The 144179-nt window shown below is 39.2% G+C and overlaps 4 protein-coding genes, 3 non-coding genes and 1 pseudogene across 10 annotated transcripts in view; 3 read left to right on the top strand and 5 right to left on the bottom strand.

The window, feature by feature from the left end:
- Positions 1-74816: 74816 nt before the first annotated feature.
- RPS12 (ribosomal protein S12) lies at positions 74817-78521 on the bottom strand. The gene is made up of 6 exons (XM_028509249.2): positions 78350-78521; positions 78158-78208; positions 77871-77987; positions 75865-75967; positions 75346-75447; positions 74817-74907 (listed from the first exon to the last, which is right to left on the bottom strand). Exons 2-6 carry the CDS (start codon positions 78169-78171, stop codon positions 74845-74847), a joined length of 399 nt encoding a protein of 132 aa, XP_028365050.1. The 5' UTR covers positions 78172-78208; positions 78350-78521; the 3' UTR covers positions 74817-74844.
- Positions 75063-75190, bottom strand: LOC114495867. Its single transcript, XR_003684530.1, has one exon. It is a non-coding gene; the product is annotated as a small nucleolar RNA SNORA33 (small nucleolar RNA).
- On the bottom strand, positions 75524-75600 carry LOC114495891. Its single transcript, XR_003684551.1, has one exon. It is a non-coding gene; the product is annotated as a small nucleolar RNA SNORD100 (small nucleolar RNA).
- On the bottom strand, positions 77574-77647 carry LOC114495828. Its single transcript, XR_003684493.1, has one exon. It is a non-coding gene; the product is annotated as a small nucleolar RNA SNORD101 (small nucleolar RNA).
- Positions 78522-87222: 8701 nt separating the features above from the next.
- Positions 87223-109139, top strand: SLC18B1 (solute carrier family 18 member B1). Its single transcript, XM_028509621.2, has 14 exons — positions 87223-87426; positions 88594-88733; positions 91234-91329; positions 91841-91914; positions 92026-92173; positions 95135-95291; positions 98985-99121; positions 101290-101391; positions 102724-102815; positions 104234-104329; positions 106216-106290; positions 107379-107472; positions 107569-107621; positions 107845-109139. The coding sequence occupies exons 1-14, from the start codon at positions 87384-87386 to the stop codon at positions 107915-107917; spliced, it is 1380 nt and encodes a 459-aa protein (XP_028365422.1). The 5' UTR covers positions 87223-87383; the 3' UTR covers positions 107918-109139.
- Positions 109140-112965: 3826 nt separating this feature from the next.
- Positions 112966-136068, top strand: VNN2 (vanin 2). 4 transcript variants are annotated; one of them, XM_036024737.1, is made up of 10 exons: positions 112966-113001; positions 118556-118866; positions 119038-119092; positions 119407-119638; positions 119762-119892; positions 123745-123937; positions 125476-125764; positions 127219-127592; positions 128516-128686; positions 134462-136068. In XM_036024737.1, exons 4-10 carry the CDS (start codon positions 119426-119428, stop codon positions 134642-134644), a joined length of 1554 nt encoding a protein of 517 aa, XP_035880630.1. In that variant the 5' UTR covers positions 112966-113001; positions 118556-118866; positions 119038-119092; positions 119407-119425; the 3' UTR covers positions 134645-136068. The 4 variants fall into 4 exon arrangements, with proteins under 4 accessions (XP_035880630.1, XP_028365368.1, XP_035880632.1 ...); XM_036024738.1 differs by lacking the exon at positions 112966-113001 and adding an exon at positions 116505-116567 and having other exon boundaries at positions 118685-118866; XM_028509567.2 differs by lacking the exon at positions 119038-119092.
- On the bottom strand, positions 113819-115296 carry LOC118499952 (annotated as a pseudogene).
- A 4175-nt stretch (positions 136069-140243) lies between the features above and the next one.
- LOC114494515 (vascular non-inflammatory molecule 3-like) overlaps positions 140244-144179 on the top strand; it is a 10054-nt gene continuing 6118 nt past the window's right edge. Inside the window, exons 1-3 of the mRNA XM_028509690.2 lie at positions 140244-140541; positions 140660-140790; positions 144107-144179. The exon at positions 144107-144179 is cut by the window's right edge and continues 120 nt beyond it. Of these exons, the coding sequence (XP_028365491.1) occupies positions 140329-140541; positions 140660-140790; positions 144107-144179 (417 nt within the window). The 5' untranslated portion in view covers positions 140244-140328. The remainder of the gene's footprint in view (positions 140542-140659; positions 140791-144106) is intronic.

Here is a 144179-nt window from a genome sequence, read left to right as displayed (position 1 = left end):
ATTAGAACATCTGGAAAAGTAGCATGGCGGTTTATTGAAACATAAATAACATTAATTGAAAGGTTACAGGTATGCAAAACTTCATGCAGGCGATGTACAATGTTATAAAACGGCTTCCCTATTCACCTAAGGCAAAGAGAAAAATATCTTGCTAGTGTAAACAGAAAAGGTAATTCCTGGGGTCTAACTTAAATGACACTTTAGGTAGTAAGAGTGAAAGAGGCAGCCCATTCCTTCATCCTGCCTTTGGAGTGAACCCTCTTCTGAATCTGCATTATGCTGCCCTCCTGACATGTGCATCTCAGGCACTAATTAGCAGCAGCATGGTAGTGCCATAATTAAATTTATTTTCAGTTACAAATCCTCAAACTGTCATGCCATTTTGCAGACAGAAAAGCACGGTTGAGGTCTCCAGCCATTTCTTCAATGAGTTTATTTTTATTTTAGTGCTGTAATGTATACTTGCTGGTAATGTGGATTGCCGGTTAATGTCTCATGGAGCTGGTTACCATAAGCATAATAACAAATTACCCAGAGGAAAATGAGCAAAGATTGATATCATATGATTTAAAACCTGAGAGGAAAGCTCGGGTGGCTTACAATCATTTGAGTACCTCAACATTAATTTATAACTTGGTAACCCATTCAAACTCCCCTTCGTCATTTATCCTCAAATAAAGAGATGACTTAAGCTGCTCCGTCACCCAGAATACCTCCTGCCTATAGCAATGGCGAGCCATTTCTTTTAAAAGGATCATTTTCATGGTAAGTCATTATCAAGATGCTGACTTTGGGAAGGCATGTAAATGAGGAAACAGGAAGTCTGGGACACTCTCAGGCATGGAGACTGCATGGAGCCCACTCACAAACTCTGTGGATTCGACCAAGTAATCAAGCAGAAAGGTGTTTGACCAAAATTGATAGAGGAACCCCAGCAAGTTTTTGTAATAAAAAATAAGATTTAATGGAGGTATTCGTATACTTTAGAGACAACTATCTTAGATGATCTTGCTTCCCATAAAAATAAGAATATGATTTTTTCTTTTAAAGCAATTAATAGAATCAGAAAATAAATCTTTACTGACCATTCACATTTCAACCCTCAGAATCATAAATACAACTCACAGAATACATATAATTTGAATACTGTTCTTGATAAGAGTTTCTGTGTGAAATTAAACATAACTGGTAACTGAAGTAAGTCAAGTGCAATTGCTACAGTAAATTTTTTTCTGTGTGAATGTTTTTTAAAAAGACATTAAAAAGCAGTGATTTTTCTTTAATAGCTAAATTCAATAAGCACAGTGCAAAAAAAAAATCAAGTCGTGGCTGTTGATTGCCATGGCTCTCCAAAACACAGAGAATTTGATATTTCCAAATTTTTAGAAAGGTCATGTGACCACACAGTGATAGAATGTGAACTATTTATCAGGGAATTTATTTCAAAGAGATTGCTCTCATGGAGGTAGTTCATCCAATAGGATGTCTCATTGCCGCTCCTCACGTGGAACAGCCAGACAATAGTACTGCTGAGGTCCCAGGAAACACATCTCTATGTTTACTAATATTAGCTAATCTGAAAAGTTAAGTAAAAAAATATTGCTTAAAAGAGAGATTAGGACTTCTGGCCAAAAAAAAAAAAAGTGCAGTTTTCAAAAGCGAGGACTCTCCAGTTCCGTACCCAGTCCCGGCTCATGCCTGGGTTGCAGGTTTGGTTCCTGGAAGGGCGTGTGTGAGAGGCAACTGAGATGCGTCTCTCTCACATCAATGTTTCTCTCCCTCTCTTTCACCTTCCCTCTCCCTCACTCTAAAAACAAATAAATAAAACCTTTTTTTTTAAAGTGCAATCTTCATAATACTGACCAGGCCTCAGTGGTCATAGTAACTTATGTTTTAATCAGAATGACCAGCTAGTACCCTGCGCATCTAGCTAAATCCTTAGGATAATCAAGAACAGTAGTTTCCTCATACACTTTCAGAAAAATCCAAAATTAGATCTCTGACACCAAACATTGATGGATGTTCATCAGTGTTTTTGCATACTTTTGACACCAAGAGGGCAGGGTTTGACAGAAGGTACTCACTGACTTTCATTAAATCATTGGATAAGGTTCAGATAAGAGTTCCTCAGCCATGTGGGATTTTAGGAGAAAAAGCCACAAGTGATGAGAAATAATACATGGAGCTAGCTCACAGAGGTGAGATTCAGTGTCTGCCATGGCATTTGTGAGTTTGGCCTTAGTAAATAACATTACCTACTTCATGTATGTGTCTGAGACATTATTTTGATTTTAGAAAAGATGCTAAGCACCCTCAGCATTAAAAAAAAAATAATGCTGCACACCTGGAGATGTTACGAGTGAACAAGCACAAGTTCTGGGCACCAGAAGTGGTGGAGTGAGAGGCAGACAGAGCACGGACAGGACTCCGGTGGATGACTTGACCATTTACTAGTTTGGAGACCTTGAGCAGTTTACTCTGAGTGTCTTACTTCCCTAGTTACAAAGTGGGGATAACTCATACCTGGTGGCATGGCAGTAAGCATCAAGTGACTTTATATTTTGTATAAATATATAAAATGTCCTTAGAATCATGCTTGGCACATATACAAGTCTTAGCTACCATTATTGCTGCTAACACCTAAGTGTCCAGGGGAACACACCACATAATAAGTACAAGTTACCTATATTTTCTACTATCTCTAGTAGGAGCTTAAAGAAATGGCAAAAGGTTGCAGAGAATAATTCAACAATGTAAATTCACTTAATTCCCAAATAAGTAAGAAGCAGGGGTCTGTGGGCAGCTCACCACACAGAAAAAGGAAAGAAGCCCTTCTTAAAGAGAAATCTTGAGATGATTAAGAGTAGCTGATTTCTGAGACATACAACAGAGGGAGAAAATCCTTAGGCTAAAGGCATCAGTTACAAAAGTCAAGATAACAAAGAGAAAGAGAAAGCTAGAAGAAAAACACATTTGTCAAGGGAATGAGTGTAAGAACATGTGAAGAACCACTGAATCCAGGGATTGAAAGGAAAGAATTTAACCATTAAGAATAGATGTGTCTTCCCCCAAGCAGTCTTAAATAGCATTGAGGGAAGCAAGGTTCTGAGAAAGAATAGCATGGACTGTCAAATTAAACAAACTATACAGAATCCCTTCAATGCTTAGTTTTAAATCCAGAATGATACATGAGATGCACAGGTATTACTTTAAATAGAATGAAGAAGAAGCTAAGTTCAAGATATTTTTGAAGAAAAAGCCTGCTAAAAGATGCCCATTCCTTGACTTTAGCAGCTATTTCCCTATTGTTCTCAAACCTTATCTTGACCTCTTCTGGACCTCACACCCTTAACAGTCCCTGGATGTGCTTCAGATCCCACAGGTGTCAGAAAGGAACTGATTTCGTCCACCGACCCCTCCTCCAAAGACCTCCACCTGGTTTGTCAGCAGATGACAGCACCACAGTACAGGTGCCCAAACACAGTGCCTCCCTTCCCTTTCATTTGCCTCCTTAGCCAATAAAGCAGTAAATCCTGCTGGCTCTGTCTCTTCATTCGTCTCAAATTTACCCAGCCTGTCCCCTCCTAGCCACAGCTTTGTCTCAGACACATGAGCTTTCCATTTACCTGCTCCACCACCCCCATTGGCTCTTCTCTGCCTGTTCACGGAAGTTGCCTATTAGTGGGAAGTTCTTCACAGTGGCCCAGACGGGCATGGGACATCCAGATGGGACCAGTGTTTTGTTTTGTTAGAGTGTCTTAGTTCTCTGGAATGTTTTTCTTCTAGGTCTAGGTTGGGAAAAAAGCAACGATGAGACTGCCTCACCAATCATATTGCTGCCCAGGGAGTCAGTTCACGAAACTTAATCACACAGCACACCATGGACTTGTCACAGCTCTGGGCATCTGAACGTGTTTTTTCCTCTCTCTGCAACTCGCAGGCTCCCACCCATTCACCGAGATTCAGCTTGCATGTCACCTGCCCTGTGCAGGTTTCCCCACCTCCCCAGGGCAGTTTATTCCTTTCCACGGTGTTCCCAACAGCACTTTCGTACCTCTCTCGTGAAGTATGTTTTTCATTTAAAGTCTCAACAGCCAGGACCTCCAAGGCCAACACAATCCACAGGAGGTGCTTAGTAAATGTCTGTTGAACAGTGGAATCTAGAGGTGTCTGAAATGACAGTTCCATCAGAAGCCAGCAACAAAGCAAATGTGTCAATTAAAGTAACTTTTCAAAGAAAGATGGATAGAAATCAGCTATGCAGAAAAGAATTCCCAGAAGAGATGGCTGGCAAAAAAAAAAAAAAAAGTTAAAAATGAGCTGGGAAAGTCTCAGAAGAAAAATCATTTATATTTCAAATCATTATTTACTTGTGGTTCTAACCTTGAGAACATGTTAGCTGAAGGAATATGTTCAGACTTGTGGGGGGAAATCCACATTTTTCATTGTCAGGTGCAAACCAAGCAGCATACCAACTACTCCTTTCCCCAATCCCTCATTTCACCCCCGATCTTGTCTACAAAACGTGCTCCTTGTCAAACTTCCCATACTATCCATGGGCAAACTGGGGGGCAGTGACTTGGCTTTTCCACAAAGGTGGGAAAAAAGTGGGGGACCAACCCCTGATGGCCCAGTCCACTGAGGACATTTCTATGGCCCAGCAGGGCTATTGGGAGGGCAGATACATTCAGGGCTTTGGGGATAGTTTGCTTTCCCTGTCACCACACTGTGCCTCCCCGCCATGTCTACCAGTTCCAGTGATTTGTGTCACCCTTTCTCACCTCAGCCTGCCTGAGTGTTGTCTCTCTGAAAGTGGACACCATCCATACTCACTGGACCTACCATAGAAAGCTGCTTCTATCTAAAGGCCAAAGTGTCAATAACATACATTCTAGCCATTTTCATAAAATAGTTCTATAGTTGGACACTTGTCCTGAGGCTCTGTGTGAGTGACCACAAAGCAGGTCAGCAGGTCCGTTTTAAAATTTGACCTCTAAGTTCTTGACGCCTATTGAGAGGTGGGGTTTATGTTCCTCCCTCTTGAATCTAGGCTATGGGTCGTGTCCCAAGGAAACCCAAGCAGCTATCAAGCTGACAGCCAGCATCAACGTGCCAGCTAACCAAGATTCTTGCTTGAATGAACTTTAGTGAGACTCTGAAGCTTCTCCTATGCCCGTCTGTGCACTTCCTTGAGAAATCAATTTTAGCAAGAACCTGTTAACTCAGATGAACCAGAACTGCAGCTCCCTCAATATCTGATCACACTTGATGTCTGATTGGGTCCTTCACCTGCGATCGGTTCCAGGTGACATCTGATCCCCCTGACCTTTATTCAGCAAGAATCCTGATAAGCCAATTCATCTAGAGACCTCCCTGTCTCTGATGTTTCCTTTTAGTGATCTCTCACCCTGCTGCTCCCCGCTCTCCTTGGCTATAAATTCCCACTTGCCTATGTTGTATTCGGGTTGAGCCCAATGTCTTTTCAACTGTAAAATCCAATGTCAGTAATGTCTATCCTCATCATGAAAATAGTCTGCCTTGCCCTCTTTAACAGGTATCATTAATTTTCTTTAACACGGACAATACAAATGAGTCATCTTGAAAGCAAATATTCAGACTCCAGGTGAGCTTCTCCAGCAGATGGTAGCCTCACTCAAATTGCAGATTTAGGAACAAAATAAATGATTGTTGTTCCTGGGGTGGCTTAGCACACAGCAATACATAACTGATAGAGCAAGTAACTAGTGAATGCCAAGCAAGTGTTCCACCGCAGATAAAGTTTTCATGGAAGAAAACTATGCTGAACTTGTAGCCATTTTCCTGAAAAAAGAAAAAAATCACTTTTTATTCTGGAAAAGTTTAAATCATACCAAATTAATGAGATGAGTCTACACATCAAGCTTAAATAATTGCAAACTCATGGTAAATCCATCACGGATTTTAAAGCAAATCCAAGACATCTTCTCATTTCATTCCTCAGTACTTCAGGGTATGTCTCTCAAAGATGGCAAGCAATTCTTTTAAAAACATAACAATACTATTTTCACATCTGAGAAGTTGGCAATGAGCCTTTAATATTTTTCTAATGTTACTAAATATCCTATCATTATTCAAACTTCCTCAATTGTTTATGAAGCGTTTTATTTGTTTCCGTTTGTTCATGAGTCGGTGTCCACAGAGAGCAGTTGGTTTTATTCATTGCTTCTCACTTAAAAGTCTATAGTTTCTCCCTCCCATTTTATTTTCCCTTTTATTTTATTATTGAAGAACCCTAGTCATTGCTCATCCTGGATGTTCTGGGTATTGCTCGCTGTACCTCTGTGGTTTAGTTTAAAGAGCTCCCAAGTAAAAGATAGAAAATTGTACTGCAACAGCCATTTAAATAAAATTTAAAAAATAATAAAAAATAAAAATAAATAAATAAAATTAGTTAAACTAAAAAAAAGAGCTCCTCTGTCCCCCATATTTAAGGGGTTGTATCCAGAAACTTCGTATGTGCTGATTAAAATTCTAAATTTCTTTTTTTTAAGTTTTTATTTATTTATTTTTAGAGAGAGAAGGGAGGGAGAGAGCGAGAGAGAGAGAGAGAAACATCAATGTGTGGTTGCTGCGGGTTATTGCCTGCAACCCAGGAAAGTACCCTGTCTGGGAATCGAACCTGCGACACTTCGGTTAGCAGCCCGTGCTCAATCCACTGAGCTACGCCAGCAAGGGCTAAAATTTTAAATTTCTTGTTTTAAAGAAAGTTGATGTTTTGAAAGTTTTCTTAAGTCTTATGGTTGGGTTAGAAAAGGTTCACTATGTGTTTGTTCTATAGTCCCCGGACTGAGAGAGCAATGTCCAGCTCAAACTTGGGCATAGTGCCAGTTCATGTAAAACAACTCCGTGGGTCTGTGGCGCGGTGAGAGCTCAGATCAGCTCATCTCTGACATAACTCTGACCTTTCCTGCACTGCTTTCCACAACACAAATAAATGGATTGATTCATTTCACAAAGAGTAAACAAAGATGAATAAAGTAAAATATCGGCCTTCAAGAAGATCATACTCTAGTGGGTGTTTCGAGCACCCTTAGAGGCCAGCCCAAATGGGTCCTTAAGAAGGGGTCACATTATATAGTCTTCCCTATAAGTCAGCCAGGCTACTACTCGGTGAGCTGCCTATGGGGGAGCTCAGTATCAAGACATAAGCAAGAGTCACACAAGATAACTATGCTGTGCACTCAGCTTTTATTAAAGGCAGGTTCACTCAAGGTAGAACATCAACATACATTAATATCCTATTCCTGATCTAACAATCAGGGACAAATATAAAACACAGCAATCAATGAAGAACAATGACCCTGAGTCCCAGGGTCTCAGTCTGTGGGTCCAGGAGATAGCACAGTGAGCAGTGGAACCGTCAGCATCTTGTAAAGCTGAGTCTCATGAAGCCAGGTAGGCAGTGGGGCAAATGAAGTCCTCTGTCCAGCAGGGCAGAGCCTCCAGCAGCACAGCAGTCAGGAGATCAGCACAGCATGGAGCAGCACTTTGTGTGGGGCTCGGCTGACTCGGCAGTGGTCTGAGGTTCCCATTTCTCAAGCCCTTGAGAGTCATGTATTCCACTCTCCTGAGTCAATAAATGCATTGAGACCCTTAATAAGTCATCAGAGATTTCCCAGTGGGTTTGTCCTGGAGTCCTCCACCTCTACAGGTGTGTCTGTTCAGGTTATGTGTACAGATATCTTGAGCACTACATCCTTCCAGGTGTGACTTAGGTAGTGTCCTTCCTGAACCAAAGTGTCATAGCTGACTGGCAGCCACCTTGTTTGACAGGACTAATGCCATTTTATACAGTCTTGCTTTCCACAGGGGGACACAGAAATGTGAAGTCTATAAGAAAATATGGCAACTGCAATCACAGAGATAAACAGCATTGTGGGATACCAGCCTGTGGTTGCCTTTTGTGAATAAAGCTTTCCCTGGGGCGTGGGCAGAAGGGTGTAAAGAGTGGTAGCTCAGAACATGGATTTAGGTACAAGCTACTGTGTGGCTTCAAATCACAGAAACTCCAGTTCAGCTCACCTAACCTCTGTCTGTCTTGCCTTCTTTATCCAGAAAATAAAAATATATAATAAGATAATAACAATAGATTAGTATAAGGGTTAGCAAAATTGATGCCTGTAAAACAGTTAAATCAATGCCTAGGATACCCTAGATACTTGCTTTTATGTAAGTTGCCATGAAAGCATGTGGATCTAATTAAAAGTTTTAAGTCTCTGTTGAGGTGATAGATTACTAGATCTGTACCAAAGGGTCCTGCTTGTTGGGAGAGGTTTAGTCTTGGCGACAAAAGCTGGAATCCAGTGTAAATTTTTTCCATACTGTAATAGAAAGCTAGGCACAGGCCAGCCTTATCTATAGGCAGAGTAAGAAGTTGCCTATTCATAATTGTGTAAGGACCTTGCCTACAGTCCAACCAATCTTCTTACTTCCAGAGGCCATTGGATGCCTCTGGGTTAAACATTTCAGGATATGGCTGGGAAGGAGTAATGCACCTAGATCATTACCCTGGCAGAGATTCATTTTGCAGATTAATCATTTCACATCCCTGAAGGCCTTCTTTGAGTAACCAGATGCAGAAGTCAGTATGATGTTCGGAGGAGGCCATGAACTTGCTGGGGCTTGAAATGTGCCACCAGAACAGTGTGAGGGAAAGGAGTAACAGATGGAGGTAGTCAACAACTAGCTTGATACCAGGTATCACCGTGTAGTCTGTGACAGGCTGAGACTTCCTCGGTTGTTGCCTCCTTTCCTGCGGTCCCCTTCATCTGCACCCCATCACGTAGCTCGTGTTCCTTTTCACAGCTAGTAACTTTTTCTCAGCAAAAACTATACTCAGATAAAGCATTTGAAAAGATCTGAGGCAGACTACTTATACCTTCATTTTTAAGCCTTCTTTTTCTTCTAGGAGTGAAAAGTTTCACTTGTCATTAAAGAAGGTCTAAGCATTTTGGAAGGAGCTGGGCTTGTGTTCACCACAAACTCTTCCTCATGCCCCTTGGTGGCACAGGCTCTGTTACCTGGGACAATCAAACATCTAAGAAAACTCTGTGCATTCCAGTGAAACAGAACATGTTACCTGGGTATTTAATCATGTTAGAAGCATTTCCAAACTTAAAAACAGACAAGCAAACTGAGGACAGGTCAGTCTGTCTGCAGCAGGATATGGAAGGCCGTCACCTCCTGCTCTCACCTCAGGACAAAGGCTTGCAACTAGCTCTCTGCACTGTCGCTGTTGCTTTGGGTTTCATGGACATGGAACAGCATCACTAAAGTCAGGTCATGTGACTGAGCACTCTGGTTTAGAAAGATTGAGAAAGAAAAGGATTTCATGTACCTAGTCTAGTCCCTGTGATGGGGGCAGACGGTTAGGAAGTGGGGAATTGAAAGTAAGAAAGTAAAGCATGCTCAGACAGAAAAGTTTTCTGATGTGTTTTGTTTTTTTAAGATCACAAAATCTATGAAAGGGAAAGAGATGCTGTTAGTGTCCGCTTTGGATTTCGTTTAACTTGGGTTCAACACAAATTTTTAAATACACTTTAAAAATATTCTTCTAAAATCTCCATTTCTTCTTGCATCCCCTAAAAATAGAAGGCCGGGGCGGGCTATTGTTGCACCAATTATGTAAGCTCCCTAACAATTCCTAGAATTAATTTAAGGGCAGACCCCTTCAAGTATTGGTAGATATCTCCACATGAAACTCTGTTTAACTCTTCCTTGTGTTGTCTTTCAATGAGAAAGTGACGTTTAAAATCACAATATGTATCTTTGACTGTCTGTGTATTTTGCTTAAACTCTTTTTTTATAAAAAGGTGGGCACCTTCAATTCCTTGGAATCTTCTGGAGTTATGTTGAAAAATATTACTTAGTTTTTCATTTGTTTTAGGTATCTAAAATACTGATGGAAGGACAATGACGTACTTGAAGCAGAACATTTTTAATACCCCCTATTGAAAAAAACTATCTCCAACATGTTATAAAACAAATAATAATGTGGCCAAAGAAGAAATGTAAGGGGTAAATTTTTCTAATACTGAACTTTGTATATTAGTGTTAGTTAAAAATAGAAAATAAAATAAATATTACATTACAAATTAGAGGGAATGGTAATGACTTAAATTTATACATGAAATGAATATTTATCTATGTGTACATTAATATATGTTTGGAAAAAAGAAAGAAAAAAGTTTATACATACATATTAGTCATTTACAGTAGTGAATAATAAGTGCTACATTTTCTGTTTTGGAGGTTTCTGCAAATTTGTAAGTGACTTTATTACAGTTCACCTTTGTGTACTCATACACAATATAGTCAGATTTTGTATTTATCTTTGCTTACAGTTAATTAAAGAAAACTTTTATTAGTTTTAACTTTGAAACACTTCTTTAACATAAGGAAACAGATGTACAAATAGGAAAATTCTTAGAAATAAAGATAAGCATGACAAAGAATCATAGAAATTCCATTTCATGATAAATTCCAGAAATTGCTATTCTGTTTTTGTTTCTTTGGAATTGAGCCTAGGAGCCTGCAAATGTTTCCATAGGTTGAAAGTTTTAAACATAAATAAAAATTCCAAGTGAGTACATAGAATAACAGAACTAAAGAATTCAAGTTCTGTTTCTTTCTCTTAGCAGTTACGGTCTTGTCATTGTTACTCTTGAATCCACTACTTAAAATACATGAGTAAGTAGTAGCACAGAAGTTTAATACAAGTTGCTACCAAAGTGAGCTTAGAAAGATTTGGAAGCCTTAAGAACTTGCTCTAAAAATGAATGTGTATGTAGTTGATCTCCATGTGTTGGGGTCAGATATAAGACTGGAAGTCTTCCAAATAGACTCTTATGTAGAAAATGATGTTTATTAAAGAATAAAATATTAATATGTGCTAAATTAAAGTTTACACACATACACATAATTAAAACTGAATAGTAACCATAATCAATTGTTTAAACTTGGACAAACAAAAGGTTTTTTTCAAGGAACACTTTATAACTAAACATGGAATTTAGGAGTGCTGGCACAGAGTGATAATAAAAAGGAGGTTGACTAAAATTTGGTTGTATTATTATTTTTAAATTCTCTAAGGGCACTGTACCCCTTACTGTTTTCCCTCAACCAGCCTGCTCCCACCCCCCTGACTTGGATGGGCCACTGAAGAAAGAATAATAGGTACAGGTTAATTTGGATTTTTATTAAAATTGCTACATAATAGAATAATTACAATATTTGTCTAAAACTACCTAGTGTTTAATAATTCTATTGTCCCTAACCTTTTTCATATTTGTTCTCAGTGGACCTAATGTTAATAGATTAGTAGTATTAGATCAGATAGTAACTGACCAAAATTTTTACACTTTTTAGAAATAACCATGTTATCACATTACCCCTAGAAAAAGTCCGATAATGTAGAAAGGGTTAACAAATAACACTCAATAAACATATTCAAGTGAATGAACAAATTGTACAAACCCACAGTTGTGTTGGAAAAAGATGATGGAAATAGTGATGGAAAAAGATCGAAGGGCTAAAAAAAGAACATTTTACACATAGGTTTGTCTGTAAACTCATCCATACTTCCTGCTTCCTGTTTTTCCTTTTTTCTAGTGAGCGCAGATGACCTTGTTCTTGGTTCTGCATCACGTGCAGGTCAGATCAAAAATAAATCTTAAATGATGAATGTGTATTATAGTTAATTTTAATACCTTTTATATCAGAGCATATCCAGAGTCAGTCAGGTAATATATTTTTTCAAAGCTGAAAAGGACACTGTACCCAAATACTTCAGAGTAAGTTCCATTACCCCAAGAGCCCTATGAAAATGGGCTTTGCTGTCACTCACAGGTTTTAAAGATAAGCATTCTGAGCCTCTGAGATATTATCTGGCTTAAGGTCAATGGTTTGTTGGTGGCAAAATTAGACTTGAATCTCTGGGCTTCAGAATCCAGAGGAAGAAGGAAGGTTAACATATCTAAAGACTAAATCTAGATAATCTTGGACTAGTGAATTCTATACTTTTAGAAAATCAGTTTTCTTCTTACTGACGAAAAACAGAAGAACTTGTAAAAAGAGGAACGGGAAAATCCTGGGGAGCTCTTTTGGTCATAAAATGAAAGCCTGCTATCGTTTGCAAGATAGAGCAGAGATTCGGAACAAGGCATTTCCAGCCTCAGACTGTCTAGAGTAACCCCTTCAGAGAATATCTAACAGGTGTTGGCTGAGCATTTATGAGATGATAAACATATTTTTAATTATCACATGAGATGGAACATTTTTATGAGAAACACTGAAATTAGTAGTTGATCTTAATTATCTTAGTAAATCAAACTGGCATTAAGCATTAAGTGAAATATAATTCAGTTTATCTGTTCTTCCTAGACTCTCAGCTAATTGCTGAAAAAACTAAAACACTTTTCTTAGGTCTAGTTTTAATTTGTGACTTTCATCTTCTCAGGCAGATTAATAGCTTCAAGTGCTTATCAGATAGTTTGACACTGACAAACATTTTTTTAAGTCAGTTCTTTGTTATGGTGTTATGTCAAGGACTTGGGTTTCTAACCCTAAACTCAGAGTCCTATCTTTGGCTAAATTCTAACTACTCCTGATAAGTCTGCTTGATGTATACATGATTACAAAGGAATATGCAAATCCCTTCAGTTTTAGTTTCCATTTTTTTTGCTCTTTATTTTTGTTTAAGGTCAATGAAACCTGACAATAGCATATGCATTTGGCGTTACTCATAAAGAACACGTTAAGCAACCTTCACTTCAATTCAATCTATCATTCACTAACCTGATGGTTTCTATTGCTCAGCACAACATGGTTAACCTTTCTTTTAAAGTCTAAAATCTAGCAGAAAGACTTAATTTAAAAGAGAAATTTAAGAAAATCCCATGGCTGAACTTATACAATAGAGATAATTCTGTGTGGAGTTTCAACATAGACTAGGGTTGTCTAGAAAATATTTTAAGAAGGAAGTGGAAATTGAAATAAGTGTTAAAAGGAGAGTTGCTATGGAATAATAGAGTGGTAATAGTAGGCATTCTGAGTGGAGAGAAGCAGGCAGTGTGAACAAAGTGAGGATGTGGTTATCTACATGGGAATTCTGAAAGGAGTGATTGAATTAGAAAAGATTGCTTAAGCTGGTAAAATAATGTTGGGGACTAACATGAACTATGAATGTCCAGAATTTGGACATTTTGAATACCAGAGCTGGAAGTTTGAGTCTGATACAGAAGCAGTCATTATAGATACCTAAAGGAAGTCCAGGCTCGTAGGAATCAATATAAAGGAGAGAGAGGAGTGAAAAAAGGCTGAAGGCATGCAAATCAGAGTAATCCAGGCACGAAGTACTTCGTGTACAGGCTAAGACTGTGGCTGTGAGAAAAGGGACAATAGTACATGTAAATGATTCATAAAGAGATTGATGACAGAAAGGATATTACAAATTGAGAGAAAATAAATATGACTGAGTTTTCAAACCGGGATAACCATGAAAATGGTGAATATCCACCTGAAATAAATCCTAGTTCTAAATATTTTTTAAAGTATTAAATGCTGAGTACATTTATCGATAAGAATTTACTGATTAAACGTGGAACTTGTCTTGCACTGCTCAAATCAAATTTTATAGTTCCAATATTTTCTTTACTAAATGCCCAAATATGTGTACAAAATCCCATTGAATTCATTATAAACTCTAGTAATGTAGAGAATATTGATTAAGCATAAATTAGCCTTATTTTTTAAAATAAATAGTAATAGAACAACATGAAGATAAAAAGACAGTTATGCTTCACCCAGTCAAAGTAGGAGGAGAGAGATGGTATCAGAAAACATAAATATTGTCTCCGAGTTTTCAGTGAATTTGCAAAATGTAACTTTTTAGTGTGTAACGCTGAAGTAAATAGCTGGTCTTATCCTCATAAATAATTATTAAACCAGGAATAAATGAAAAGTTAAGGATCAACAAGTGAACATAAAATAATTCCTAAAATTGAATATAAAATGTTATAATTATAGTCATTTTTTAGCCACTCTACTGTATCTGAATGCAATCTGAATTCATGTTTATGAAAATAAACATTCTAACCAGGATTTTATCCTTAATAATCAATTTTATATGCAATAAATTTTATTACCAGTTTAATCCCTTGATAATTTTCAAAGTGGCACAGTGAATATTTACATTTCTTGTCATGTTTTTAAAGTTTACTTAAAATATTTTAACATAATTTTACAATATAAATCATCATTGAAGATTTAGGTTATCTGACAGATTTTTATCCATATCCGTTTTTACCTAATCCATGGAGAGTTTTGGGTTTTTTTTATTATATGTGTATCACTGTCATTTGTCCAAGAAAAATGTTTTTTGGTCTCATTTTGCATATCTAAATTTGGGTTAGAGGAAGAATTGTGTGTAGATTTGACCTTGTTTTATTTTATTTTTGTTAGTTACTACCTAGACTACTTTATGACAGAGAAGAACAGTCCTCAAATGCAAAAATCAAAACTTTCTGCTTCACATAATGAGACATCCAGAGCAGAGCCACCAGCAGTGGAAAACCTGTTGTGAGTTTTCTTGACAATACCTGGTATAATAGCCTGGTGCCACTGATGTAATAATAAGTAATAATATCTTCAGCAGTCGAATTCACCTCAATTGCCTGATATTTAATTTTCAAATATTTTCTCATTGTTTAAGAGCACCCAAATACGCCTAATCTTGACAAAAATATGAGACCAATAAGCTCTCTAACAAACCTTTTTTTGCCCTATAATTTCTATTAGAAATTACAGGAACAAATATAAAGGATACATGGACAAAAACTAGGGGTGGGTGGAAATGGGAGGGAGGTGGGGAGGGCTGGGTAGGTGGGCTGGGATGGGAGTAAAAGATAGAAAATTGTACTTGAACAATAATTTAAATAAAATTTTCAAAATATATATAAAAATTTTTAAAAAAGAAATTTCATCCTAATTGCCTGTGATTGTGTTACATACATGCTCCATAAAGACTTGTTTTCACTCCATATATGCATGGTGATTCTGGGACTATTTCCATGTTAATTTTGATAGGATCTCTGATCCCATGAAACTAGCAAAAGTGCAAAAGGAAGTTCACAGATTTCACCATTGAGGATCAGCTGGGCATGGTTCATACTGTAGTTAAATGCTTTAGACATCCCTTTGCCCTGCCTTCTGATCAGCTTCTAGAAAACATTGTGCTGTCTGAGACTTCCACTGTCTCAATTATCCACCTGTCAAAGGCAAACATTCTTGAACATATTTCTTGTCTGAGACATAACAGGAGAATATAATGTTTCCCTACTATGACAAAACAGGTAGCATGATGGATGAAACTTCAGGAACATTCCACTAGCTGGCTATTTAATAAAAAACACACTTGGTTCTTCCTTGCTAGATTTGAAACAACATGAATTGGCCTGCAAGGAAATCTGAGTGCCATTTTTTGGTACACTTGAATTTTTACCTATATCAATTGCTCAGAAAAATTGATATTCACAAAGTATTTGCTGTTGTTATATTTTTTAAATCCTAAAAGATATTTAAAAACAGGTTTCTGAGACTTTCATATAGTACTTTTCAAATTTAATCCATATTTAAATCATTTCTCATATATCTCTTTAAAAACTTGTTATGGCATCAAATGCTATTTCCTCATAAGCTCTTTTATATATTTTGCAAGTGTCATATTTTAATCCACTTGAAACTGTCTCTCTGTATTCTACTTGGAATAATTTCTTAAATTGGTCAAGGGTCTAGAGCTGAAACAATCAAAATTAAATGGACTAAATAAAAAGAAGTGTTAAGTTCAAATATAAGTAACTAAAAACTTTTTTAGTGAAATGTATTTTATGGAAAAAAAGGCCTTTTATGTCTACTCTCCAGATCAAGCCTTTGACCTGTGATGTTACTCTGACTAACTCAATGATTAGATCTATGACTTAGCCAATAACTGTGGTATTAGGGGAGCCCTGCAGTGTTGTGTAAAATATGATTGTAGACAGCAGCTGGGACAATCATTTAGGTACAAAATCAGGGATGAGAACCAAACTTGGGCATTAAGAATTCATTGCTTTTCCATTTCCATCTCAAAAAACATTTCATGATGCTTTTTTGTTTGGTAGCCTTATCTATTAATTAGACCTTATTTGTTGCCATTTTTATACAGATCATAAGCAATTTAACTAAATTAAAAAATCAGATGAAATGTATTAATTTTAAATCATTCATATTGGTTTTAAAATTATTACATATAATTAAATTATTTATTTTATCCAGATAAATACACCTGAACCATAAAAAATACTTTCTTTTAATGTGCAAAGGTAAAAGAGATCACATTCATCTTATTAGATGATAATGAATGTATTGTTCACCAAGTCGACTCATTTCTGAGACACTTATGACATATCAAAGAGGAATTACTGTGGCTGCAATTTGTTTCAGATTTACTCTGTCTGATCACCTATTGAAGAAGACTTGAGACTACCCTTATCTGAGGAGCTTTTTGTTGAGAGACAAAAAAATGTTTATTATCTTTTAAGCCATCTAATTTTTCTGTTTGACACAAATAAGGGCAGTGGATATGATTCTAATAAACTTTAGTGCATTTTTGGAAGAAAACAGTTTATTTTTTCACAGTAACAATATATATAGTTTTCAAAATGAAAAGAATATTGTAGAAAAAAGTTCAACCATGTACAATACTAGCAACTGCCATGCTTGGAGGGTCCACACAGGAAAATCTTTGGGATCCGCAGGTGGTGAATATAATTGGGGTGGTAGAATGGCCATCAGGGCCCCCCCAGGATGTTACCATGACCACACAACAGTCCCTCCCACATTGGGCATGCCCCAACAAAAACCAAGAGCAACGGAACAGCAACAAGTGGGTGGATGATGCCTGGACTGGTACTCAGAAACCTGGAGCTCCAACCTGTCCAACCACCACGAGCCTGGCTCCTCTGTCTCTGGCCACAGGTTATGCAGAAAGCATTTTAGATGTCCTTGATAAAATAAAATAATGAAATACCAGAATATGATCTTCCCCCAAATTTTGACTACTGCTAATCAATGGGACATTTTAAGAGGTTGCTGTACAAATGGGAACATGCCCTAAGTTTTAAAATATTTTATTCAGAAAAAAATAAAATCATGAAGTTATCACAGAGCTTTCAGAGACATAACTTGGTTCCATAGACATTGTACTAAAATATAGCAAAAACCACTATACACATTTTTTCTCTTAATCAATGAGTCATATTTTAAAAGATTCTATGGAAGATATTTCAAGGTATCAATTGTTTGCTTGGTGTTTGTTTCTATTGACTGGCTGTCAATTCTGCAAATTTGTTACAGTCAGTGATTAGAAATACCTGGGACGATGTATCATAACTGTAGATGTCTGTTCCTACAACCTCTTCCTTATTCAGTGTCTGCTTGGACTCCTCAGTTTATTTTTTTCTCCTTTCTGGAGTTAACTGATGGCATTTTTATTGTTTTGAAAGAACATAAGCTCTGCCATTATCTCTTTTTAGTTTCATTTTTTAATGTAACCTTTATTGTATTTTTTCCATTACCATTTAATCCCCTTATACTGCTTCCCCTCAGCAATCACCACACTGCTGTCCATGTCCATGAGTCCTTTTTCTTTTTTGCTCAATCCCTTCACCTCCTAATCACCTCCCCCACTGGCTGTCATCTGTTCTTCATCTATGAGTCTCTCTGTTTTACTCGTTAGTTCAGTTCGTTCATTAGATTCCCTATGTGGGTGAAATCATATAGTATTTGTCTTTCTCTGAGACTTACTTCACTTAGCATGTTCTTCAGGTCCATCCCTAACGTTGCAAAGGGTGAAATTTTCTCCTTTTTTATGGCTGAGTAGAATTCATTGTGTAAATGACCCATAGTCGTCTTATATGCTCATCTATTGATGAACACTTGGGCTTCTTCCATATCTTGGCAATTGTAAATAACACTGCAACAAACATAGGGGTGCTTATATTGTTTGGAATTAGTGTTTTGAGTTTCTTTGTATATAGTCCCAGAAGTAAAATCGCTGGGTCAAAAGGCAGATCCATTTTTAATTTTTTGAGCTACCTTCATAGTGCTTTCCACAGTGGCCACACCAGTCTGCATTCCCACCAACAGTGCAAAAATGTCTCCACATCCTTTCTCCACATCCTCACCAGGACTTGGTGTTTGTTGATTTATTGATGATAGCCATTCTGACAGGTGTGAGATGTTATCTCATTGTGGTTTTCATTTGCGTTTTCCTGATGATTAGTGACATTGAACATCTTTTCATGTCTATTGATACATTTTCTTTGGAGGAATGTCTATTCAGGTCCTTTGCCCATTTTTTAAAATTGGATTGTTGGTGTTGAGTTTTGTTAAGTACTTTATAAATTTTGCATATTAACCCCTTATCAGATGTATTGGTGAATATGTTCTCCCATTAAGTGGGTTGTCTTTTTATTTTCTTGATGCTTTCCTTTGCTGTGCAAAAAGTTTTATTTTAATGTAGTCCCATTTTTTTTCCTGATTCCCTTTCCTGGGGAGACACATCCAATAAAAAATTTCAATAAGCAATATCTGAGATTTTGCTGCCTATGATTTCTTCTAGGATTTTTATGGTTTCAGATCTAACATTTAAGTCTGATCCATTTTGAATTTATTATTGTGTGTGGTATAAGAAGGTGGTCTAGTTTCATTTTTCTGCATGTATCTGTCCAACTTTCCCAATACTATTTATTGAATAAACTATCTTTAGCCTGTTTGTATGTGCTTGCTTCCTCTGTCGAGTATTAATTGACTATAAAGTTGTGGGTTTATTTCTGGGCTCTTTATTCTGTTTCATTGATTTATGTGTCTGCTTTTATGCCAATACCAGGCTGTTTTGATTACTATGGCCTTGTAGTATAGTTTGATATCAGGTAACATGATTCTTCCAATTTTTTTCTTCTTTCTTAGGATCACTGTTTCTATGCAGGGCCTTTTGTGGTTCCATATAAATTTTTGAAATATTTGTCCTAGTTCTAGCATATGCCATTTGAATCTAGATAGGAATTGTGTTAAATCTACTGATTGGTTTGGGTAGTATGGACATTTTAATGATGTTAATTTTTCCTATTCCTAAACATGGTATATACTTTATTTATATCTTCTTTAATTTCTTCCTTAGATGTCTTATAATTTTCTATGTATAGGTCTTTTACACCCTTAGTTAGGTTTATTCCTAGGTATTTTGTTCTTTTTTGCAACAATTGTGAATGGGATTGTATTCCTAATTTCATCATTCTCTTTTGGCCTGAAATATTTCTGTTGAGAAATCAGATGACAGTCTAATTTGTGCTCCCTTGTATGTAACTACCTGCTTTTCTCTTGTGGCTTTTAGGATTCTCTCCTTGTCTTTAAGCCTTGTGATTTTAATTATGATGTGTTTCCATGTAGGCCTCTTTGGGTCCAACTTGTTTGGGACTCTCTGAGCTTCCTGCACTTTTGTGTCTTTTTCCTTCACCAGATTAGAGAGTTTTCAGTCATTATTTCTTCAAATAGGTTCTTGATCCTTTGCTCACTCTTCTCCTTCTGGTATTCCCATGATGCTGATATTGTTACACTTCATGTTTTCCAAAATGTTTCTTATGCTTTCCTCATTTTTTTATTCATTTTTCTTTTTGCTGCTCTGCCTGGGTGTTGTTTTCTACGTTGTCTTCCAAGTCACTGATTCAATCCTCTGCTTCAACTAACTTACTGTTTACTCCTTTCAATGTATTATTTATTTCAGATATTGCATTCTTTATTTCTGACTGTTTTTTTTCTATGATTTCTATGTTATTTTTCCATGCCATTGAGTATCCTTGTAATCATTACTCTAAACTCTCTATCTGATAAATTCTTTGCCTCTATTTCATCTAGTTCTTCTGGATAATTCTCTTGTTTTTTTTCTTTGGAGTCTATTTCTTTTCCCAGATTGGCTGTTTCTTTGTATTTTCTGCCTTAGACATTAAACTAATCAGTTGTTAAGCAGCTCAGTTTATTAAACTAATCACACTGTAATAAAAAGTCTGGTTTAAGCACCACATGGTGGGGTGGAGCAATTGCTTCCCCTCAGGCTGAGAAAAGTGCTTTGCCTGAGAAAAATGGCTCCTACATTATGGGGGATCATTCAGCACATGGACCCTGGTGGCTGTTCCCTTAGTTCTCTCCCCAGAGTCACCAGCCCTAGATTCTCCTCAAGTGTCTCTAGTCCACTCTGCCCTCCCTCTGCTGGAGCCCAGTGTAAGTGGATGCAAACAAAATTTTGTGTGTTGTCCCTTTAAGAGGTTCTCTGTATCCACAGCTGTCCCTCCTTGGCAAACAAAAAGCCTGCTCCTTTTCACAGCTGGATGTTAACTAGATTCCTTTCCAGCTCTGCTGCTGTAGGCTGGGGAGCCTAACTTGGGGTTTAGACCCCACACTTCTCAGGGGGAGATCCCAGCCACTGAAATATCCCTCAAGAACTTCAGCTGCCACCCGAGGAGCCCAGCCAGCCCTCTCATGTCTCCTCTACACTCTTTACCAGTCATGTTGTTGTGAAGTGGTTTCTTCTGTCTGTCCATGGTTATAAAGCTTCTTTCCAGCTACTGTTCAGTTGGTTATTCTGAGTGCATTTTGAAGTACGTTCATATATATATATTTGTTTTATATATTTTTGGTCGCAAGGAGTTTTGATTCCACTGCCTACATTGAAAATAAAACGTAAGATATGAACTACTTTAATGATCTCCCCCCAAACATTAAAGAGAAAAATATAAACTGAGAACTAGGAAGAAATTTTTTTAAAAAAGGAGTAAAGTTTGTAATGAAAATTTTCACATTGTGTGACTAGATCTGCTACTCTAGCATTTTGAAAATTTCCTACTTTAGTTAAAACATCATTTTGTTTCCAAAAGTTTTATATAAGAGCAGTATTTAAGTATTTACAATGTAATGTGTTCTTCAAGTACATTTTACCTTCTTTCATCTGTCTTACAATGACTATCAAAATTTTTTTCTGCTATAGTCCAAGTTATTGAATATTAACAATTTATTAACTAGGTAAAATGGTTCAACTTTGACCTTTATCTTCACCCATCCACAGGTCACTGTTTAAATGTCTGATCACAGTTTTCAATTCTATACTCAGTATCTATATTTAACCCCAAAGTAAATGCATTTGTGGCTAAGTACTCAGACTTGGAGTTCACATATTAATTGTCATCTTGGGAATGAAAGTTAACCTTTTTAAGTCCACATTCCCAAGTTGCTAAGGGCCTCTAAGAATAATGCTCTTCTCATAAAACTATATAAGAATTATACATGATCATGCTTTTAAAAGTTTAGCACAGTTCCAGGGATGTGATAAACTCTCAATAAATGCAAGTTGTTGTTGTTGTTGTTGTTTCACATTAGTGTCTTTATCTATGATTCTGAAATTTCTCTAAAACTCCTTCAGAACAGAGTAGGAGGTAATAATTATTTCTATTTCAATAGAGGATGTTTTAATTAGAAGTTTTCTGTTTGTGAACAACAAAACCACTTTAAGTTGGTTAAGAAGAGAGAGAGAGAGAAGGAAGGATAAGTTTATTACAAGAAAGTGCTGGAATACTGACGTGTGCCTTATCTTTAAAAAGCATAACCTTTCTTAGCACTTCAGGCTATATACTGCCTCCAGTTTTACATTCCTTCCTGTCTTATCAAATAATTTTTTAAGAAGGCTCCACTTCTTTTCCAACTCATTCCTCAACTTTGATCTATCTTCTATTCCTCACAACATTACTGGGTCACCGATGACATTTCAATTGCCTCCATAATTTCAAATTTGCAGTTGCTACATAAAATAGTTTTCTTTTTAAAATTAATCTTCCTAGATCTCTCTGCTGCATATGGAAACTATGTGATAGTAACATTTCCCTTTTTAAACCCTCCACCCTATTTATTAGTTATGCTGCACCTTCCTGGTTCTTGATAATTTGGTGCCTATGCCATCTTTCCCATCTTTGTGAGATCCTCATCCTATTCCTGCCACCTCAGTGTCTGTGAACTCAGTATTCTCTCATCGGCCTGGCACTCCACATGAGTGACCTCATTACTTATATGCTAATAATTTCCAAATGTATGTCACCAGTCTTGACCTTTCCCCATCTCTTCTCTTTGGAAAGTTTCTTGATATGAAACCTCAGGAACCTCAGGTTCAACACATCCCAAACTACTTAGCATCTTTACTAGTCAGAGTCCTCGTAGGAGATAAGATAATTTAAAAAGAGTTCATTATAAAACTACTGTTTACAAACTTGCCACTATAGGGGAACTGACAGAGAGTCCAATAACACAGAGGTTACCACCGCAGACCAAAAGGAATGAGGGGAAGAAAGGTTAATGAAATAATGAAATCAGAAAGGAGGAAATGGGTACCATGATAGAAACATTGACATCTATTCGGGTCCATACAGCTTAACCCTATGGAGAGAAGGAAGGATGGGACATACATTTGGAGAAGCAAACAGAAGACATCCAGCACAATACATCTCTTTTGCTTCTTAGCATCCATTCTGATATTTTGTTGAGTGAAAAGTGTGGAACACTAACACAGGGGATTCAAGAAGTCCCACCAGTTAATGTATAATCATAAAATGTTATCAATTCAGGCATAACTCTACGTGAATCTTAGAATGTTAGATGTAACTGATATTCTTCATATATGATCATGAGCAGAAAGGGAATAAAATAAATAACAAAACAACAAAAAAGAATGCGCAGGAGTGTTTCATTGGATCAATGGCAAAAATATGGCTAGACCTCCAAAAAGAATCAAAGTAGAAACTAGGAGCCTCTTGGGAGCCAGCTTGCTGTTTCCACCTCTTCTCATTATTTCTCTCAATACTTTTGCTTTTGTTTTTTACTTTATTCTCCTTTTTGTTGCAACTCTGTCCACCTGACAAAAAATAACCACCCCACACCAGAGTTCAACACTTCCTCTATTCAACAGACTAACCTGGACAGATACCTAACTCTTTTAGTCTCAATTGGTATTTCCTCAAAGAGCCATCTAATCGTGATTATCTCATCATGGATCCGTATATTCACCCCTGAACAAATGAGCTTATCTGGGGACACAGACTACACCAGATAATCAGATGTGCTTTGAGACCACCTCTATGAGTACATGCCAGAGAAAAAGGACTGGGAACATAACCTAAGAGACTATTTCAACATTAACTCTAAACACAGAAACTACGTCACATACACTCTTGTCTCTCCAGGAACATGTAGCCCGATTCAGGGTTGGTAAAAATACTCAGAAATGGTTGGTTGGTTGTAATTTTCATCAGCTTTCATATATAGTCTTTACTTTCTATTCCTAGTGGAATTAGACCTTATTTTATTTTACACTTGAGGACTGTGACTCAGTTATTCCCCCAAGATTTGCTTCCCCACTTTGAGCAATTCTAGTTTTCTTTCAGTGTCTTTCTACTTATATTTTCCAGATCTCTAAGAATTTTTATTTAATTTTTGGTAATAGCTTCACTTACCTCTACAGAAAAGAATGAGGGAATAGACATGGTATTCTAGTTATGATATAACCACATCTAACCAATGCAGAATGTAAAACAATTGCTGTTCATTACTTACTCATTTCCTCACATTGCACTTTAGTTTTTGACAGCATTCACTTCTGAGGCTTATTAGAGGATTTTCTCCTGTGCTTGAGCATTTCCTAATTGTATTTCTGCAGTCAGCTTACCATCATCTCCAAGTAACTGCAGAGTAATTAAATTAAATAGACTTTATGTCCCAAGTATAAAAAGAATCAGACACCCACAAATGCATACAAACACACACAATTTAAATATTTCTCAGGAAAAATATTGTCAGTATATTGTAAATATCATTATTCTGAGACTGTTCTATAGATAATGTGTGAAAGTAAATTAGTAACAAGCAAATTAGTAATAAGAAAATTAGATGACATTCTAAATCTAACAAACTCTTGAGAACCCAGATGCCCAGCATAAAAGAAAAGAGATACATATGTAAACTAGAGATTAAAATCTTACAGTTCTGTGGGAACATCTCTATAAGCTTTAAATTTTATCTTTTATATATATGTGTGTTTGTGTGTTGTGTGTAACATGTAGGGTTTACTTCAAAATATGGGAGAAAGAAAGTAATTGGGTGTAGATGAAAAATAGATTGGCCATGAGTTGACAATTATTTAATCTGGATGTTGAGTGTATAGGGCTCCTATACCAATCTGTAACTTCAGATATAGTTGGAATGTGTAAATTACATAATAAAATAATAAGTGAAAATTAATTACTTGATTAAAATACAGTATGATGCATAACTATCCATTAGTATTTATTAAGGAGAGAAACTAAGAAGATGATGGGAAACTAGCTGCATTCTAGTCCCTCATTGGCAACATACAAACAAGAGGCAAGGCCTAGAGCAGGTCACTTAACTTCTCAAAGCTTTGGTTGACTCATGTGCAAGAGTGGGATATAGTTTATCAGCCTCCAAGGAAGAACTAAACTAGCTTTTTCATAGAGTTCATTTGAAGCTCTGAGGGTTATTATTTTATAAATATCTCTATATTTATCACAACCTTCATGATAAAAATTAGATCATGACAGCACAAATTGAGTTTAATAAGCCATTATCCACTGAAATTAAGTATCATTTTGAATTATTCAGACCAAAGAAATTGGTGAAGCTACCATGCTTAACTAAAAAATATAGTTAATAAATAGCAAACTATTATAATTTAATCACAAAATTGGGTTCCTGTTGATGTGTTCAATTACAAACAATTTTGCTTTAAAATCTACACCTAAATCAGTAATAAAAAATTTGACAAGTTCTGAGCAATCTTCATTCTAGTCTTAGAGTAATTTAATAACCATTTCTAAATATAATAGAAAATTCTTTTAGGTTGCAAAGTATTCTTTTAGAGTGGCATTTTTTAGGATTGACTTTACATGCAGCTTTTTAAAAGTCTTTATCCAGTAAAATAAATATTAAAGATATTCTCTCAAATGATGCCTAAACCCACCCATAGAATATAATATAGTGTTGACCTTTAAAATCTTTCACATGCATATTTCTGCATCTGTGTAGATGGAACTGGAGAGCATGCTTTAAGTTGTAGGATTTTCTCCCACTTAGTACATTATACTTACAAAATAATCAGGAAAATTCATACTTTTCTAGCCAACTACATTTTTTCAAAACTCATTTTTTAGGATTTGCCCTGACTCACATAACATACTCATTCAGCAAGCACACACACGTGAACACACACATTTTAGTTGTACTAAACTTAATGTGAAATTTTAGATTAGAGTCTCATTTATTGGCAATTCTGGGAAAGGGTTTTAACTTAATCCTCAGTTAATGAAACCCTTGCTAGTGAATTTCCTTTGTCAACACTACATTTAATGTATAGTGCTTCAGACCTGCTAGATCATCAAAACCCGCAAAGCGATCAGGCTCAACTGGAATGCAAAAGTTGTGAGGAAGGATTTTCGTGAAACTCTATAAAAAGATTATGCTCAGAAATTACACAAGCTGGCTCCATTTTAGAAAACTGATTTTCAGCTTCTGTGTTTCACTATAAGTAATGAATGGTCATCCTTCAAACATAGCAAAGTGTTTCTTTTATCAAGCCTGATTGATATTCTGTTTTCTTGAAGAAAAGCCATCAGGTCAGATACTGACTCAGAAATATCTGGCACTGTTTCTTCTTTTTCAAGGTTGGAAACTTGTAGGAATCACTCCAAAAATATGACAGGAAATGCGTACCCAGAAGATTTGGGAAATGTGCATATGATAATCAGACATTAAGGTATCAACAATAATCGGTGGTCATACACTATTTCAGATTACTCATTTCAAAAAAAGGACTATAATAATAGTTAGCAAATATGAAACGCAGTGTCTCTGCGGAGGTACAGGAGGCCCTTCCGGACTGGGCGTGTCTTCCAGTAGGGTACCCCGGGTGGCCGAGGGAGCATCCGCACAAGCGATGGAGACAATCACAAGACAGAAATGGGCATTACCGAGATTGCCAAAAGCAACAACCCTTGACTGTTGCTGTGAACGATCTATGATAATATTGAAATTTAATTTTATTAAATAATATAAAATGTAGCTTTTTGATAATAAAGTATAATGAAAATCCCATCTTGACCCCTTCACCTTAGTGTTTCTTCAAGGGAATAAATCCCTAATTCTTACACGTTGTCACTATGAAACAATAATAAAGCAAGAACCGAGCTGTGGGACCCAACGTTTATAGAAAAACAGTAAAATACTATCTATATTTAAAGCTGGTCTGCCAAAAAGACCTCTCTTCTTGTGTTTCTATAAGTGTTTTTCTTATTTTAATGTTGCACGATAATAAAATGCAGATAGTATATAGTTCAGCCAAGTACTTTTCAGAAATTCTTGCATCTTGTCAGTTTGATTGTTAACACTATTATCATAAAAAAGCTAGGCAACTGGATAATTAAAACCTTAATCCAAAACTCTCTATATAATTTCACAGATGTAATTACTTAGAACGAACTTCTTCAAAGTTTGGCTACTTATACACAAAATCTAAAGCCTGCAAAAACAAAAACTCCAGATGGAGGCCTGACTCTCAGGTGTAAAACAAAAATATCTGCCAGCTCTTCCCAGGAATTGGCTTAACCTTTTATGCAATGGTGTGGGGTTTGATAACCTTATTCTGCCCTTTGAGAAATAAGACCAAACATTTGTCTTCATGACCTCTGGTCCTGAACTTATCAGGTTGTTACTGCAGTTTGTGAAAAGCTAATCTCTTTTATTTCCTCTAGCTATACTACTTGCTAATAGAAAAAAAAACCTCCAGATTCTTTGTTCTGCATAAAAGGATGTCATGGCAAATGTGACTTTCGACCTGTTATAGAATACCAAGAGAAAGAAGTGCACATAGTTATAACACCTTATATTACAATGAGGATATTAGCTTTTAAAGAGAACTATTCATCAAAATAGGAAGTTGAAGGGTAGGGGGGAAAGAGTATGCCACCCTTTCTCCCGATATGTGTGTGTAAATAGACTGTCATCAAGTCTATTTACTTTTTACAATAGACTTTTCTGTCTCAAGGCCAATGGTCTGAGACACGACAGGAGACTTGGCCCAGCGTGAATTAGAATACCCTCTCCTTCCACGCAGCTGTTTAAGTATGGAATCAGAACTCGATCTTGTCCTGAACTGGGAAAGAGAGATTGTGGTGCACCGCTTCTTTACAAGAATATTTTGGAATATATAACAATGCGCTGATTTAAATAGTTTCAGTGGGTGCTGTAATATTAAGAGCCTCTGAAGAGCCTTGAGCTTTTGGGTAAGTAAAATCTCTATAAATAGTAATGAGGTCAGTTCTCTCATATTTTGAAGGCCATGAGTTAAGGTTTATAGAATGAGATGGAGCAAAGGGAGCTTAAGCCTGGATGTAGTGATTTTCAAGTGTTTACAACGCGTCTGTTCCAGTGACAGAGCAAAACTAAACTTGCAGTCTCTTTAAAATATGAGACTCAAGCTCATTATTACCACAGTGGGTATTCCCTCCATTCTTTTACTGCTCCCTGAAACCATTCCTTCAGTTTATAGGCAAGTTTGCAATATTTTAAAAAGAAAGGAAAAAATCAGAAATAGACCAACTAAAGAAGCAATTTAAACAGGTAGCACAAACACCCCTTGGATACAAGAATGTACTCATAGAAGAAAAGTAGAGAAACTGAGAATTTTAAAAAATCATTCATTAATTGATTGGAGACATGAAAAAATAAATCAATGAATGAGGTTCATAACTTTGGCACTTATTTCAAAGTACAAATCTAAACATAGTAAGTGATAGGATTTGGTATCCATAAAACAACTGTTTGAAAAAAGCACTCCTTCTAGAGAAAAAGGTTTTTCATAGGTTCTCACAAGACCCTGTGGTAACAAACAGCATTCTTTGGTTGACATAGCAACAAATTAAAAAGGGGAAACTTTTTAATAATCAAAGCTCATGGCTTCAAGCCAAAGTATAATTTCATAAAAGCAATAGGTGTGGATTAGGGCAGAAGAGAGAGATGGTAATAAATATTGTGCAGACTGTGGCTCTCTGGTTTAAACTTGGGGTAGAATTTAAAATATCTATGACTGAGTAGGTAACACATGTTTCAAGCAATATTTGATACATATTCACTTAAGCTTTTGAAAAATATTGCATGATATTAATATATAAATTAAATTCCTTTCATGTACTAGGAAGTATGAAGCAAAAGAAACATATAATTTTAAGAAAATAATTCTAGAGGACTACTAGACTCTCAATGAAAATGTCAATGTGATATTCCTTGTATAACAGAGGGAGAAATAAAAAAAAATGTCCAAACATTTATCAAGGAACAAAATTCATATAACAATTCAAAATACAGGCAATGGAAAATAAGGACAATGACAGACTTTCATGTATTAAAATCTATTACAAACTACAACCATTACATTCACATAAAACTGGTATAAGATCAATGGAACAAATAATCCTAAAACAGATACTAGTTTGTATGTATAAGCACTTAACAGAAGTTGAATAAAGTCATAAAAATAAGACTTTAGAAATAGAAATAAGAAATTCAAGAAATAATTATAAATTTCATTGGAAGAAAATAAGATATTTAGAAAGAAAAATAATCTGTGATATTCAGAAGTTACTATAACTGATATGAATTCCAATTGAATATAAAGATTTGATGTTAAACGAAAGCAAAATGCTCATAGAAAATATATGTGAAACCCATTTACCCTCTCCTTATGAAAAGTATATGATAGTATACTTTTGATATGAGTAGTATATGATATACTAAAGTGACATAGAATAAATAGATTCAACATATGAGATTTGATTGGATTTTGGATAAAAAAATAAGAAAATAAGAGACATTTATTTGGGGAAATGCAAATATAAACTTGATATTGGGTGTTACGGTTTTGTTGTTAATTGTCTTTGATGAATTATAGTGTTTTAGTTATGTAAGAGAGTGTCTTAATTCTTAAGAAATACACGATGAAGGATTTTAAAGCAAAATACCTGAAACTTATATCCAAATAGTCAACTATAATAAATAAATACACACACACTCACATACATACATTTATACAAGAGAGGAAAAACAACAAAACCAAATTTTATCAGCTAGTCAATTTAAATGTGGAATATATAGGGTTTGTTGGATTACCTTCAATTTTTCTATAAGTTTGAAATGTTTAAATAAAAAATTAAAAGGGAAAAATTCTAGTAAGATCAATTTAATGAGCTAAAAATATAAAGCAACTATATGTAAAACAATATGGTATTTCTAAATTATATGGCAAATGGTTATATACATAATAAATAAAAGGTCTGTAAAGGTTCTTAAGGAAAACATTGAGACTCAAAAGGAAAATAAGCAAAGGATGGAAACAGATGCTCCTCAGAAGAAATCCAAATGACTTCAAAAATATGTATGAGAAAAAAATATCAACCTAATTAGTTACTAAAGAAAATAAAAATACTATTTTCTCTTATAAAAGTAACAGAGGGAATTTTTAGTTTAGTTATTTTGTTTTTAATGATCATAATTAATACCATAAGGGTGTAAATAGAGGCATCTTTTCATTGTTGAACTTATAAAATAGAACAGGTATTCTGGAAAGAAATTTGGAAATGGTTTCAAGAACGTGAAAACAATTACAGTTATAATAAAGTAAAATAAGAAGCAATCTCAATGTCCACTCTTAGGGTAAAGGTAAGCAAAACTTTTTACTACATACCACATCAATTTAGTACAACATTATGACACTATTAAAGATGTTTATGAAGAGTTTAATGACACACAAAACTTCATATAATAAAATATTAAGTGGAGAACATGAGATACCAAGTCACATATGTGGTATAACCTCCATTAGGAAAATAACTGATTAAAAATACAGAAAAAAAGTACTGAAATGTTACAAAATATGAACCATTGGTACCTTGGGTAATATGATTACTTATGACTTTTCTTCTATTTTTATACTATTCTACATTCCCTAAATGTTTCTTAATAAACCATCTATGTTGCCAGTGTAATACAAAGAAGGTTCATTTAGAGATTCTTGAAAAGACTCTAATAAGGAGAAAGAAGAGACCTCAGAGTACTCAGGTAATTAAAAAATACACATTGTAGCACATTCAATGCTAACTTGGTAATATAAATATGTTTCCATTAAAAGAAATAAAGACAAGCCATTTGGGATGAACTATTTATACTCCAGGGACCAAACATAACTGTTTGAAAACTTTCCAAGCAAGCTCTTTTTTTCCCATTTTTATAAGGGTCTAAATATTTCCTTTAGTTTTTTGTTTGCTTATTTGTTCTGATTGTTTTCTTTTCAATTTCAGATAAGCGAAGTTGAAAGTTAAGTGAGTGAGTGTCATTGAGGTGCAGGGGAGAAGAAAGTTGTGGTGTTACAACTTCATATACAGTGATCTGAACACATACTTCCCCACATAATTGTAATCTCTGAGCTAAATGAAATTTCTCAAATCATAAATCAAGTCAATTATCTTAACAATATAACTGTTTTACATCAAAAATCCATATACTGGGGGAAAAACAATTGATTTAAATCTTCCACATATTTTTTTTAGAAATATATATTTTTAAGATTTTATTTATTTATTTTTAGAGACAGAAGGGAGGGAAAAAGAGAGAGAGAGAGAAACATCAGTGTGTGGTTGCTAGGGGCTGTGGCCTGCAACCCAGGCATGTCTCCTGACTGGGAATCGAACCTGTGATGCTTTGGTTCGCAGCCCGTGCTCAATCCACTGAGCTATACCAGCCAGGGCTAAATCTTCCACATATTTTTAATCTCCAAAGAAGTTTAAAAACATGAACTGGAGAAGCCAAACAGTTCACATATGCCTTTTGTCCCCATGTTTCTTAATACTCTTAAAGAATCTGTCTGTCACCAGTTTCAAAGGGAATGTTCTCACGGGACCTACTGAATGGGCCTCAAGATGTGACCAAACCCGGGCCATACCTGATTGGACCAGAAGGACACTTAACCCAAGTGAAGGCTCTGAGATTCTCTTTTCTGGAAACTTAGAGTTAAAATACAGAGAGGTTGAGCTTGTTTTCTGAGGGTGGTTGGGACTACCACCTGAACACTGTGTGTGTTAATGAGCCAACCAAGAGAGCCAGTCTATGGGGGAAACCAAGAAAATGAAGTAGAAACACAAAGCAACATAAAGAACACAAGTGGTGCACAGAAAAGGTGGTTGATTAAGGGCTCAGGATTTCTGAGGCTTTGTTCCAGCATCTCAGTCATGCCTAGCTGTACGTGCTATCTTTGGTTCATAAGATAGGCCTGGTATCTTATCAAAACTCTCCCTTTATTCAAACAAATTTTGATGTGGTGTTGATGTTTGCAACCGAAGCACTACTGGGTAAAACAAGTACTTTTCCTCCCTGAATTACACTGAAGGGTGGATGAGGCATGTATTTTTTTATCCACCATTACAAAACCAAGAACTAAGTCAAATAGTTTAACAGTATATGACCAGCTACTAAAATCCCGTGACTAGAACTTAGATCTTCTGATTCCAGTTCCTCTGCTAACTTCTAATTGTTCAGAGGTGAATACAGTCAGTGCTCTCCTGGTAGCCACTGAACACATCAGCAGAGGTTTGTGTACAAGGTGGTGTAACTGGGTGATTGCCACATCTGGGTTCTGCCCTGGTGACACCATAGGAACAGACCATGGATAAACAGTGCAGTTGAAGCATCAGTGCCACTTACATATAGTACTACTGTACCATCGAATTTGCAGAAAAGCCCAATGAAGTTGTGTTTTGACATTAACTCTCAACCAAAATTTATTGCAGTTTCTACTTTAACTGTAGCTATAATTTCAGTGTTGAATGGGTCTTTTCATCAAGAGAACAGCCAAAGAAAACACTAATTCTAGTGCTAAAAATATTCCGTAAGCTCAACCAAATATCCTTAATTCTATTCAATAAGGAACAAAATTGAAGTCAGATAGAACCTACTATATGCACTTAAATCTGTTTTGTATAACTAAAGAAATATAGTTAATTTACTAATAATTATTATAATAGCTACCATTTGCTGAGTGCCTGCATTGGGCCAGGAACTAGTGTAGGTGCTTTGCACACTTGATTGATTCACTCAGCATACAAATATTTATTTTATTGAGTGCTCTATGTGACACTCACTGAGAATATACTAATGAACAAAACAAAGGCCCTGCTCTCAAAGCATTTAATAATCACAATGAACTCACTGTTGTTATACCATTTTTTAAGAGAAAAATACTGAAAAGAGGTTAAACAATGTACCCACAGTCATATGACTGATAAGTAGTAGCCTAGGCTTCTTGAAATCTCAGGCTCTTTCCATTTGTGGAAAGTGAGACATATTTATAGCCAGGAGAATATTGTTGAAAAGCTGATAATCACTGATAATCCATGCCAGGACCTTCTCACATATATTAGTTTCTTGATGTATTTACTACAAACATAGTTTGCTTCACATATAATAATGCTCTCACTGAAATCAATATTTCATAAAATACTTCAATAACCTTTGAAATTTACCATTGGATTATCACTGGATTGGAATGTAAAATACTCTATTGGCAATATAAACAATTTCCCAAGTGTTCAATATAAGATCAATGAAAGTAATTTTATTATATCAAATTAGGCTGATTTTGTTTTAAATTTGATTCATTCATATATATTCAGTGCTTATTAAATATCAGACCAGTTATAGATACTGGGATATAGCAAGGAAAAAATAATCCTTACTATGATGGTGTTCACATAAAATATATATTTTGTCATAATATAGCAAGTACAGTAAGTGAAAATAAAGTATGAAAGAGGGATGAGAGTGTCAAGAGCTAGGACTTAAAATTTTAAGTAGGCAAGCTAAGTAAGGCCTCATTGAAAAGGTGAAATCTGAACAGATTCTTAAAGGAATCGAGAGACTGAGCCATGTGGAGATCCAAGCAAAGGACATATCAAGTTTAATACCCCTAATGGGGGGCAAGTCAAGGCTATCAGGAGTGTCAAGATCCAAGTAGCAGGCACTAGAGTCAATAGGACCTTATAGGCCATCAAGAGGAGTTTGGCTTTACTCTTAGTGACATGGGAAGTCATCGGAGAATTTTGAAAACAGAAATGATATGTCTTAACTTCTCGAAAGTATCCCTGGCTATTTATGGACAATGGATCATAGAAAAGGACAAGGTGGAAACAAGGAGATGAGTTGGGAGACTTGAAATGACCAAAGTAAGAGATGATGGTGTTTTTTATCAGGGGTAGAAGTGGCCAGGTTTCTGGACATATTTTGAAATAGGATATTTTGAATCAATAGAATTTGCCAACAGATTAGATATGGGGTTTGAAAGAAAAAAAGAAATGTGGATGACATCAAGTTTCTGCACCCAAGAAATGGGAAAGATGAAGTTGTCATTTACTGTGGAAGGAGTATGTTTGAAAGATCAGGAGTTCAGTTTTGGGCATGGAGCACAGGAGTGATCATGGTACATTGAACGTTACTGACAGGCTGAATGATATGGACACTGAGAGCTGACTATTGGATTCAGCAATATGGAGCCCATTGGTGACCTTGATAGGGTTGTTGGGGTGGAATGAAAAGGTGGGGGTAAAAGGCTGATTATTGTGGCTTCAAGAGGCAACAGGGAAAGAGGAAATAGAGGCAACAAGTAAACTCAACTCTTTTGATAAATTTATCTATAGCCAGAGAAAATGGGCAAAACCTGAAGGAGGAAGTGGGCTGAGGAAGATTTTCTTCATAACAGTGAGTTAAGACTAAAGAAATATGTTTATATGCTAAAAATGACCCATCAGTAAGCAAAGACTCAATGGAGTTTGTTTTTACAAATGAGATAGAGTGAAGAAGTTGGTCTTAAAAGATTGGATGGTTCACATGCCTTTTTTCATGTACATGCTTTTATGAATGCAGTCACTTAATATATTATATAATTTCTATAACCCTACACTGTTGTTATTGTAATTTAAATTTTTTGATGCTAAACAGACTGTGCTTACTTTCTCAATATATTTATCAAAAACAAGTAATCTTGCTCAATTTTTCATCACTATTTTTTAAAATACATTCAATGACAAATATTTCCATGTTTATATTAATGTTTACACTAATGTTTACACAAAGAAGCAATATATCATAAAAGTTGAGAGTCACATTGTAAATTAAAAATAAAAAAATTAGTTTCCCCCTAGAATCTGCCCCTTATTTCTTTGCTGCATGGTGCAGTTAATTCACCAGCTTTAAAGAAACACTTCCACTTTGCTTTCTGTCTGATTCAGCTCCTATCTCGCTGACCAGTTAGTCCTCTTCTGTCTTCAGCTTTGAATTTTGATGACTTAGATAGATGCAAATTAGAAGGGACAAGAAGAGCTATTTAAACATGGTGGACAGGTGGATAGATGTAAATAAAAAATATGAAGTGGGGAAAAAAGGATTCAATGCAAAGCAAGAACAGGAGCTTCCCTGGCCAAAGAAACAGCAGATTGAGCTGGAAAGGTCTGAGCAGCGTTGCTTTGTGACCATGGAGACACATCTAGGACATCATGTGTCTCATAGTTACTCACGTGACACCTTTGTAAGATGGTTTTTGAAACACAAATTGCCCATATATTTTCAACTAATTTTTATTTATGTAAGGCCATGTCGGTTTATAATCTTGCTAGTCAAAATATGGTCTGGGAGAAACCAGCAACTTCTGAATCACCTGGAAGACTATCAAGAATACAGAATCTCTGGCCACACCATGGACCTACTTAAATCGGAATCTCCAGGTGATTCAGAGAAGCACTATGTTGTAATGCTGATTTGGTTACTTCCTTAGCATGTAACTCTAGACAAATTCTTCCATCTCAACACCTAAATTGTTCATCTTGAAAGCAGGAGGATTCCTGCCACACCGATTCAGGGGACTTACAGAAGGATCAAATGCAATGAACTCTAGGAAAGCACTTTGAATACTGGAAAGCACCATTAGAAGACACCCCTAAAATGGGCTTGTGCGTCCTGGGGACACCCAAGAGGCCTGGGCTGGCACCTGGAATGTCTTGGCCACTCCCCTCACAGCTGCCTCAGCCATCCCTGGGTACCCATAGAGCCTGAGGGAACGTTTAAATTCTCTGGTTTCTGAAAGCATAGTGAAGCTGAGTTATCGCCCAAGAGATTCACAGGGTGAGCCTGACCCAGCTGCTCTCCAAACAGAGCCAAGGGATTTGCCACTGAGTCTGCACATCTCGCCCAGTTCTGTGACCCCCTGGTTACTCCCTCCACAGTTCTCCCTTATCAGCAGAGGTCAGTGGGAGGCTGAGGAAACAAGGCAAGTCAGGAGCTAGGACTTTTCAAGAGCTAGCAGGTCAAGTAAAGTGTGTACAAGCTCTAGACGCTCCCCAGGGGTGACAGTGAACTGTCACATGGGACCTATCAGTCCCACGACAGCTGTCACCTTGGAACTTCCTAACCAAGGAAGCCTCCTTCCAATGAAGTCTTAAAGTTATTGAAAGTTAATATAGCAGGAGGGGCAAAAAGTAGGTTTACAGTTGTAATACAAATAAATGTAATTAATAATACTACAAGAATATACTCTGTGTTTGTACTCACAACTGTGAGCCTACCTTTTGCCCACCCTTATGCCTATTGAAAATTGTGTTCCATGGGCCCCTGCCCTTGGAGATGTTTAAGAAAAAGGATCTTAACCTCAAGTAAGTTTGAGGGGCTGCACACCTTGTTTAACTTTGCCTAATCACTCATTTTCCAAACTTATTTGACTGCAGAACACTTTCTTAGGTATTGCCTAATAATATCCTGCAGCTTAAGTAATAGTCACACTAAAAACATACTTTGACAATTACTGTCTGTTTTGTGTATAATATTGGCTATAATCTCAATAAGCACAGTGAACCGTAACAGCGCACCTGCAGGGGTGAGCTATTCTAGACCAGAGGCTTCCTGACTTCAGGAACTGTGTTTTCTACAATCCTTTCCCATATTTAGCACAGTACGAGGCATTAAGCCAAGTCTCAGTGAATGTTCGCTACATTTTTAAAAATCAAAATAAAACCCATTTTTGCACTAGGAAAGACATTCTCACTCTACATCAAAAGGACACAAAGAGTCCTTAAACAGATTTTGTGTAACAGATATGTACATTCAAATGAGTCATTTGGGCTGATTGTTTGTTACTATAAGTAATAAATAAGGAAAAGCCATTCTAAAAAGGAATTTATACATAAGAATCAATTTAGACTTTTCCTCCATCAAAGTTTCTCAACATTTGGAAAATATAACAAGTCAATATTTCTATTAACGAACTATAGAAATGATCCCTGAAAATGTAGTCTTAATTTTAAACAACCAGAAATTGATAGGGGACTCAAGACTTGGAAAATTTTAGCTTACGGTAAAAAGTTGTAAACCTAGCAAGTAAAGTGTAGGTTAAAGCTTTTGTTTAAGAAACTATAGATAAGGCCCCTCCCACTCCTGGGGAAACAGCTGACCTCCCGGGGTACTGCTAAAGATTACCACCTGGGGACAACTGGAGGCATCCGGACCTTTGTGTTCCAGGGAGAGACAGAGGACCACCCTCCCCTGGGAACAGCTACCTACCCAGAACAGGAATGTTGCAGCTTCTGAATCTCAAAGCCCCCACCGCACCTTGTTTATTCCCCTGTAATGAAAAGTCTGACCTAGAAAGAGAAGACAAGATGGTCTGTTAAGGTATGAACCCGCCATCTTCTCAGATCAGCAGTCATCTGAATAAATCGTGCATAAAGATTCAATCACTGTCATTGCTTATTGGGTTTGGTAGTGACGGGCAGCCCGGACTCCATTATCTTTTGAGGTTTCAAAATCACTTTTTTTTTAAGGCAGGAGCCAGTGTCGTTCTCCATAAAACAGTACAGAAAACGAACTGTGAGCCAGACAGCCTACAGGGAATTGGAATCACCATTCAAGCTTTATGGTCCTTGGTTATCAAACTGCTGGTAAAGCAGAAAAGTACATCCAAGGGGCTCAATTGCTCTAAATAACGACTGGTTGTTTGGCACCACATCCCAGGCCTCTATGCTGAGTCCTTAGAGAGGCATTTCAGTCTGCAAAGCTACCAGAAAAACAGGAAGGAGGGGTGAGTGGGGAGGAGAAATGCAAGTTCTAAACTAAAAACAGAAGCATGGATGCTGATGCTAACAAAGTTTCCTCAAGGAGAGAGCCCTAGGTAAGCACGGGCAACTTTGAAGTGACCCACAAACAGCTCCCTTTAAAGAACATTCTTCATTTCACCCAGATTGTATTTCCCATAACGGGAAATAAAAGCCCTTCGGGTTCTGCTCAAGTGAATGATTTGCCACAGTCACAAGACCAAGTGGCTAAATATTCCCAGCAAGCAAGCTCATGTATTTATTGAGTCCTGCTTTTAGAGCTTTTTCAAACCTTGGCCTTGGAAGGATGAGAGAAATATAACCTGGAAGCCAAAGGCTAGTTTTCTTGGGCTCCGTAAGGGATTTGACATAAATTGCTCTATTCACAAAACACCCTTGTTACAGCCCCAACGAGGAAAGAAGCCGCCGTATACAAAAGCATTTTCTAACAATTGTCCCACCGACCCTATTGGTTTCTCACTCAATCTCTGGGACTGTCCTTCCAGTGTAAACCCTCCCTGTAACCACATATTTTAACCTTCTGTTGTAATATTTTCCAATGTTTCTCTAATGCTTCTGACAATTGAACAAAATTATCTGAAGTCTCAAATTCAGAATTAGCATTTTTTATTGTCTTTATGTGTTACATTAGACTTGATACACTATTTAGATAGGCATGTGTGTGGATAGAGATAGAGAGATAGAGAGGGAGATGGAGAAAGAGATAACCTGAACTTCTTTACACTAAACCTTTCAAACACTGGTGATTTGGACTGTCTTTGGGTTTACAGACGTCCCCATTATCACTGTATATTCATGAAAAACAAATACCAAATGGTGAGAAAAAAATCCAAGGTGGCTCAGTAAAATAAGCATTAAGAATGTAACAAATTAGGAAAACGTACTTAATCTCTTGAAGTTTCGGTTTCTTCAGCTGTAAAATGGAGATAGTAGAACCTGCAGCACAGAGTGTTATAAGAATTAAAAGAGGACACATTTAAAACACTTGGCCTAAGAAATGTTCCCTAGTATTAATGGTGTTGCTATTGTTTTTATTGTCCTTATCATTATTAAAGCCCTTAAAATTAGAATGTTTTTTAGTGAATTCCTGAAAGTTGCTACTCAATTGAAATTTACCAGTGCTAAATATGGAGAAGCAAAGAAATACAGCGAATGTGACAGCTAAATTAAAACTAGGAACAAGGCTAACACCTAAGTTCTGAGCCTATTCCGGGTTCCATTCTGATCTCCTTTTAGAATTCACCCAATATTGAAAAGTCAGCCTTCTGACAGAAGGACATAGAGGAAACCCACCATCAAGTAGGTTATACAAGTTACCTTTTGACTGAAATTATGTAAGTCACTATTAATATATGAATTGGATTTATCTAACACTTTTTGTTTGAATTTGAGTATTTTCATTAAGACTCATGCATAATACAAAATTATTAATTATATTACAAATTTACATTCACCATACATCACCATGACTCACAAGCAGGAAAAAATGAAGATAAAAGAAATAATGGTGAAAAGAAAAAATGTATATATTTCCCCCCACATATGACCTTTGCCTTATTCTGTGTTGCGTTAGAAGAAAAATCAAAGTAGCAACAACATTCCTATATGAAAAGTTTCTCATTTTGTTTTGTTGTCATTTTGTATCTACAGATTCTGGAATATGGCACAATTTCATCAAATTATTTTGGCAGAATCAACATAAAGAGCTTTCTGAGGCCTTTCACTTCATCGTTTGTATTTGATGGGATTTTCCCCTCACTTTGAGACCAAATATCAAATCTTCTATATGGTGACACAAAACTTGCACGTAAGTTCTCACAATATATGCTTTTGAAAATAAAGAATAACAATTTACTGTAAAAGTGCCTGTCACGGTGCCCATACACAATCTGCCCTTATCAGGAAGTGACTGTTGAGCCTGAATGTTACCCCTTCTTTAACAAAACGATGGCACACACAATTGTAACCACCAGCCCACGTGGAAGAACTCCAGAGAAGTGTCCTTCTCTGCTGGGATAGGATGGTTCATCGGTGCCCTAGGCTGGCCTTAAGGGGCAAACCAGATGAAGTGGGTCTCATGATATTTTGTGCAGAATCATGAATACAGACTTTCCTGAAAACCCCACTTGAGTTTGAGGTATAAAGAGTCATGTTTCTTACCTTATATTACACACGGTTTAATTTCTTTCATCTAGAAACAAGTTATGTCAGGTATAAAAAGCAAATGTGTGTAACGAGAGTGATAATGTATAATGATTGATAAACATTGTGCCCAACACACTTATTAGATGTGTTTACATATCTTTTGAAAGACCTAATGTTGGAATGGGCAATAAATTGACTAAAGGCTGAGCACTAGTGTGAAAATTGCACAGTACTTAGAGCTGGAGGGCAGGGAGTTTTGAAGGACAAGAGAGAAAAGGGTGGATGAGAAACAGAAAAACACAATGGATTTTTCTAAAATCAAAATAATTAGAAAAATGCTATCGACCCCAGGAAAGAGAATGCTAAAATCAGAGAAATACATAACTAAGGAGTCAGCATATCAGAAAGCTTTAGGTCTCATCCTGAACTTGAGAGTGAAGCTTGCTCTTTGCCAGCTATACCTGTCAGAACTTGGTAAATCATGTGGCTGAAACTATCTGTCCACTACTACAGTGGATGAAGATTGCAGCAAAACACTGGATAAAGTCTCTCAGCATAAATTTGTACAAGAAATAAAGATCAGATATGATGTTTTATCTATCTCCAAGGCTTATTATTTTGCCTGATATATAGCTGGTACTTAATAAATTGAAAGAATGAAGAATGTGACTTAAGGAAGATCATATGAAGTAGATTCATAGTTGGAGCTGGCTGAAATATGTTTATCAATGGATGCATTACTGTTATCTCTACTGCGAGTATCTGAGGGCAGAGACCATGTAATATTCTTCATCTTTCATCCCAAGGCTGAGCAAAGGGTACACAAGAAATATGTTCAAATCAAGTGAACTAGGAGGGAGATATCCAGGGGCATGTCACAGAACCCAGATGTTCAACATTTTTATCAAAACATGAATGAATACCTTACAAGTTTAAGCTAATCAAATGTGTGCATGACACAGCCTGAAGGAATAGTAATGGTTCTATATAAGAATCTGTAAGTGCTTGATTGATTGATAGAGGACCACCACACATCTTCTACAGCAGCTAATGGGAACTGGAGTAGCAATATTAACCGAGCATCTGTATGAAGTCAGAACCACTGGAAACAAATGAATACAAAGTGAATTCAGGCCCTGACTGATGTAGCTCACTGGGTTGGGCATCATCCACAAACTAAAAGGTCACTGGTCCAATTCTCTTCCTCTCTTTCTAAAAAAATAAAATAAAATCTTTTTTAAAAAAGATAAATTTAGGATAAACTGTGCTGCCTGCTCTCAAAAAAGATTATTTTCCCCTCTAGATACCATTTAAATATACAATAAAATTTGGAAATAGACTCAAAGTAAATAAGTACTGTAGTCATGTCTGATTTTAAATTTTAGATTAATTCGAAAACATTTTGAGGGTTTGAAAACCTTATCTAAAAACACAAATAGAAACCATTTCATGACAGTGCCCCAAAAAATAATTTTGCAAAAAAAAATAACATTTGTTGAGTGGCCACCAAAGAAATTTTGAGTGAAGAACATAAAATTGATCCTGCTCTGGTGTTGTTAAAACTATAGCCTAAATGGGTTTTGAGTAGGTTGTTAGCTGGAAATGCACCAAATAGGAGCACAGGACCCATCAGGGACTCTGGGTTTGGGACAGGGCCATGAAAACCAAGAGAGGCCACCTTCCATTCAGCACCAGTCTACTGTCTAAGCAAGAGGACCACAGAGGACCACGGGAGACATCTGAACCTACGGGACAGCAGAGACCAAGATGGGGCGGGGGTGTGGCTCTGGGGTGATGTCCAGACCAGGGATGCCCATCTCATGTCGCATGGAAAGCACAATGGTAAAGAAGATGTCTTCAATGTCCACGTTTTTGTTTGTTTGTTTAAAAGGTTTATTTCCTGCCACTTCCCCCAAAATAAAACACCTACTCAGAGACACATTTCTATTAGAAATGGAAATTTCTGACATAAGCAGAAATGTGCAAAGAGTTAGATTTCTGACTCTGTAATTTCATCCTCTGTTTTCAGCAGGAAATTTTAGAATTTTCTCCAAACTCGTAATTTTTCTAGTACATTGTCATATCAGTAAGACAGCAACTTGAGGACTAAAAAATTTGAGGGGAGGAAAATTAAAACATCATTTTTAAAAAACAAGGAATGCCATGGGGTAGTTCTGAGGACTTTAGAAAAATAGTCCAATGACTTGCATTTTGCCAGATCATTTGCCAAAATGTTGACACGAGAGTTCCATGAAAGCTATCTTAAGTTTCCAAAAATTTCACCGAGGAAATTGCTGAAAGAATAAACAATCAGCTGAATTGCATACAGTGAAGAATAAGGTCCACGTCCAACATGCATATTCTCTGTTTATAGCTGGGAAGAATTTAAATTACTTTCCTAGCATTCCTTTTTTCTCTTCAAGTATAAACTAACTCAAAAAATGAAGTAGAAATTGATGATCTAGCAATGTTTCTCTGGCTGCCATACAGTACGGGCAGTGAGTTCTAGACTCCAATTTATTGGTTTGTCAGAAAGTTATTTTCATCAATTTAGCTTTACATTTAACATTCCTCTGCTTAATTGAAACCATGCGGACACATTTGGTTAGCATCCACATTCCTACAAAAGTAAAAAGGGTACTTTGTTTCCAATTCTGCAGTTTACCAGTAAGTTATATTTTTTTCTTGCATTTAGACAATTAAACACACAGTTGGTGCTAAATCGCAAACCCTCGCTCATCCTTGTTACCAATGGGTACAACTCAGCTTTAAGGAACATCCAGGCTGCTAAGTGGAAGGAAGAGCATTATCTGTAACTTTGTTTTAGTAATTGAATAAATGGTTTTCTGGGGACTAATTCCAGGGTTTTCAAACATGACCCTTGGAGAAATATAAGAATGTTAGAAGCATACTTAACCCCCTTTCTCTACTTCTTGCTCTCCCGGGATCCTGCACCGCAGTGGGGGCACAGGGCGAGATCTGAAGGGCATACTGATCAATGCTACAGTTGATTTCTGCCTGTTCTTTCTCTTTCGATCCCATTGTGGAAAGTGACTCTGGGTGGGTTAATGGAGTGCATTTAGTGAGTAGCAGGTTTCTAGGATTTGTACTTTCTCTGGTTTGGCAAGGTAATTCCTAATAAGCCAAAGAAGCAACAACAGGACAGCTGGTATAACTAAAACTCAGTATTTTGAGGTTGACTAATAACAAGATCACATCCCCCTTTCCTGTTAGAAAGTATGCAAAGAATAAGGAGAAAACAAGAGGAGAAAGTATGATCCAAAGGATGACTACCAATCAACAGTGACAAGGTGGGTCATCAAAGCTCATTCCATGGTATCTGTAGAAGTTAGAATTACCTTCTGGTATTTGTGCGCAGGGTTCTCATTCTTTTGGCAACTATGTACTGAGCAGTTACTGTATACTGCTCCCTGAGGCACTATTACTACGTTTGTTGCCACTTTGCTGGCCACAGAGAGATGGACGAAACAGCTAGAGCCTTGCCTCCCATACCTCACATTCCAGTCCTCCGATCCCTTCCTCCTCTTCCTCAGGTGCCTGTGTGGTCAAGAGCCGAGGCCAGCGTCTGGCCGCTCTTCTTGCCTTGCCAGAAACTGGAGCAGGGAGGCCGCACTTGGCCTGAAGAACAACAATGAGGCCTGAGTGACTGAGTCAGATGTTAAGTCCTGAGGGAAAGGGTCAGGAAGAATGCCAAGTGCAAGAGCGAGGACAGCTACCAGGCCACCACACCAACGGCTCACACCACGGACCCCACTGGCTGGCCTCCTGTCCTTCTCCCCTTTACATAAAACCAGAGCTCCTCCAGTATGTGCACATGGTCCTGTCACCCCTCCTTAAAATATTCAGAGTGGTGTCTGAATATTTTCATTTCTCTGAAAATGAAAAAACAAGCAAGCACACAAACTATGGCTCACAACACCATTATGATCAGAGCCTTTGCCAGGGCCCATTGCCTTCCACCCTTGACCTCAGTATGCCATTCTGAACCTCTCCGCCTTAACCCCAGTGCTCACCCCCACGCTGTTCCTCTGAGAACAATCTCCTAGTTTATCCTGCTCTCCCCACCTTCCCGCCAACAGTGCTAGAATTTCAGGTCTTGGTTTCACTGTTACTTCTTCCAGATGACCTTTCCTGACCCTCCAGAGTTTCCCAGAGGGCAGACCTGCAGGGCTTGTTTAAAATGTTTCTGGGTTCACTTCATATTAACTGAATCAAATTCTCTGGGCTGGGATCCAAGGAACTGCATTTTTAGTAAGCATTCCATTTATTCTAATGTTCAATAATGTTTCAGGACCAATGACTTCGATTCTAGAATAAAATAAAAAATAATAAACAACCCATACAGTTCAGTCACCAATCAAGATGGACGTAGTGACCAATCAGAACAGACCATAAGTGATCAAAGTATGCTCTGGCTATCAATCTCTCATGTGTACATGTATGTACTAGTTACAATCTGCTGTCCCTAGGCTATGTCTCATTGCACCCCACCCTTCCTATGAGCTGGAATATATTGAGTACTTCCTTTGTGCCAAGCATTATTCTCATAGCTTTCTTATTTTTTAAGATTTTATTTATTTTGTATTTTTTAGAGAGAGGAGAAGGGAGAGTGAGAGGAAAGAAACATCAACATGTGAGAAAAACATGGATCTGTTGCCTCTTGCATTCCCCCAGGTGAGGACCTGCCCCACAACCCAGGCATGTGCCCTTATTGGGGATTGAACCAGTGATCTGTTGGTTTGTAGTCAGGTACTCAACCCACTGAGACACACCAGCCAGGGCTAAATGGCTTTCTTATACCACCTTAATTAACTTTCAAGATATTGTTATAAATTAGGTGCTAATATTATTTTTATCTACAAAGGGCAAAACCAAGACACAGAGATGTTGAGTCACTTGTCTAGTGTCACATAGCCACTAAGCAAAGTGAGATGTCAAAAGTGCAGTCTGGGGCCCTGGCTGGTGTGGCTCAGTGGATTGAGTGTGGGCTGCAAACTGAAGGATCACTGGTTTGATTCCCAGTCAGGCCATATGCCTGGGTTGCAGGCCAGATCCCTCACAGGAGGCATGTGAGAGGCAACCACACACTGATGTTTCTCTTCCTCTCTTTCTCCTTCCCTTCCTCTCTCTCTAAAAATAAGCAAATAAATAAATCTTTTTAAAAAATCAATTTCCTTTGAAAAATAAACCATGACATTAAAAGAAAATGCATCCTGGGAATTTTTAGTCAAGATGGTGGCATAGGCAGACATGGCTGACTCTTCCCACAACCACATCAAAATTACAACTAAAACACAGAATAGCTGTCACTCACAACCATCAGAAATGAAGTTGAATAGAAATGTGACAACTATGGAATTAAAAAAGCCACATCCATCCAGACTGAGCCAGCAAGCTGGTGCCATATCTGAGACTCTATCAACCTGGCTAACACCACCCTGGAGATCCCCAGAGACTCTGCCCCACCCAACTCACGGAACCACCCAAGTTGCTTTTTCACATCAATAGCTGTTCTTGGCTCATGCTTCATAACATCCTAAATCCTCTTAAACAAGCAACAGCTGGCTTCAGTGAGCCCCAGGCCCAACACTAGCAATAACGAGCCTAGATTCACAGCTTGGCCTCCCCAGGAAATCTCCAAACCCAGCACAAGTAGCAGCCATCTCAGATTGTTTTATAGCTTAGGCAGGGTGGCCCCAGGAAAAACATAGGTGGGGACTGACATTGGCCTGTACCACCCAGGAAACTCCAGGGCCAGCGTACAGACCACACTGGAGTACCACCACCCTGCCTCTGCACAGCTGATACTCCATGGAGGGCAGAGGATGGTGGTAAGTGGTCACAGCCAGTCCTTGCAGCCTACTGGCCTGGGTAAATGCCTCCCATTGACCTACCAACAGTGATCAAGGCTCAAGGACAAGAGGAGCGTGTGCTCAGCCTGCACAAAGGATGCTTCTCGAGTACTCAGCTTGGGTGACAGGGGAGACTGTGCCACTGGACTCTACAGGACAGCTACTACATTAGGCCACACTACTTAGACATGGAGTCAAAGCAGCTCCACCTAATACATAGAAACAAACACAGAGAAGCTGCCAACATGAGCAGACAAAGAAACATGGCCCAAATGAAAGAACACATCAAAATTCCAGAAAAAGAGCTAATCAAAATGGAAATAAGCAATCAATCAGAAGCAGAGTTCAAAACACTGGTTATAAGGATCCTCAGGGAACTTAGTGAGGGCCTCAGCTCCATAAAAAAGATCCAGTCAGAAATTAAGGATACACTAACTGAAATCAAGAACAATTTACAGGAAAGAACAACAGAGTGGATGAAGCCAAGGGTCACAATAAATTATTAGGATCATAAGGAAGCAAAAAAACAACCACTCAAAAACAGAAGAAAAAAGAATCCAAACAATGAGGATAGTTTAAGCAGCCTCTGGGACAACTTCAAGAGGTCCAACATTCTTGTCATAGGGGTGCCAGAAGGGGAAGAGAAAGAAAAAGAAATTAGAAATCTACTTGAAAAAATAATGAAAGAAAACGCCCTTAATTTGGTGAAGGAAATAGACATGCAAGTCCAGGAAGCACAGAAAATCCCAAATTATATGGATGCAAAGAGGCCCACTCCAAGACACATAATTAAAATGCCAAAGGTTAAAGGTAAACAGGGAATCTTAAAAGTAGCAAGAGAAAAGAAGTTAGTGACCTACAGGAGAGTTCCCATAAGACTGTCAGCTGATTTCTCAAAAGAAACTTTGCCCGCTAGAAAGGATTGGCAAGAAATATTCAAAGTCATGAAAAGCAGGGACCTACAGCCAAGATCGCTCTACCCAGCAAAGATATCATCTAGAATTGAAGGGCGGATAAAGAGCTTCCCAGATTAAAAATAAAAACAAAAACTAAAACTAAAAGTGTTCATCATCAGCAAACCACTATTATATGAAATGTTAAAGGGACTTATTTAAGAAAAAGAAAGTCAAAACTATGAACAACAAAATGGCAAAAAAGACAAATCTATCAACAATCCAATACAAAAAACAAACTAAGCAAATGAGAAGAACAGAGACAGAATCATAGATATGGAGAGCGTTTTGATGGTTACAAGATGGGAGGGGATATGGGAGAGTGGGTGAAGAGGTGAGAGGATTATAAATTACAAACAGGTAGTTACAGAACAGCCATGGGGATGTAAAGTACACTATAGGAAATGGAATAGCCAAAGAGCTTATATGTGTGACCCACGGACATGAACAATGATAGGTGGATTGCCTGAGGGAGTGGGGGGTGCTGGGTGGAGGGAAGGGAAAAGGGGGAAACTCAGGACAACTGTAATAGCATAATCAAGGAAATATAATTTAAATAAATAAGTAGAAAAAAATGCAGTCTGATTCCAGAGCCCTATGCTATAATGTGCCTTTCGGGGTATATTTGAGGCTTCATTCAATTGCCATTCTGGTTGTTTGACTGCCTCACTGCACTGTGATCTTCATGGGACAAATCTGATACAAAACAGCCTGTCAATAAATGTCTGGAGGGTGACTAAGATCACGCTAATTCAGTTTAAGACCAAGAGGAATGAGGAGGCAGGCTGATTGATTGCTCAGACTATCTGCTAGGGTTCTGAGACTTGTTTTGAAAGAGGTCAAAGACAAGGAGCTGGGGAGGCTGCAGGAACTAAGGCGTGGCAAGCATGTAGGGCCACTGAGACCTATGTACCTGGAAAGGACAGGTCGGAGATTTGGCTTCCCTGCTCTATGCGCTTTCATCCAAAGTGATGAAAACGCAATTGGCATGCATTGTTTTTGCAAGTAAAACTATTTCAGGATTAGAACCAACAGAGAGGCGACAGGCCTCAGAATTCCATACAGTTAATTTCTTATAAAAACCTTTCCAGAATGCCTCTTAGTGCAACCAAGTTAGGGCCCACAGCCTTGGTATTGAAACTAATTGTGTCAAGTGGAGCCACCACAAAAAATGAAGACACTCGATCTCTTTCTCCAAAACTATAAACTGGTTTCTTACCTCAGGTTGAGCATTATGATTGTCATTTCCCACAGCCATGATCATTCTTAACTGGGGGCCTGTCTTCACTTTTCATAACAGCTGCAGCACAGAGAGAGGTCTACCTCACTTCATCCTCTTACCCCTCTTCCCTTCCCTGGCCTCTGTCAGCCCCGCCTGCATTTCCTCTCAGTGTCTTCCTCACTCCAGCGTTGCTAATCTGCAAACCAAGCTGCATGTGTGCTAGACACCTTCCTGAGATGCTCATCAGGACACCGTACTGTAAACATCATTCCATAAATCAATAGTTTACCATGGCCCTCAGTAAAAAGTTTATACTCTTCAGACAGACTTTCAAAGCCCTATATAATTTTTGTCCCTGTTTTAGCCAAAATTTTTACCACCTCTCTTAACATAACTTCTTGCCACTAGAAATATAAAATTACCCCTGTTTTTCTCTCTGAATACTCTGGTAATACTTAATAATGCCGTAGTGACACCTTCCATGCAGGCCCCTTGATCACTCAGGTCCATGTAGTTCTTCCTCTTTCCTGAACTTCCATGACACTCATCTGTTGCACCAAGCCCATTTTAACACTGATTGTTTTCTGCACCAACTGAGCCCCCCACACTCAACCCACAGCACTCAGTCCAGTGCTCCTCGAGGACACAATAGCTCATGGGTGTGATTTAACTTGCAATGAGTCCAAAACCATTCTCTAAGTGGCCCCTTGCTGTCTGAAAATATTCAGATATTTGGAAGAAAATCTGACAACATTTTTTTACTGTAACTCATTTAATAGAAATCAGCACCTTGGCATCCATTTCAAGGAAGAATCTCAGAATTCAGAGCCCAGAATAATGCTCCGGTAGACTTCCGGGGCTGCAGTGAGACATGCAAGGAGAAGCACTAACCGTGGACCAGAATCAGGAGTTTTCATGTTGTTTGAAGTTATTGTACATTCTTCCAATTCCCAGGGAGGCCACATTCCTTTCCTTTCAGTCCAAACACTCCATGGTGCCCACGTTGTTATCCAGCTTGAAACTCTTTGGGATTAAGCCTGTTCTCTTTTTCCCCTCAGTCTGAGGAGAAAAGCAATGCTTGAAGGATGCAGCTCCGCCTCTGACACTGCTCCTCACTGTAACCCTGGACAGCTCCCACGCCAGGCCTATGAGGTTTTCCATTGTTCCCCACGCCTGTACTGGACCTGGGCTATGTTGTCTTGTCCCTGTTTGAACTTGGTCTTGTTACTGACCTTTTCCCAAGGTGGGGGAAACAACTAGGGAGAGGGGAAGTTCGGGGAAATAAAAGGTAAAGGACTCATTTCGACCTGGGAGCTTGTTAACTTCTGGCTAGTCCATTTCGGAACCTCCTTCCCTCACCATCGGGTGCCCAACCCAGTCCCCACCATGCTCTCCCTCCAAGCTTTAATGTCTTTGCCACCCAAATGGAGATCTAAGTCAGTGACAGAGAGGAACACAGCCTGTTTTAAATGGAGAACTTGAATATTGGGAATAATGGAAATTAGTACAATAAACTGGCACAAGCAAATAGCAAAAATATAAAGGATTTGTTATTATTTTTAAGAATGAGTGTGATGCTTTTAGAACTAGGAAGAGAGAATATGTAGAGTTTTAACTGAATAATTTTAATTCGAGGAAAGACTCAGGAAGACTTGTGCGTAGCTCAGTGTGTGACAGGAAAAATTCACTTAGCTGCACCCTTCTTAGAAGGATCTTAAGAAATACACATTTCCACTGCAATCCTGTTCAGTGTTTTTAATGAGTTACTTTCTCACAGGCAAAGCAAAGATTACATAAAATTTAGTCCATGTTTGAATGGCCACAGATTTTCTTCCCTGGTCTGAATGAAAAACTTTTACCATGTTCCCCAGGGGAAGCGCAGAGATTATAAAACTTCTTAAAGGGACATTCAGCAATCATCCCACATGTTACTTCCCTAGCTCTCTGATCACTGGACTTTCCTATAATGTCTTCTACCATCATCTAGAACCCACACTTCAACTTTCTCTGGCCTGTACTTAAATAGTTGGTTATATCTTTACAGAATACATTCTACATCACATGTACATTTAATACAGATATGCCTTCTAAAAAGCAAATTATTATAATGAAAAACATATATACCTTCAAGGTGACTCAAAGTTCATCCAGCTAGAGTGTTGTTGACATTGATAAACCGCTCACCTTTTGCTCGTTTAGTTTACAAAGTCATTAGGCAAGCTCAGTGGAACGAACTACAGTCTACATGTGCAGTGGGGCACATCTGAAGACTCTTATAATTTGTCAATAATTAGACTCCTCCAAAGATATACTTAACATTTATTAAGAACTTGACTCTGCATTCTTTCTGATTATATTACCCACTATAGAAGCCAAATCTGGGCAGTTTATCATTGTCAATAGGTTTTTCCCAAGAGAGTAATCTTTATGGAAAATAATATCACACATTTATGTTTTTAACTTAGTTCTATTAAGATAACAGATGAATTTGAATTTCTACTTTCTAAGTTATTTATGTTAGAAGTGCAATTAAAGAAGTTTTCACCAATTTGAAAACTCTAGAGAGAAGAAGATGGAATGAAAAATAAAAAGTAAGACCACTTAAATCTAAAATAAATGCCAAATTAATTTGTGAAAAATATGCAGTATACAAATTGCCACATCCAGTGTGAATACTTACATGGCAGTTTTTCAAAACTATCATTTTTTTTTTACATTTTTACTTGTGTTTTTGGCCACTTTGCTTTCTATAATCAGGAAATCAATTATAACATTTTAAAGGATCATGCATAATACATTCAAAAATTTACTATCTTGAAAATATAATTCCCTCTGGGGAGTTTAGTATGGCTTTCTTGGATCCTTGCCTTTACTGATATTTCATAAAGGTTATATCCATGTGTGAAGTCTTAGAAATCTGGTAACCAAAGAATTTTTCATGACAATGTAACTCCCTTAGCAATACGGTGTTAAAACCAGGAAAGTGAAATTTCCTCTGCTGTCTTTGGCTGTAGCTAGGAATTTCCTTCGGAGGAGACAACAAAGCAAGACCCAACCAGTTTAATAATCATGAGAGCACCAGAGTGAGCGAACGTCGTCGTGAGCGTAGACGGAGAGGCCGGGGAGAGGGAAACAGTAGGGGAGGAAGTCGACACATGCAGGCAAAGACGATCAGTCACCAGCATCAATTTTGCACAGGTTTCTGAAGCAGGATATTGGGGAGCGTGGGGGCTAATAGGAGCTGGGAGGAGGGCTTGTTTTTAATATAGTGTTTTTCCTTTCAGTTTTTCCTTTTAATCCTGCGGTGTTGAAAGCACAGCTTTCTCAAAGACAATCTGACCTATAGTCAACATTATAAATCACTCTCCTAACCTCATAAGCTGAAGGTCTGCATTGGAGACCTGTACTCAACACTGTAACGCATTCTTCTAACCACAGTTTTCAAAAAAAATTCTCTAACATTTTTATGGTCAATTCTAGAAAACAAATACCAAGGAGTTGTATTTTTTTCTCAGAAAATTTCATATACATCAACACTACTTGAAGCTATTACTTGCCGGTTCAGGGCTGAGTGTCTTGAACGTGAATCCTGGCTGATGTTTTCTAAAGTTAGTTAATGCAGGACACAAAGGGATGGAAGCATCATTAACAGTTACCACCTCAAAATTTAAGTCAGAATGAAAACTCTGCTTTTAAAGCTCCAATTATTGTGATCAGAGTTTTTCTGGTCACTTTGGACTATTTCTGTGGATAGCCTTCACATCAACCTACCAACTTACTAGTAAGTAGTAATGTAGTTTCTGCACATCACTTACACAACCAGCCGTGAATCTGCAGGACAGAGTGAAAATATCTAGGATCTAGAGCAGCCCAAGTGAAGTGCCAGAGAAGGGACAAAGACAACAGTTGTGAGTAAAAATATAAACAGGGAAATATAGGACAGGACTGCAAAATAACTGTATGACTCTGGATTTAGGAAACTTTTACTGTCATTGTATTCTGTAGTGATCAGAACACTGCTAGATTATGGTGGCTGTACCTGGGTGTCATGATTTAAAGGGACAACACAAAATGTGAGTGTCTGCTGGAGATCAATTAGTTTAGAAACCCTAAGCTATGAAGAAAACTTGCAAAAACTAACTTTTGTGACAACCTGGGCAAGAAAAGATGAGGGTAGAATATAATAGTATATGTCAAAGACTGGGAGAATAGATGAATCTCTGTAACTTCAAAAACACAACCAGGCAGTTCTGCTCATACAACATGTTACTCTACACAAAGCAAAAATAGGATGGTAAAAAGAAATCGGGTGGCTGGGTAGGACTTCGAACAGCTAAGCAGAGATTGTGTGATCATATGCCAAGAAGGAGGATGAAGAGATTCTTCACTTTTCAGCCAACGCTGTCAGATCTCCAAGCATGATCTTTTGCCAAATATAACTTTTTTATTTAAAAATTTTAGAGATCAAAAAACCAGAAATCACTTAAAAGCTGAAATGCAAATATGACAATATACATATGCAAACTTTGATATTCATTAAGTTTGCCCTGAGCTTATGACACAATTCAATGCACATTAAATAGTGTTACAGATTATGCACTTAAAATAATAAATACAGACAATGGGCTCAAATACCTCTTATATTTTTAAACATGCTGATAACAGTCTAGTAAAGATATTTCTTAGCAGATGAAGACTATATTGCATGCAGTAAAACATGAGAAAAATCCTACATATAAATAGTGGCACAAAATTTGAAGGTGGCACAACTGATGCTATCGTTAACATTGCATGGATTTCCATATATCATTTCTGCATGTAAAGAAAGCCACAGCCTCGCTTAGGCTGGACCACACACACAGAGGGATAGGTCAGATTCTCTTGCTACTCACCCTCTCTTCACCGTGTTACTAATTAATCCATTTGGTCATCATTTAATCTAAACAATTATTTATGTCCTCATTATAGGACATGATCTAAATCCATGACCTTGGACTCTACATACTTCAGAGCATTAATGTCCTACTACATCAGCCCATAATTTTAATAATATTTTCTACTGCATTTAATAAATTGGTGAGAATTGATTAGAAGTTTTAAAATTAAGTTCTTTTTGAATGATTTATTTGCAAAAGTCCCTTTATCCTCTACTGGTAGTTATATTCCCTCATCCCCACATCAGTGGCTACTCCTAGAGTTGGATGCTTTTTGAGAACCATAACAATTATTAATGTTTAGAGATATAACAGTTATATCTCTAAACATTATGTATGTAGATAAATGTTATATATCTAAAATATTATACAGCATTTCCCATTCTTGTCTATTTTCTTACTGTGATTAATTTTTCTTCATAGCACTTAGCAACCATCATTACAGATCTACAACCCTTATCCAAAATGCTTGGAACCATTTGTGTCTCAGAATTCAATTTTTTAAATAATTTTTATGAAGGTTTTACGGTATATCCCTGTCAAGGTCTGTGACAGCTCTCTGCACTCAGACATTAGTATTTCTTCAATGCAGTGCATGGGAATTCATAAGAAGAGTGATAAACAAAGACTACAAATAGCTTCACCTTTCTCCAGGTCATGATCTGCTGCCAGGGAAGTTCAAATCAGGTCAGGTTTTGCTGCCAACTGAGTTAGGAAATGCCTCTCAGCTTGAAGACCTTTTTGAATTTCAGAATCACAGATAAAAGATTGTGGGCCTGTAAATATTTACTCTTTGTCTGTTGCCTGTCCATTCTCTTAACCAGGATTTAAGATCTGTGGAGGCATGAATATTTTGTCTATTTTTTTCTGTGTCTCCAAAATCTAGAATAATGAAAGACACAAAAATCTCAATCAATAGTTGTGAAAGAAAGAGGGAGGGAGGGAGGGAGGGAGGGAAGGAAGGAAGGAAGGAAGGAAGGAAGGAAGGAAGGAAGGAAGGAAGAGAGGAAGGGAGGGAAGAAGGAAGTGGGGGGGAGGGAGGGAGAAAGAGAGGAAGAAAGAAAGATCTGGCACTAGAGCTCTGCCTAATAGAGGAACTTAACAATTTATACCAGATCCTCTTCCCTAGGGGCTTTAAATAGTAATACAAAGAGTGGCATACAGGAGGTGGACTGATGCAGAAACTGAAAAACAAGACCAAAAACACCAGTTGAAGGAAAGGCATTAAGCAAAAGTAATGAGGCAACAAAAGTAAGCAGAAGCCAAGAGGCAGGAGAGAGAAAAGGTCATTACAGGTATTAGCAATAACAGAAAGAATGATGCCTGGGTACACAACATCACAGCCTAAGACTTCATATCAGGGATACCCTACAAATTCCTCCAGTAAATTTCCATTAACTACACGGCTATTGTTTGATTTTGTTCCTTGCAACTTGAAACAACACCTTGGATGAACCACATGACTTCTCTAAGCCTCAAATCTTTATACATTAAATGATAAGTTTGGAGAGATGGTGCCAAAACTTCCTTCCCACTAAAGTAATTATAGACGGCAATTGATTCTCAAATATTAGTGTTCAGAATCTCGTGGAACAGTTGCTTAAGCTCAGGACACTGAACCCCACCCCAGAGTTTTTGATTTAGGAAAACATGGGTGGTGCTTGAAAATTTGCTTCCTAAGATGAAGGTGCCACTGATGTAGCTGGTCTGGGGGCCAGTTTGAGAACCACTAATCTGCTTCATCGCCAGTATTTATTTTACAAGGCACGTGAGCTATTGTCCAAATTCCAGTGTCCCCTGCAAATTAGTTGAGTTTGTCCATCTATAAAGACATGTCCACACTTTCCATCTACTCTTGATATTCAATTGATTTCCCAATCTTGAAACGCTATGGGGAAAGTGATAGAATCTCCTCACCATGAAGCAAACTTTTTTGAAATTAAATAAAACTCATGTTTAATGTTGCCTCCCAGACGCAGGCCTGGCAGAAGAGAAACTTCAGCGGTCCTGTTCTCTGCGTACCTGCTTGTGGCAGCTGCTTATTTTCTGGCAGCCAGAAGTCTTTCATTTCCAGTGGCACAACACAGCCAGTCTGTGTCCAACCGAGTGTAAGGCCCGAACGAAGTTGCTCACCTCCCTGGCAGCAAGCTTTCATGAACTGAAAACTCCACAGGACAATTTTGATTGCTTTTACCAATGTGAAAAGGGAAGCTGCAGAGCTTGATTTTACTTTGTTTAAACACTGAGAACAAAATTATCAGTAGGAAAAAAACTGTTTTCTGTGCAGCAGTTGCAAAAGTAAAAACTCTCAGCAAATCTAGAACCACCAAATAAATACAATGACTTCGCTGTGTGTCATTGTACTTCAAAGACAGTAAATGCCCTTACTCACTTGCGGAGACAGGAAAATAGGTGTAAATCACTGTAAGTGCTTCATAGCTCACTAAAAACACTTCTTGGTAAAATATTTTATTACCAAAAATCACTTTGGCAAAGGGACCCACCCAGCTTTTCTGTGCGGAAAAGTATGTGGTGGGGGCAGAGGCAGCCTGGGGCAGTGTTTCAGGAGACTGACCCCCGGGAGATTCATGATCACAGACACGCACGGGTGTGACAAAGCACATAAAGCGCACTCCAAGGTGCACATCCCGGTCACCTGACGCTCTCCGGGAATGAACGATGGACCCCTGAAGACTGAAATATGCATGGTACCACAGTCAGGAAAAGGAAGATAGAAAAGAAAGGATTAAAATGTTGACAGTGATTTTTTATTTTTTTCTGAAGCCAATTTATTTTTCTTTGAGCTGAAAGGGCTCTGCCTCGAGGCTGGCGGAAAGTGACCTTTCCAGGAAGCCACATTCATCACACCGAGGAAAAGTACCACAAAGGAGACAGCATGACAAATACCTGGTTTCGGGATCCCGGGATAGGGTGTCCAGAAACGAGGATAAGAATTTATTCCTCTCCTTGAAGCTTGGGCTCTAGCTCAAGTAATAATCTTAGCAAAGTTTGCTTCAAAACACCCAACCTACTCATTGGTTTAAGATGTAGATATATTAATGACACAATGCTTCATCATATTCTAAAGAGGTTTATAGAGTTGTTCTCTGATCTAGGACACACATGCAAGTTATTTGTTATGGTGATGGCTAGCTTTGCAGAGTCTCTGCCCTTGACCCGGGCCCATAGATCACTGTCAGACCGACTGAGTTCTCCAACACAGGGCAGCATGAACCTTCTCATCAGGGTTAGGCTTCTGAAGCTGACAGTTGGTCCTAGATTCTGGGATCAGACTGACCTGGGTTTGAATTCTATCTGCAAACTTAACGTTGTATGACCTTAAGTAACTTAACCTCTGGAAGCCTTGACTTCCTCGTGCGTAAAATGAAGCTAATTATAAATCATGCCTCAAAGGATGTTTGTGAGCCAAATGTGAGCTATTATATATAGTATCTATGCCTGGCACATAGTAAGTGTAAAATATTAGTTACTATTGCTATTATTATATTATTTTTTATAGCAGAGCTTTTAATGACTTTCAATTAACTGATTTGCCAGATTAATTCACCATGCTCTGCATTCCTTGTGTGAAGCATGGAGAGGGATGCCAGTGAAATTTTAAATGCTCTCAGCATCAGACCGCATCTGGAAAGGCCTGGGCGACACTGCTCCTGCTGGTTGAGTTTGATACTTCACTACATCAAGTAAGTTGGTTACCAGACCTGTGCAATGGGTATTGGAATTTTGTAATTTAATAAATATTATGTAAACTTATGAAACATAAGAGCAAAAACAAAGAGGGGTTACCTTGGTGGAAACTAAGTTAAACTCTTTGGAAAGATATGTAGAAAAAGGATTTCTGCCAAATTAAGTGACCAAACTACAGAAGTGCCTCAAAAGTCTATTTAAGATCTTTTTTACATTGTAAAGAGATGGAAGTGGAAACTGTAACGGTGTTCTGGATGTCGCCTGTGGGAGAGGGATACAGGAGAGCTCTAGTCAGCAGACCGGTGCATCCACAGAACACACAGGCCCTGCACCAAAAGATCGATAATGGGATGCCTGTACATATTTTTTAAGTTAGAATAAAATGTTTGATATATAAACACAGGGTCTGGCACAAATAACATCTCCATTTTTATTACATAAAAGTGTTTTATTACAGAATCATAAGCATGTAATTCTGTGACGTAACAACATTGCACTCAAGCACGCCACATGATATTTGAGGTGAAATGTTCAAATAGCTGTCGTCCCATCCGAGACATTCACGCACCTCACCAACCACACCGAACGGCATTACTTCTGCCGGGCCCTGTATGTCATTCCCCCACAAAGGTGTTTCAAGAGTGAACACTACTACACCCAGAGTGCTCCCTAAAGTGAAGTACAGGCTCTGGGTGACGGGATGTGACAATGCAGGTCCATCACCAGTAACAAGTGTGCCCCCCAGGCGGGGGATGTTGACAGTGGGGGAGGCTGTGCACGTGTCCGGCAGAGGGCATGTGGGAAATTTCTGTGCCTCTCTGTCAACTTTGCTGTGAACCTAAAACCGCTCTAAAAAATAATTTAAGGGTCCTTAAAAAAATAAAAGTAAATGATTACTGCTGGGACCCGCTAAATCAGATAAAAGAGTTTCTTTTTTTTAAGATTGTATGTATTTTTTCTTTTCAAGAGAGGGGAAGGGAAGGAGAGGGAACAAAACATCAGAAACAGGGATGTGTGAGAGAAACATCGGTCAGTTGCCTCTCGCACACCCCCGTTTGGGACCTGGCCCGCAACCCAGGCATGTGCCCTGGCTGGGAATCCAGCCAGCAACATTCCAGTTTGCAGGAGGATGCTCAACCCACTGATGCACACCAGTCAGGGCAAAACAGTTCCTATACTATTATGCAAATGTTCTTAAAGGATTCTAAATTTAAATAGGTTAAAGGAAGAATTTAACTTATTTAAAGTTAAAGGGGCTTCCTTAAGCCCCTTCTTAAAGGATTCTAAATTAAAATAAGTTCAAGGAAGGGAACTACTTCTGCAAGCAGGGAGGACTTGCTTTCTGTGATTTACCCACAGCCATCTTCAGTCACAGGACCTGAGATCCAAGTCCAAAGATGGTCACCAGGCAGCAAAAGAGGGGCATAGAGAGCAAGCTCTCACATGTTGTTCTGCGCATCGGTGGCCTCAAAATCACCAAGAGAGCTTTGAAAAAGTATAGATCCTAAAGCCCATGTCCAGTATTTGGACTTAGTAGGTCTGTGGTAGGACCCAGAAAACTGTGGGAGATTTCTAAATTCCCTAGATGCTTCTAGTGGGTAGCATCCACATTTGAGAAAAATTGATATCCAGCAGCACTGTCTAATCTAAAATAATGCAAGCCATGAATATGAGCCACTTTTCTGGTAGCCACATTTTAAAAAGAATATTCTAGTAACCTCATTTAAAAAAAATTGTTTAATACATTTTCATTTCTTAATAAAACCCAAAATACTATCATTTCAATATGTAATCAACATGAAAATTATTGAAAAGATGATTTACATCCTTTTTATTTGCACTAAGTTTTGGAAATCTAGTGTGAATTTTATACTTGAAGTGCACCTCAATTTGGACCAGCCCCATTGCTAGCGTGGCTGCTGGCTGTCGTGCTGGGAAGAGCAGACACAGCGTGCAAAGGAGTAAACTGTCTTAGTGCTGTCCTCAGGTGTCTAGGTGATGGTTATTGCTCTGGTGGCTCACAACGAAGTGCTTGAGATAAGGAAGTGATTAGGAAGGTCAAAAGGAGAAAGAAGCAGCATAGAAAATCCAGGACAAACATGACACTTAACTCTTGGTTAACTGAACGTTTATGCACCGTAAGGTAAGGAAACGCACATAAACTTTCAAAGGAAAACAAATGAAACTGATGTCCAGGTACACAAGAAGGAAGGAGCTGGAGAACTCAATTAGACAAGAGTAAAACTGTGTCCCATGTAACTCCAGTTCTTTAAGCCCACAAAGAGAATGCCCACACAGTTCATGCTTACCTTTCAGAAATGTGTGAACAGTAGAGTGTGGACCAGAAATACCTTTATAGGAAAAGTAAACCAACCAGCATAAAAGCAACTTATAGAAGCATTTCCAAATGTCTTAAAGCTGTGCACACACTTTTTGCATTTATCACGCTATTATGTTAGTGAAAACACATTTTGGAGGCTGAAATAATAAGTCTGAACAAAGAGCTTCACATAGAACGGATGCACCTTATCCTTCAGGAACTCAACCGGTTTTTTCAAATATTTCAACAGTAAAATATTCTAACCAGGAATATCACAGTCCAAGACGCTGTAAATCAAGCAAAATATTTGTGAAGGAAAGCCCCTTAATTCCTCACCAAACACTTGGATCAATGAAAAAACAATCAGTATAGAACAAATTCGATGTCAGAGGTTTATGGAGATGTGTGACGGATCAGATTGCAGACTTTTATTGTTCGGTGTGTAAAAATTCTATGGGAGCCCAGTGTTTCATCTCAAGCCTAGAGCTGCAGCTAAATTTACATATGAATCTAACATGTGAAACACATTTTCTCATTTTCCTCACATGCAGTGACCACAGATAGCACAAAATAAGCTTTTAAAAGAACTATAGCAAATTGATAAAATTTTTGTAATTCAACTGAAATGGAATTCTTTAATAGGCAAACTCACAAATATGTAAGGATGATGGTTGTGATACTCCATGGGGGAGGGGGGGTGTTTTACGTTCTCATTCAGGAGAAGCATTGGACTTTCCATTGCTCTGTCATTGGTGCTTTCACTCAGGTTAGGAGTGGCCCACACAACGCAGGATCCAAAGTAGAAATAAGTGGTCACTTGACAGCATGAGCATCTCGTCTGCACTTTACACACACAAGTCACAGTGGCTGTAATAATGCTTAACAAACTGATGAATGTTTTTGTAACGCCTACAAAAAGTGTTTGAAATCACAGCAATTAATTTTTAGCAAACAGATACTCACCTCTTTGACAGGTTTAATAATTGACTGTTAATAGACTATTGTCAATTAATAAATCCCAATCAAAGCAAAAATCAGTTAAATAAGCAAAACATAACACCACGAACAAAAGTGTTCATTTATTAATATGCTGGTGGTTTGTTTTGATTTTTTCAGGAGATTATTTTTTATTTATTCATTTAACTAATGCTTGCTTGCACTTTCAACATGCAAAGGCCTTTGCTAGGTGCCACACGAATCGAGGATAATAAAGAACAAGAACTTATTCTTTATATTCAATCAACTCGTGCACACTCACAAATACAACTGCAAGATCAATGCACACACATCTGAGAAACTATGCCTATTGGTCCCCTGAGCGCCCAGGCTACTTCTGTCTCCATCACAGGTGAGTGTCTGATTTTTCTCCCAAAAGTCCCTCTGCCATTGAGGATTGGTATATAAATTGCTTCCTAACTTCTGTGGCATCTCAGGTTTATTTTTCTTCCTTCCATTTATTTGGGTTTCTTCTGGCTGTGTAAGTGCCTCTCACTTACCCTCCGCAGATGCCTCCCCTAATCAGAGCTCCTCTGATGCAGCTGAACTGGTGGCGGCCTGTTTGCCAATCTCATTTTACAAGCCAGTAGCATGAAAAAGGGAGCTATTATCATCCCCTTCCCATGAACATCGAACTGACCAGAGCTTAATATTGAGAAAAGGGCATTGTCAGTCTCTACACTTCTCCAAAATGTACGCTAATTCAGTCTCCTGCCTTTGTGATGATCAGCATGGACTTGGGCCATTTGTCATCAGGCTGCTTTATACTGGATTTGCAGATATCTAGTTTGACTGAGTACAGGTATTTATTTGTTCTCTGCTGGGCGTTTTGCATTAGCACCTCAGTCTTCTCAGGTTTGCCTTCGTGTTTCTGTACAAACTCCACAAAACAGTCTGCAATCTCCCAATCCTCATTAGCTCCCAAAAATTATTGTTAGAGTACCCCACGTCTTCATATCAGTCCAGGTCCCAAAAAGAAATGCATGGCACACTTGGACTGGATAACCGAGCAGAGTTTAATGAAGGGATTGATTACAGAAAGAATAACCAGGGTTTGGGGAAACAGTAAGGAATGAGATAGGATCCCAGGACTAGCAATAACAGAAAGCTGTTATTTCCCCCAGAGAGAGTAGGGACTGCCCTATCATTGTATAGGAGCGCAGCGAACCAACATGCAAACCCAGACTAAACACCCCAGACTTCTGCCTTTGCGCCCTGCTGGTACTTCCCATTGGTAGAACACAGGGATATTCATGAACACAGTTCATTTGGGCCAGTCTCTCCACAAACTCGGAGAATATATGTAAGTGAGCAAAATGAAAACTGCGAGCACAAGTCTGAATAATGCTGAGATCTGCATGGTTTCCTGTCACCCATGTAAAATCTCTTTCTGAAAAACTCCAGCTCCCAGGTCCATGGGCAGCCATCACATACCATCTGACAACTGCTCCTACAGGATTCTACCTTCTATCAGACCTCTTCTCCTCACAGGAGGACACATCCCACCTTGTTAATTCCATCAGGCTCACTAACACAACGTTTTATATACAACAGATTTCCCTGGTAATTGTACAGAGTATTTATCAACTGAGCAGAAATCAACTAAAATATCACCGTTCTTCAAGTTTACTCCTTTTCCTGTGACAGGAAATTTCTAAGGTATTTTGTTTCCCCAAAGTGCCCGCATGGTGACATCTCCTTGCTTCCTTGAATACGATATGTCCCCAACCTCTTGATTCTTGGACTGCAAAAAAATTTTTTTTAATCTTCATACGCATTTACCATGGTGGGTATCTAGTACTCTGGCTAGTTGGCAGCGCATCCTCATTTTCTCTCGGAGAAATGTGCCTTTCCACCATTGTAACATGGAGTCTCAGTGGTGACTGCCATCTTTTTATCATCTTTTTATGCACCCCTCACCCCAACCTCTTTGATCATAGGAATTGGTCCAGGGGTCAGGGAGTCAGCCAAGCTGGCCCAGGCACGCTGCTCCACTCCTCCAACTAGTCTCCTGCCCCAAGAGGGCTCATCACAGTCCATCCCTGGAATTTTTGAACTTAGGACAAAAGAGGCTAATACAGTCACTTTCTGGTCATCAGTATGTTGAACTGAGCCTGAGAACTCCAATGGCCATGATTTCCGCAATCAAGGAGGAGACCAGTGAGAGGGAATGAGGACTGTGTCCCCTGTTCTCACATGTTCCCTCCCACAGCAGGGAAGCCTTTGCCCATGTGTTGCCCTTTGCCTGGAAGGATCTTCTCTTCTGTCACCCTACTTATCGTCTCCTCTTCTTCCACATCACAGTTCAAGAATTATTTCTTCAGAAAGTCCTCCCTTATCTCCTCATTTATAAAAATTAAAATCAAATTTTAACAGAGGAAGACATATAATATGCAAATAAGAAATTTACATATAGGGTGTCAGATGGCAATGAGTGGTACAGAGACAAAGTAAAGAAGAAAGTGGAAAAGAGAGAAAAGAGTCCTAATATGGAGAAGGGGTTTCTGTTTTAATTAGGGTGATCAAGGGAATCCGATAATGCTGATGTGTCTTCCGGGCAGAAATCTAAGGGAGAGGAATATACACACAGGACCCACTATCGACCAGCTTTCCAAGCAAAAGTTCTAGGTATCGGAAATATTTAAACTCAGTTTGTTTCTTAGGTAACAAAGGATAGTCTATAGAAATAAGAAGTAAACTTCTATTTAGACATCCAGTATGTAAGTAGTATGCAAAAATGGATGTCCTGTTCGGGACACGCTGTTCAGAGTAACAGCTCTAAATGGCCACAACCAAGGCTCTTAACACACGAGGCTCTCAACACCTATGGAAGCAATGATGCCACAGCTGAGAGCAAAGCCAAGAGCAGGAGTCTGAACAGACTCCCATTGGGCAGAACAGTTTTCTACAATCTTCCTAAATAATCTTTAGACTACCTTCTATGAAACCCTTAGGACTGAGACAGTAATAAAGCCCATGACTAGGAAAGTGATTTATAAAACTTTTCTGAAAAGATTACATAAATATATTGTCTCAAGCACAATGTAACTAAAAGTTATAACCTAATCCTTTGGGGATATCCTAGATTTTTTACAGATTTTAAAACTGTATTTATATAGGGTAGGGCTTTGCAAAGAAAAAGTATGGTGATCTGACTATTTTTATATAGATTTAATTCTGCTGTGATAATTCTGTGTCATCATGATAGTAACCACCACCATTTATGTTCTGGACACTGGGCTAAGACTTTGCACATATTATCTCACTTAATCCTCACTAAAAGACCATGGGACAGTATTAGTAGTATTCCTATTTTGGAGAAAAACAATTTGGGTTCATGTAAGCTAAACGACTTCTCTAGTGTCTCACAATCACTATTGGCAACTGCCGAAGCCAGGAATCATGCCAAGTCCCCCGGACTGTAAAGCCAGGGTGGGCTGTACAACCTGGCTCTCTCCATATTTACTTATATACATAGCGTTGCATTCTCCTTTCTGAGTTATCACTTTTCAAATGGATTAGTATGAACATCATAACAACCTCTGCTCTCTGCTAACCAATCTGATGCCTGGTAGCTGGTCCTACAAACTCACCAGGGATCTCTGTCACATCCCATTATAAAACCCTTAGTTTGTCCACAAGGATGAAAATTAGTACCAGTGTCTCTGTTCACAAGTATTTGATGAGGAGACCCCGCATATTAAAAACAAAAGGGGAAGTAGGCTTTAAGAACAGATATTCCCTTCCTACTACGTATGCAGGCCACGGTAAACCTCTGCCTGCATTCTGGCTAAGTGACTACGGGTTTCACTTATTCGAACTCACACTCAAGTGATTGTTTCTGACATGAAATAAGTGATGCACACTGCCAGCTGGTAGACTAAATTTCAGGCTTGCCTTTGGGTCTCTGGTGAACCATAAAAGCTGTATTTATGTATTTGTTAACCCAGAATTTTAATGAAAAAAAAGTGAGCATATTAATAAAATGTCCTGTTTAGTATACACAAGTCAACTTTATGTCATTATGGAGGGCTGCTTTCTCAAAACTGGGGAAAAAAGAAAAATAAAGAGAAAGTAGGCATTGCCCAAAGCAGACTATATGCAGGCATAAAGAAATTAAAGCTCAAAGGTTATTGAAAATGAACAACAGAAATTCATATTATAAAAGCGGGGGGGGGGGGGGAATTATTGGGGGAAATATCTCCTAAACAAGACTTCTAAAAGAACACAGAATTTTAAAATGTAGGTAAAAGTTGAAATGCAATATTCCAATTTAAAATAAACCTTTGAATCTTTTCTTTCTTAACAGGGTGAGGACCAAACATAGGTAACAAAAAAACATCCTATTTTGGCCTTCATTTTCTCTTTTTCTTGCAGTCAATAAATTTTGACTCTCCGGGTACTCTTCCAATAGCTGGTTAAATTTCCTGAAGGAAGCTAATAAAGGATAAGTTCTTAACGTATGCAATATATATACACTTATTCACAGATACATATTTTAAAAAGCATTTCAGCAAAATACAGGGTCCGGCACAAATAATCCCCCTTTTATTTTATTACATACTCTTTAACTACAAAATCATAAGCATGCATTTCTGTAACATAACACTATCACACTCAAGCACACTATATGATATTTTAGGTGAAATGTTCAAATTAAAACTATAAATTATCACACCCATATTATTACCCAACCAAGCACACTCACGCCGGCGTTACTTCTGCCGGACCCTGCACGTCCACGTCCCACACTGTGGGTTGATGTCCCTTGGGAGCTGCCCCCACAAGGAAAAGTGCCAAATTGGATGCTAGAAAGACTGAGTCCTTGAGACCCGGAGGGCCAGGCATTTGCCAATCTAAACTGTTCTCTCCTGCACTAACATATTAAAAAAACAGATAGAAGTAGTGCAGGTGCCTATTACATGTATTTTTATTGACCTGAGATCGAGGTTTCTTATCCATTATTATTAAAATTTGTTTAGAAATTGGGGAAGAAATAAGAAAGATGAGTGACTAGTGTTCTTAGAAAATTACTACTCCGTTTAAAAAAAATGGAGATTAAAAATCCCACAGCTGTAGAGCCAAGTTTTTTGTGAGGCATGTACAGCTTTCTAAATCCCATAAAAATCTCAACATCTGACCCATTTCATTTTTACAAGGGAAGGGGCTATTACCCTGGAAAATATGCGTAAAAATCTGCAGCATTCAGAGGCATTAAACAGTTTTATTTCACATTTGTTTCCTATGTATTCTGCTTGATAGACACACACTGCAGCACCTGCTGCTATAACTCTGCTCTCCATCAGCTCCCAACCTCCTCTGTTTGGAAGGGATTAGTGCGGGGTGCCTTGGAACAGCTGAAGTAATGCTGCCACCTCCTGCTCGCTGCACAGACGGGACCGAAATCACCCTCGAACAGAATGCAAGGAAGTGGAGCTGGATGAACCTCAGGCAGTTGGTTTTTATAAACTGTTTTAGCCAGTAGATTAAAACCAATTTTATTCAAAGTGGCAATGCCATAATAATTTTGTTTTAAATTTGAAGTGTTTTAAGATAGCGGGTGTTTTAGAGAAGTTTTGGAATCTTTATCTATATATTAAGTTGGTAGTTCTAATATTTCAGAATGCAGTTTTGATACAAGTTAAATGTTAATATCTGTTTTATACCATGTAATATAAAACATTTTAAAACATTAAACCTAACAAAAATTTGAAAATTAAATTTTATTATTAGCTAACCTGTTCTCAGGAAAGTGATCTTTCCCCAACAATTCCAAATTTAGAAACACCCTCAGCGGAGAGCATATGTGAAAGACAAAGGCTAACAAAAACAGAAATGAGTCTTCCTTTGGAATTTCGCCAGAGCACAAGAGACCAAAAAAATAAACTTTTCAAAAGTATCTTTTCATCTCTAAATTTCAGAATCCTCAAACCTGCAAGTTCCGTATCTTCAAAAATAGCTTTCCCTTTGCTCTTGTTATTGCTATAAATCAGTAACATTAATGTGTTACTGCCATTATCTCCCCAGATTTTTGTGGATAAGAATTGCATTCTAGTCTAGGATGGGAACCCAAGCATTAGGCTCAGTAGCCTTAAAGAGATCCTAAGAGGCAGACTTTTCTCTGTAAACATTAGCAACATTCTGCCAACTGTATACCAGAGGAATGAACAACTAATTCAGGATTATTTTTACAAAGAAAAGCCCAGTAAGCCTACCAGTCAATTATAGATGGCAACACTCTGCCTTTTAAGTTATTTATAACTGCTTCTGAAAATTAAGGTTAATTTGTTTATTTAATGACAAAGCAAAGCAGCCAGTTGCAATCTTTTGTAAAATACACCCTCATTATATACTTAGAGACAGGTTTCCTTCAAAACATTCCGTTCTGGACAAATAACTCTCATTGCCTTCCCTTCTTTTTAAAGAGACATCCTGGGACCTGTTAGTTCAGCACATGCTGCAGGACCAGCAAGGGCCTCTGCTGTAGGTCCCTAGTTCCAGGAACTTCACCACTCTGCATCCCTGTGGTTGGCCTGGATCATACGAAGTAAGTGCAGATCAAGAAACTATTGCACAGACTCCAAGTTCACAGCGTTGCAAATGATGGCCTGTGGAAAACTATGCTTGTACATCTTAATTTTGTATAAGCATTCTTCCACATCTGTACATGCCACAGTGGAAGCCGATTAAATTGCCACTGTCAGCTTATTTTTCAGGCACTAAAACATGTTTAGAGACTCATGGTATGTTTATGGTCCTCATCACTAGTAGATCACTTTTACCAATATGTCCACATCAACTTACAAAATATACTCCTTCCACATATATTGGGGTTTTTTAATATTTTATTTATTTATTTTTAGAGAAAGGGAGAGAAATATCAATATGTGGTTGCCTCTTGCACATCCCGAAGTGGGGACCTGGCCTGCAACCCAGGCATATGCCCTGACTGGGAATAGAACTGGAGACCCTTTCACCCTGGCTGGCATAGCTCAGTGGATTGAGTGCGGGCTGCGAACTAAAGCATCACAGGTTTGATTCCCAGTCAGGGCACATTCCTGGGTTGTAGGCCAGGTCCCCATTGGGGGCCCCATGAGAAGCAACCACACATTGATGCTACTCTCTCTCTCTCTTTCTCCCTCCTTTCCCCTCTATTAAAATAAATAAATAAATAAATAAAATCTTAAAAAAAAAAAAAAAGAACTGGAGACCCTTTGATTCCCAGGCCGGCTCTCAATCCACTGAACCACACCAACCAGGGCTCCTTCCATATACATTAAATATAGAATCTTTACTCTTCATCAAAATCCTATAATCACTCAGTTTACCCACACGCACAAAGGCTTCTTGGAGCATGTCCTGGGATGTGGGGCTCGGTCTCCTGTGGGAATCAGATGAAATCATTTCTCAGGCCCTTCCAGCTGAAAGATTCAGATTCTAACTGCAAGTGGAGTCTGCCACGGGAAAATCTAACTCCCAGCTAACTCCCAGCTAAATTCTCTCTAGGTGCACAGGAGAATCTTCCCTGGACATATCGGAAGGAAGCAAGAAGATCACATTTTGGTCAGCCCACACGGTTACTTCTAGGAAAAAGTACAACCAGTAGTCATTACAGAAGGTACGGACTCTGGAAATATTTTACCACAATTGCCATTGATAATTACTTTATGTGACAGTATTAAAGAAAATACTTACATCACTATGTAGAATACTATAACAGTTTGTTTTGATTTCCCTAATTTTTGTATCATTTAGCAAGAAGCTAATTTTGGGAGCTGCTCGTGATAGACATTATAGAAATATACTTTTTTTTTTACTTTAAATAGTCTTAAAGAGAGCTAAGAATTACATAAGAGCCTCTTCCTTCTAGACCCTCTTCAAAGGACTAAAATCAAACACGAAGTAATATGAAAATTGCTTAAAATAGCAAAATTTTAGGATAAAAGAAACATCTATTATTTCTTTGTACAATGGTTTAACTCTCATTATCAAGATATAAGGCAGAAATCAAGGAACCACGAAATTACAGGGTTAAAGGGAAAATTCCACATGCTCTCCTGCTCAACTCTGCATGGGGAGTTTGTTTCAGTTTGTATGTTATTTATATTTTGGGAGGATTTTTGCTAGGTTATTTTCCAGTTTAGATAAAGCAATATGTGTTATTAAATGTATTTTTTTTCCCTAAATAAGACTTTGGCATCTGTCATCCAAACTGGCTATTAATTTCCAAATTTGAATGCCTTACTAGGAAGATAGAGTTAAAAAGCACAGCTAAAATAAAATCTTTTTTTCTGCTTAGAAAAATTTTCATCGCACAAATGTGGGGGCTGGCAATGGTTATGAACACTTGCAGTTCAGTAAAGACCATTGCAGCTGAGGCTATGAGCACCAGGGAAAACAGCTCCCAGAGTTCCGTCCAGTGCAGTACAAGTAGACCCGGTCCGTCAATACTCCGCTCATTTATACTTATCTTCAGCTAAGGATTTGTAATATTATGTGATTGCTGACCTTCCAAAATCGAAGGTGAGTGCTGCCATTTTCTCCCTTTTTTTGACTTAAGAAAATAATCAATATAGAATAAACAAATAAAAACATCCTTTGTAGTAACTTACGATAACCTGAACACATATATCTCTCCCTCTTCTTCCCTCTTTCTCTTTCCCTCCCCCTTCTCTCCCTGTCTCCCTCCCTCTCCTTTTTTTGTCTTCTTGCTGTCATCTCTCTCCTCTTCCCCTCAAAAAAACTGCTTATTTTTAAAATATTCCCTCCATGTACCACAAATAACACTTTCAAATTGTTGTTATGCTGGAGGGGACGGGGACCACGGGCCAGGCAGGTTTCTGCTTCATCAAAGGTCCTGCTGCTGCTGCCCACTGCCACAACTGCAACATATAAGTTTCTTTGAAGACCAGCTCGTTCCCTTGTTTTTCATTTTTTACTGCCACCCAACAGGATAGTTTCAAAGTGTAACAGAGTGTTCACTAAACTTTCATCTGCCCTGAATTCTGCTAGCGAGCACTCCAGATGGCAGCAATGCGAGCCAGAACGCTCTGAGGGAGACTCACTGCGCGTGGCAGCACCAGGCAACAGTCAAGGTAACAAGGATGCTCTCTATGCCTTGACCATGACTGTTTTTTTTAAAATCCTCGATTTAATACAGTTTTGTGTCTACACAGGGCTCCGGATTCCACGTCTGCACTTTAGCATCATTATCATTTTCATGTGTATTTTAGAGTGGAATTTCTAGACTTTTTAGCTAACCAAAATTTGGAACATAAAATGTTAAACTGGACCATTTTATTTCAAAATGCAGCTTGTGGGTGAGGACAGAAAAGGGTTTAATTTCTTCTTTAAAATCACACACGTACTCCCTCCTGAAATAATGGCATAGCTATATCACTTTATGATCCACGTGTGAGTAAATACCTCCCAGTAAGACACAACATGCATCCATTTAGCAAAACATCTGCTGACCCCTGGATCTCGGCAAGTATATCCAGCATCAAATCTGAAAGACAGGGTTTTACATTTGTAGCATTTTTATGTTAATATTTTATTTTCCCCTTATGGATCTCATATTTATTTTTTTATGTGCATTTTGCTCCTTTTAACCTGGTGGCAGCACTGTGAAATATCACAGGCCTTTTACTCAGTATTTTTCTCTAACAAGCCAACCAGGTACAAACGGGACTTTTATATTCGTTTGTAAATTTTAGTTGAGGGCAGTTGAAAGAAGGAAAAATAAAAAGACAAATACTACATTTGTGTAAGGTTTAATTCACATCACTCCTCCAATACTGTGCTGTTAGCATGTGTCTCGATAAATAGGCTTCAAAAAGAAATTATTGCAGTGTAAAAATAGTTTCCCTGAATTCACATGCTTTTTACTATTCCCAGGTCTCAAAATGGCTTTTAAAATTATTTTTTCAGACTGTTAGAGCTATGGACCCCATATTGTGATATGTTTCTCTGCCCTGCTCCCTAGAGTGGTGTTGGAGTGAAGGGATGTTAAGACAGCTTGGCACCACACTAGCCTAAAACAGGCCCAACTTGAGAATTCCACTTCTGTTGCCAGAAAAAAAGGAACATGAGAAATTCAAGTGTCAAAATAGGCTGGGGAGTTTAAGCCTGAGAAGAATGCCCACAAATTAACTAATAGCTAATAAATAGGTAAATAAATAGGCAGATTGAATCTATTCATCCAACAAAAGATCTGGGTGCCTACCACGCCAAGCTGGGCACCACAGATATAACATGGAACAAAGTGAGTGTTTCCATGGAGCCACTCTGCAGAGATTATAATCTCCAAAGCACATCTGTTTCCTGGATACTCTCCAAATTATGCCCATGTTTTCAGAATAGGCCTGCTCTGATGCCTTTTGATCTTCAGGTAGCTCCAGACAAATCTTCAATAGTAGGAGAGAAGAGAGCATACAATCCACTGTTACAGGTCAAAACCTCGTCTAGGAATATGTCAGAGTTTCAGTTTCCTAGTTATGTATAAAGTAACTGCATTACCTCAGCTGACAACCTCCCAAAGCACATGATGAAGGGACCTCACCAGGTAGGGATGGTGGATTCTGTAATAACAAGGCACAAAGCAAATGCAACCTGAAACAGTAAACTAAAGCCAAGCAATTTTTAAAGAGATGAGTCTTCTCCTAAGGGCAGCCTGCTGTACCCTGCTCCTTAACCTCAGCTTCTGTTTTCGACTAATAGGTCCCTCACCAGGCACCAGCATCTTACTGCCCTCTGCTGGCTAGGTATGAATTCTGTCTTTTTAAGCTGCTCTGGTTTTTACAATTTAATTTTACTGCACAAGTAAGTTCACTTTTCACAAAACATTTTTTTAAAGTTTTATATTAGTGGTAATTAAAATTAACTGCAATAATATCTTATAGCATAATTTAATTTAAAGTGTTTTGTTATGACAAAAGCAATCAATACATGTTGAGAAAAACAAGCAAAAGAAAAACCAAAATACCCCCTTTCCAGAAACAACCATTAAAACCTGATGTGTATCCTCCCATTCTATTCTCTGCCAGCATGCACCCTTATATTCCTTTATTTTTAAAATAAAATGTGGTCCTATTGTGCATGTTATAAATATTGCTTTATAAAGGTTATATTAACAAATACCCTTCTATGCTGTCCATTTTTATGGCACCATAATATCCCATTATGTAAGTGTACCCCATTTTACATAATCATGCTCCTTCAACCAACAAAAGTTTTACTAACAGCTCTGTGATAAGTGTACTTACAGCTATAAGCACTCTTTCATCTGTAATTGGTAATAAATAGTTTCTTAGCCAAAGGCATTCTCAATTGATGTTTTACAGTTTTTCTCTCCTTGTATCAAGAAACTGCAAGGGTAACAGAACCTCCCAGCTGGCAGGACCACAGAATGATCACCAGGCCCTTTCTTAGTCCATACAGAACAGAGAAACTTGAAAGACACTGAGTTTCTACCTATAAAAGCACTTCTCTGGCACACTCCATTTCCCAAGCCAATTTGCCGTGGAAACCTAAATAGGAATGCAAACAAGGCGATGAAGATGGTCAGCGGACGTGGGACAAAAGTAGAGAAATGCTCTTCAGGACATTTCATGCTAACAAGGTCAGAGTTTAGAAAACTGCACCTTTAGTGTAAGTACGGTATTTTTCACACTATAAGATGCACTTTCCCCAAAAAATTTAGGAGGGAAAGGGGTGCGTCTGATAGTCCGAATGTAGCTTACGTGGCTCACCTCTGTGGGGGGTGGGGAAGCCTGGGGGGGGGGGTGTTGGCGGTGGAGCAGGGTCAAAGGTTATTAAATATTTTACCATATTTTTTGTTTCAAAAGTTTTTTTCTTATTTTCCTCTTCTAAAACCTAGGTGTGTCTTATGGCCCATGCAGCTTATAGTCCTAAAAATACATTCTTCTCCCTGGTTTCCAAGCCTTTCCAAGCAAAACCCAGATTGTAATGCAACTGTAACCAGTCAGACTGTGATTAGGCTCTAAGGATTTAGATAGAAGCTGACCAAAACATCTCACTTCCAACAAAGAAGTTTCCATTTAGGTGTGCATATGCCATTTGAAGTGTAACCCATTTTTTAAGTACTCAGGACTTATGTTTGTGGGGGAGGGGAGCGCTTGGTGGGGGGACTCAAGTCCCAGTCTTTCCAAGGAGTCAGGATAGGCAGGCCTACAGGCACCATTTTTCCAACAGGCTCAGGCGATGGTTAGAATTTTTAGCAATAGTTTTTCAACTACAGTTTACATTCAATATTAGTTTGTGTCATTTCAGGTGTACAGCATAATGGTTCAACAATGACATATTTTACAAAGTGGGCCCCCAACAGGTCAAGTATTCACCAGGCACCACACAGTTATTACCGTATTATTCACTATGTTCCCTGCACTGGACTTTACATCTCCACGACTGTTTCGTGACGATCGGTTTGTGCTGCTTAATCCCTTCGCCTTTTTTACATAGCCCCCAAAACAAGAGAGTATTGTCATTTAAAATGTATTTACTTTTAGAAAGAGGGGATGGGAGAAAAAAGGAGAGAAACATAGATCGGTTGCTTCTTGTATGTGTCCCAACTGGGGACCAAACCCACAACCCAGACATGTGCCCTGACTGGTAATTGAACTGGTGACCTTTTTGCCTTGCTAGACAACACCTAACCAACTGAGACACTCCAGTCATGGCTAAAGTCTTTTTTAATTATGTACATTGTTTTCTTTTAGACAATGGCACTTACAACACATTTAATAGGCTACAACGTAGTATAAACACAACTTCCATATGCACTGGGAAACCAAAATATTCACATGATTTGCTTTATGAACCAAACCCGATGTCTGAGATATGCCTGGATTCACATACCCCAAGTCCTATGTAGCTGATCACTCTCAGCAAGACTTACCAACTTTGACCTTGATGACCTGCCACCAGCACTTGGTCTCCATGGAAGAACAGCAGAGCCTGCTAGCCTCTCCGGCACCTCCTTACCCAGCTGTGATGCTTCCATTGCTCTTGCAAGAACTTATTACTGGAAAATTCCGGTCTTCTGGCTCTTGTTTGAACTGAGGATCTTGGCTGGGAAGGCAATGTCTTACCCCTCTCAGCCATCAGCCTGCCCCATCCTCAGCCTGTGAGTAGTAAAAGCTATGATCTTAATTTCCCTCCTTGGTTAAGTACCCTTCCCTTCCAAGTCTCAAGGGCATTACAAGTTTGCTTCTGCTCAATATATTCCTTGAGCACAACTTTACGTACATTCATTTAAAAGGGGAGGGGGGTGAGAATCAAGCTCCATTTTAAAGGCTAGATTGGTCTTCAGTTAAAACTAACAGATGTTTCTACACTCCTAGTTTATGACCTCTGAACACAATGGTTCAACTGCCTCAACAATCCAGTTCAAGATGAACTTTAAAAAAAATTTTTAGAGGGGAGAAACATTGATTTTTGTTTCACCTACTTGTGCACTCATTGATTCTTGTGCATGCCTTGAGCAGGGACCAAACCTGCAACCTTGGCACATTGGGACAATGCCCCAACTGAGCAACAAGGATGACTCTTAAGACACCACCAGTACAGCCTCTCTGTAATTTTTCTATGGATACCCCTGCTCGTTTTTAAAAAGCATTTCAAGTGGCTTACCAAAAGTACATACACAATTATAACCTTAAAAAAAAATCAGGAACAGGCAAAATAAAACAGAGGGGGATGTGTGGGTTGGAGCACAAGTCTCATTGTCCACGGGAGTAAGAAAACCATTACCAAGTGTTTGGCTGTCATCTCCTTTGGAGAGCATGCGGGTCACCCGCAACAAGGTTGCAAGCGCACACAGCAACTGGTTTCATTACACGCTTATGCCCAATAAAAGATGGATGTTCACATGTAGCCAGACGTGTTGCCGTCTACTGATCAAAACCAATAAACGAAGGACTTCATACATCACAGGAATCTAGGGTGGATGTCTTGGTAAGGCAGTGCCCCAGACAGGACAACAGCGTGAAGTCTTGAATTATTCTGAAGGGATAGATGGGACTGACTTGGAAAGGCTGATTAAAAGGCTATTGAGCTTGACCCTATTTTACCAGGACAAAAGCCAGAAGAGATTGAATGAGTAGATTGTACTCTGCAGACAATGAATGAACAAAGCACTTAGGGAGGCTGCAGAGCCAAGGATGAAAAATTCCTTTTGACACATGCCAGTGGTGGTGCTATTTGAGAGGACTCACTACACGGTCCTTAAAAGGAAACATGAGTAAAAAAATGGAAATGCTCGGAGCACCAATAAAAATAGCTTTCTCCTATGAGCCTAAATTACTGAACTTCCCGTAAAAGGTAGTTTTACAGTGTATATGGTTCTTTTGCTACTGCAACAGCTCACACAATGGCAGATAACTCAGTGAATAAACTCGAATTTATCATTTTCCTCAGTAATGCCAAATAGCTCAGGTTGATATTTAATGGCAGCAGATAATCCCAAATTACAACCAAGGGACCCATTCATGCCTTATAAACCACATTAGCTCTAGAGCTCACATTTGAGGCCCTTCATTCCACCAGCAGGTACCATGCTGAGAACCACCACCTTTTGGTGATACTGAGGTTGCTGGGTGTTTAAAGGCAGATTTTGGAAAAGGGCTTAAACCTGTATATTCCTACAGTGGGGGGGGGGGGGGGGGGGGGGGGTGGAATCTCCAGATTTTAAGTTTAAGCATTTAAAACCAAATGTGGCTCAAGTTCAGCTTCAGTTGTGCCCTGTCTAGCAAGCCGGGCCAAGGTAGAGAACTTCCAATTCTTGGACTTCTTTGATGCTTTATCCTCATACTAAAACACCCAATTTGATCCTGCAATAGATAGGTCATTTCTCCCTGCCAAGATTCTTAGGAACTAGAGTACATTGAAGCATATTTTTCTTTTGTGTCATCCCGATCTTTCTGAACAGGCCTGTCCATAAGCCACCCTGGACACCGTATTCCTGGTGTCCCACAGCCTGAATCCAATCCTTATCCAGGTTCTACGATGGCCAAATCAGTCGTGATAAATGCCCACCCCAAGAAACCCTCCTCACTCTCACCAACATGCTGCTGTCTTTCTCTTCAACTGCCAACACAGAGGTTGGCTACTGGTCGGACAAGTAGGCTTTCATTTAGAAACACAAGAGGGAACAAAGAGCATGCCTCCAATTATTTGGCCATGATTTCCATTGTCCTTTGCCCTTTACCAACTCGGACTTTATTCTACTCACCACCCCCTGCCACCACACACACAAACATCAGAGATGAGAAACAAAAGCCAAGTTTATTTGTTCATTTCTTGCACTTGAAGTACTCCTCGATGACATCCTTTGCCTGAGACTCTTTGCCATAGTCCTAAAAAAAAAAAAAAAAAAAAAAAAAAAAAAAAAAAAAAGTCATGGGATTTTTTTTTAAACTAGCATTTAGAAATTCCACCAAGTCATCAGCACTAGTTATAGGGAAGCTTTAGAATTAGCTCGTCTTATGAAACTGGTTTCATTATTAAGATTTCATGTAGCCATTTTCAGGGACCTTAATGACTGCAGCGTCTTTAAGGCTCGTAACATGGCTGTACTATCGCCAGCTCTCTCCATTTCTGCGGGAACACGTTCAGGTAAGCAGACTCATTGACTGGCTTGAATTATGGCTTATTTTCCTTTTATAAACTGCAGAAAACTTTTAAAGTATGTCAAAAATCCCATTTTTCCTTTAAGGAAGCTCTTGACTTAACATGCAGATTTAATACACCGTTACCCAACACAACATTTGTCCCAGAGATAAGTACTGACTCACCTTGACCACCACACAACTGCAACCAACCACTTTACGGGGTTTTCCCTCTCTGTCGATCTTACAGAGGCCTACCCATTCTCCGAGTTTCTTGTTGTCGTCAACCTGTTTGGAGGAATTTAAAATATCATTGTATTAGCAGACACTAATGCTGCTGTACTGACAATCAAACCCCAAAGGCACTGTAGTCAGATAGGGTGACATGGCAGTCTCCTCACAGCAGTTCGGTAGAGGGAGCCAGTTGTCATCATGCACAGCACCAAGATAACAACCTATTGGTATTTCGACGCCAAAATTAGCATTTAATACTACAGGAATAAAGTACTTGCTTCTGTAATCACCTACAGCATAGCCAACATCAAGTTTACATGTTTTCATACCTTCACAAAGAAAGAAAACTTGACACTTTTGCTCTTGCGTGACAAAAATCACTCAACGATGTTGCTCCTGACACATTGGCCCAATTTTCTTTGAGCTAAACTTATCTCTTAACAGCTCAGATAAATTAGATGCACAACATACCTTAATTAGGTTGATTTGGTGTTCAGCACAAAGGGCCTCCACCAACTTGACATACATGGGCTCATCACAGTTGGAGGCAAGCACACAAAGGTGGGCTTGGCGCCTGAAACACATAACCCAACAGAGTAAAGGCTAAAATGCAGGCATGTTCAGTACACCTGCACTTTAGTAGGGAGTTGGCTTTGCACTGGCAACGCTGGCAGAACACAAGCAGCACACTCACTGGCGAAAATGGCTTGTTTGATGAACCTGTTACAAATCACACATATTCATCTATAGAAGCACCAAATGTTCCTAAACTCTTAAAAAAACTACCAAGACCATCCAAGGGAATCAGTTTACCACTTTGTGGCCTACAGATGGCCAACAGACATATATAAAAAGATGCTCAATATCCCCAATCAACAAAGATGTAAATTAAAACCACAAAGTGGTGTTACTCCACATCTGTCAGAATGGCTACCATCAATCAATCAGCAAGCCCTGGCGAGAACATAGAGAAAAGGGAACGTTAGTGCACTGTTGGTGGGAATGCAGACTGCTGCAGCCCCTGTGGAAAGCCTATGGAGACACCTCAAAAAATTAAAAAATGGACTTGCCTTATGACCCTGTAGTACCACTTCTGGGAATTTGTCCAAAGAAACCCAAAAACACTAATTCAAAAGTATTTATGCACACCCACGTTCATTACAGCATTATTTACAATAACCAAGATTTGGAAGCAGCCTGAGTGCCCCATCAGATTTGTGGATTAGGAAAAAAGAAAAAGAAAAAAGAAAAAGAAAAAAAAAAAAAAGCTGTGGCTCATTTACACAATGGCATCTTACTCCACAATTAAAAAGGAAATCTTACCCTTTGAGACAGCATGGATGGACCTGGCGAGTATTACGTTAAGTGAAATAAGCCAGAGAAAGATAAATATTGTATGATTTCACTTATACATAGAATCTAAAGAAACAAGCAAAACAGAAACAGATTGTCAGCTGTTTTCTGGGGGTGGGGGGCTGGGTGAAAAAGGTAAAGATTAGGGAAAAACAAAAAACCTCAGACAGATGACAGTGGGATCATTACCAGATGAAAAGGAGGTGGGGGAGACAAATGGTGACAGAGGGAGGTTTCACTTGGGTGGTGAACACACAATTCAGAATACAGATGTGTGATAAAATTATACACCTGAAACCTATAAAATTTCATGAACCAATGTCACCCCAATAAAGCCAATAAAAATAAATTAAAAACTAAAAAAATTAAGAACAAAAACAGGCTCCTTTGCAAGCCAGTCTTAAAGACCACTATGAAACAAACTGCTTGGTTTGTTCCCATGAGAGTTGTTCCCTGTTCCTGGCCCGAACATTAACATTAATATTGTGTACCCCTGCCAAGACACAGTGCAGCAGATTCACAGCAAAACCTGACAAAGTGCTTCCAACAAGTGTTTCACTGATTAAACTGGTTTAAATGTAACTATCTTAAAGTACCCTTAAAATGCATTCAAATTCTCCTCAAATAGTTAGCACATGCAGTTTTGCCAATGTACCAGGCAGCCCGAATCTAAACTGATTTACAAAATTCACTTATCTTAAAGTCCAGAGGCTTCTGCAACAAATTGAAATACCATCAAGTTAACTTGATGGTTTAACTTATAAACTACTAAATGAAGGCTTCTATTCGCCCTGTAGATGATGTGAAATTAGCCCCACGACCTACAGATTTGTCAGACTTATTATGTTTCACTCATAATAGGAGTGAAGGGGTATCCGACAATTTAAGTCATCATTCAAAACTGTAGTTTTAATTTTTGAATAAACTGTTCATCCCCATTCCAAACAGAAACCCACAAACTTTAAGTGGGTTGTGTAAATCTGAGATGATACCTTTTCCTAGGTTTCCTGTAGAACGGATGCCATTCGCAACTTTTGTACTAACACTGTGAACTTCACGCTTTCTTCCCTTGGCTGCAGTTTTGTTCCGGTTCCAACCCACAGTATTGAGATCGAAACACGTACTTGTCTAGGGCTTTGGCAGCTTCGCGAATTCCGCGCGCTAGGCCATCGTGAATGAGGGCGGTCTTCAGCACCTCTTGTAAAGCTGTATTTACGTCCATTACACCTCCAGCAGCAATGCTAAAATACAACAAATCAAAACTATTAGAAGATTTCACGCTCATCATTTAACGACTTGTACTCAACGATCATAGACCTGGTAGGCTTAAGACGCCACGGCTGACCCAATGCCCGTACTGCTGGCCCGCGACCTGCGCCTTTCCGCACCACGTTCCCAACCCCGGGCTCACCCTTCCTCGGCCATGGCGGTGGGTTATGGGTGGAGCCGAATCTTGAACGCACTGTAATACAAAAATAAAAAGAAAGGGCCCTGGTTGACTACAGGATTGTTTAGGACCTGGTACCCATGGCCAAACCCAGCAGGAAAAAAAATGACACCGAATCACGCGCCACACTGACCACCCTCCCCCAGCTCCTCTCACCCCAAGCCTCCGCCTCCGCGCAGCTCCGCGGCGGCAGGGAAAGAGACCGTAAGCGTCCGCATGACCGTATTTAAGGGTTTCCCAGGACCCCCCCCCCCCCCCCCCCCGCCCAAGCGCATGTGTACTCCTCTCCTAGAAAGAGGTGTCTCTGGTGGTGCCGGGTCTCGAGAATTTCTGTTCCGGATTGAGGCTGTTTGACAACGATACTGTACCTCTTAATTCTGCTCTATTACTGGGACGCGAAACAGGCACTAACACGGTCAGCCTCACACCGTCCTTCCCCGCCAGGGGCGTGGCTTGCAGAGGCCCAGAGAGCCATTCTACGGAGCGCGAGAACAGCCAGGCCATGTGCGCGCTGGGGCTTAGTGTTGTAAGATACCTGAAGTCTCGGCTGCATTAGAACGCCAGTTTTAACCCTGAAAACAAAATATTGATTCCTGTGGACGCCAGTAACTGCGCCTTCCTGAGTGGCACACTCTCTTCGCTTATAAGTCACTCTAGGTGTCCGTGAATGTGTCATTTTGTGGGTGGTCGTCATCCGTGTGTGTGCGTGTTCACAACAGACTACGCGTTTTCACGACATCTAAGCACACTGCAAACTCCACTTTCCCAGCGACGATTAGTAAAGTGGAAACTTCAGCCACGTGGTTGTTCTGTTTCTCAATCTTCTTGGTCCCAGCTGAAGTTCTTTTTCTTTTTTTTTTAACGCTAAATTATTCGCTTAATCCGTTATCTCGCTCAAATAGGGATTCGATAGGTCCATGTAAAACACAATGTATCTGACACAAGGATAGGGTCTGTTAACGTGGAAAAGAAAACGTAGTCTTTGAGAAGCCCGGCATTAATTTCGCCATCCAGGACTGGTTTGTTAGGAGAGAGTCCGACAAGGCTAAATTCTGACTTTCCCTGGAAGCAACGTTTTGGATTTTGCAAAGATGGGCCATCTCCCCACCCACATTTTCAATGAAAATACATTAAATATAGACGAACTTAGTACAGTCTTCCCGTTACAGTTTTATCCTTTTGTTTTAACTTCCTCGCCTGACGAGCCAGACAGCAATTGTTAAACGTTTGCTAGGAGCCCACCCTGGTTATAGTCAACAGCGAAGTTAGTGTCAGGCTGTTCCCTGAAGGAGGCAAAAATGGGTAACATATACCAGAATTTTGATAAGTTATTATAGCTCATTTTTAGCTTTTTAAACGCTTTCAAATTTTCATTTTGAAAAGTGTTGAATCTGCTTCTTGCCATTCATAACTCATCCTAAAAAGGTGTTCACTTCATTAGTTGTTCAATGGTTAATTTTTTTAAAAGTGCGGCGTTTATAAAAATGAGCTTTATTCCTAGCCCTCTCATGGTTGTGGTGAGGCGAAGATTTCAGTCAAATATTAGTAGAATATCTACAGGCCACGGGGGAGCCACAAAGTAGCATGGAGTTTGGAGAGAGAGAGAATGATGTGGGAAGCTAAGGAAAGACTTGGGACTTGTGGCAGCACTTGAAATGGGCTAATATAAATAAATGAAAACAAGAACCTGAAAGGATTCCAACAGGAGGACGAGAGAGAGGAAAAGTCAGGGCATTCCAAGTGAAGGAAAGATGAAGGGCAAAAGCACTGATCCCTCCTTGACTTTTTTGGAAGCTATCATAATACATTGGTATTTCTGAAAGAGAATGTGGTAAATAGCATGCCAACAAGTTTCCCATTCATACAAATTAATATGCTGAGCATATAGTAGACTTCCCACCCACTAAAATATTAGGAAGGAGCCAGTGAATTTGGTAAAGGATGGAGAAACATAAATGGGGAAAGTAATCATTGCCAAACAACATATTTACATAGAGGAAAATGATTAAGTACCTTTGAGCTTACACTGTGGTTAGTTTGTCTTCTAGCAGCTCATAATCTGTTTTGTAAACACAAGTGTTGGTGGGCCTATGCCTTGATATTTCACGTTATAAATACCTTTTCTATCAGTTGTAAACCTCCCCCCTTAGAACTGGACTTAGAAAAAAAAATCCTAGTTAGACCCTGGCTGGTGTGGCTCGGTTGGTTGGAGCACAGTCCTGCAAACGGAAAGGTCACGGGTTGAATTTCTGGTTAGGACACATACCTACCTTGCGGGCTCCGTCCCTGTCAAAGCAATGTTTTTCTCCTTTTTCTCTCCCTCCCTTCCCCTTTCTTGAGAATCAATAAGCATGTCTCAAGGTGAGGATTAAAAAAAAAATCCTAGTTGTATAATGGGTTCTAATCCCAGAAGTGAAGTTAAGGGGCACAGTGGCAGTTTGAGGCTTCTTCAACTTGGATTCTCCTAGTTCATGTCTTTAAGTTATCTCTTCCCAGCTTTAGATGTAGCCAAATGTGAAAGACTACTAAATAGAGGTTAATGGCCAGAGTCAGTTTAATACCAGCACAAAGTGCATCTGAAATACATATAAAATAAATAAATTTTAATGTTTGTTTTAGGAACAATAAAAAATAGTAGATAATTTTACTTAGCACTTCCTATGCACTAGTCAATGTGCTAATTTATTATCACATATTTTCTTCCTTGGGCATCATAGAGACCTATGTGTTAGTGGTGGTATTAGCCTCCTCTAACAGATACAGAAACCAAGGCTAAGCGAGTTGCCCAAAGTCTCACCGCCAGTAAATAAAGCTGGTATTTGAATCCAGTGGCCTTCAAAGCTCAAGCTTCTAACCTTTCAGCCATGGACGATTGCCCAAATGTGGGAGAGAGACCACTGAGAATTTAAGAAAAACTCTTTGACATCTTATGCTTGTCAATAATACAACTGGTTCTACCTCATGGTGCTAAAAAAAAAAAAGAAAAGGTGAATAGGGGGAGAAGGGGGATATTTCAGTGTTAGGCAGAAAAAGAGGAAGCAGTTGAAAATTGGATTTCTGTATCATCTAAGTACGGATGTTGTGTCAGTTTGTTGGGGCTGCTGGAACAAAATGTCACAAACTAAGTGGCTTAAGCAAGAGAGAGTTATTGTCTCACAGTTCTGGAGGTGAGTGCCTGTGATTGAGGTGTCTGCAGGGTTGCTCGAGAATGTTAAAAACATTCTCAGTGAATGAATAGGAAAGACAGAAACTATAATAGAAGGCCAAATAGAAATTTGAGAAATAAAACATAAATATGAGGAACAAAAAATCACTGAAAGGGCTAGCAGTTGATTGGAGACAACAAAAAAAGACAGTCCAATTCAAACTAGATAAATCTGAAATTATCGAACTTGAAGAACAGAGAAAAAATTGAAAAAATGAATAAAACTGCAACAATCTGTGGTACAAAATTAAAAGACCTAATGTAGATGTAATTAAGGATATAGTTCTAACATAATTGCAATTAGCATGCCAGAAAAAATGAGATAGAAAAAATATTTAATGAAATAATATCCAAACGCTTCCAAAATTTAATGAAACACATAAATGTACAGATTCAAGAGGCTAAGTGAACCCCAAGAAGTATAAATACAAACACACATACCAAGACATATCATAAATGAAGTGCTAAAAGTCAAAGATAAAGAGAAAATTCTGAAAGCAGGCAGAAAAAAAGGGGGGGCACGTAACAAACAGGAGAAGAATAATGCAAATTTTATACCGATTTCTCTTGACATATGATAGGGGCCGAAGAACCATGTCTTGAAAGGGCTGAAAGATAAAACTCTACCCATATTTCTATATCTAATAAAAAGATTTCTTAAGAGTAAAGAGGTCAGAGATAAAAACTAACAGAATTCATTGCCAGAAGGTCTACACTTGAAGAAATCTTACAGAAAGTTATTAATATTGAAGAAAAATGATATCAGGTATATAATTCAGATCTTCTGGAAAGAATGAAAAACACTGGAAGTGGTATATATGTAAGTAAACTTAAAATACTTTTTTTTCTTAATTAAAAAACATGACTATCTAAAGCAAAAATTATAACATTTCATTGTGGACTTTTTATCACTTGCAGATACACTGCATGTAAAAGCTAAAGCATAAATGATTGGAGAAAGTACTGGATAAGTGGGCCTGTACAATTATGAGGTTCTTACATTTTACATGAAGTGCTACAATGTTAACTCTAACTAGAACAGAAAAGTTAGGAATGTGTATTATAATTCCTAAACAGCCACTAAATAACATTCAGAGATAGCCACAGCATATAAATTAAAGTTAAAAGGATTGAAAAAGATATACCATGCAACCAATAGACATAAAGTCTGTGGTGACAGTATTCATATCAAATAAAGTACACTTTAAGAGTATTACTAGGGATAGAGGTGTTTCACAGTAACAAATGAGTAAATTTATTGGGGAGACATAACAAGCATACACACACAGACATACACACAGAATTAAATGATATAATAAGCCAAAATCATAGATATTGGAACATCCTTCTCTCAGCAATTGCTAGAACAGTGAGACAAAATAAGTAAGGCACAGAAGATATTAACAAAACTATCACTTTGACCTAATTGTTTTTTAGAGAATACTATATCCAACAACCATAGAATATACTTATTTTCAAGTACACGTGGGACTGTTCACAAAGACGTTTGCTAGGAAATAAAACAAGTTTCATAAAACTTTAAAAGATTAAAATTTTCCAAAATAGAAATCTTCCATGATAGAATTAAATTAAAAATCAGTAATATAAATATATCTGGAAAATCCCCAAATAATTGGAAATTAGAAACATGCTCCTTATGGGTAAAAGAAGGGGAAAATGGGAAATTAGAAAGTATTGCAAATCAAATGATAATTTGTGGGCTATAATAAAGAGTGTTTAGTGTTTAGAGGAAAATTTAAAGGCTTAAATGCTAATATCAGAAAAGAGGAAAGGGCTAAAATCAATGACATAAGCTCCCAAAACTTAAAAAATAAGAGCAAATTAAATGCAAAGAAAGTAGAAGGAAGATAGTTTCACTGGTGAATTCTACTAGACCTTTAAGGGAAAAAACAATACCAATCTTATACAAACTCACAAAAAAAAAAAAAAATACAGGAGGAGAGAATTACCCTGCTACCAAAATCTGACAAAAGAAAAGAAAATTACAGATCAACATCACTCATAATCATACGTAGAAAAATCCTTTACAAAATATTAGCAAATTGAACTCACTTTCTTTTTTAAAAAAATATTTTTTATTTATTTTTAGAGATGGTAAGGGAAGGAAAAAAGAGAGAGAAACATCAATGTGTGGTTGCCCCTCATGTGCCCCCACTGTGGACCTGGCCTGCAACCCAGGCATGTGCCCTGACTGGGAATCGAACCTGCAATGCTTTGGTTCACAGCCCACGCTCAATCCACTGATCTATGCCAGCCAGGGCTTGAACTCACTTTCTATAAAAATAATACTATGTCTTGACGAAGTTGAGTTTATTCCAAGAGTGCAAGGTTGTGTTAGCACTAGAAAATTGCTCAGTAAAATTCATCATATTAACAGAATAAAGAAAAAATGTTCAATAAATGCAGAAAAATGTTTGATAAAATTAATATCAAATCATGTTAAAATCTCTCAACACATTAGGAATAGAAGGGAATTTCCTGAATTTGATAAAATGCACACGTGAATAACCCATAGCTAACCTCTTACTTATGGTGGGGGACCAAATGTTTCTCCTGAAGACTGGGAAAAAGCAAAGATCTCTATTCTCATCACTTCTGTTTATTTTATTTGTCATCCTATAAGTGAAAATAAAGTAAGTGAAAGACATAAAAGCATATAATGCAGAAAGGAAGAAGTAAAATTCATAGATGGCATGATTGTTCATGTAGATAATCTAAAAGAATCTATATAACAACTATTAGAATTAATGAAGGAATTTACATGTTTGCAGGATACAAGATGAATCTAAAATTATTTACTGTTATATACAATCAGCAAAAGATTGAAAACTTAAATGGAAAATTTTCATTTCTAAGAGATTCTAAAACCAAGATATTTAGGAATAAATTTGACATGAAATGTAATAACTCTACAATGAACACTGCAAATCATTTCTGAAAGACATTAAAGAATATCTACATTAAGCCCTGGCTGGTGTAGCTCAGTGGATTGAGCGTGGGCTGTGAACCAAAGCATCGCAGGTTTGATTCCCAGTCAGGTACATGCCTGGGTTGCAGGCCATGGCCCCCAGCAACTGCACATTGATGTTTCTCTCTCTCTCTCTCTTTCTCCCTCCCTTCCCTCTCTAAAAATAAATAAATAAAATCTTTTTAAAAACCTTTTAAAAAAAGAATATCTACATTAATGGAGAGACAGGTCATGTTCATTGATTAAAAAACTGAATATTGAAAACTTAATAGTGACTGAATGTCAGGTCTCCCTTAATTGATCTACAGACTCAACAAAATTGCAATGAGAATGCCACCAGGTATTTTGGAGGAACTGAGAAATGATTCCAGCATTTTTACAGAAATTCAAAGGACCCAGAATAGGCAGACTGTTCTTGAAAAAGAAAAACAAAGTTGGTAAATTTTCTCTACCTGGCTTATGTCCTGAAAGCAAGTGAGTGGAAGAAGCTGGTACCACCTAAAATCCCTTCGCTGAGGTTGGCAACGTTCCAGCAGAGTGGGGACAAGGTTTTAACTACTCTATGGCTTGTGCTTAACTCCACTGGCATCACACGCTGCAGACGTGTGTCCGGCGGTGGTGCACAGGTGTGTGTACTGGACCACTTCTGTGGTGTGATTTTAGGCACATAGCCTGTCAGTGGTGTGTATAGTCCTCCCGATGATTCTGTGTGCTACCTGATAATCTATGATAAATTCCTTTTCTGCTTAAATTAGCAAAAGTTGTTCCTTTTGTTAACAACAGGGAACCATGAGTGATACAAATACTAGGAAGAAAAATAAAGAAGGATGAAGGGACAAAGGGTGACTGAGGCTATATTTTGGATAAAGAGGAAAGAATGAGGAAGTGACATTTGAACACACCGTATTATTCCATTTTAATTTGTAAAACTAAATTCAATATGTGTATATACGTCTAGATGAACAAAGAATAATGTGAATAGATTATTGTGGTAGGAGCATAATAGCTCCCAAAGACATGTCCACTTCCCCAATCCCAGGAACTTGACGATGTTACCTTATTTGGGAAAAGGATACCTGCAAATGTGATTCAGTTAGAGATCTTGAGATGAGGACAGCATTTTGGGTGTTGGCTTAGTGAAATTAATATTGAACTTCAGGCCTATAGGACTGTGTTGTTTTAAGTTACCAAGTTTGTGGTAAATTGTTAACAGCAGCTACGGAAAACTAATACAATAATATTTTCAACTGTAACCCTCATCATCTGGAGGGAGGAAGGAAGGCAGAGGTTATAAGTGGGGAGAAAGATAGGAATTTGAAAATATGTCACAATCCCTTTGTGTGAATTGAAAATAGATGGACACAACACAAGAATATAAATTTCATGAAAATAGGTCTGTCTGTAGTAAACATGCAAGAAAGGTTGCTGATGGGAAGGGGAATGGGAGCGCAGGCAGAGGGAAATAAATGACAGCAGAAATGAAAAATTCAGTTAAAAGTTTGAAAGGTAAAGTTGGGGACACTTGCTATAAGATGGAGCAAAAAAGAGAAAGAGGTAAAAAGTGGAAGAGAAAAAGAGTAATAAATAAGAGGGCCAGTCTAGGAGACCCTATATGTGTATAAAAAAACAGTCCAGAATGAGAGAACAAAGAAGGGAATGTAAACAACAAAGAAATAATTCAAGGTAATTCTCCTGTATGGTTTGATGTTAGATTGGAGAGAGAAGGTAGACTAGAATGAGAGTGGAGATGTGTACATAGTTAAATCATAACGATTCTCAAAGGTCGCTTTAAGGAACCTTTGCTACAGCTAATCCTCCTGCGTAGAATGGCTGTCAAGGCTCTCTTAACCTGGACAGGAATTTTTACATAATGTTCAAGACCCAAGGTAACATCACTGACTAGGGAAGCCATCCTGGACTCATTTAGCCAAAGTAAACAGTTCTTCCAACATGTTATAGAACTCAGTACATTAGAATAAATTATTAATTGGTGTCTCTTTTATCTCCTAGAAGGAGGTATGCTTTTTGAGGGCAGAAGCCAGAGTGGGGCTCATTCATCTTTCAAGTCACAATGGTGGTAATTCAATAATCTTTTGTTCTAACTTGGCCCCACATCAGGAATTTCTCAGTTCACAAACTTTACCCTTTCCCAAACAGCAAGTAAGGTGAAGACAAAGTGATACCTCCATTTTTGTGCCAGAAAGTTGAGGGTGAGTGCAAGGGAACAGCCATCACAGTCAAGTACAGAGCACTCCACACACCTTACTTATCACCAGGGCCCACAGCCAGCCTACAAGGCAGGCACTATCATCCCCACTGTACAGATGGAGAAATTGAACCTGCCACCCAAAGTCATAAACCAGGTCTTATTCCCAGCCATGCCACCCTTTTTCCTCAACATTCATTGTAATTTTTGCAATTATAATGTTCCATTCCTAGTACTTCACATCAATTAACTCATTCCTAGTGTACTAATGTCTGGCCTCCATGATTACAACACTACATCATTCACTCGCTGTGAAAAATAACCCACTCTTTAAAAAGAGTCAATATGAATCTAATTTCCTGATTCACAGTTGTGTCTTTCGGCTTAGGCACTCTACCTTTTGTGTCCACATACGTGTCCTGTCTTACTTTTAGTAGGAATACATTTCACTGATTTTAAAGTAGGGGGTCCACCATATGGAATACAGATTGTCCTTCCCAGTTTTATTTGTCCTTACACAGGATGAAAGCATACAGCGTACTGCAGACAGAGGAGTATGATAATCGCCTGTGTCTTTAAATAAGAAAAGCCCTGCCCCTCCTCCAGGAGCTCCTGGGAGACTGCTAGGAACTGCGGGCTGAGGGCTGCCCGCGGGCGATTGGAATGCCCAGTCACGGAGGAGCAGCCTCCGCCCGCCACCCTGGTCTTCCGCTGTCCACGCGTCGGAGCTGGAGTCAGAGCGAGCAGGCAACGACCCGAGAGCCGCGGCTCCGGAATTCGAGGGCCGCGCATGGACGCTCCCGGGGACCCCGAGGGCTCACGTGCCCCAGGAGGTGACCGAGAGGGGCGCGGCCGCACGTGCCTAGTGGCTTGGGTCCTGTCTCTATATCAACTATTGAATTAGCTTCTTTTGTTTCCGAGACCATCGAAAAAGCTGGGGACTGACTGTGGGTTTGGGGGCAGCGAAACCCTTAAGGGGGTTCAAGTTCGGGCACTAGCGTTGGTGTGGTCTCTACTTCCCTTTAGCTCTGCTTTTAAGTATTGTGTTTATGAATGCATTTTAATAAGCATGCCATTGGATGGACGCAAAGCATTACATGTGGAGGTCTCACTGTTGTTCCCGGCTCTTTAACTTTCAGTTCCCTTTCTGCTGTACTACACAGTGTTTGCAACGATTCTTGACTTCCTCATCTTGCACTGATTTTTTTCACCTGCACTGCAATGCCAAACGGAAAAATCAAGCAAAGCAAACATGTTTTTCTTACTTAAATGTCTTTATTTCTCCAAACCACTTAGTTTAACAGTGGCTGATAGATTTACTGGATGTTTGAAACTGAGTAATTGACCTGGTGTTTTTAAGTTAAATGAAAATTTAGCCCTTGGAATAAGTATCAAATTAATTGTTACAAAGGGCCTGTAATTAGTATTTAAAAAAAAAATAAAAGGAGTGATTTACAGGTGTGTGGGACCTGCCTTTCCAGGGCATACCATGTAAGTAATGATTCACCAACTGAATGCTTTCGTTTGTTTTTCTCCTTACACTTCACTTCCATGCTGCCCTAGAATGCTTAATAAACAGCTGACATCACACACCTAAAACATTATTAGTTCATGTAGCAGATGAAGCTAGTAACTTGAGAAATTACATTATATTTCAGAGAGCAGTACCCCTCAGACAGCACCCTGTAACCCCATCCTTCTTGAATTTATTCAAGGTGAAGGAACTAGGCCTCATGGTGAAGGCAAAACAGAGAAGATGGTTTGATAAATTCTGTACTGAAATTCTAATGTGCAACACATGTCAATGAAAGTGAAATGTTTTCAAAATTGCAGTGATGTCCAAGGATTATGTTACATTTGGTCACTTATGCTACATGGAAGATAGCCCTCAGCTCAGTAAATGTTGTCTAATTTAGAGTCCATAGTCCGTGCATAGAAGTGGTGTTTGTGTACTTGGATCAGTAGTTCCAATTACATGCCAATAACTGTTTGCATTTTAGGTGATGACCCTACAGAAAGTGCAAGAGAGGCACCCAACCGGCTTTCGAGAGAACAGATTTTTGCACTGATATCAGCAGCTTCCATTAACTTAGGCTCTATGATGTACTATTCTATCCTTGGACCCTTTTTCCCCAAGGAGGTGAGGCATTTTTATATCCTCATGAAGTCTTGATTACTTAAAGCCTTTTTAATCATTTACTTTTGTAATATGTAAAATGTAAAGATGTGCATATGGTAAAGATGATGTGTAGATCTTCAGCCAACAGAAGACTTCTTGCAGAATATTTGGTACCAGAAAAAGAAGATCCAGTCAAGAAGAACATCATCCTGGGAGATAATTCACCTAAATATAATTGACCTTCTTTGCTTATTGTGTAGTTTGATTAACCTTGATTTGCTTGCTGCTATTTAAAAAAGGGGCTGCACTGAATAACAGATTTTTAACGTTACTGCAAGAGATCCATGCTAAGACAGTAAAGGAAGCTATGGTCCACTAAATTTCCTTTTCTGACTTGAATGTCTTATGGAATTGAGAGGCAGTGTTTGTACCAAGGAAGAATTCTCATTAATCTTCACTAGTTCCTTCTAATCCTAGCCTTTTAAATGGTGTTAGGGTCTATAGTTAATGGCATAGATTCAAAAGGAAAACCCTCTGGAATCTGAGGGTGATAGGACATAGTGTGAAAGGAATGGTACTGGCTTGGCCGAGTGCAGATAACATGCCCATACGTTTCACTTCTTGTTCTTTGCCAAAGACTCGGTGCACTGGCCCCTCAGTTCCTCTCACTGCTTTGGTAAAATGTGGCCTTCATTCATTGTACAACAAAAGAGGATAAACATGGCTTGTCTGCTAAAGACCCATGCAACCCTGTTCCCAGACAGTGATGTTGCATTTCCAGTGTACTTTCCCAGTTGTCCCAATTGTCTCTGCAGCTACTCCATGAGACAGGCAGAGTAGTAAGATTCTCATCATGTTGTGAATGAAGAAACAGACTCAGAACAGAAGCGGGCCCAATCCAGTCCTGTTCACTGAATGGGAGTGGGAGGCTGAATGACTTTGGATGCTAGATCAGAAAAAGGATCAGGAAAATGTCCCTCTTTTGTCTGTCCGTTGGGAGTGAAAAAATATGAAAAAAAATGTTGCAGAGTATTTGGACATATTTTAAGGAGAGGATTTCCAAAATGTTATGAGACTCTAGAGGAAAAATGGGTTAATTTTATCATGAATGCAGAAGTGTGTGTGTGTGGGGGGGGGGTTAGGGAGGGAAGGTCAAGAAAGGGTGGTACTGAATGGGACTTCACAGGATAAATCCAAGGTGGGTCTTGAAAATGGTAGGCCCCCAGGTGAACAACAGAGGTGGGATGCTCTAGGAAACAGCTTGAGATAGTCACAGGATTAGCACAGTAAACCCCGTGTTCTTGAGGAGCAGCAGCCGAGTTGGTGAGGCTTGGGCCTGGGGTGGACTGAGGCCTGGTTGGCGCCAGAGGACCTGAGGAGGCAGGTTGGGATTAGAATGCAAAGGTCCTCCCATGCCTGCCAGAGATTTAGTCAGTGAGATGTCAGCAGAGGTGCTTCTCTGTGTTCTCTTCAAAGAGTTTAAGTGTTCGAGTCTTATGTTTAAGTCTTTATAATTTGTTTTGAGTTGATTTTGTGAATACTGTAAATTAGGGGTTCAATTTAATTCTGTTTCATATGGGTATCCAGTTTTAACATCACCAGTTCTTGAGGAGAATGTTTATTCCCCATCATGTGTCCTTGGCGCTTCTGTGAAAGATCAATGAACCATATGTGTGTGGCGGGTTTTCTGGGCTCTCTATTTTGCTCCATTGATCTATCTATCTGTCTTTATGCTGGGGCCATACTGTTTTAATTACTGTAGTTTTTTTTAAGATTTTGTTTATTTATCTTCAGAGAGGGAAGGGAGGGAGAGAGAGAGAGAGAGAGAGAGAGAAACATCAATGTGCGGTTGCTGGGGATCATGGCCTACAATCCAGGCATGTACCCTGACTGGGAATCGAACCTGCAATGCTTCGGTTCGCAGCCCATGCTCAATCCACTGAGCTACACCAGCCAGGGCTTAACTACTGTAGTTTTTATATTTACTTTCGAAATTAGGAAGTATGTTGCCTTCAACTTTGTTCTTCTTCTCAAGATTATAAAGCTAACAATTCTTTTTTTTTTTTTTTTAAAGATTTTATTTATTTATTTTCAGGGAGGGAAGGAAGGGGGGGAGAGAGAGAGAGAGAGAGAGAGAGAGAGAGAGAGAGAGAGAGAGACATCAATGTGCGGTTGCTGGGGGTTATGGCCTGCAACCCAGGAATGTACCCTGGCTGGGAATCGAACCTGGGACACTTTGGTTCCCAGCCCGCTCTCAATCCACTGAGCTACGCCAGCCAGGGCTTAAAGCTAACAATTCTTTAGGAGCATGGTGGTGAGTGAATTATTTTCATGTCAAAGACTAGATTTTAGTAGTTTCCCTTACTTTACCATCCTGTTTATGTTAGAATAATAATTTTTGAAATTCTTACACAGATAAAAGTTATAAGAGGATAATGCTCTCATCTAATCATCAGGTCCATTTTTCTACATTGATGCTAATTTGTTTTTCAAACTTGTTTCCTTTTCAATTTCTTTAAAGGCTGAAAAGAAAGGAGCCAGCAATACAGTTATTGGTATGATCTTTGGATGTTATGCTTTGTTTGAATTGCTAGCCTCTTTGTTATTTGGAAAATATGTAAGTATTAAGGTTCATGTGAACATTTTAATTTTTAAAAATTGTATAATGAGTTATTCTAACTTACTAGTAGAATTTCCGTTGATACTAAAACCATTATTCTTTATATATTGTGCCACTGTGACAGTTCCATTCTTAGGATTGATTGATTAGTTGGTTGACTTTTAACTTCTTTCATGTTTTAAGAGATGTATGTTTTTATGCTATTAAATATTATGGTGTGGAGGAGGGTTGAGGGTGGAGGGCCTGAGCAAAAAGGAAAAAGGACTCTTGGACATGGACAACAGTGTGGTGATTGCAGGGGGAAGGGGGTATAAGGGCACTGAATGGTAATGGGAAAAATACAATAGAAAATTAATTAATGTGTTTATTTATTAAAAATAAATATTGATTGAGGGAACTGTTCATCTATTTCCAAAATTGTATATTTCCTGATACAATGGACTTGTTTATGCCAATTCAGACTTGTGACAGTCATAAATTTACCACTCTTTTTTGATATTTATTATAGCTTGTACATATTGGAGCGAAATTTATGTTTGTAGCAGGAATGTTTGTCTCAGGAGGAGTTACAGTTCTCTTTGGGTGAGTCGTATTTTGGTGTGGGTGGGGTGCTGCTCTTTTCAATGAGTACTGTTAAAAAAGAAAAGGATAAACACCAGCTTGGCCTTTGAGACTTGCCCTGTTCTCTTTTAGTGTGTTGGACCAAGTTCCAGAAGGACCAATATACATTGCTCTGTGTTTTCTAGTGAGAATAATAGATGCAATAAGCTTTGCCGCAGCAATAACTGCATCTTCTTCTATCCTCACAAAGACTTTCCCAAATAATGTAGCTACAGTACTGGTATGTAGTTTATGAATTTTTTCCTATTCTATTTTTAGTATAGGCTAAAATATTTGTTTTACCTTTCAAGTTAAAGCTGGGGTTCATTTTCTTAGGACTTCTTTTTTCTACAATCTGTGTTTGTACATTTGGCAGCAGGCTGTCAATAAATGTATCATTAATCTCACTTAGGTCTCTTCCTGGGCTTAGAATCCCCTGAACAAGCAGTTGGACAGGTAAATGTAGTCGAAGCCAAATATTCTTTTTATCACTTTTGTTTTTTTTTAAAGATTTCACTTATTTTTAGAGAAAAGTGAAAGGAAGGAGAGAAACATTGATTGGTTGCCTCTCACATGCCCTCAACAGGGGACCTGGCCCACAACCCAAGGATGTGCCCTGAGGGGGAATCAAACTTGCGACCTTCTGGTTCTCAGGCCAGTGCTCAATCCACTGAACCACACCCAGCCAGGACTCATTTTTGTTTTTTTAAAGATACCCCCATAGTAGTATTTTGCTGTCACTCTGTAGCCAAGGTTGGGGCTCAGCTGCCTGAAGCATTCCTTTACTTAAGAGAAGGGTTATCTCTAGTGGTCTAGTGGCCAAACATTTGATTTATCCTCGAGTCCTTCCTCCACTTTCCCCAGGTTCATGGGAGAGATCTTAAAGACCATCTGGAAATTCACAGGTGCCTTTTGCTGCCTGTCTGAGGAATACCCTCTTATTTTGCCATAAAAACCCAGACACTGGTGTTGATGTACTTCTCATATATTGCCTAGGTGCTTAGAGATCTGGTATTAGGGACATACCAGATTCCTGTCCCAGCTCTTGGCTTCTGCCTCCTTGACCCCAGCTCTTGGGTTCTGCCTCCTTGACCGAAGGCTTTCTTGTAGCTCTCTTCTTGGACCCATGCATCTCTGAAGAACCAGGGTCTGTCCGGAGACCAGATGTCACCCCAGAGCATATAATTGTCCTCTGGACCTCAGGTCTAATCAGCTTAGTACCAAGCACTCCCTCATTTACCCATATTAATCTATGTTAAAAAGTTGTGACCATTAAATAAACTATTTGCTGTGTAGATGGTTCTTCCACTTTTTATTTTATGTACAGAGCTGGATGTGTTGATTTTAGGATAGGCTTATTCTGTAGCTGTTCAGCATGTGGTCATGGCCATGGTGACAGGTACACTGTTTACATTTCCTAGGAATATGTTCCTTAAAGAGGATTCAGAAGACTAATCTGTTGACATGGTCCATAAAACAAGGTTTTGTGGCTAACCATGTTTGAGTGTGCATATAGAGTGTGTTAAGACTGAGAAATTCTATAGTGGAGATAGTGTATTTAATGTTCCACAACCCAATTTGACTATGCAACCCCTTTTCCTTAAAGACTTTTAAAGAACTGGTTTTTGGCAGAATGCTCTGGAAAATGCTGCCCAAGAAATTCCTATGATTCAACAGTCCTTCTGATCGACAGGGGAAAACAGTGTTGGCACACCAACTTTCTATATAAAATTGCAGCCAAAAGATGACTGCCTAACACGGTGGTTGATCTGGATAACATTGTCATGATGAAGTGTAGAATTCCTACATTCTTTATGAAACGTTGCAAATTATTTAGTGGACTAGTCTTCTGTCTTTGTGAGGTCTGAGGATATTAGGTTGCAAGCCATGGGTCTCTGTTTAAAGCCTCTAAACTAGATTTATTTAAAATGGTGCAATTTCTGTAAGAGTTCTGCAATAGCCAACTATTTTCCATAGCATTGTTTTATTTATTTTAATTTTAAGAAAATAATTGTATATGGTATGAAATTTAAAAGTTACCAAAGGAAATATTATATATAGTGAATATATTCTATACATTAATATTACCCAGCCTTCATAGACACACCTGTTGTCCAGGCACCCAGGCCAGCGTTGCTATCCCAGAAGGCAACGTTGTTACAGGTTTCTTCCCCAGTGATTCCGTGTGTTCATGTAGCATGACTCCCTCCATTTTCTCTGCACCTGTGATAGCATACCCTCTCTTACTTATTACACGGACATTGAAATTATCTTCAAGATCTTTCTGTATCTATATATGAAAAGTTCCTTGCTCTTTGCTTCTGTTTAATGGCTATATAGTCCTTCACTGTTTGTATGGCTATAACCTAGTTTATTTAATTTGATGAATATCTAGGTTGTTTACATCTTTTGCTCTTGTAAATAGTGCTACAGACATAAGCTTGTACATATACCACATCACACCTTTACGGCTGTACCTGGAAGTTTAGTTCCCAGAAGTGGTGTTCTTGGTCAGAGAATGTGTGCATTTGTAATGACTGGTCTGCCAAATTGCCCTCCGGTAGTCACTCACCAGCAATGCCCGAGGGTGCCTCTTTCCTCAAATTCTTGAGAGTGTAGAGAGTTTGACAGGCGATAGGTAAACATGGTTCATTTCAGTGTTCACTTCTTTGAAAAGTGAAGGTGGGCTTCTTTTTATCTGCCTAAGAGCTCTGTGTTTCATTTTATGTATCAACAGTCTCTTTATAACATTTGCCTATTTTCCTATTATATTGTTCATTTTTTTCTCATTGATTAGTAGTATCTTTTTTCTCTTGATATATTTGGGAAATTGGTCCTTTGTCAGTATTTTTTCTCTGTTCTTTGTCTTTTGATGTGTCTCGCCATGCATAGTTTTTCTTATTTTTATGTAACCAGATTTATCAATCTTTTCTTTTGTAACTTCTGAGTTTTTGTGTCATCATTAGAAAATTTCCCATACCATAAGAATTAAAGAACAAAAAAAGCTCCCATATTTATTTTTTAGTACTTTTATGATATCAATATGCATGTTTAAATTTTGTGTCTGCCTTGAGCTTGCATGTATGTGCATGTGTATTTTGAAGTAGGTAGAATTTTTTCAGATTGTGACCGTTAAATCTTTATTTGTTAATTTTTTGTACAAAATATATTAACTCAATTTTTTTTGTTTCCCCATTTGTAGGGAAGTCTTGAGATTTTTTCTGGACTGGGACTGGTGCTAGGGCCTCCTTTAGGTGGCTTCTTGTATCAGTCCTTCGGCTATGAGGTGCCTTTCATTTCTCTGGGGTGCATAATTTTGCTGATGGTACCACTCAACATGTACATCTTACCTAATTATGGTAAGACTACATTTATTACTCATCTTAAGAACCTTAAGTTTAAGTATCTACATGCCTTTGTAGGAGACCAATTTAACATATACTCACTTTTATTTTATATAGCCAATAGTATGTTTTTAGAGCACCCTGAAATAACTGGTTCTATTTTCAGAAATATCCTGTAAGCCATCAGTTTATGTACATTTCTGTATATTAGAAATTTTTCTGACCTTTAGGACCAGCAAATACTTAATTCCTTATCATAAAACATCGCCATATGCAGTGTGCTCAAAGGTCACTGTGGACTTAAATATTCAGCATGACAAGTTACCGTACGCCACACGTGGCTCCGTCTTCTCAGAAGGCTGTGAAGGCAGGAGGGCATGGCCCACCTTCCTCCCCACTGTCCTTGCAACCAACCATCTGTGCAGCTTGGCCTTCTGAGAGGAATGCATCTGAATTGAGGGGAGCAGAGAGAGTACCCAAGTAGTTGGGAAGAGCTTCCTAGGAGATTCCGCTGTGTGTCTGTTGAAGCAGGTATCACCCTAAGTTCCCATTACCCGAGTTTCTTCAACAGCTTAATTAAACTCATTGTATGTTTGTTTTCACGGACATTCTTACTATTTTGATGACCCCTTTTCATACTTTGGATTTAGAGAAGGGAACCATTTATGCCAGATCATTTTGTCTTACTCCACAAATCTATAATGCCTTTTATATGCATAGTAAGTATAACTGGTTAAAGTTGATCTTTTATGATTTATATCTTAAAGGTGACTAATAAACATCTATAATGTACAATTCAAAATCCACACAAAGTATTCTCCCTGCTGACACTACCACACTGAGCCACATGGTGGTGCTTGGCCTCTTTATAGTCTAACTACACGCACTCCTTCAGCAGTTGAGTGTCCTGGGCTGTGCTCAGATTTGGCTTACCATTGAATATTTGGCCCATAATTAAGAAACTAACACTACGGTTTAACTTTATCCCCCATATTCTGACAAAGTCTAAACGAAGCACTTAAAATAGTTGAACCACTCTTTGTGGGTTTTTTTTATTTTTTAATATATTTTATTAATTATGCCATTACAGTTGTCCCATTTCCCCCCTTCATTCCCCTCCACCCTGCACACCCTCTCCCACCCACATTCCCCCCTTTAGTTCATGTCCATGTGTCAATAAGTTCTTTAGCTTCTACATTCCCCATACTATTCTTGCCCTCCCCCTGTCTATTTTCTACCTACAATCTATGCTACTTATTCTCCATACCTTTTACCCCCTCTCTCCTCCTCCCACTCCTGTTGCTAACACTCCATGTGATCTCCATTTCTATTATTCTGTTCCTGTTCTAGTTGTTTGCTAAGTTTCTTTTTGCTTTTGTTTTAGGTGTGGTTGTTAATAATTGTAGGTTTACTATCATTTTACTATACATGTTTTTTATCTTCTTTTTCTTAGATAAGTCCCTTTAACATTTCATAAAATAAGGGCTTGGTGATGATGAACTCCTTTAACTTGACCTTATCTGAGAAGCACTTTATCTGCCCTTCCATTGTAAATGAAAGCTTTGCTGGATAGAGCAATCTGGGATGTAGGTCCTTGCCTTTCATGACTTGGAATACTTCTTTCCAGCCCCTTCTTGCCTGTAAAATCTCTTTTGAGAAATCAGCTGACAGTCTGATGGAACTCCTTTGTAGGTTACTGTCTCCTTGTCTCTTGCTGCTTCTAGGATTCTCTCCTTCATTTTTACCTTGGCTAATGTAATTATGATCTTTGTGTTTTTTGTACTTTGTTCCATAATGGCTCATTATTCAACAAGCATTGATTGAGTAATGAACCATGCTGGGTGCCAGTGGAGAAATGAGGATATACAAGTGCTGATCCTGGTTCTCAGAGACCTTCCTTGTCCCGACTTGGCCAGTTCCACCTGTGGCCGGGGCCACTGCCAAAGGCTCCTGACTGGTGCCTGACTCCATTCTCCACAAGGCCACAGAAAGTTCTCTCTGAACCACAGATCTTATTCTCAGCCCTTGTTCAAAGTCCCTCGAGTTTCTCGGGTTTCTTAGCATATTTTGCAAAGTCCTGCATAATCACATCTCTACATTCTCCTGCAGTATGATCTTTCCCCATTGCAGAGACATCCTCTGCCCCAGTCTCCTCCTCCAACTTTCTCTTCTTTCATTTCTGCAAACACAGAATAGTTTCCTCACTTCTGAGTCTTGCACTGTGCCATCCCTGGAACTGTATGCCTGGAGTATGCTTTCCTCCTCTTAGCTTGCTCATCGCAAACTTATCTTTAGGCATCAACTTAGATACTACTTTTGGAAAGACTTTTTTTATATAGTGTTCCTTGTTTTTTGTTTGTTTGATTGTTTTAAGAAAATGTTCTCATGTGCCTCAGTAGGCACCCTGCTAGCTCCATCTTACCTTCCTCCACTTCTCTCTGAAGACAGGGCCTGAGTTGGTTCTCTTTGCCTTTGCATGCCCAGCATTTTGCATGGTACCTGGCTCAGCAAAGATTTTGTTTAGTAAATTAATTGAAAGCTAGAAAAGCCATCAAACAACAGTAAACTGTGAAAAAGTAAATATAGCTTAGGTGCTAAAATATATCGTATAGATGGAATTCTACTCGGCTGTATAAAAAAGAAGAAAATTTTACCCTTTACAACAGCAAGGATGGACCTGGAGAACATTATGCTAAGTGAAATAAGACAGAGAATGACAAATACCATATGATTTCACTTATATGTGGAATTTAATGAATAAACTGATGTAAGAGCAAAACAGAAACAGACTCATAGATGGAGGACAGATGACAGCTAGTGGTGGCGGGGGTGAAGGTTAGGGTGGAGGGACTGAGCAAAAAGGAGAAAGGACTTACGGACATGGGCAACAGTGTGGTGACTACTAGGGGCAGGGGAATATAAGGGGACTAATTGGTAATGGGAAAATGCAATAAAGAGTAAAATAAAATAAAATAATAAAATAAAGTAAATACAACACAATAAAATAAATAAAATGTATAGACTTGAAGTACAGCAGGAAACCAGAGAAAGGTAAAATCTGTGGAATAATTAGGGCCAGAGCTAGACTTTACAAAGGGAACAGAATTTGAAAAATTAGCAGAGGAGAAATGAAAGGAGGCATAGAGTGTGACCAGAGGCTTGGAAACAGTGAAGCAGCTGAGGCAATGGTGGGAAGGGAGGCTGGTGCTCAGCTGACCATGAATGCCAAGTGCACTTCCCACATGATTCAGTAGTAGCACCCCTTTCAATCCAGTGTTTTCTTTGCTAATAGAGAAGAAATTGTCTTGTGTTCTTTGACAAACTCAGATTCCTCCTCAGCATACACACTTTGTTCCTTGATAAAGCATCTGGCTTTTCCCACGCACCAAATTAAACCTTACAGATTCGTATTCCACCCGAGGAAGGCCACAGGTTATAACCTAGAACCTATGACTCCTTCTCATGATACTCTCATTCTGGTGGACATTTTTTGAATCTGAGACACTGTTTTTAGGAAAACTGAATGTGGCCTCTAGGTTTGAATAACTTCTGCAAATATAGGTAATAAACAATTCAGGCAAACTCAGAGGTGCAGTTACTTGGATTACCAGATAATGATTGCCTTTCCAATTTTACTTTTCAACATAGGTTAAATGATAGTTAAGTGATTTTAATTACTCTAATTCCTTTTTCATTTTTACCCCGAAGAGTCAGATCCAAGTGAACACTCGTTCTGGAAACTCATCAGTTTGCCCAAGGTCGCCCTTATATCCTTCGTCATCAACTCGCTCAGCGCGTGTTTCGGCTTCCTTGATCCTACCCTGTCTCTCTTTGTTCTGAAGAAGGTGAGTAGCCTTTTAGCGGAAGAGCTCTGCATTGTTAGGGCATGGACATAATAGTTTGCTCTTGGGCCCTGCTGGGCAGGAAGTTCTCTGAGGGGCGGTAAGGAGGAGGCCAGGTGAGAACCTCACACCAAGGTAGTCTGCACCTCCATCTGACTGATGTCTCTATAACTAGGGAGGGGTCTGATTCAGTGTAACTGAAACAAACCTTTCACTAAGTGGTCCCAACATTTGTCCCCTTCTTTCTGATGCCAGGCTTGAGTTATCATAGGTCTGGCTTGTGTATCATCCTAGCTGCTTAACAAGGACACTTTTCCTGTTTGTCTGAATTTCAGTGGGAAGTGTGGGGCGCCCAGTGTCATTTAATGTCAGGTGTCCTTCTCAAACAGATTCCCTCTGAGTCCACTTACTTTTTAGGCTATTGCGTGTAATTGAATAACTATGGACTATATTAATCAGACGGGAGAGAGAAACCCAGAGCCTCTCCATTTTTTTAGTGCTGAGAAATAAATGCTGAATTCTAAAAGTTTGTTATCATAGGATTTTGTTTTTAGATATTTGTGAAAAGGATTATGAATAATGCAATAAGGAATATTACCAAGCCTGGTGGTTACTTATATTGGAGAATGAATATGTGTGTGTAAGACAGAAATGTATCAGTTGCAGCCCACACTGACTGTAGGTGAAACAGTAGAATTAGAAAAGCACAGTTACTAGAAACATACCCCTTGAAGTCACTAAAGACCGTTTTGAGTGTGTAACTACCCAAAATGGTACACTTGGAGACTATAATTTTAATGCATGGCCCAAGGTGTAAAGAATAAATAGAATATCACACTTAAGCAATGAGCATTCAGGTGGTAACATATAAGAAAAATATGTTATGTTCATGGTGACACATTCCACTCACATCAACATTGTATCTCTGTGAGAATCATTTTTCTGTCCACAAGAAGTGGTATCTAAGAAAATGGAAAAAATGTGTAACCATTCTCTAGTAAACCCAAGTCATGCATGTCGAGAGGGGAGGGAGGTGGGGGTAATGGGGGGGAAAGGGGAAGTGTCATCAAGGAACAGGTATAAAGGACACATGGACAGAGCCAAAGGGGGATAGGATCAAGGGTGGGAGGTGGGGATGGGTTGGGTGGGGGACTAGGGAGTCGGGGGAAAATGGAGACAATTATATTTGAACAACAATAAAAAATAAAAAATATATAAAGAAACTCATTTAACCTTTTATAAAAAAAGACATCTTTAGGAATGTATTTTCCTTTTTTACTATGAATTCTTTTGTCCTCTGACTTCTTACCCATTGTTTGAATCGGTGATTTGCCATGGGGTCATGGTTGCCTAGCCTTTCAGGGTAGGAGGCTCAACCCTGTCTCCGCCACGTTGTAATGTCAGAAGAAGACACATCTAACATTTGTATCTTGCTCCTGTCTTTAAAGTACTAATTATTAGCATGGGTTAATATCCATCATAAGCACTGTTAAAATGTACACTGACTTGTAAATAAATCTTATGGGCTTCATTAAGAAAATTAGTTAAGGAAATTGAGGAAAATGAGAACAACTCAGATAAGCAAAAAAAAGGTATTTATATTATGTTAGTAACAGTATCAAAGTTATGTGGTAGGTTATTGTTTGAAAAGCCTTTTAACATATATCATACTACTGAGTTATGTAAATAGATATTAATATCCCTTTGAGATGGGTTAAATAGACGATATCATCAGTGATTTTTACACCTGTGCACTCGGTCTGTGGATAGTAAGAGCCACCTCAGAGCTTGTTAGAAATTTTTGAATAAAACATTCTAGGGTGATGGACCAAGAACTTCTTTTAATAAGTTCTCCAGGTAACTTTTTATGCACACTGAAGTTTGCAAAGCATTCATTTACATATACAAAGCTATGATTTGTAGGAGCAAAATTATATGTTTAATGTCAAATGCTACAAAGCAAAAAATCTAGGACTTTTGACCTCTGGTTAGGTTTCCCGCCACAGAGAAAAAGTAATCCATTCTCAAAATCAAGACAAAAATTAGGAAGGATGCTGAGTATTATTAATAGACTGATGGTAGATAACAAGATCTGAAGGGATGGTAGAAAATAGATGTGTATTTCCAAAATGACTTAATTGTGTAACTTTAATACAAGATTTCTTTTACAGTTTAATTTACCAGCTGGATATGTGGGACTGGTATTCCTGGGTTTGGCACTGTCCTACGCCATTTCTTCACCACTCTTTGGTCTACTAAGTGATAAAATGCCAGTACGTACACTTAACTTATATTTAAGAATTGCTTTTTGTATGTTTAGACCAGTGGTTTTCCAACTGTACATCTAGATTAGAGCTCTAGAGGTCCACTGATTAGAGTTGGCATATTCATTTTTTTAAACTTCAGCTTTGTTGAGGTATAATTGACAAAACTGTAAGATATTTAAAGTGTACAACATAGTGAATTGTTATATATATGTTATATATATATAATGTATAAAATAATTTTTGTATATGTATGCATACACACATTGTGAAAGGAGTCCTTCTGTCTACTGATTAACACAGCCATCACCTCATGTATTTGTCTTTTTGGCGGGGAGGTGAGAACATTTAAGTTCTAATATGTTAAGTTTTTGAGCTTATGAAGAGGTTCCAGTGTGAGGTTCTGGTGACTTCCAACCTGCCAGCACCCTGAGCAGGTTCACTGTTAATTTCTCCATCTGGGATAAGAGGAGTCTTGTTGAAAAACTACTGGATTAAACTTTCTAAAGGAAAAAGCTCCCTTAATGAGAAAGGGTTGACTTTAGTAATTAGAGCAGAGTCCCAGAGGTGTTAGGACTTGATCAAACTGAGAGGAGATAGTTTAGTTTTTCTGTGGGAGTGAAAGGCTTCACCATGTCAATATGCATTGGTGGTCCCATAGCCATCCTGATAGGAAGTCCCTTCTACTTTTGCGAGATCTAAAGGCACCCAGTCCAGGTAACGAGTGTACAGAACTAGTGAGTGCCGTTAACCAGATCTTTAGCTTCTATGACTTCAGTGCTTATTTATCCATTTCCCTTCTTCATTAGATTTGCATATATATTTATCAGACGTAAACTACCACACATGGAGATTATTAAGAAAAGCAAGTGTCTTAAACAGTGTTTGAAACTTGGTTTTAAGACATAGTCTTATATAACTGAGCAGCTATTGTACTCCTATAATGTTTAGGCTGCATTCAAGTAGTTTATAAGGACTACTTTTAGTGGGTACTTTTTTAATGATGTAAATTTTCTAGATGTTTCCCTGCTAGGTGGTTCCTTTTCCTTGTAGTTACTACTTTTTAAATTGTTATATTTGGAAGAGTTCATCGGGCACAAAATCTGCCATCCACTCACTGCCTTTCCGAGGAATCCTTGTTTATGCACACTCCTCGTCTTGGGGTGTGTTGTCCTTGCTTTTGTGTCTACTGTCTACCTGTTTTCTCTCAAATGTAGAGGTTTGTTTTCTTCAGTGCATTTGGATTTCTTAATATCATGACTTGTGTTCATCAGTGATTTGTTTTAAGATTCTTTGTTCATAGCAGGTTTTAAGAGTTCCTTTGGTCCTTTTCTTCACCAGCATTTAAGGAAATGGTTCCTGGTTTTTGGAAACTTAATCACAGCAGGGTGCTACATGCTGTTAGGACCTGTCCCAGTCTTGCCCATTAAAAGGTAATTTTTTCTTCTTCTCTATTTTTTGTCAAATAGGGTTAAGAATTATTTTTAAAAATTGATGTAATATGGGTATAGCTTAGTATTTTGAGCCTTGTTATTGAAATAATTACCTTGATTTATGACTGTATTGAATTGTTAGACTAACAGTATTTTACCTTACTAGGAGCTAGCAGTGGTACAAACAAGAATCCATAAGATCTGTATCAAATGATAAATATGCTTATTTTCCCTTTGTGTTTCAGTTGCATGCTTGTTTGTTCCTGCCTTCCTTTGGTTGACAGTTCTTAGAATATGTTGTTTTTGCTACTTCTCCTGACTCCTTAAGGCAGAGCCCAAATCTTTTTTTTTTCCTGTATCATCCTTAGCATGTAGTAGCTGTTCATTAAAGCTTGTTTAATATAATTTATTTGCTGAATACAGTGAGCACATTACTTCTGGGATAGAGCACGATGTGGAAAAAGCAGGGATTTCAGAGTCCTACAGGCTGAGATTACACCCTGGCTTTGCCACTTACTAGCTATGTGAACTCGGGCAAGCCACTTAACTGCCAAGACTGTAGTTTTCAAATCTACAAAAAAGAGTCAGTAATAGTACTGTTGAAATAACTTTCTTTGCTCAAGAAGCCGTCCTGCCTGGGGTCCCACACCATCAAACTGAAACTTAGATAACTTTTGTGTCCTTAACCAGAAGTACAGGCTAGCCAGTCAGCCAATCCCAAAAACCAAGCCAGTCCTGGCCCTTCTCACCACAAATGGCTTTGGCTATGTAGCACCAGCCAATCAGATATTTTCTAGCTGTCTTTTCCATGTTCTTTGTACTTTATCCTATCAAAGCTTCCTGCCTTCTACCTCATTTTGCAGTTCTCCAAAAGGAGACGGTTTGGATCACCTAAATTGTTGTCTTTAATCATTTTCAAACAGTCCTTACATCACAGGGATGCTGAGGGATTCAGCCAGATAATGGATGTTAAGTAACTGGCACAGCACCCAATATGGTGCCAGTATCAGTTTCCTGTCACTTTACCACTTCTCTTCTTTGACATTTTTTAGTCAACTGAATTTCAAAACCAAGCAATTGATGGAACAACATTGGCATATGTTCCATTGGTATATGAATGCTGGCATATTCACCCATTTTGAAATGATTTTGTATGGTCATGATGAGGAAGGTTGACTCTAGACATGTGATATATGTGACGAAAGACACTGAGATATCAGGATGAATTGACCCTTCGCCCCCTTCAAATAAAAGGAGCTAAAGGATGCTGTCACTGAATGAAATGGGATCAGACAGCAGTGGGGACAAGAGTCCTGGAATCTGTGGAAGGAACTTCTCTGGGATCCTGCCTCCTCCTTATCATGAAGCTTTCTGTCTCTTAAAATGCTTACTTTTTTTTCTCCAAAACCTCTTTGCAGTCAGCTGTGGCTCCTGGTGCTGGTATTGGTTATAAATGGTGTCTCTGCCGGAATGAGCGTAATCCCAACTTTCCCAGAGATTCTCAGTTGTGCCTAGTAAGTTACTTCCATTGCTTGAAGAGCTGTATATTGAATAGTTGTGAACATCACAGGTTTTCTTGAATTTCTCAATTTTGTAAGATTCTGGATTTTTTCACAATGCTAAATCTTTATGATTTCATCTCACAAACTATTTTGATATAAATAGTATGTGCAATGATACAATATGAGTGATCATATATAGTAACATTAATACAGTAATAGCTGAAATGAGTTGTGGATAGAGGCTTAGCTTGGTTTATGCCTCTGTACAGATGTACTTTTAAAAAATAAAGCAAAATGGAAAAGCCTCAGCAATATTCCTCCCTCATAGAAGAGGTCCATGCAAAAGCATGGAGTGATTGGTAGAATAATTCTAGTACCAATTTTGACATGTGGGAGATTTCCAAGCCATTCTCTCCTATCAGCGGGGTGGCCTACAATTCATCTCAGTTCTGACAGGGACAACCCAGAGTTAGCATCAGATTTCATAGGCTGAGCAAGCACTCAGTCCCACAGGACTGCCATGCTTCAGATGCTAATCACAAGCCCAGGTTATCGCCTGTTCTGGACTGTCTGCAAATCAGATGATCCCATGATCCCTGCCTTGGGTTTGGCTAATTTGCTAGAACAGCTCATGGAACTCCAGATACCAGATTGCTTCCTAGATTATGGTTTACTAACAAAGAATTATAAAGGGCATGAATCAACAGCCAGTTGAACAGACAGACATGGTGAGGTCCGGAACAAAGGCGCTTCTGTCCTCATGGAGTGTGGGGCCCTGCACGATGGCGTGTGTAAGCATTCCAGGAAGTCCTCTGAACCCTGTCCTTTTGTTTTATTTATGGACGTTTATGGAGGTTTTATTACTTAGGCATGGCTAAGTAATTAAATCCACGGACAGTTGATTCCACCTCCAGCCCTGCTCCCCTCTCGGGTAAAAGGGTGGGGGGGACTGAAAGTTTCAACTCTCTAATCACAGGAATGGCTCTTTTGGCAACCAGTCACCATCCTCAGGTGTTTTCCAAAAGTCAACTTATCAATATAACAAAAGGCTTTTATATTGTTTTACATCAGTTAAGAAATTCCAAGGACTTTAGGAGCTCTGTGCCAGAAAACGGACTAAGATCAAATATATATTTCTTATTATAAGTCATGGTATCATACCAGAAATTTGTCACTTGGCCATCAGTCTTTTGTTTAGTATGCATGATGATGTAGAACACAAAGAGAACTTGAAGGAGTTCATTTCAAAGTGACCTTCAGGAAGGGTATTGGTAGCAGGCTGTGTTAATTCAACATCTCTCATAGAAATGAGGAGCTGCCCCTGCATTTCCTAAAAGTTGCCCATTGTTCTCTTCCCCTCTGTACATGTTCATCTCATTGTAAGAATTTCTTAATTATGTATTTTTCTTTTTCTTTTTTTTTTAAAGATTTTATTGATTTATATTTAGAGAGAGGGGAAGAGAAGGAGAGAGAGACACATCAATGTGTGGTTGCCTCCTGCATGCCCTCTCCTGGAGACCAGGATGGCAACCCTGGCATGTTCCCTGACTGGGAATCGAACTGGCAACCCTTTGGTTTGCAGGCCTTCACTCAATCCACTGAGTTACACCAGCCAGGGCTTAATTATATATTTTGTGAGCATTTAGTGCAAATGGGTCATGATTCTTAATATCATGTCTCATATATGCAAGAAAATTAATTTTTAGAACACCTTGAAGCAATCATCAGTATGAAAATCCTTCAAATTAGATTAGCTTTTTATCTTAGAAATGGAGTATTCTTGCTGTTGGTTTTGTCCAGATTATCCCTGGTTTACTTTAATTTAACTATTATACAATCTTTTTGTATCACTGAGGCTCCCCTTCCAATCACAGACACACCCTTGCCTCTCTTTGCAGTGAAAATGGATTTGAAGAAGGGTTAAGTACGCTGGCACTCGTGTCAGGCCTCTTCGGTGCAATGTGGTCAGTTGGGTGAGTAGCCATTGAATTCCATTTCCATGTGCCAGGTGGCAAATGCTTCAGCTAAATTACTGACGAGGGAATTGAGACACCAGAGGAGTTGCCCAAAGGCACAGAATTCATTTGGGGCAGAACCAGAGTTTTAACCCATGCCCTCTGACCCTAAGGTCATTGGTTATGCTAGCAGTTTCAATATCTAATCAAAATGTTCCCATGCACTTTGTCACATAAAGATCATGTTTTTAAGTTCATTTTATCAAGAGCATATCTCAGTATTTTAAATTTATTTATCTTTTACTCTCTACTAGACCAGAGGGGTAACTGGTATAGTTACCTCTTTAGTAACTCCGGTATAGTAGAGTTACCCCTCTGGTATTTCTTTTTTTTTTTTTTTTTTTTTAAGATTTTATTGGTTTATTTTTAGAGCGAGGAGAAGAGAAAGAGAAAGAGAAGGAGAGAAACATCAATGTGTGGCCCAAAGCATTCTGGCACCAATGTATGCTGGCAATGTAGATATCCTCCATAAATGTGTATGGAATTAAGCTATTTATTTATTGTTTTAAAAGATTTTATTTATTTTTAGAGAGGAAGGGAGGGAGAAAGAAAGGGAGAGAAACATCAATGTGTGGTTGCCTCTCACACGTTCCCTATTGGGGACCTGGCCTGCAACCCAGGCCTGTGCCCTGACTGGGAATCGAACTGGTGACCCTTTAATTCACAGGCTGGCACTCAGCCACTGAGCCACACCAGCCAGGGCTGGAATTAAGTTATTTTTAATACAAATACTCAGAAGAGTAGAGAGAATAATGTAAATGTTATACAAATTCTTTTGAATGCCTGTCATCTTTTTTTTTAGTATAAAGCTTCAGCTCTTCATAAGCAGTTATAATTTTACACTTGTTTAAAAGATTTAAGCATCATCATTACGAGATAGAAGTATTTTCTTAGATCCAGTGCTATGTCCAGGAATCACCTTTTTTCTTTGGTACTCGGTTCCAATTTAATGAAGACCTATGACTGAAGGATCATGCAGCCTTTAGGAAGGAACTCTTATTTTCTCCCTTTTGGCGCTACTTAATACCCTTTCTTTCCATTGTTAGTGCCTTTGTAGGACCAACACTGGGTGGATTGTTGTACGAGAAAATTGGTTTTGAATGGGCAGCAGCTGTGCAAGGTCTGTGGGCTCTGACCAGTGTGAGTAGTCAGTCTTTTTTTCCCCTTTCCCTTGCCTTTGTGGAGAAATGCTACTTGGAGAATTGACATTAACCAGTACCTTTAATTGTGTTGAAGGGATTAGTGATGGGCTTGTTTTACCTGTTGGAGTACTCAAGGAGAAGAAGGAGGTATGGTCAACTCTTGAGCTATTTTCTCCCTTTAAAAGTCATCCTGAGGGAATGAAGAAGAAATGGTATTTTTCCTCCATTCTTCCAGACAGCACATTTCTGGGCACTCTGGCCCTCGGGACTTGGTAGACATGTTTAAGGGGGTAGCTGGGTAGAGATGTAGGTACTGAGTCTTTTAAAGATGAGGAATATTGAGATTCTTCTTTTCTTGCCATCAATGTAGATCAAAACTTCAGAATACCCTTGGTACAGAGGAGGAACGAAGCACTCTTTTGCCTGATGAAAACCAGCCTTGAGAATTTTGGATTGATGCAAGGTTGGCAGATGGATGTGCCTGACCTTGAACATGAAAGTCGGAAAGTCTGAAAGGGTTTCTTGATTTTACGCACAGAGCTCCATGAACACTATCCTGGAAGTGAATGATCTATGGCATCCTGGAAGTGAACGCGTATTTTTGGGTGACCCGTGATGGGGTGCACATTACTGTTGTCCTGCGAGGCAGGCCTGCAGAACCAGCCACATTTGAAGCATTATGTATGAAAAGAGTAGTTGAAAACCAACAAAACTTTGCCTTTTTAAGTGACCAAACTTGGGCTTGAAGATGGTTTTGGACTCTAGGTCTCCTGTTTTCCTCTGTTTACTTTTTATACTTGATGCACTGATTCTGTGCCTGTACCTTTTTGTATTAACAAGGAAACAAATGATGTGCTTAAGAGAAAGAGATGACATGCTTACAGATAATATAAATATATGTAGAAAACTCAATATATGTAGAAAAATTACTATGAAATCAGTTTTTAAAAGATATACTTTATCTGTGTCCTGCGAGTTTTGTTTTTGTTCAAAGGCAAAATCCCTGCCTACCATGCAAAAAGCTCTAACATTCCCTGGCCCTCGGCTCTTCTAAAAATTTTGTGTGTAAGATAGCATAGCATTACTTGAGACTTCCATTTTTGCAACATATTTTCAAGTATGATCTGAATTTATAAACAATGCTTGGTATAACATTCACTTCCCATAATCTCTGTTTCATGCCATGGTCCGGCCGCAGCTGGGCCCAGGGGTTCCTGAAAGGTGGGTAAGGCGTTGGCGATGGGAGACAGACAACAACACGCCTCAAAGGATGGTGATGCTCTGTTCCGTTTATTGCAAGTACAAGCAGATTTTTATACTTTTATTTTTGGTAGTGATTAACATTTGCGATTAGGTAAAGCAGAAAAAAAATAATACAAAGGTAACCAGGAAAAGTACAAAAGTTTCCAAAGATTCAGTTATATTAAACAAAGATTGTTTTGACCAGGAGAGCCATAAATCAGACAATTAGAAATAGCTGTACGTACAGAGTTTGAATGTCTTATTTATTAAAATTCTCAGAATTTGTCATGGGGCAAAAGGATATGCTAGATTGAATAGAGGTTATAGGAAATTTATTATAAGGCCTTTGCAATGTCTAACTTAGCTATTTACCTTTTCTATCTAAAATGTTTCTCTATGAACAATGGACTCTGACTCCCTGGTAACTGTTTCTACGTGATTAGTTTGTAATATCTAACCAGCCTTTCTTATTTCTTTGCCTGTCTAATTCTACTTGATATATATTCCTATTCAAGGTAAAGGTAGGGCTGTTACTCCAACAACTTTTAGACATTCAGGGGCTATTTTATTAGAGGGGATTTTGTTCTCTGGTCAAGAAATTATTTTGTACAACTTCATTGAAATTATGTGAATCAATAAACCTGAAATACAGGTATCTAACAATCCCACCACCTTTTGATCACCAAAACAAACATGTAAGGAGAGATAAACAGGAAATCCAGCCACAGTAAACCTTTTCTGTTCCTTAGTTAATAAACACCAGGGAGGTCTGCTTCGAGCTAGCCTTTCCATGAAATTTAGACTATTATAAAGTACTTGGACTCCATCCTTGTTGACCATTCTAATGCCATCCTCATTATATGGTCCTGTATAAGGCAATGGGGTATCTGGAACCCTCTGGAGACTATTGGTTCCTCTTGGGGTATACCATAATTTGCCATTAATCCAATATGCTACCCAGGGGTATCCCTGGGCTGTGGGTAGGGGTCTATATAGTTTTTTCTTGTTTTCTTGAAAAACTCTTTGTATCTATGGGTAAGGAACAGGCGTGGGAAAGTGTGCCAATAATTCAGCCTGTTGTAACTGATTCATGAATTCCTTTGTGGGAACAATCAGGGATAATTTCTTATTCAGGTTTATAAACACCTTGTTTAAACAATTTGGGCAGGATTCAATAGTCTGGGGAGAACTAGTTGTCCCTTCAGAATTTCCCTCAAAGTTAATTGTTGACTCACTGTGAGCCTTTTTCTCCTCGTGGCCTGTTCTTATGGGAATCAGGGTACAAAGTAAGACCATGATTAATATTAGCAAGGAAATTATTAAGAGCAATCCCCAGGATAATTACCAACCCCCTTTGTATGCCACGCTCTCTTCCAGGAAGATGGATTCCTTGAATTCCCTCTTTCCACGTTCAGACCTTGTCAAACAACATGATTGGAAGAGGGTGTGGCAGTTTCAGTTCTACCATCTTTTCTTTAAAACCATATTTCTAGTAGATGTATCCATTCCTAGAGCAGGTAATTCCACAGGATGCTTGTGTGCTAGGAAAGGGGTTCCTCCAACTTCATGTAAAATCCATGCTATTGTTTGAAGAGAATTTCTATTATGCAACTCTTATACCTCCTGATCCATTTCTGTGGTTTAACAGCCACATTTGCCTTTTTAAAATAGAAGAAATGGTTTTATCTATTTACATATTCAAAAGTATTAAATGCCTTTTCTGAATTGATCCTGTGACAGGTGCTACAGATTTTGCTGTGATCAAGGTATACAATCTCTGCCTTTATCTAATTTATATTTCAGGGGAAAAGACAAACAATAGATAAATACCAGGATCTCTAATTGTCTTGTAGAGATGCTAGGAAGGAAAAAACAGGGTAATGTGAGAGTGGAACTGGATGGAGTTGATTGGTGTGGGGTCCTAATTCACACAAGGCCTCTCTAAGGAGGTGGGACTTTTGAACTGAGATCTGAAGGGTGAGAGTGAGACAGCCATTCTGAGGGGAAAGCAAATTACATGTGCAAAGGGCTTGATGTGGTCAAAGATGCGACCTTGGCCTGCACATCTGGAGTCAAGTAAAGAAAGGAAGTTGGGGAAGTGTAGAGGGGCCAATTTTTAGGTGGGGATGCCAGAATTTGATTCGTATTTCAGAGAGGTCATTGTGCAGGCATGCACATGTGAGTGGGGATGTGATTTAGCAGGGCTGGAGGGAGATCAATGGAAGATCCAGAGAGGCGTTAGTGGTTTGGATCAGGGATGTGGTGGTGGAGATGGAGAGAAGAGGATGTGTGTGGAAGTGGAACCAACAGGATCTGCTGATGCTGAGGGAAAAGGGGAGAGGAATTTAAGATGACTCCCAGGTTTTTGCCTGAGGGTATGGGTGTATGGTGGTACCTCCTAATGGGATGGGGAAGAAAGGGAGCAAAACAGATGCTGAAGGGGCAAATGAAACATGATGTGGTACCCTTTCACACCACCAAAGCAGGGAAAAAATATGTAAAGATGACAAAGCCAAGATCGGGGATGATGGAGAGCGACTGGAAGTAGGACAGTTTGGGGACACTTTTTGGGGGGGGGCATTAATTGCCAAAATCGAATATTCACAAATCCCATGAACTCTTCATTCTTCCGCTTCCCCCACCCCCCACCTCTCTTCGCCCTGAGATCAGAGAGTGGTCCAGTGCTGCGGGGAGGGGGACAGCGTGGGAGGAAATAGGCGGTCACCAATCCCCTTTTCCCAGATCCACACCTGGAAAGAGTGTGACTTTGGCTCACTGCATTCCTGTGGGGTGGAGAAGAGGTCCAGGTCCTGATGAGCCTAGCCTGGCTTCAATGCTTAAATCACCCTGGTCCCGCTTCAATGCTCTTCTTCTGCGAGCACGGGCGCTTGCCTAGGTGTCCCACAGCATCCACTCCCCCTCCGCCCAGGGCCAATGACACGCTGAGTGTCTGCAGTTCCGGACCTGCGGCACTCGCCGCTGTTACTGCGCCTGGGGATCCGCCAGCAGCTTCCAGCCGAGCTCCAGCGGCTGCGCCCCCAACTCCCTGACCCGGCCTCACCGTCCCGGTCTCACTCAGGACCAGCAGCCTATTACCGTTATCAGCGCTGTTGACTGTTGAGAGTTCAAAGTCAACACACAGATTCCAAGCTTTCTGGTGAGAGAACTTTTTTAGTTAAATTTAAATCATGTTTATTACTCTGATCAAAAGTGACACAATACAGTATGGTTTTACAGTCTGAATGTTTTATTCCTCATAGTTATACAAAGATGGCTCACAATCCATCCAAGACAGTTTTGTTTTGTTGTTTAAAATGATGTCAGTGCTGTAGGGCAAAAAGATCTCGCCGACAGAAACAATGATATTTAATTTAACAAAATCAAGAAGAACCTGCAGGTACCGCACACGTTGCAAAGAGGCTCCAAGCAAGGCAGTCCCCCACCTCACAGCAAAGAGGATCAAGAGCTAAAAGTACCTAGAAAACTCAAGTGGCACCTTGTAACACACTGTAAGATAAAGGCCAAGCTGGTAAATTATTAATCCACGATGCTCCAAAGCGAGTGAATTAAATACAAGGCCAAAATCTGGTGAATCTTCTCCTTTACTCTTCTTTGTGAAATGTAGTTTTTCTTCGGGTGGGACTGGGACACTCCTTTACTTCCTGGGTCACCAAGGGTGTTCTACAGGGTTAGGTCTAATCAATTCATTGTTTGGAGACAAGTGATCACATCCTGCTTTTAACAGTTGTTGTGGGTGCACAAGAACCCACCAGGAAATCCCCTCCTCTGCAGAGCCGCTGGGCGTGGGCGGAGATCCTGTAGTGAGGCGATAGGTCGCCCAGGATTTCCTAGTTCCTCACCGGGGACCTTCTGCCCGTTAGGGCGTCAGGGCTTCTGTTGTCCGTTTCCAAGCTGCAGCAGTCTCCGGTCGCCACCTGGCTTTGGGGATCAAAGTCATCTCAGAGCGGTGCACGCCCCAACGCACGCACCTCGCGCCGCACGCACCTCTGCTGGCTCCCGGGACGCTGGGAGGCGCGGACCTCGGAGACCCTCGGTGGAGCTGGGCCGGAGGGCTGCAGGGTGGCGAGAGCTGCTGTGGTCGCAGGAGCCCGGGGCTTCTAGGCTCCAGCAGCTTCGCACACCAAGCGCCACGCCACTCCCCCTTCTTAAGGGGGCCGTGGCCCCTGGACAGCCCGGCTCTCCAAGTGGACCCCTAGGACCGCTGGGCAGGCGGCACAAGCGGTGGGAAAGCGCGGTGGGCTCAGCCGGGAGCGGCTCACCTCTGGTGAGAGAACTTTCTCTTTCCATTCCCAACAGGCTGCTGTCAACACCTGCCGCAGTGGATCCCAGTGTATGTATTTTAAGTCGCTTTGTGAAACTAATCTTGTCCTGTCCTCATTTTATGATTTTGCTAGTAGTATTAAAATAAATGACAATAAGAGCTAAAAATATGGGGAAGAGGATAGAAAAAACTTGAGCAAAAGGCAGGACAAACTGTCAAAGGGTATCATTATGTGCATTTATATTTTTATATATTTATGTTCTTCTAAATGTAACAAAGGGGCCCAGTTTAAAAGAATCCTCTTGTGAAAGGAAACCAACTTATGTAGCTGATTGTAGGATATAATAATAATTAATAAATTATATATTTTAGTTAAGACCCTATTGCAACTGGTACATATATAATATTCAAATTAATCAAAGGGAAAATAAAAAGGGCAAATAAATCACATTGTTTTTGATGAAACTTTCTATATTTGTGGATTAGTGTTGATTCACATGCGGTTGTAAGAATTAATGCACAGAGGTCACGTATACTCCTTACCCAGTTTTCCCCAATGGAAACATGTGCAACATCATAGTACAACATCACAGCCAGAATACGCAGATGGAGTCCAGATACAGAACATTTCCCATCCTTCATGGTGCCCTCTCATAGCCACATCCAGTTCCCTCTCACCCTCACACTCTCTTTACTCTCTGGCAATCACTAATCTGTTCTCCATTCCTATAATTTTGTCACTTCAAGAATGCTGTGCAAATGGAATCACAGAGTATGTTGATAACTTTGGGGACTGGCCTTTTCATTCAGTGTAACGCTCTTAAGATTCGTTACCATTGTTACAGGTATCGGCTGTTCCTTTCGCTGGCAAGAGAGGTGGATAATAAATACTGACATAACTTTCAAACTGATTTTCATAAAAGACAATTAGTAAATGAAAGTAAATAACTTATATCTCGATTTATACACAGTCATCTCAAGAAGTAACAACCCAAATGAAGACTAGTCCTTTGAAAGTTGTCAGTCCTCTGGGATCAGGGTTATATGTCCTCTGTTTCTGAAATAAACCCACAGGAGAGTAAGACTCAGACATAGCATATTCAGACAGAAAAAATCTAAAGTGTGAACAGGAAACTAACTAAAACCTGCTTATTCAGTCTTCATTAGGAACAACTTGCAAATTTCAAATATTTGTACTAGTTCCTTTCAGAAAATCCACAGCCTAGTCTAACCCCAGCCCATGTGTAGCTGAGAGTTACAGGTGACAATCTAGGAGAGCACGGGGTTCAGTATAACTTCTGATGTATAGTTCAGTGCAATTGTGTCATGGCAGCACAAAAGTAAACAACTCGAAGTCCCTTTGTTGTTGACAAAAAGCATCAGAGATACAAAAAGTAGTACATTATTTCAAGTTTTTGTCATTCAAGACAAATTTGAATACCAAATCAATTAAGTCACATTATTATATATTCGGAAAATGACCACCATGAACTCAGCTGTTGAGTGACTTCAGATAGGTTTTTTCCTTTTAAAAGAAAACCAGTGTAAATAAGTATTTTATTTGAACATAATATGTTTTCTTCACACACTTTCAGAACTTTGGGCTGTATTCATTTCCTTATTGTTTTCTGTTTTATCACTATTGCTGGGGTGCTTTTGCCTCTTGTTCACTTTGCTGATAAAGATCAGAGTAACCCGGTTGTTGGTGAGTCCATTCCTAAGAGCTAAGTCCTGCCTCTAGAAGTGGAGCATGAATGGTGGGAGGGCAGGGCTGTGCATTAGGAAGTGGTGCTATCGTCTCATAGTAAGAAAGCAGCAGCATTGGGTTATACGCATGCCCTTTCATTTTCTGAAAAAAAAAAAAATCTTAAGGTAAAGCAGCAGTATTAATTGGAGAAAAAAATGTATAGGGAAGGAAGACCTTCCCACAAGTTCCTGTAGCTGGGGAATTCGTCTTAACACAGCTCTCAAAACTTTGGTCAGTTGATTCAGAAGAGCAAGCACTCCCACACAGATACTACACATTAATTGGTCTTCCATAGAAACGTGTGCCAATTAGCAGAACTTTGGCACATGACTCAGATGCCGGGTGTTCAAAACACACAAACACAAGACTTCTGCTTTTCCTCTTTGTCTCTGCATATAGTAATTTTGGTTAATGGTGCCGCCTATCAGAAACTGGAGTAACAGATCATACAGAAATTTTTCTTGCACTAGGGCCTCTGAACCATCCACCAAAATTGTCCTGTCCTCTTCCAGAACTGGGAACAGGATGTAGGTGCTGGGATTCTGCCCCATCTCCCTGTTTGTTGCTCCACCCCAGACAGCGGGGAGTGTCATGATTAGTTTTTTTTTCTTGTTTTTTTTTTTGTTTCCCCCAGAAACTGCCAAGCTTGTTTTGTAGGGTGGCTTACTGTACCATTTCACATTCCCGACAGCCATGCATGAGTAATCCTGCTTCTTGGTAAGCTCTGTGTGTGTGTTTGTTTTGTGGGTGTGTGGTTTTTAAAAAAATTGTATGATGTATGAATTAAGGAATTGGAACTATTGATCAAAGGGAGAATCTAAGGTAGAATTGGACAGAAAACATTCAAAATTAGCTGGTAGAAATGGACTTTACGTTAATAATTTAATAACCATTCAGGGCAGATTGACATAGAAGAGAGAAAACACGGAAGACTTTGTGGAAAGGCACAGAGCAATGAGAAAATAGAGAATATGGACTGGTTGATGTTCTTTTAGCAGATTAGTAACTAAGAACAGGTGGGCACAGGAGCGGAGAGAATTAAAGACCTGGGTCAGGGCTGTACTAGTCACTGCCCTCTAATAGGGCCATCATCTTGTGGTGTGAAGCAATAATGACAGCAACAATTATTCAGCACATATTAGCACCTTTATGCCGGTGAGGGAAACTGTGGTACTGAGAGGATGTATCACTTACTCATAGTCACCCAGCTAGGAAGTGATTTCAAACCTAGGCATCCTGGCTTCAGGGTCCATGCCATTAAGCATTACTCAGTGCCATTGTAAGTCTCATAACTAAAGTGGGAAAAATTCATGCCATGTAAGTTATCTGTAATTAGATGCAGAACCATACAGAACTTAGTTATGTCGACTTGTAGGAAAGTTCTAGAGTGGATCTACATTATGCTAATGAAAGAATAATGTGCTAAAGAGAAAGAATGTGATATGAATATAAGAGTCAACTAAGGTCTTAAGTGCTAAAAAATGGCTAGCTTCTATTGCTCCATTACTTCTCCTGGCCATTTGGACATTGTTTAGTCGCAGTCATGTGATTCCGCCTGGCCCGTGTTACCTGGTTTCTAAGACTGCTTGACAGAAAACGCCACATGTCAGAGTTGTCTAGCTAGGATAAAACAAATACTCCCTCTCCTAGTGCTAAGGGAGCAGAATCTTCTGGCCAGGTGCTGCTCACCCAGAAAGCAAACCAAAACAAGAAGTCAAGGGTGACGGGGGGGGGGGGGGGGGGGGGGGGGGGAGCCACAGGCCTGGGAAAGAAGAGAGCAGACGGCATCCAGGGGAGTGGAAGGCTTCACCTAGACAGACCTGTAAGTGTTTAGGTATCTTAGGCCTCAAACATGCTTTTTTACATCCCTGCCCATTGGAAATGAAGACGACGAATAACTGGTGAATTATTGTGAAGCTCTTGCAAAGGAAAACAGGGCTTCTTGGCAGATCTGACAAGCTCGGGGCTACCTGGCAGGCCTGACAAATTCAATAACCACACGGGATGTTCTGCTCATAAAAATTCCAACTGAGCAGGTTATAATGGGAAGTCATGCCCTAAGGCCTATATGATAGATTCATCTTTATGTTGAACAAGCCCTGTTCGTTGGTTTTGTGCAACGAGGGTAATATACTTAGAGTGGCAGGATGATCCAATCTCTCCTCCAGACCTGCAGAGATAAACACCCGGTGCTGGGGCCAGACCACCCCAACATTCCTTGTTGCTACCCTTTACCTGCATGCCTCTGTGCGTTATGTATGTTAAACGTTAACGACCCTGCACCCGCCAATGTAAATGATATATCTCTTCATTCTTACTTTTTATTCAGTGCTAGAGATATTCCCACTCAGCCTTCTTCAGCCTCCTTAATTTGTCACCAATAGATTTCATCTAACCTTCCTTCCATCTAGCCCTTTGATTTTAATATATAAAATAAACTACAAAACTGCTACTCCCTGGAGCATTTTCTCAACTCTGAGATTTTGATTGTGGGTCTGGCCCTCAGTCTTGACTCAAATAAACTCTTTGAACCTTTTATAGATTTGAACTTTCTTTGGTCAACAGCCTTGCATTGTGTGATTAAACAATAAATGTACTACAGCTTGACACTTTAGTATTTTTAATCTGTCATTTCATTTTCCCCCTCTGTAGTACATGAGATACCAGCTTTGTTTTTTTACCTGACGCTTTCAAATGTTTGTTTCTATAACTGCCGACATGTGTGACTTTGATCCAGTCCCTTTGGATTTATTTCTGTTGTCCTAAAAGTAAGGCGGTCATCCTTACTTTACCAAAATCTTTAAATCCAGCTGTCTTAATCCATTTGGGCTGCTCTAGCAGATACTGTAGACTGGGTGTCTTATAAGCAACAGAAATTTACTTTTCACATTTCTTGAGACTGGGAAGTCCAAGGTCAAGGCACCAGCAGATTCAGTGTCTGGTGAGGATGCACTTCCTAGTTCAGAGACTGCACCTTCTTATTGTATTCTCACAAAGCAGAAAAGGCAAGGAGGTTCCCTTAGGGCTCTTTTGATGAAAGCAGGAATCCCATATTCGAGGGCTGCATACTCATGACATAAACACCTTTCAAAGGCCCTGCCTCCTAATACTATCACACTAAAAGTTGGGTTTCAACATACAAGTTTGGGGTATGGGGGACACATAAGCATTTAGTCTATAGCACCAACCAAGGGAATTTTTAAAAGTTGTTTTTGATGAATGCAATGAACTTTTGTCAGAGTTGGATCAGAAATAAAGTTAATGATCTGCAATTGAAATCATCAAGAAAGCTGGTTACTCTTTTACTTTTGAAGGAGTGAGTGGAGGCCCTCAGTGTGGGAGCATGCTACCAGTTCAGAGGGACTTCCGCAGCTCAGTGGCCCACAGGCCCCATCTTCTGAGAACAGAAAGCAGAATGTGGTTTGAACCACATGCAATTGCTGCTGCTATAGGTCAAAATCAGCAGGCCACTGACAACTTCCTGTGACACAACCCTTTCCAGCCAGTAGGGCATGCCATGGCATTACTCTCAGATTTTCTTTTGGTTTTAGTTGCATTTGCTGCCTGAAGAGTTGAATACCCATCCAAGTCCAGAGCCTCACCTGGGTGGGACCTGGGACCAAAAGATGGTTAAAGTTCAGGCTGGTTCTCCTCAAGCTGACATTTCTTTCCAAAACGGCAGATTCAAACAATCCTCTGAAGATACATGAAAGCCTTCAAAGGGGGCAGGGACAGAAACATTGTTTTTTACCACGGTCTATATTTTTGGCTATAGTACTATTCTTGCTTCTCTTTTTTTCTGGTATACAGTTATCAGAAGAATAGTTTGAAAAGCAGAAGCTGTTTTTCTTGCTTCATATTTTGATGTGTCATCCTCGCTGCCTATGAGGACATGCTGTCAATGAATGTGCATGCTATTTCCAACTCTTCACTTCTCAGCTCACTTGATGCCATTTCATTTCCAGGAGGGCGGCCAGACTAGGACGTCCTTCAGGCTGTGGCGGAGCCAGAGGCTTCTCCTCACCATCCTGAGTTCCTCGGTGTCTTTGTCATGTCGTCATCACGTGGCTGACGTGCATCTGCTCTGTCCTGCTTGGCAAGATCCAGGAGTTGGTGCTCAGGTACCCTATCCCCCATTTCATCCCCAGCACCCCAAATAGACCAGATTCATTAAATTGAATAAGAGTTGTTCTGAGGGCCTAACAATGAAATCACTGAGCAGTCAGGATTATCACATTACTCTATCGTCACCTGTTTATGTTAATGATTGTCATCTCACCCCAGTCTTACAGAGAATGTTCATGTGTCTTTGACTCTCAGAATAACCTTGTGAAGGGGATATAGCAGGTATGTGGCAATGATTTTTCACATGAGAGTCAGTGTAGTTACATTTTCTTTCTGTTGATTAAAGGGTGCAATTTTACTACATTTGAATTTTGTTTTCCTGACATTTTACCTCAGATTTTATCGGTAGTACATGTTGAACAACCTTTGTAATACTTTTTGATTGTATTCATTTAATGACAGTATTTTTTCCCTCGAAAGTGGCTGGGTATAGCATTCATAGGATTATTAAATAAGGACTGAATAGCTGGCAGCCATGTGTTACATAAATATACCGCCCTTTATAAATGCTCCATGGATATTATTTGCATTTTCAGAAACCTCTAGACCTTGGCCATGACCACTTCCTCCCTTCAAACCTCGGTGGCAGTTTTTGCCCTGGTTGCCCTGCATGTCAGTGCCCTGGATACATTTATAGCTGCAGTGTATGAACACGCAGTCATATTGCCAGAGAAAACAGAAACACCTGTTTCTCAGGACAATGCCTTGCTTCTTATGAACAAGAATATAGATATTCTGGAGAAAGCGATTAAGCAGGCAGCTCAGCAGGTATTCTTTTATTTCTACTCATCATAATTTATGGTAGGGACATGAGATCTGGTGGAAGATTAAATGTTGCATTGTCTGGGTTACATATGGAGAGATGATCTGGATTTGACTTGTTTCACACAGGGTGCTGAAATTATCGTGACACCAGAAGATGCACTTTATGGATGGAGTTTTACCAGGGAAACCATTTTCCCCTACCTGGAGGATATCCCAGACCCTCGGGTGAACTGGATTCCATGTCAAGACCCCCACAAGTATTTTATCTATCCACATTGTTTGTGCAAAAGTGCTGTAATTCTTTAAAATGTGTATATTCACCACAGCAAAATGATAAATCTTGAGTTATCATGTATATGCTATATGTTACTGTTACATTTATCTTGTCATTTGTTAGCTTTAAATAATTACACTTATATACCATTGAACAATTATTTATGATTTATAGCTTCATTAAATTTGGAGAAAATATGCAAACGGGACTACAGGCTAAGGGGAACAAGATCTCATAGATACATAATTAAGTAGTAAATTAATTTCTGAAGTGGACAGTGGGTTGTGTTTGGAAAATATTTCAATGTGTCTATTTGAGGGTACCATACTGCAATTTTATAGAGTCTCTGTTCTGGAATCTGCTTCTCACACAGAAAGACCTCATCATGTCCTTTCTAGTGAATGATAAGACCTTATACTTTGAAAGTTTGCATTTTCTTAGGCTCCTAAAGGTAATTCTCCTGGGAAAAAGTAATCTAGAAATGGTCTAGTATAAAATACTTAATAGATGTAGGTGTATATTTACTATATAAATCCTACTTCCTAATAAGAGCTTATTGAGGTACGGATTTGCGCACTTCAAAACTTGCAGTGAAACGTCTCTCTCTCCATCACACTTATTCTTACTCACCTCTCAGATCCTCTCATTCCGTTACCCTTTCACACTCTCTTGCTCTTTTACCTGAAATTAAGTTTATCAAACATTCCTCCGCCATATTATTGCTGGGGAATTATGGCTACCACACTTTTTTAATCATTCCTGGCTATTCTGACATTTATATAAGGGCTGTCAGGAAAGGACATTCCTTTGCTCTCCAGAGCACAGGTGAGAATATTCAATTGCATGACACTGGATAGTTCCATCTTCCCATCGTTCCTGTTCTGAGCTGATCACTCTATGTGTTTGCAAGAAATGTTCTTTGGTGCAAACCAAAGGCCAATTGCTGGACAGTTTTTCTGCACAGAAGTTTTAAGAATTGGGGCAAGCCATTTATCTTTAATCTCACAGTGGGGCTGAGTTCTGGATTTCCTGTTAAAAACAAAACATGTTGCAATGTTGTGGGTAAGTCAAAGATCACAGTAACTATGGGAACTAGTAAATTTTGGAGACAGGGCTTTTCATATAGTTAGTAAATGCCTCTTTTATAGCCCCAGAGTAGAAGGAATACTTTTTGACAGAAAATGGCCTTGCATTACCACCCAGCATAGTCAAATTTAATTCATCCATTCAGTCATTGTTTATTGAGCACCTGCTGTGTGCCAGATACTATTCTGGGAATAGGACGGACAATACTCAATAAAACAAAGTCTATGTTCCATGTTTGGGTGATGAATATTTTGTGGAGGAAGAAAGATGTAAACAAACTCATTTGCTCTATAGAATATATTGTGATAAAAATAAGGGAAATGTGGTACTTGGGTGGGATGAGGTGTAGGACCTACTGTGGTTATTTTTATTTTATTTTATTTAATCTTTATTGTATTTTTTCCGTTACCAATTGCTGTTAGTTTTAGATTTGGATTGACTAGGGAGCTTTCAGTGAGTATGGCCTGAGTGCATTGTGGGAGAGACATTGTGAGATGAGATCAGGAGGCACTGTGCTATGGGGGTGCTATAGATGCAGGGGTGCCCAGCTTATGGCCTGTGGGCTGCCTGCCGCCCAGGGTGGCTGTGAATGCAGCCCAGCACAAAATTGTACATTTATTTAAAACCAGTTTTTGCTCACCAGTTTTCATTAGTGTTTGTGTACTTAATGTGTGGCCTAAGACAACTCTTCTTCTTCTAGTGTGGTCCAGAGATGCCACAGGTTGGACACTTCTGATAGGGTCTTGAAGTCTATTGTAAAAACTTTGGTTTTTCCCCTGAGTGTGATGGGGAGGACCTGGAGGGGTTTGATTCCAGGAGTGACTCAATCTGACTCACGCTCTAAAAGCACCACTCAGGTTTCTATATTGGGAAAAGACCTGGAGGGTAACGACAAAGCAGAAGACCATTTAGGAAGCTGTTGTAATCATCCTGCTTAGAGCTGATAGGAGCTGAAACCAGGTTGGAACTGGTGGAAGTGGAAAGAGGTGGTCAGAGTAGAGATATATTCTAGAGGTCAAGGTGACAGGATTTGTTGCCAGATTGGAAGTATGAGAGAAAAACGAGCTCCAAGAGTAACTCCCAAGTTTTCGGCCTATGCAGCTAGAGACATGGAATTGCACTTGCAGATATAGGGAGCACTGAAGAAATAATATTTCTGCAGGGGAAATAGGAAGTCAATTTGGTGCATCTTAAGTATGAGATGTCCTTTAGATAACCAAGTGGAGATGTCAACCTGGCATGAAAGGACAAGGTCAAGGCTGGAGGCAGAAAATCAGCAGTCAGCATATAGAAGGTTTTGACACCATGATGGCTTCACCTATGGAGTCAGTTAGAGAAGAGAAAGGGTCTAATACTTGAGATCTAGGAAATTCCAATGTTTAGGCTCAAGAGAAATGTGGAGGAGCCAGGCAAGGAGAACGAGATGAGGAGCCAGTGAGCAGGAATGTGTAGGGTCCAGTAAGCCAGGCGAAGGGTTTCCAGGGGGAGGGTGTGATTAACTGTGGCAGTGGCTGCAGACAAATGGGACGAGACCAAGTAAGTTGTGGGTCTTCATTGGCAGTAATAAGAATTGTCTGTTGGGATCATGAAAAGGAAAGCTGATTTGAGAGCTTCAGAAGAGAAGGAGAGAAGACAAGCTGGGGAGCACAAGATTGACAGTTTTTTCTGGGAGCTTTGCTGTGGGAGGGAGCTGAGAAATTGAGCAAGATTTAGAGAGGCATTTGGGTTCAAGAGAAGTTTCTATTTCATTTTTTTGTAAATGAAAGATACGAGAGCATGTTTGCATGCCAATGGAATGATCCTATGGAGGAGACAACCAATGATGCAGGAGAGCGAATGATGAATGGCCAGAGCAACAAATACGATGTAGAAAAAATTCATGAAGTTTAAGTATAATTTGTGGCTTTTAAAATATGATACTTTTATACATGGTTTTTATACTAACTTCAGTTACACTTAGGCTCTTACTGTTATTTTTTTAATTAAGTTTTTTAATTACTGCTGACATTCAGTGTTATATTAGTTTTGGGTGTATTGTATAGTGGTTAGACATTCAGATGACTTAGGAAGTGATACCTCTGGTAAGTCTAGTACCCACCTAGCACCATACCATAATTATTACAGTACTATTGACCGTATTCCCTATGCTGTACTCTACATCCTTGTGCCTATTTCGTAACTGCCAATTTGTATTTCTTAATCCTTTCACCTTTTTCACCCAACCACCAACCCCCACCTCCCACCTGGCAACCATCAGTTTGGTCTTCGTATCTAGGAGTTTGTTGTTGTTTGCATACAAAATGACTAAAATACATTTTAAGTTGAAATGCCTTTTTAATTGAGATATAATTGACACATAATATTGTGTAAGTTTAAGGTGTATAATGTGTTAATTTAAGACATTTATATTTTGCAATATGATAACCGCCATAGCTCTAGTTATCCCCTCTATTATGTCATATAACTATCATTTCTATTTCATGGTGAGAACAATTAAGATTTAGTCTCTAAGCAACTTTGAGGTTTATAATATACTATTGTTGGCTATACAGTAATCACTATCCTGTGTACTAGATCTTCAGGACTTACTTATCTACTAGTTGCAAGTTTGCATCCCAGTTCCCCCAACCCCCAGCCCCTGGTATCCGCCATTCTACTCTGTTTTTCTGAGTTCAGCCTTTTTAGATTTTACATATGAATGACATTATGCAGTGTTTGTCTTTCTCTGACTTGTTAAAATTTGATTTAGATTTGGTCACACACCTGTACAAGTGAGACTCAGCTGCCTGGCCAAGGACAACTCTATCTATGTTTTGGCAAATATTGGAGACAAAAAGCCATGTAAATCTAATGACCCCACCTGTCCTTCTAATGGCTATTATCAGTACAATACCAACGTGGTCTATGACAAAAAGGGACAACTGGTGGCACGCTACCATAAGGTAAGGGGGGCATGTAAAGGGGCACCTGTTGTGAGAGCCGTGAATGCTGTGTGTAGGATCTTGAGCTTCATTCCCTATGTATGATGTCATTAGAGATTTTTTTAAGGCAAGCACTGAAGAAAATCACATTTTAGAAACACACTAATCTGGAAAAAAATGGACAAAGACCTATTAGAAAGATATTGCAATAGTCTAGAATTGAGATAAATCTTTTGTACATAAAAATAATTTTAATATTAACTCAAAGGATACCAAAGTGACCATAATCTAGATACCATTCAATACTGACATGATACAAAGGTGTTTCCAAATTCTATGAATGAGTTTCACAGAAGATTTCCCTGTTTTCTATCAAGTTACAAAAATGATCTTTTACTTTTTCTATGCCAGTTCATTTAAGTACCCTCTTATGGATTTAAAGTCAGATAAGAACATTTTTACTTTAGACTCTGAATTAAAAGAACAAAATAAACTTAAGCCGTGATTTTATACTAAATTGGGCACGGAGAGAGATTCCGGCCTTTTAAAAGATATGAGATATGCACGTCAGTGTGTGTGCCCCCTTCCTCCCTAGATTGGCTTTAAGCACTTTCAGTTGTAGCCTCAGGATCTTCCGAGTGGAGAAATAATCTGCCGGAAGTCCCGGTTAAAATATAAGTATTCATCCAGTGGAGTGGTAGTAACCCAATCGTTTTCAAATGTTTTTCTTTTTTACCATGTACTGCTATAGAGAAAAATTTTAACTTGAGTTGTCAATATATGTTTATTTAGTTTTGTATTTATAAACAAAACCCATAACTTTCAAACAGCTTTCTTCATGATTTTGTGGGTTTTGACAACTTCTTTTCATTTGTAATTAAATTTGCATATTCTCCTAAAAAATGTTGTCTCACATTAGAAATACAAATATTGGCTCTTCCATTTTTTGTTACCTAGGCTTTGCAGTATTAATATTCTTTTTAATACACTTCCTTTGCAAGAGTCATTTTAAGTATTCTGCTATTCTGCAAGTGTTTATTTAGTTCCACTGGTAGCACAGTTGATCAGTCCATTTAACTGGGCCCAAGTAAAGTTCAGGACAGTGCAGTGCACTGAGTGTGGACAAATGAGGGAGGAACCTCTGGTCACTCTAAACCAAAGGGCTCTCCCTGTCCCCTCAGAGTACTTTAGTAAAGTTCAATTTCTTTTTCATTTTTTGATAGAGAATAATTGTAGGAAGAAACTTTAATAGTCTCGTTCCTAAACCTCTTCATTCTCTACTTTGCAGACCATTTTATTAAACTGCTGACTCTAATTATTGTATTAGACTAGGATAGTTGTTTAAGTTTACTTGGAAGGAATCAGGGAAGAGAGACAGAGAGAGAGAGAGAGACTACATTTTCCTTGGACTTCCACTTCTGATTACCAGATTAATTCATTTCCTACAGAGTTGCTGCTGCTGACCATAGCCAAATCTATTACTAATTTTGGAAGGCTTTTACAAGCCATCCCTTTGATAAACAAGGTTTTCCTGGTTTGATCTTGTGCATTTGTTACAGTACCACCTCTACTCTGAGCCTCAGTTCGATGTGCCTGAGAAGCCAGAGCTGGTGACTTTCAACACCAACTTTGGAAAGTTTGGCATTTTCACATGCTTCGATATCCTCTTCCACGATCCTGCCGTGAAGCTGGTGAAGGATTTCCGTGTGGACACCATACTGTTACCCACAGCTTGGATGAATGTTTTGCCCCTTTTGACAGCCATTGAATTCCATTCAGCTTGGGCAATGGGAATGAGAGTCAATCTTCTTGTGGCCAATACACATCATGTCCGCCTAAACATGACAGGTAATTTATGACCAGATGAGGCTTGCAGATAATACGTCTAAATGCAGAGAAACTAGTGCTCAGATGTGAGCTATCATTCTTTTTTGCTTCTCTGTTGGGACTAGCCACTGTATTTGCTGACTTTTCTCATGAAAGGAAAGCCTAGTGACTGGTTTTAACTGCTCTGCTTGTGTTATGACCTGTATGTGTATTATTTCCTTTATCCTCCCAACAGCTCTGTGGGCTGAGCATTGCCATCCCACTCTGACAGATTACAACACTGGGACACAGGGAGCGCAAGGACCTTACCAAAGCTCCCCACTAGTGAGCGGGAGAGCCGGAACTACACCAGATTTGCTCAGTCATGGGCAAGGGGCAGAGGCATGTATTACTGATATGTTGTATACCTTCAAAGCAAACACATTACCTTCAAAGTAAAAAGTGGCTTAAAACAACAAACATTTGTTATCTCACTTTTTCTACTGGTCACAATTTGGTACCAGGTTAGCTGGGTGATCCTGACTCAGACGGTCTCTTCAGGTTACATCAAGCTGTTAGCTGGGTTAGCAGTCACAGGGAGTCTCCAGCAGAGCTGCCCCACATGGCTATATTGGCAGGTCTCTTAGTTTCTCAGGCGCTGTGGGTGGGAGACCTTCATTTCTTGCTACTTGGGCCTCTCCATAAGGCAGTGCTCTATGTACTCATGACATAGCAGCTTACTTCTTCCAGATCATGCATGTGTGCACACCCAAGATAGAGAGAGAGAGAGAGTGAGAGAGTGTGTGCCACTGCACTGCTGTTTATGACTAGTCACACACTGTCATTTCTGCAGTCTCCCATTCGTTGGAAGTGAGTTGCAAAGTGCAGCTTGCACTCAAAGGGAAAGGAATTAGATCTACCCATTGGAGAGAATGGTGTAGAAAAATTGGGGTAATTTTAAAACACCACTGTGCCCTGGCTGGTGTAGCTCAGTGGATGGAGCGCGGGCTGGGAACCAAAGTGTCCCAGGTTCGATTCCCAGCCAGGGCACATGCCTGGGTTGCAGGCCATAACCCCCAGCAACCGCACATTGATGTTTCTCTCTCTCTCTCTATCTCTCCCTTCCCTCTCTAAAATAAATAAATAAATAAATAAAATCTTTAAAAAAAAAAAACACCACTGTAGTGGGGAACAGGAGAGAATTTTGAATTGCCTTTCCCTACCTTTCATGAACTCCCCAATACAAAGATTTGTATATCTGATTGAATTTTCCATCATGCTCATAAGCATTCTCGTTATATTCAAAGTTTGTTTGACACGAGACATCGAACACCTGTTTAATTCCTCCAGGAGAGAATAGAAGTGCCTGGGTGTTCAGCGTGACCAGAGGCCTGTGTGCTGTCTCACTGTGATGAACTCGGGCACATGAGCGCATGCTCAGTTCTGAGGGGGAAACTGGCAGTGCTGCTTTTAAAAGACTCACTTTCTATTCACAGGCAGTGGCATTTATGCTCCGCACTCTCCCAAAGCATACCATTATGACATGGACACAGAGCTGGGAAAGATCCTTTTTTCAAAAGTGGACTCGCATCCTCGAAGCTCCCCTGACTTCCCAGCGGCGGTGAACTGGGCTGACTATGCCACGACCATCAAACCGTTCCCAGTACAGAAAGGCACTTTCAAGGGATTTATTTCCCGGGATGCGTTCAACTTCACAGAACTTTCCGCAAGTGCAGGCGACCTTACAGTCTGTCAGAAAGATCTGTGCTGTCATTTAAGCTACGAAATGTCAAGGAAAGAAGAGAATGAAGTATATGCTCTAGGAGCTTTCTCAGGACTTCACGGCCGCAGGGGAAGAGAGTACTGGCAGGTAACCTCAGCTCCACTGAAAGGGAGTGTTTAGGTATCAGTAACTTACAGGGTTCCCTTTCATTTGTGTCCCAGAGGGCCAAGTCCTTTTGCTCTGCACAACTCCACACTGCCAGTATTACACATACATGCACATGCATATACACACTAGGAGTAATTGTATGATATTTACAATAGGAGTTAAGTACAATGTGATTGCTTGCTTTGAGCATGTTTTTAAAAAGTATTAACCTAAAACTCAAAAAAAAAAGAAAAAAAGTATTAACCTGACCATGATAATTTTGTATTTGACTAACAAACTAGTGTACACTTATAGTGTAACTCAATAAAGCTTTCTTATGTAGTTTTGCTAATGTATCTGAATATAAAGTCTTGTTTTGATTTTTAAAACCAACAATGAATAGGGATAACAACTTTATCTTAGTTTCTCTTGTAATCAGATGTCCTGTTCATTTTATTCCCTCCCAATGACAAATACTTAAAATTCAAACTTTTCATATAGTGTTGGCTATGCATTTGTATCTTCTTATTACCCTTTGTGCCCCCACTGCCCTCCCTTTAAACAAGGGTGTGGAAAAACAGTAATTGTGAAAATTTTAACCATCACTTTAGCTTTGGTACTATGGTTGCCAAAAGACCTCTACTCTATTGGGCCAACTAATCATCTGGTGTGCCAAACTAATGGTTTAAGTCTAATTCTAAACTGGCTTCTTTCCTTCAATCCATTTGTTACCCACAAAGTGGGGTGAGTTCTCAAATCATTTGCCATTTCCAATAAAGCTGGTAATAATAAAAAACATGACCCAAATCCCTTTATCAGATAGAGAAAATATTTTTTGTTATAGTTATAAACTGAGTCAGCTGTTGTAGTACAAGCAACTGAGATGTAAGGTATTGCACTTTATCTCCATCTGTTCTGCATAGGTGTGCACAATGCTGAAATGCAGAACAACTGATGTGACAACCTGCGGACAGCCAGTAGAAACTGCTTTGACAAGATTTAATGTATTCTCTCTAAGTGGCACATTTGGAACAGAGTATGTTTTTCCTGAAGTGCTGCTTACTAAAATTCGTCTGTCACCTGGAAAATTTGAGGTAGGAGGATTTTAAGAGTATTTTTATTTTCTCTGTTCTCTGAAGCCAAGTAAAATAGGTTATGGCTACTATATTGCTTAACTTTTACTGTATAGCAAACTTTCTCATACCTGAATGGCTTTAGATGATATCCTTTTTAGCCCTTTGTGGCTGACAATGTGAACTGAGTGCACCTAGGCTATCTTTCTGGCTTGCCACAGACTTAGCTGATCTTGGCTAGGCTCATTCATGCATCTGTCTCTACTGGTGTATTGGGTTGCTTCTGATGGCCTTGTCTTAGACTGGTGGGATGATTGGGGCCACTCTCTCCCTGTGGTCTCTCCTCTTCCAGCAAGCTCAGGCTTGAAGGAGCCCAAGAGCATCAAGAGGGAAAGCCACAATGGGCAAGTTTTTCTCAAGTCTCTGCTTGCACCATGTTTGCAAATGTCTCATCAATCAAAGCAAGTCGTGTGACCAATGTAGTTTCAAGGGTTAGAGAAATAAATGATGTGATCTCTCAGTGAGCTGTAAAATCCCGTTGCAAAGGGGCACGGATAATGAAGAGGAAATATTTTCGCCATTTTGACAATAATAAGTAATTCTAAAGTGATGACACTTTGTTGGGATAATATGATAATATACCTAAAACCTACTAGCTCAAGGCACCTTTGAAAAATGTTTATTTTTAGATTGTTGATTTCCTGTTGTCACATGTGGAAGCAAATGGAAAATTAGATATTTATTTTACAAATTATAGTGGCTATAACCAATTAATTTACAGATTAAGCTGGTTTCAAATTAGAATCAAGACTCTGTAGGTTTATGTTTGTTAGTACATGGCACACACACACACACACACTCAACTAGACCAGCTTGAACCCTAATGTCTTCTCTAAATTGTGGCAAACATGGGCAGGGTTTCAGGAACTAGGGTAAAGTCATTGCATTGTCTATAAAAGAAAAATAGGATCTATGTTAGTTCACCTAAGGCATTAAGCAAGAAAGTCTTTACAATTGTTGATTGCTGATGGTCATGTTTGCCGATAGTATCAGGTTGGGATATAGCATGTTGATAAAAATATTTAATTTTGTGAAACCGAAGTTTAACATGTAGTGCAGCCTTCAGGCTGAGAGACCCAGAGAACAGGAGTCCTTGGTTGCCATAAGACCAGGTTAGGTAGACTATCATGAACAAATTGAGGCTGGAATAAAAGTGTAAATGCCAACCACAGAAAGTCATGATGGGGTCTGAAGTGAGGGCGCTAGAACTGAAGTCTAGTAGTTCACAGGTGGTCAGGCTGGCCCAAATAAGTGGAGACGAACTGAAAGTGTCTGGAGCCACTTCAGGAAGTGAGGGGAAGGAGAACAGGGTTCCTATAGGTCGGAGGTCAGGTTGTGTCGGTGCTCCGCATCTCTGAAGCCCTGCTGTCTGAAGTGAGCACACAACCTAGTCCTCTGGGTAGCACTTTGGCATTTCCCCCATGTCATGTGCTCATAGAAATGTATCTCCTTCAGGAATTATCCTAGAGTGAGACTGACCATTTATGTCAAAAAGCACCTCATTTATGGGAGAAAGATGAAGACTTCTCAAGTTTTCCAGACCAGGTTAAAAGTCTAGATTCAGAAATGCCATTTCACTCTATCTTAACCCCACAGTGTTTGAAGGAATTGGATGGTGGTAGTTGATAAGGAGTCAGAGAGCAGGAAGAAATTCAGACATAACTACCTTCTTTCTTTGTTTTAATTTTTTTTTAAAATCCGGGATGGTTTGAGGTAGCTGGAAGCAACAGAGAATGATACAGAAGAGTAAATGGTTAAGTGCTTGATGGTATAATATCTGTAGTTCTCAGCTTAATAATTCTCAGAACTTGTCATTCTGTCTTCCATGTCTGGGCACTGGGCCCTCATTTTTGCATGGAAGAAAGGAGGGAAGGGAGAGGCTGCACCTGTCCTTTAAATTAGCCACTTTATGGTATATTCATCACTTAGATCACGTCTCCTCTACTCCAGCTTATTCATTGAAAGATGAAATACCATACAGTGTCACACCAAAAAGATGTAAAAGGCGCACTTGCCTGTTAGGCAGGGTTTTGGGTATCACGTTGTCTTGGAGGAAGCTCCATGACTTTCAGTTCACAAGTGTTGATTCTCTATGACATTACTTTCTCTGAGGTTCATCACATTCTAAGGAATAAACACTAACCAAACTCACAAGATGGAAAACAGAGAGGACCAATAACTGTTGTCTCAAGAAGGCTATCCATTGGCAAGTCCTCTCAAACTAGGAAGCCATGGATCAGAAGTTTGTTTTGTGAGGACAGGATTAAAACAGAAAGGGCTGGGTCTTCCCCGAACAGATTTTCATAACACCAGGAAGGCCTGAGGCAATGTCCTTCTGCCCTGTAGGGCTGGTTATCTAAGACCACATTGAATCTGGTGCCTCCATTCCTCAAAGAGAGCCAGAGAAAGAGAAACCAATTCTTGATTTTTCAGGTTATTCTCTAGAAATCTTTTAGGTCATGGCCCTTCTTTGAACATACTGTTTTTAGAGAGACCAGGTGACAGGTTTTTTACGAGTCATGCTGGCCATGTCTTCTGGAGTATTTCCCAGTTTTCTGGACTTAGCACTCTTCATCAGCAAACATTTACACATTATCTTATAGGATCACTTCTGCAGAGATTTCAACACATTTATCCAATGTTTTCCCCACCCTCCAGGTTACTGACCATAACCACAAATGTGGGAAACGTCTTGCTATGATGTTTCAGGCAACTCTGGTGTGTTGTCAGATATCTGATCTCTGCAACTGACTAGGGATACATCCTTGTGCAAGTCAGTGAACCTCCACGTTTTCTACCTGTCAAGACAGAATATCTTCCCCTTGGATTTGATGAGGGTCAATGTGACAATGCATGTGGAAGTACTTTGTGAACAGGAAAGGATTATACAAATATGGGTGTATTTTTAAGTACTTAGTACTAAGTGTTTGCCTGGTGAACCAAGGTCATTAACAACTGGAAGGAAAGCTTGCCAGAAATAGGCCAGGTTTCTGTCATAGGCCATGCACATCATGTAAGTATAAATCCATGTGCAGATGGGCTGGGGGCATAAGGGGACAGGTTCCTTTTCAGGTCTAGTAAATCAGAATCTCGTAATGGGACCTGTACTTTTTCAGAGTCCCACAGATGATTTTGATAGGTAGGAGCTACCAGTTTAAGGGATTAATCAAAAAGATCAAATGATATTTTATAAACTGCTCCAATGGCCAGTACATTGTATATCACATTAAAAAATGTCTAATAATGCATTGCAGGTTTGATTCCCAGTCAGGGCACATGCCTGTTTTGCAGGCCATGGTCTCCAGCAACTGTACCTTGATGTTTCTCTCTTTCTCCCTCACTTCCCTCTCTAAAAATAAATAAATAAAATCTTTTAAAAAATGTCCAATAAGAAACCAGTAAAAATGCTAAGTTCTAGCTAGAATCTGAGAGACAATCACAAATCTAGAACAATTAATCCCAAGAAGATCAAAATAGACAGAATTTGACCATAGTGATAAAAAGTCACTAGAACATAAAGTATGTATTTAACTTGTTTTAAACTTTCACTGACCTATAATTTAAAATATAATTCTGATATTTTAGCTTAGTTCCTTTAATGAACAATTTAATAAACAAGGAACAGGTTAACAGTGAATACAACAAGCAATAAACAGTGAGCATTTAATATCTTATTTGGTTTACTTAATTAGCAACAGGTTGTGTGTCTGAACACTTGTTACTGATATATGTCTCCACATGCACATGAGGACCACAGAGATTATCTTCTAGGACATTTAGCCATTTTCTTATTCTAGTTAGGAAGTATCTATCTGGTTTCTCAGTTTCCAAGTTGATCCCCATCTAAAATGTCCTTGTCACAACTGATGGATTCATTTTCTTTATTCTTGTTCTATCTATTGTCTATCTGTTTGTGTTTCTTTTTATTCTGACCCCATTCATTTGGACACATGACTTCCATACAGAGAGAGAGACCTCTGGGACTTCAGGATATGTCTGATCACTCCTGCCTTTTACCACCCGAGCCCCACCTTCCTCTTTGACCACGTGGCATATTCTCCTGTTCACCGGTCTGGCTGTAGCCACTGGTGTGCTGTAAATGTTAACAACCCACACTGTGAAGAAGAAATAAAAATCCCTGATTTGTGGCATTTGCCCATTTTCATTGGAGACATATTCCCACCATGATCAATTTCAAGAATGACTATGTTTAATAGCCAGCTGTCAAGGTTGCTGGAATTTCAACCCCCTATTCTGGTGAGCAGAACACACACACCACCAGTTGCAGCACATCACTGGTTCTAACCAACTGGAGAGAGAAAACACATCGTCTAGACCTGCCACCCACTTGTGGCTCAGAATGGGACTTTGCTACTTGGATTTCCACTTCCCACAATGTCTTCTATTACCAGCCCTAGGGAGAAATTCCTTTAGCTGCTCCTTCTTGTGGCAGGTTGTCCCACTCTGGGAAGCAGATCAGTCCAGCTGTTCCTTCTCCAACCATCTAAGAATTTTCCTGTTTCCCTCTCCAATACATAATATACTGATTTCTCAGTTTCATCTTTAACTTTTAAGCTTCTTGAGGGAAGGGTGTGATTGTACTCCACTAGCTCGTGAATATCTTGCATTTAATTGGACTCAAGAAATGTTTGCTGATGATGATTTTTGACTTTTCATTAAGGCTTACATCTTGTTGACCACATTAAGATTCTTGGGAATCCCCAATATAGAAATTGAGACAACACTCCAGAAGAATTTCCAGGCAAATAATATTAAGCTTATGTTTAAGCACAAAGGAGGCAAAACAGAGGAAAAGAAGGTCCTTTGAACTTACTCAGGGGCTGGCTCTGCCTGACTGCTTTTATAAGCTGGGATCAAAGCGAACTTGTATGGAAAGGTGGGCTTTTTGAAAAAGGTGGGCTGTTGAATTTCCCATGTCAAGGTCATGACTTGCTTTTCCAGCTCTGTTGCCTGGTAACTATGTTCACACTTGCGCTGCTGTGATAAGAGGGTGGTGTAGCTCACCACAGCCAGACTTGACCAACTGTGCATGTGGGTCAGTACTTTCAGCATCTGTAAGGAAGCAAGACATTGGAAAGAAGGCAGAATCAGCTACTTCTGCATTTTCGAGTAGGGAGTGGAAGTGTCATGACATTGTTCTGGTCAGCTTATTGGGTGTTCCTTTTGGCCACCTGGTCTTAACTTGGCTTCCTGGCCACCCAGTATTTTTCAATTCCTGGGTCCAAGACTCTCTACTGTCTCAATTTTATTGCTGAAACTCAAATATTGAGTCCTATAGAATGACTCTAGACTTCATTACATATGAAATCGCTGTCCCTGGGGCCCTTGCTAGGTAGCTCAGTTGTTTAGAGTGTCATCCTGATAAGCCAGGGTTGTGCAATCCTTTATCAGGGCACATACCGGAATTGATGTCTCTCTCTCTCTCTCTCTCTAACCCACCCCCAACCATTCCCCCTCCCTCCCTCCTTCCCTCCATCTCTCCCTTCCTCCCTTCCCCTGTCTCTATCTAAAATCAATTAGCATGTCCTTGGGTGAGGATGAAAAATAAAAATAGCTGTCTCTTTCCTGTCCTGCCTGTTCCCAGCTCCCCTTTCCCACCCGATCAAACTGGAATGACTTGATCAACCATGATATCTAGGATTATTTTAAAAATATTATTCTGCTTGTAATGCATACTTAATCAAGCTGACTATACTTTCCCCACTGTTTCTTCAGGTACTAAAAGATGGGCGCTTGGTAAACAAGAATGGAATGTCTGAGCCTATTCTAACAGTGTCACTGTTTGGGAGGTGGTACGCTAAGGACGCACATTCCGCCTCAGGAGGGATCGGCAATTTGGAAACAACTAACCTGTTAATATCCACTTTGCTAATGATCACAATTTTGCAAATACTGTGATGGTATGGGACAACTCTTTGTCACAATATATTTGTGCAGTATATATTTTGCTAAATGTATTTATCAGCTTTCCAAGTTACTAAGAGATTCTGAGGGGCCATCTCTGTAGCATAGACCAGTGATTTCTAAATATGTATTTTTCTCATCTTGAATTATTTTGAACTATTACTGTAAATTTGCCCCCTGAGTGCTTGGGTCAGGTGAATGAATGTCCAGACTTAGCTCTAACCTTATTTGCTCTGTGACCTTGTGTGTGCTTGTGTGCATGAGAAGCAGAGTGCAGAGCCTCAGGGGCATTGTGAACATAGCTGTGACCTTTGAAGAGAAGAGGAATGATGAAAATTGAGACTTTTGTGACTGCATTCTATTTGACATTCAAGACGATTTGAATTAATCTGCTTTTCTGTGCTCACGATTAGAGGGAAATTCACTTTCCATTTAGATGGTAATGTTGAAGTTTATATTCACAATGCAAGTTGTTTTGAGATGTTCTAGAAGTGATGACAGATAGTCCAGGTTTGTATCAAAGCAGACCTGGCTCAGGGCGTTCATAGTCCTGAACTACCTCACCTGAAGGCTGTGGTATAATTTAATGGGCCCAGATCCATAACACAAAGACCATGACTGTGAATAGCAACACTGTTTTCAATAGTGGGCAGCCTGCATTTCTCAACATGTATATCTCTCATTGTACTTGAAATACAGTGTATTTGTTGTTGATCATTTAATGAAAATATTTTTAAAATTAAAGAAATAAATGTTCAGATTTTTTCAGATTTAATATCTTCAAAATGATTTTGTTTAATATTTTCACATTGAAATATCACCTTTGAGACATTTATGTTTTGTTTTTTTTATGTTGTTGTATATTACTCCTTATAGATTCAATCTGCCTATTCTATGACAATACAGTAGGAAATAAGGACTATTTTTATAATGAAGTGGTTAATATTAAGAGAAAGGAAATGGACATTAGGCCACATTTTTGTTTTTACTTTTGAAGAGGGGTTTCTCTGCTGCTTGTGTTCAACGTGGGGGCATCAGAAATGGTCACTCTAAAGTGGTGCTGAATGTACATGTTTATACATAGTCCAAATCACACAGCCATCACAACTGTGTTCTTGTATCTTCTCATCAAACATGGAGAATTTCAGATTTGCAAGGTCTACTTAATGTCTAACATTAGACATTATGCAGTGGCATTGCTGTGTGTATTATGACACTTGGGCAATGACATTTCACTTCAAAAAGTTAAATTGGAAGGCAGTAGCTGACCCTAAACTCTTCAGTTTAGGCCTTCATTCTCTCAGGAATGAAAGGCCAAAGTGATCAAGGAAATCAGAATTATTCTCAGAAACTTATATGGTTTCCAGAGGTGAATGTCAGTTGTTGGTCCCTGCCAAGCCTCCCCTTCCCCCTCTTTTTTTCTTAAATTTGTTTATTTTTAGAAAGAGGAGAAGGGAAGCAGCAACAGAGGGAGAGAAACATCAAAGTGGGGATGCCTCCTGCTCCCCATACTGAGTACCTGGCCTGCAACCCAAGCATATGCCCTGACTGGGAATCAAACCAGTGACCCTTTGGTTTGCAAACCAGTGCTCAATCCACTGAGCCACACCAGCCAGGACTCCCTTCTTCCCTCTTTATTAAAGGGAAATCCTCCATGTATGTGGGGTTGGAGATCATTCCTCTTAGCTCCAGAGTGTGTCCAAGCTTTACCTGGCATGGACTAGAACTGCAAGGGCAGAGATTCATGCGGTGCTGAGTACATGTTTGAAACCACATTGGTGAGAATGTTCCCTAGAACTTTTGATGATAAATAAATTAAAAAAGAAGTCCTCTCTTCTGGAATCAAAGACATAAGAACCATGTAAATCTGGAACCCCCAGAAGCTATCTTTATGAATGTGGAGAGCAGGACCAATAAAATTGCATTGGTCTTGTCAAGATAGCCTAAAGTATATAAAACAAAGTGGAGTAACTCATGTCAACCAAGATGGCTGCCAGTCAGCCAGGACACTTTGGCTCAAGAGGGAAACTACCTACGTCGGAGCAGACACATCTGGCAAGGAAACACACCTAACATATCTGCACACGTGATCAGAACAGCCGTGTCTGCAGAGTGGGACTACCCATAAATAAGCCCCTGGAGAAGTTCCCCAATTCACATCAAGGGTGCCAAGTAGAATAGCCATGTATCACTCACAGATAGGCTCCTGGGAAAATTCCTCACTTGCCATCAAGGGTCCCAAGACACTTAATTAAAAAAAACAAACAAACCCAGAAGGTGGAGTACACCACTTTCAGGGTATACCTCAGGCAGGCTCTGAACCACTGCTGAGACAGCTGAGCTCCACACACCAGAGTGCTGCTGCACACTACGCTGATCTCCCTTGGCATCAGCTGCTGCAGGCTCTGCCCTGCTGGACTGAAGACTTCATCTGCACTGCTGCCCTCCTGGCTCTTGAGATCCTTCCTTGCAAGACACTGATGACTCCCTTGCCCACTGTGTTGCCTCCCGCACCTGCAGGCTGAGCTTGGGTTCGTTATTCCCCACTGATTGCTGTGTTGTGTGTGTTTTATATTTGTCTTAGATTATTAAAATTTGAGTAGGATATTAATGTATGTTGATGATCTACTGTGAGTGAACCTGCGTTCAATAAAAGCTGAATGAATAGTATAATTACTGTGTGTGACTCTTGTCTATTCCTGGGTACCAGGCTTCTCAGCAGGCAGCTAGCCAAGCAGTTGCCCAGCTGACTTATAGGAAAGACTATAATGTGAACATATGCTTGTGACAACTGCAAACTGAAAAGAGTGTTCCTAAGTATGAAGACCAAGAAGAGGTGAGCCAGAGAACTGTGAAGATATAAGTCAAGCACCTGAATTCAGATTTTTACCTAACCAGTTGTAGTAGACCATTCTGTGTGGCGTGGGCCCAGCTCCCACTTGGAGATGCACAGGATCCACGCCCACGGATAGGTTCTCCTGTGGGGAATCAGGCCTGCAATGTACCTAGGCCACTATGAGTCTTGCTTTTTGTTAAAACTCCTTCACCCTGAATGGAGGACATTTTACTGCAAAGCAACTTCCTAAAAACCATGCTAAACCTTCCAAGGATGAGTGTAACCTGTTCAACTACTTTTGCCTTTTCATTTGCAAATATCCCTCTTCTGTGATGTGATTACCAGCATCCTCCCCTTTGTTTTCTGTATAAGGTAACCACCTAAAGGGAGCCTGTGCATAGTTAATGAGGACCTTCTTGTAATGTTCCCAGTAAGGCAATAGGAGCTCATTGGAGAAAGGGCTGAGGGTTTTGCTCCCCTTGAGAGAAAAGCCATAGTGTCCCTTTCCCTCCACCGGATTTGGTAATCTGTGTGAATGTTTCATTTCATCCACAATGACTCGGACACTAAGGGCCAGTGTCTGCATCAACCAGTATTTCACTAAAATGTCCAGTTATGTTGGCCAAAAAGTTTATTTTCTTTTTTTGCTCAAAGTGTTTTGACTTGTTGGATAGTCATTTGTCCGAATGATTGTCCATCATTTGGACAAAAGCACGTCCTTGTTTTTGTTATCCTGCTCTAATTCTGTGTAGTGAGTTACATAATACTTTTAAATGCAGAGGCCTGTGTACTTGTCTTCAGGGGTACTTCAAGGCTTGGCACTATTCTTCTGCTGGTCTTGGGTACAGTAACCTAAAAAACAGTTACTCCACAGAAGACAATGTCACGTACAAGAAAAAGAGAGGAGGGAAGCCCCATTGGACTCTAGAAAGAGCTTTCCTAGGCCTTAGAAATAGCACAGCCTTATGGAGTTTCCTTATGAAATAAATGCACATTGCAAGTTATTTAAAAATTTATTTACTTTTAAGAAGATTTTCTTTATTTATATAGAGAGAGGAAGGGAGGGAGAAAGAGAGGGCAAGAAACATTAATGTGTGATTGCCTCTCACACACCCCCTACTGAGGACCTGGCCCGAAACCCAGGCATGTACCTTGACTAGGAATCAAACCAATGAACCTTTGGTTCGCAGGTCCAAACCAAAGGTTCAATCCACTGAACCAAACCAGCTAATGTGGGGAGGCTCCACCTCCCCACAGCTGCCGTGGATGAGAATAAGTCTACCAAGACATGATCTGCTTTGGGAGGAAAGGCTGACCAGTCTTTCAGAGGAGAAAGGTCTTTAGCCAATCTCTCAATGGGCTTTTATTGAGCTTAGCTTGCATAGGGATGCATGTTAAAGAAAGGAGATACGGTTTACAAATAACACTTCTGGGATCATGGGGGTCCTTTTGAGTCAGGGTCCGGTAGACAGGGTGATGCCAATTGGCTGTAAAACCTTGGGAAATAAACTTATTTTGTGCTTGGACCCTCAGCATTTAAATTGGGAACATTCTGAGCAAAGCAGGTTCCACAGGACTTAATGCATTCTTTCTTAGGCCTGACCACCCCCAGCTGGGAACCGCGGGTTCTGGCACAGGGCTGCACCCCCCTTCAGAATTGTTTCAGGCCTGAGTCAGGCAGGGGAAGCAAGGCAGACAAGATATGACGAGACACTTTACAGATATACTGAGGACTCAGGCTATGATAAAGCTGGGGGATAAGGGGTTTTTGTCTCTTCTCCACAATCCCCCCAAATCTTTCCCTGATGGCCCCTTGGTGACTGACTGTGCCTGTCTTCCGTTGTTCCTTTCTTGAGGAACCTGACCCATCATTGACTATCCAGCCACCCTTCAGGGGCCAAGAAGAGTGAAGTAAAGGGGACAGAAGCTGCATCCCTGCCAGCAGGATAAGTTTTGTCTCCTTAGTGGCTTATGGTCCCAAAGTCCCCTAGTTGTGGGGCCGTTTCACCTGGTTACAGCTCCTGAAACCAGGCAGGACAGTTTCAAACAAGCCAAGGCTAAACATTTATTACAAAAAATGTTTCTGACACAGGCAGTACGCTTGCTGGTCCCCATATACGAGCACCCTGGAACTGGTCAGTGGCAGCCCAATTGGTGCAGTTGGGCAATGTGAATTAACCAAACTCATGGTCAAGGATGCTTCTGGTATAAACAAGAACCGGAACTTCTGATGCCTGCAACATACTTATAAGGAAACTGTCAGCATGTGAGTTCTTTTTATAAGTTTGCTAGTACATTTAATTCTACTTTATAGTAAGTCAGAGTAGTATAAAGGTTTTCTTCTCCGCTACACTCTTCCTTGTCATGTTGTAAGCTCTGTTAAACCTGGGGCTTTGCCTTGCAGTCTGTTCAGTGTCTATCACAGTTATGCACATAAGTTTTCAACATAATTGTTATGATGCTGGCCTCCCACAATCGTCCAATATTGGCCTTATTATGGGAAACACTGACCTACCAGGAAAGTATATTTTAGGAAAAGAAAAGAAGTTTAGACTGGGGTAGACTCATCCAGTTGGCCCATTAGTTCCTCCTTCAGAGCTGGGTGCCCCTCAGAACAGTGTGAACAACAGCACTGTACACTGGAGTTAATCCAATGATGCAATCCTGGCTATCAGTTTTCTTGTGCAACATCCTTTCTCAATGTTGAGCAATGGACTCTGTGCAATTGCACAATGTATGAGAAAATATAAATAGCTCATAGCAGGCAGGGCTTTAACTAAAAGCTTTCCAGTGACAGAAAGTATAAGAACATGAGTTTATCCAAGAATACTAAATTGTAGCTATGATTAGATCATATTTTCTAAAATTTGTGGCAATTTTTGCCCTGTTTGTCCTGAGTGTTAGTGCGACTGACACTTTCATTGCTGCAGTGTATGAACATGCTGTTATATTACCAAATAAAACAGAAACACCGGTTTCCAAAGAAGAAGCTTTGCTCCTGATGAACAAGAATATGGATGTTTTGGAGAAAGCAGTTAAACTGGCAGCCAGGCAGGTATTGACTGCCTTTTTTTTTATACTGCCTGGGATACTGTAAAGGAAATTTGAAACTTGATAAAGTGTAAGTGCTCAGAATTGATGAGAAACTTCTTTGTTCCCACCTCTTTGGGCAGGGTGCAAATATTATTGTGACCCCAGAAGATGGAATTTATGGCTGGATCTTCACAAGGGAAACCGTTTACCCCTATCTGGAAGATATCCCACACCCAGAAGTCAATTGGATTCCGTGTAAAGACCCTCAGAGGTAACATCATTCATTATCTTTTGATTTTTGAAGAAAGTGTGATACTGTGCGACGCCAACAGCAAATTCAGTAAGCTTGGCTAGTATTCTTGTTGAGAAATAATCAATCTATGGCACTGGCTTAGGTGCAGAATGCTTCATAATGTGTGCCATCTGGCACATGACAGCTGTTTGGCAAATGACTTGAGATGATGGTGATTAGTTGGTTATTTACTGTAATTTTCTTTAATGAGTAGTGTGTGTGTGTGTGTGTGTGTGTGTGTGTGTGTAGTTTTTAAAATAGATGTGCTTAATTAGGTTTCAACACAGGGAGGAAGTTGTGATATCTAGGACTTATGTTCCCAAATTTAAGTAAGTTGTTTCAGCCATGAACACATGCCTCCTTGTTAAGAATGGTAAAACGATGAATGGGCTATGTTTTCAAAGAGCTTTGATATTGTTATCATTTACAGTGTCATCAGTGTGGTGAGTGTGGAAATCGCATAGTATTCAAAAAAGGAAGTGCTGTTTCCGAGACCACAGCCTACCACGTCCTACCTGAGTGATGTGTGGTAGATAGCCCAAGTGCTTGATAGCCCAAGACATCTCTGTTTTTTTGTCTGTAGGAGAGGGATGATGAAATTTCCTCTTCTACTTCCCTTACAGAGTAGACTAGACAAGCGAGTCAAGTGAAGAAATACACAGCCATCTGTACACATTGAATAATACACGGCTTGCATTATTCAATGTTAGCCGTCACTGTTACTCTTTTCAACAGAAGGAACTGAATCTAAACTTCTTTGTTTTCTTGTCCTTTGAGAAATTCTAGTAATTATTTATAGCTTTAGATTAGACATAATTTTTTAAAAAGTGCATAAAGCATAAGAAAGATTTGTGAAATAGATTATTTTAGGTGCATTTACTTTTTAAAGTAGTCCATATATAAGTCCTTGAAGTGGCAAAATCAATGCATTAAAAAGTCATTTAATTTGCTAATTTTAGATTTACATGCATCTGTTCAGAATCAGATCTATTGCACAAAAAGAAGAACTTAAATAATACAGACTATTTGACATCGATTGGGACTCTCCAAGGCTGCAACATTTATGCTCTACTATATGAGGCAAGTCTTGCCCTGGAATTTTCACCTTTGAAAAATACTCTCTGAATGTCACACAGTCAGTCCTTACAGGAGTCATGCATCCATGACTCAGTTTTTATGTGATTTGAGGGATTTTCCCAGAGCAGGAAGGACTCACTATTCGCATTCATTCCAGAGGCTCATTCTAAAACACACCCTATTTGCCTGAGCTGATAAAACTGATTTTCTCAGGGCAAAGATGTCTGGAAGCCTAATTAGTATCTAACAAATTATTTTTATGTTAGGAAGGTAGGTGACTGATGAAACTTTAACGTTATTGATTCTTGTAGACACTTATTCAAAAGCCAAGTTTTCAGCTCTGAGTTGTAAAAAAGGAGAAATCCAGTATTTAATAGAATGGTAATGTTGGTAAAGAAAAGAAGCTATTGGTTTTTCCCTGGTAACATTTGTCCCAAAAACAGATAATAGCAGGACCATGTGGTCATTTTTCCATGTTTGAATACCATCAGTTAGATTACTGACACATCCCATGATTCCTTGGGCTTCCCTCATGTGGAGCTAATAGGAAATATTCAACTACCCTAATTATTTAGCCAAAAAAAGGAAAACCAAACAGATATATAATAACTTTATTAAAGGTCTTAATAAATATGAATTTTGACAATATGCCTTGTTTTTCCAGAAAATAAAAGAGTCTAAAATAATAGTCATAAAGTTGTTCTTTCTAGTCAAAGATGAACTCAACATTAATTGCAGAAGAGCTGAGAGACCATGGAGAGTGCCTGAACAGCCCCTAAAGCAACAAAGTCATCACCTTATGGGGCTGTGTTCTTATAGTTACAAAATCCCTAATGGCCACTACCTATTTATTGAACACCTGTTTGGTCCCAGGAGCCATGCCTCATGTGCTGAGCACATGATCTCATTTGATTTATGCAGCAACTATAACTTTTTCCATCTTAAATATGACAATAAAAGGAGGCTTAAGGGCTCTGGCCAATGTTAGTTGGAGCATGGTCTGGTAAACCAAAGGTTTTGGGTTCCATTCCCAATCAGAGCACATGCCTAAGTTTTGGGTTCTGTTTCCAGTCAGGGCATGTATGGGAATCATGATAGATATTTCTCTCACACTGATGTTTCTCTCCCCATCTCTCTTCTTCTGCCCTTTCTCTAAAATCAGTAAGTAAGTGTGTCCTCAAATGAGGATTTTTAAAAAAGGAGGCTCAGGGTGTCCCAATTGGTAATGAGCATGGCTGGAATGCAACACACCCATTTCCACTGGGTGGAAATCCATGCTAACTGCATGTCCTCTGAGGGCCTGACTGTACCATATCACACTTGAAATGTCCAGTGACTAGTAAATTCAATTCTTTTTCTTTGACAGAGTGTTCTCGTTGCTAAAAATTTTTATCTTATTTTCTGCTGAAATTTCTCGACAACTTCCTTTGGTCTTTGCAATGCCTCTGTAGTACGTTAATGTGTGTGACTCATCTTCAGATGAATTATGCACATGCAGAGCCTTCCAAGTACCGTACTTGAAGTCAGCTATCACTCCATCTATTTCATCATTTCGGTCCCTTCTTGTTTCTAGGATAAATATCCTAGATATTTAATGCAAATGAGAATGGAGTTGGCATTGCTTTGAAAAGCAATTTTATAGCCTATTTATCCAGGGGTTTTTCACAAGGACCCTCTAAGGTAGAAAGGAAGCTACTATGTTGCATGAAAAATCTGAGCCAGAATAGTGAAGTGCCTTCTCTTATCTTTCATTTTCTTTCTTCTGCTGCTGCTTTTTAAAAAAAATATTTCTAGTACAAAATGCTGCATTTGTTAGCTATAGAGGATGATTTATATCAGGCTACTATCAATATTTACTGCCTCCTAGTAAGACTATGGCTCAGATTATAGAAAAGGTCCTCCCCATTAGAAGAGTTTATGTTTCAGGCCCTTATTTGCCTTTTTGGAGCACTTCATAAGAGACAGTTTTCTTCTCCCTCGTCTTCCTCCACCATCTTTTCTGTGCTTCTGCCTCTCACTGCAATCTGGAGTCTGGCACAATAAAATAGGTTAGCTTTCAAAAAGATGACGATTATATAGCATGTGAGTTTTTCTATCCTTTCTACTGATTCTTAACCTAGAGGTGTTGTGTTATAGCTAACAGGCAAATAAAGTATCACTTTGCAAGCTCAGAAACTACTAAACTATATTAAGTTTAAAGCAATATCTATTGAATTAGGTTTGGCTATGCCCCAGTGCAAGAAAGACTCAGCTGCCTGGCCAAGGACAACTCTATCTACCTCGTGGCGAAT

The sequence above is a fragment of the Phyllostomus discolor genome, chromosome 4, assembly GCF_004126475.2.
Source record: "Phyllostomus discolor isolate MPI-MPIP mPhyDis1 chromosome 4, mPhyDis1.pri.v3, whole genome shotgun sequence".
NCBI classification, from domain to species: Eukaryota; Metazoa; Chordata; class Mammalia; order Chiroptera; family Phyllostomidae; genus Phyllostomus; species Phyllostomus discolor.
Note: the sequence above shows the minus strand (reverse complement) of the source record. Positions and strands in the feature narration are given on the sequence as shown.

Bases quoted from the DNA above. Each gene is read 5' to 3' on its own strand.
- VNN2 (XM_028509567.2), top strand. From the start codon at position 119,426: ATGACCACTTCCTCCCTTCAAACCTCGGTGGCAGTTTTTGCCCTGGTT. The intron at 119,639-119,761 runs GTATTCTTTTAT...TGTTTCACACAG, and splicing joins TTAAGCAGGCAGCTCAGCAG to GGTGCTGAAATTATCGTGAC. The intron at 123,938-125,475 runs GTAAGGGGGGCA...CATTTGTTACAG, and splicing joins TGGTGGCACGCTACCATAAG to TACCACCTCTACTCTGAGCC.
- RPS12 (XM_028509249.2), bottom strand. The intron at 75,448-75,864 runs GTATGTTGTGCA...TCCTCCAAACAG, and splicing joins ACCAAATCAACCTAATTAAG to GTTGACGACAACAAGAAACT. The intron at 74,908-75,345 runs GTGAGTCAGTAC...TTTTTTTTTTAG, and splicing joins GCAGTTGTGTGGTGGTCAAG to GACTATGGCAAAGAGTCTCA.
- SLC18B1 (XM_028509621.2), top strand. From the start codon at position 87,384: ATGGACGCTCCCGGGGACCCCGAGGGCTCACGTGCCCCAGGAG. The intron at 95,292-98,984 runs GTAAGACTACAT...TTTACCCCGAAG, and splicing joins GTACATCTTACCTAATTATG to AGTCAGATCCAAGTGAACAC. The intron at 104,330-106,215 runs GTAAGTTACTTC...CTCTCTTTGCAG, and splicing joins GAGATTCTCAGTTGTGCCTA to TGAAAATGGATTTGAAGAAG.